Source organism: Hesperophylax consimilis, chromosome 6, assembly GCF_061612785.1.
Source record: "Hesperophylax consimilis isolate HC1 chromosome 6, BYU_Hcon_1.0, whole genome shotgun sequence".
NCBI classification, from domain to species: Eukaryota; Metazoa; Arthropoda; class Insecta; order Trichoptera; family Limnephilidae; genus Hesperophylax; species Hesperophylax consimilis.
In genome coordinates this window covers 6,613,798-6,715,870 of record NC_142841.1, presented here as the reverse complement: position 1 = coordinate 6,715,870, position 102,073 = coordinate 6,613,798, and the positions used below count along the sequence as shown (strand labels likewise).

Sequence of the window (102,073 nt, the reverse complement as noted above, 5' to 3'; positions counted from 1 at the left end):
GATCTACAGTTCAAAATCACCTTAGTTTGAAAATGTAAATATCTAGGTCCATTGGCTTAAACCAAGGATATCAAAAATAGTATAAAAATAAAAGTTGTGGCATATAACCCAATCAGATTTTCAAAGATAATGTCACCATTACACAATATAAAAGAAATTTGGTAATAATTTATAAATATTACACCATCTCTGATAACAGGTGATACATACTATGTGGTTATAAAACACTCATGTGTAACTAGATGTTTCTAATAATGAAACAATGTAACTGGAGAAGTGTATAACATTTTTGGAGCTAAAAGAGTAAGGCTTCGTATACAGAGATACTTACAAGCTTTGTGAAGTAGCCTACACAACCACACCGATATGCTACTCTTTAAGACTGGTTTCTGTACACAACGCTTCCCGAATTATACTGAACGTGATCATTTTTTCAAGTGCAGCCGTAGAATTAATACAATGTCATGTGACTCCAGCGAAGAAGTCAATAATATTTTTCTTCTTTATATTACAAGCTTAAAACATGATCAAAATAAGTTTTTGGGTTCACCCATGCAACAAAGTAAATATTAATAAATGTAGGGCATTCGTCACCGTCAAGGAAGTACATGAGAATGATGTCAAATTAACTTGTCTTTCCAACCTCAATCCACGTCTTCCCCGCTAAATCCTTTCTAACGTATTCTGGTAAATTATAGTTATATAAACATGGATATTATCCCACCTCCAGAACAAATTTAACATTGCAATCAAGTTCAGACATCATTTCTGTCAAACTAGTGAATATGTACAACTCGCGTAGCGTGCTACCACCACTGTCAGTAGTGTGCAACTGACATCAAACCCGCAGTCGATGCGTCGCGTCGTGTACGAACACTAGCAAAATAGTGCGGCGGATCCTCACTGAGCACACAAAACTCAAGTCGCTTGCAAGTATCTTCGTGTACGAATGGCTTAAATGCGGGCATACTTTCTCATGATTTATTATTAAGGTCCTATGAAATGGAATGAAAAATTACAAACGGTAGGATTCACTTATATAACATTAGTAAATATTTTTATGTCCCTCATGTTGGTATTGATGAATTAATTTTAACATTGTTAAATTTTATGACCTTAATTAATTTTAACACGCTACTTAGTAGGTACTTATAAAATTTCCTTTGTATGTTATTAAAAGTAGATTTTAATTTTATCTGTGATTATGTTGTGTTATAGAGATATTTATTTGTCCAAAGAAATAGAAATTAAATTCTAAGATAAATGAGTAGAAAATATTCTGTTTCAAACCAGTGAACTATAATATTATATTAGTGTTTATGTTCAAATTTAGATAACATATTATTATAATGTTTTTGCTTGCTTTGATTTATAATGAAAGATTTATTATTAAATAAATAGTTTTGTAAATAATCAATAATATTTTCACAGTTAATAATAATACATAGTTTTCTGCTTTCAAGCCATATTATTCAAGTAGAACCATTACCTTGTTAGTAATATTATAGATATATATATTATCCCAAATTTTGTAGTGATGCAAGCCACTTTTGAGAAGCCACCTTGGGCATAGATTTATTGAATATGATAGAAAGAAGGGAGAACATTTTTTCATGTCTGCATTTCTTCACCTTTAAAATTTTAAAATTTTATTTTTATTTCATGCCATGTATAAGTGCAATGAAAGTGTTTTGAAATATATACTCCCATACTAAGTATGCAATATTTAACCCTATGGCAAATTATGTCAGAAGGTTGAAAATTTTTATTTATATTTCATGCCATGTATAAGTGCAATGAAAGTGTTTTGAAATATATACTCCCATACTAAGTATACAATATTTAACCCTATGGCAAATTATGTCAGAAGGTTGGAATATTTCCGCTTCGAAATGGAATATTTGCGAATGTATTCGAAAACCAAACATACCTTATAAAATGATTTTTTTTTAGTGCAAACAAAGTTTTAAAAATGTACCTTAACACATTTCTGGCGGGTATTTTTTGCGTTGGCGCTATTCTGTCTCCGGGCGAAAATAAAATTCCCGTGCGAATTTCTATAATTTGTTTTAAATCGCTATATCTTCGAAAATATATTTTAATAAAAATTTCCACATAGTAACTCAGCATACCCAAGCTATAAAAGTACTAAACGAAAATCGAATATTATTTGCAACGCAACTTAATTAATCTTGTAATATGTTTATTACAGTCTGCCCATATGGGTATTTGGCCATACCTGCTTTCTTTAAATACGCCCGACATTTCTCGCTCGGTTGCACATAGGAGTTTAGTGGGGCGGAACAAATATAGAGATTTGAATCGGGTTTCACGGTCATAAAAACCCTCATTCCAGGAATTGAATTATTACAATAACAAATAATATACTGTCATTTTGTTGAAATACCGATGTAAACAAAGAGCACGAAGATAAATATAAAAAGATGACTTGCATTACAGACCTTTACAAAGAGATTGGTATATAATATTCATATGAAAACAATTAATAAAATAATTCCATCTTTTCTGCCATTGAAATGAGGCCGGCGCAAAAGGTAGAACTACCTTCCATGGTAAATTTACAAAAAGTAGATAGAAACATTTATCATGGTGTAAAATATAAATTATCAATAAAATAGAACACAAACGACTTGCGTATCTGACATATAAAATAAAACAAATACAGTAGAACCTCGTTAATTCCAAATCTACAGGACATCAAATATCAAATATCGAATTAACAAATTCCCACGTAATGCAAAATTTTATGAAAAAAATTTTAAAAAATTAAAGTTCCTCAGCCGCCCATTAAAATTTGGGTAGTATCTTTGGAGTAAATTAGTAATAATCCGAAAAATACAATATATTTCCTCATGAATCGAAATTTGACTTAGTAAATTTGATATTTCAGTGTAAATCGATTCATATTTACAGAATAATAATATGTACTAATTAGGTTGATGTATAACTATGTAAAAATACATTTTACCGCCACGGCAGTCTTTAAGATTCAGATTTTTTCGAATTACACAAACAAATTTTCATGTGCGGACAAAAAAAGATTTCGAATTACGAACTTCGAATTAAAAAACCATTTTGTATGAAAAGTTTTTTCTATGATTATTTATTTTTTTGGAGAAATTTTCGAATTATCGGGGTTCGAATTAGCAAAAAAAATAATACTTTTTTTGTTCTCCTGAAAAGTTGACTTTTTGCAGATTCGCAACTTCAACATAGACGCGACGATGTATTATACCTGTTAATTTGTTAATTCCAAATGCTGGCTTTATCCAACAACATCTCTGCTAAAGATCATTTATTTATGCAAACTACTACTTAGTAATGTCCTTTTATATTGGGAGACAAACAACTGCGACTCTCAGCAACTAGTGAGTGTGATAGCCTAAAAAATTATTGTCTTTTTTTGCCAAGCCAAATGTCATTGCATTCCCAATATGAACAGGGCATTAACCCATTGGCCTCCGAATTGTTTTGTACCGAAGTTTTAAATCTGCAGTGGTGTACTAAATCTTACATAACTTTTAAACTAAACATACAAACGAAACAATTTTTTTAAATTTACTCGTTCATTGAATTAAGGTATGCAAAAAATATATGCAGTTTTTTAAAAAATAGTAATAATATGATTAAACGAGGATATAAAAATATTTTTTTTCATAAAACCCATTTTTTTTTATTTTTTTTTATAATTGGATTAAGAAAAGTTTTACATTAATCATACTTATGACCATAATATATTTTATTTCAATTTGGGCTGATGTTAGCCGCCCACCACGCATTTTACGAACAAGCTTGTCAATTCCCGAACCACACGCTATTTAAAAAAAAATTCAATGACGCTGAAATATAACAAAATTTCAATCGTAAATATCAGGAAAAAACTGTACCAACGGAGTCCTGCCAATTACTACGAAATGAATGCTTAATTATCTACAGAGCGATTGGCATTTAAAATTTTAAACACAGATGTCAATAATGTATCCCTTTTTCGTTTTTAAGCCGACGACACCAGACCCGCCAGGATGGCGTCGTTTGAGGCCAATGGGTTAAAAGAAAATCCGTTACTTAAACATAACCAGATATAATTCATTATAAAATTATCTTAATTTTAGTAAGTATAATAATATTTATGTTTAGTGTATTTAGTTATATTTTTAACCAAGAAGAATGTGGACATGTATCTCAATGCCTGAACTATAATGTATGTGCCTATTTCAAATTTTCCAATAACTTGAACGTCTGTCAATAAAATAATATATTATAATAAACTAATAATCATGTCACATAGGAATTGTTTTATTTTTAACACTACCAATTATAATTATTGTAAAACATACAAAATAATAACTGTGTTAACCAACTCTGATTGAATACTGGAATCGAAGAAAAGACACAGTAGTCTCCGTTGTTTGATACGTCACATAATCAGCTACCCTCATCCACCTGTGAAAACTCTGAATGTCTATGGAAAAACAGCCGAGTGGTATAGGTTTTAAACTATTATCATTGTTGTTGTGGAGGTTTTATATTGTTTATCTGATATTAGCGAGATGTCCGTCAGTTTGTTGCTCTCATTTCTTAATGGGAAGCAAAAGGACGAGTGGAACCCATGATTGTAAGCAAAATACAAGTGCGAATCTCTCTTTGTTTGTTCCTAATTTGTAACAGCCTTAACTTAACTTAACCGCAGAATTGAATCTATATTTCTTTTCAGACCGTATCGGTGTCCCCGCTAGGATTGTAAATATTGTAATGCCGTACTAGATCATGATTATATCATGCAAAGTATAATTCCATCGTTCTACCTTATTCATTAATGATTTTACCTGTTTTCTATAATTTATCGTCATGCTGAAAGAAAAATACTTAACATGTAACCGAGTTTTTTATTTTTCTGTTATGAGCAGAGAAAGGTCAAAATTCGACACTCGTAGAAAAAAAACAATCATATTTGTAAATTTTCATTTAAATTACAAGTATTTTCAAAACAGCAAGATTGTTCAACAGGACAACAGGTTTCCATCTAACAAAGCGCTGTTGTAAGTAATAAAGATACTTTAAAGGTAATTTTCTCAAAACAGTACTTTGTCAGATGGAACCTCGTTGTCATGAGCATAAATATACCACTCTCGTTATGAATGAACATTTTGACATTTCAAGCATTTTTATTTGAAAAATAATATTTTAGGCTAATGAATGGGGTAGACTCCGAAAGAGAAGTATATATTGTCTATGGTCGCATATTTAAGTTTCCTATATCCTCGTCGATGGTGTGTGACGTAGAAGAATCACACACATAAAATATGACTAAATATTGGCATATCTAATGGACCAACTTGTTTCATACAAGAAGCATGGAGTTATCAATCTAGTGAATGGTTTATTTATGGTATTAACCATATCACGGTGGGGGGGGGGTTCGACCTTGGGGGTCAAAAAATTATTAGAAAGTTTTTTGAGACTTCTACTTACCACACTTATTATTTACATCACATTGGATAAAGAGATGGTGCAAATTTCTCTTTTTTCCTACGCAATTCTGAGGCCGATGGGGGGAGGGGGGTTTGAACCCCTAAACCACCACCTCAGGGCATGCTTTATTCACACATAAATGTATGCAATTAGCCACATAAAGGTACATAGTAATTATAGAGTTAATTACATAAATAAAAATAAAGCCTCAAAACCTTTTTCATTATTTAAAGTCTGAGATTTGACACTGCATATGTTTATTTCTATAATCACAGATAAAATGTACTATTTTAGACATAAAATAGAAGAGAAACATTAACAAAAAACATTATATGAATTATTGTACAAATTGAATAGTGAATATTATTTACCGTTATCAAGTTTAACTCCTTGGGTATTTTAAGATTTTGTCATCAAGTCACTTTAAATGAGCTGTAATAATCATGATTAATTTATCAATATTCCTGGTTGACATTAATTTTCAAATAGATTTGCTGTTTTCGAAAGCAGATGAAGACTCTTTCAGATGTTAATATTTCAAAAGGATATAATATACAAAAAAAATATTTAAATTTTCATTTCAATTTTATGGAATTTTGTTTTATGTTTGTTTTTTGTTGTAAAATGTAAATATACCACTTTATATGAAACTAAACAACATATTTAATTACACAAATATACTATAAAGGTTATTGTCACTTCAGTTTTTTTTCATATATAAAAAATAACAACAATAAGACAAAAATTATATAAAAAAAATTCACAAACTTCGACAAATCTTTTGCAAACATGCGAGCAATGATGGTCGATGAATTTTTGGATTATTTTACAATTATTTGGATTGTCTATGGTTAACTTTTAAATGTTAATACAAAACATTGTTTACATCACGCATTCCACCGTAATACAAAAGAAGACTTTTATGATTAGGTCTCAATTTATGCTGTAAAGGTCACAAAAAGACTCCACTGCTATCGATATGCTGTGTAATAATGTACTGTGCCGTCTAACCAATTGACCATACCGCAAGTTTTCACCGCAGAAGTAAGCGAAGGATTTTTCACCACACTGTTTCATCCTGTCACACATATTTTGCTTCATTGCACATTCTAACATACTCTCCAGTTCAGGGCCGGCCCTGTGCAGGCACAATTGGAGCAGTCCGCTCTGGCACTGACTTGCCAGGGGGCCAAGGAGCCAACCTAATACATAGCTCTTGAGGTTTTTACATATTAGGAATGTTTGGCTCAGGGCCGTCTCTGTTCCCGCTATTCCGAAATTTGACCTGACCCAAATTTTTAAGTTGTAAGTATTTAGTTCACTGTCTTCTTGAGATGTTCCTAACTTCTCCTTCCGTTAACTTGCAACTTGCAAGTCATACATTCTTCCTTTAACAACCTATGTACATATTATTCTAATCAGTAGGTTATGAAGTAAATACAAATAATATTGTAGATCGCTGAACTTCTACATATTACTTTCACAATTGAAAAAAAAAAAACATGCATTTCATAATGGACTTCATAACTTTTTACCTTCCTCGATATGTTACGTACCATAAAATTAAAATAATTGAGAAAGATAAACCAACGGGTAAGTCATCTCCTAAGAAATTTGACAATCTAATAAATGTAAGACTTTACATCAGAGGTTCAATAATCTCATAAAATCTGTACAATCATAAATATAACTGGCCATTATGATACCTAATAAGTTAATAATTTGTAAGAAATTTGTACAATTTGCTCTCCAAACCAAGAGACCAACTATCCGATCCAGAACATTGCAGTGCTTCGAAAGGTTGAAACAAAAACTTCAAGTCCCAGTTGACAGCATAAAAGCGTTGGGAGTCTTTTTAGTAGCGTTCAAACTAAATTTTCTAGGCATTCAACCCTTTCAGACTTAATTAAGACTGGCAGTGGTAGAACGTATTTGATGCTAGATTGGTAGTTATTTGAGATAGTGAGGAATAAATTCTGAAATCTACACACCATTTCCAAATTTACACACCATGGTCTGAAAGGGTTGATACCTTTCAAAATAACAACTATGCAACTGCATAAATTTGAGTTATGTTCAAAATTATTGATAATAATAAAATATTATGAAAGATCCCATTTATAACTTAAAACTAACACTTTAACCCATTGTATCCTAACACCGTTTTCCCTCTAGGAAACACGTTGATTGTCACTTTTTGCTAACCCTGTCTCAGCCGGGCATTATTGAAATACAGATATATTAGTGAGAAATTACGGAAATAATTATGTTTACGATAGCACCATGATAAATTAATCCTTCAATTCACTCATAAATTTTAAAGCAATTAAAAACTCAATGGATTAAAGAAGGTCAAAAAGAGTAGATCAGCAAGCCAACGATACTTTGTATTAATTTAGAGCAGGCAGGGGTCAGAAATCTTCCATGGGAGCTCTAGAGCCAAAGGTTGCTGACCCATGCTTTCGGGGCTTGTGTGATGATCTCATGACATGTTGAACATGAGTTTGAGATCTTCAATCGACAGTTTGGAGGATTGGGTCATTTTGGCTCCGGTAAGAACGCTCTCGGCCAGTTCCAGCTTCTTGTCTTGGATCATCTTGATGCTCTGTTCCACAGTCTCTACGCACATAAATCTGAAAAATAACAGTGTAAGGTTTTTATAACGACTTTCAAATGATTAGTGTTAGAGGTACAACCAGAGTTAAATTGCTTGTATAATCTTTCAAACTGGTTACTAAATACAGACTTCAGAAAAAAAAAAGTCAAATCTTCAGAAAAGTATATTCGAGAGAAATTTTAAAAAAAGTTAAATTTTATGAAAAATACTTTCGGTTGTTTCAGTTTTTTCACATATATATCTTATTGCATACTGAGTTTATCTTCATATCCATCAAACCTGAAAAAGCGCAATGTATTTTCTTCAAGAAATGCCTTTTACAATCTTAAATGTACTTTTAAGCTACTCTATTAACACACTTCAGCCGGGAAAGGTAGTTCTACCCGTTCGGTCGATTGATGCTTAATGCCGAAAAGGGTTGTTCTACTCTTTGCGCCGGCCTTATTTCAACGGCAGAAAAGACGGAATTATTCAATGTTTTTATATTAATATTATATACCAATCTCTTTATAAAGGTCCCAACTATATGTTCATAATTATCGAATCGTAATGCAAGTCTATTTTTTATATTTTATGACTGTAAAACCCGATTCGAATCTCTTTCTCTGTTCCGCACCCACTCAACTCCTATGTGCAAGCGAGCGAGAGATGTCGGGCGTATTTAAAGAATGCCGGTACATATGAGCAAATACTGATAGGCGGACCGTAATAAAAATTTTACAAGGTTAATTAAGTTGCATTTCAAATAATATTCTATTTTCGTTTAGTACTTTTATAGCTTGGGTATTCTGAGTTACTATGTAGAATTCTTTATTAAATTATTTTAATTATTTTCGAAGATAAAGCCATTTAAAAGAAATTCATGCAAGACCTTTATTTTCACCCAGAGTCAGGGTAGCGCCAGTGCAAAAAATACCCGGCCGAAATGTGTTAATATGTAATAAATAGGAGGGGGATTTGGTCTACAATTTGACAGAGACGGATCTAAAAAAGTTAAGTTGGATAGAGGTCAGTGGTGGTAAGGCAGTGGTTAAGTTACTTGTAAATGTGCACGGGTTTGATCTGCCCCACCCGGTAGATCCTGTCCTGCGCCTGCGCCTCCAGCTGCGGGTTCCAGTGCAGGTCCAGCAGCAGCAGGTGGTTGCCCCCGATCAGGTTCAGCCCCACTCCGCCAGCGCACAGTGAAAGCAGGAGGACCTAAGCAAATAATAATTGAATATCTTGTAAAAATAAATCTAAATTACATGTATGGGTAACACATCCGGCGAATCCGGGTAGTACAAATAGTTTTATGTAAATCTGTTTACCACTTCACTGGAACATCATAAAGGGGTACACCGGAGTATGAACATCGATGTCCTCAGCTCTCCACAAAGTGCAGGTCCGCGAGGAGTGGGGAAGTTTTGTTCTAGAACTGGGTCGATCCATCATTTTACACGACCCACTGGCGAAGTGATCAGGTCGAGAGAACCCACTCTTTAATCAGCAAAAATGCCATAGAGAAGAGAGATGGATGGGCGCTGCCCGCCGCAAGTCGAAAGTGCCCATACCCGAGACCCGAGTACTCGGCACTCAATCTTTGATCGGCTTTCATTTGAATTAGGTAAATGATAACCTATTATTATAGATTTCAGGTATCTCCCATCTTTATTCATCTCGTGAGACGAAGATGCCCAGTCTAAAAAATTTACACCTGCCACACCGGCACTCACAATCAAATAATTTTTTTTCAAGTAACCCAATCACTCATTGGTGGTTCGACAGTGAGTTACAATGAGCGGGTAGATCAGGAGTATCTTGTTCAACAGGGAACTTGAAGTGTGGTACCTGTATTTTGGAGGTGGGATCGTTGAATTTCTTGACAATTTCGTGCCTGGTGGTGACCGGCACCTTGCCACTCAGCGTGGAGCAAACCACGCCCAAACTCTTCAGGTTGGCTTCCACAATATCCAGCATACTGGTCCACTGGCTCACTACCACGCATTTATCATCTGAAACAACATTCATCGTTTAATATCATACACAGTGCTTTCAAAGTGTGAAAAAATTTATATTTGCATATAAAAAATAATTTGGCATATTTTTTATACACACTTGCTGGCAGATACACAATCTGCATGAGCAAATAATATTCTATGTATTTCCTAATTCAGTCAGTTAACACATTGTAATCGGATCACGTATTAATACGTTTTTAGCAAATTAATGCTAGAGAGCGGATCGCGTATTTATATGTTTTTGATAGATTGTTAGTGGAGCGCGGGTCACGTTAAAATACGGGTTCCAATATACTTGAGTTTTCGCTATATAGCGTCTGTAGGGTTGTAGCCATGCAGGTAAAAACCTTTTGAGAACAATAGATGGGGGTGTACGGTGGGTACCGAGGTAGTGTTATTCATAACAAAAATAGTCGAAGATAACGGTACATATAACGGTCTACATGCAACACTAAGACGAAGAATAATAATTTTTTTTTTTTATTTCACTACTCTTTGGTGGTCAGACGTTGCTAAAAGCTAAATATCGAGTACATAGATATTATATATATACATATTTACATTTTATTTTAGTGTTTAAAAGTTAAAATAATTTTGATAAATTTTCGATGAAACAGACATTTTTACCACGATTGTGATTGAAAGTTTGTTATTTTTTTTAGTTAGTTATATTATTATATTGTGTTTTATCCCATAAGAAAAATGTCTCACCACAATGAAGATAGTGACCAAGAAATATACGCCGACAATTTATCCGACACATCGTGTGAAAGTGATTTTGATGGTGATGATAGAGATCTAGTTGATGATGAAGATATTATTCCACTGCCTACAACATTTACCCGCAGAACCATTTCGTCCAGTTCTGACGAAGAAGAGGTTGATGGTTGGTCTATAAATGATAATCCCCCAGTTCTTGAAGATTTTTTGGGTATTCCTGGAATTACCTTGAATAATCCTCCAAAAACGCAGATGGATGTGTTGAAATTGTTCATAGACGACGATTTTTTTAAGTTTTTGGTTATCGAATCCAACAGATGTTATTATCAAAACATCGACCGACTAAAATCACAAACCAAAGGTATCAAATGGAAAGATATCACCATTCCTGACGGCCGGCATAGTCCAGTGGTAACGCATTGGACTGCCATTCCGAAGGTCGCGGGTTCGAACCCGGCGTGCGCAAATAAATTTTATTTGATTGATTTGTGTTATTTCACAATTAATTAATTAAAATAATATATAATATATTTGCGGCACGTTCCAGAGTGGAAGATACTACCAGTATCGCCCTGGTGTAAGACCACCATTCAGAATTGAAACGTTGCTCCAAATGGCTTTAGCCGTGTTTAGTGACTAGATCTGAATAGCCAGGTACTTCCCCACCTTCCTCTTTCCCTTCCCCACTTACCTTCAGCCTCACAACATCCCCCAATTGGGGATGCCATAGTCTCACTGGCTCCAGACGGGAGCAGTTGGGACTCTTGTGAGGTATTCACTATAAAAAAAAAAAAAAAAAAAAATTCCGGAAATGAAAAAGTTTGTAGGTCTCATAATATTCATGGGGCTAGTACGGAAAGATAGACGGAATGAATATTGGACCACAGATCCTGTTTTAGAAATGCCGTTTTTCGGTAAAACAATGTCAAGAGATAGGTTTAACCAAATATGGCGCGCTTGGCATTTCAATAACAATGAAGATATTACTGACCCATCTGATCGTCTGGAAAAAGTAAGACCTATAATCAATCACTTCGTTGAAAAGTTCAAAAACATCTACAAGCCAAAACAGCAAGTCTCATTGGATGAAGGCATAATACCATGGAGAGGAAGACTATTCTTCAGGGTGTACAATGCTGGAAAAATCATAAAGTACGGGATTCTCGTGAAAATATTATCCGAGAGTGATACAGGATATATGTATCTGTAATTTTGAAATTTACGCTGCGCAAGGACTACGATTGATTGAAACAATCCAAACTGTAGTTTCGCCATATACTGATGTCTGGCACCATTTGTATATTGATAACTATTATAATAGTGTCGACAATACTGTTGCGTTTTTACAAAAGAAAATAAGGGTTTGTGGAACCATTAGAAAAAATAGAGGCTTACCTGAATGCCTAAAAAAAACGGATTTACAGAGAGGAGAAACAATATTCCGTCGGAAAAATGATATATTGTTACAAGTTTGGAAATCCAAGAAAGAGGCATTGGGGTCAATCCGCACCAAATCATCCAGGCCATGTCACCCACCATCTCAGATTTTGATGAAACTTTAAATTTTTAATCCTTCCATATAGATAAGAAAATATACCAAATTTTACCTTCCTACCTCAACTCGTTTTTTTTTTATGGGCAGTTGAAGTTTGGGCAAAATAAGCGTTTTTACATATTCCGAGCACTCCGGAAGAGCTTGTACCTTCAATGAAAAAAAATTGTATCTTTGTCATTTATAGTGCAAATGCAAAGAAAATTTTCAATATTATCAAGAAAACTATGCTGATTGCAGAAAAAAATAAATAAACCCTTTACATTTATCTACTTGACTTTAAAAAATTACCAAAAGTAATTTTTTAAGTAATTTTTGGGACGGAAAAGGTACTTTACAAAAAAGCAATATCTCGGGAAGGTACAGTGTTAATGAAGTAATTTTTTTTTTTATTCATATCTACAAATAGCATAGAATCACATACAAAAATAAAATTCACGGCATTTTACTTGCTTCAATAAATAAAATCCATTTTAAACTTTTTTCAAACTTTTTGTAATTTTTTTTTTATTCTTATCTACAATAAACATAGTACAACCTAAAAAAATAAAACTCCTGGTATTTTGTGTGCTTCACAGTGTAGAAACGTTTTTAAAATAAGAAATCTTTATCATACAGAATTGTTCTAGGTTTTTTTAAATCTAGATACAAAAATAAATAAAATCCATTTTAAACTTTTTTCAAACTTTTTGTGATTTTTTTTATATCTATTTTTAGTTTGTAATTGGGCAAGTTATAGTTTAGGTATATAGCTAGTAATATAGGTTGAATGAATGGACTAATATCAAAGAAACAGTCCTAGAGACAAGTCACTACATGGAAATGATGTATCTGCAACAAGAACAAGACAGAACATGAAAATTACTATCTGCCTCATCACTAAGTTTGCAGGATACTACATGCTTTGTTTCCTCTGACATGCTTAGTTCTGAGTCAGCTTCAAAGCAGTGATCATCTATATAAATACAGTAGTTGTTTCATGTTATGGTGTACGTTGTTAAAATGTCTCTAATCGAAACAAGTTTAGTTAAATGTAGTGTGGGACAACATAATGGTACTGAATGTCACAAAAAAAGTTATACTAAGTCAGAGAAATTAACGAGTGTGGATTTGTTAAGTGAATTTGAAAAAAAGCTTATTCAACAAAGAAGTTTTGTATCTACAGACTTGGTTTTCAACATTTGTGAGCACCACAGAATATTTAACTTAAATAAATATGAAACATTTCAAAAAGCTTGTTTTGACCCGTTCCAAAGCCACAAAAGGAAAATTACAAAAACTTTAAGAACAGTATCCTTGGAATTTTCAGAGAACATTAATACCATTCTAAAAGTAACTAATAAAGCAATCCCTGGACAAAAAATTTGTAATGCATGCAGAGCAAAAATTAGTAAGAGCCAAAACCTTAACAATGAAATTGAAGAGCTTAACACTTTTCAAGAAGACATAAGTGAAGTTGAAAATGTTTTAAACAAAGAAATTTTTTTACAAGAAATCAACACTTCTTTAACTGACATTGGAGAATCTCCATTTAAACTACATGCAATACCATCCCACAGTAAGTCTAGTTACGCTAAACGGAAGTTAGATTCTGCTTGTTCAACCTTAAAGAAAAAAGTAAGTAAAGTTTTAGAAAAAGAATTTTCCCCAGTAAAATGTGATGCAAAAATACCAAGATGTATTCAAGAAAAAGCTAATGACATGGACAGGCTTGTTGAGTTGGTTAAAAAAAAATTGGAAACACAAGTTACACGCCGTGAGAGAATTCAGCTTCTAACTCTCGCTCCAACTTCGTGGAGTAGAAAAAAGGTTGCTGAAGAATTCAGTGTTGGTGAATACTCAGTTCGTAAAGCACGAGAGCTACTAAATGAAAATGGTATCATTGCTTTACCTGATCCAAAAAAAGGAAAACCATTAGACCAAGGAACAGTTACTTTGGTTAAAAATTTCTACCAAAACGATGAATTTTCTCGTGTTATGCCAGGGAAAAAAGATAAAGTTAGCATAACCAAAAATGTTTATGAACAAAAAAGACTATTGCTTTGTAACCTGAATGAACTTTATGCTACCTTCAAGTTTGAATACCCTGCTTCAAAAATTGGGATTTCGAAATTTTGTTGGTTGCGTCCCAAATGGTGTGTGCCAGTAGGTTCTCCAGGCTCTCATTCTGTCTGCGTTTGTGCAATTCATCAAAATGTAGTGTTGCTTCTTAATGCTTGTGACAGTGAAGAAACGTACAATGATTTAATGGACTACTTAGTGTGCTCAAAGAACAATAGAGACTGTATGCTTCGACATTGCGATAAGTGTTCAACATCTAGTGAAAATCTTAAGAAACATTTGTTAGAAAAATTTGAAGAATGGGACCAAGAAGATGAAATTACATACAGTGCATGGGTAACTACTGATAGAACACAGCAGGTTTCAGTTACAGTTCCCTTTCATGAATATGTAGAACATCTTGTGAAGAGTCTTGTAAAACTTCTTCCTCATTCTTTTATAACAAAGTCTCAATCAAAATATCTCAAAGAGTCCCTAAAAGCACAGCTTCAGATAAATGAAGCTGTTGTGTTATTAGACTTCAGTGAAAACTTCTCCTATGTTATCCAGAATGAAGTCCAGGGTTACCACTGGACGCAAGACAGTTGTTCACTCCACCCAGTGGTAATTTACACTTGTGAAGAGCCTGGCAAAGATCTCACAGTGTCAAGCTTGTGTGTAATTTCAGATGACTTGGAACATGATGTAAGTTTCGTTTACGAAACTCAAAAAATTGTTGCTCAATTTTTAAATCAAAAATTTCCCCAAATTCAAAGTGTTCATTATTTTACTGATGGTTGCGCAGCGCAATATAAAAACTGCAAAAACTTTTTAAATCTGTGTCACCATCAAAAAGACTTCAACTTGAAAGCATGTTGGTCGTTTTTTGCTACGAGTCATGGGAAATCTCCCTGTGATGGAATAGGTGGAACAGTAAAACGTCTTCTAACTAGAGAAAGTTTGCAACTTGGCCCTGGCAACACTATCACAACTGTAGACAAAACTTTTAAGTTTTGTCAGTCGAGAGTAGAAAATATATATTTTTACTTGCTGAGAAAAGAAAGCTTATTCACTTGCAGGCAACAATTACAGCAGCGTTTTTCACAAGCTAAAACAATACCAGGCACTCGAGGTTTCCACTGCTTTGTTCCTCTGTCTGAAAATGAAGTTGGCACAAAAAGGATAAGTTCAGATTCAGATTATGCTTTGATTTTTAACTTCAGTGGGGAACGAAATCGCTCTGAGCAATTAAGTATGGTACAAATTTGTACAAACTCTTATGTAGCTTGCGTATATGACAACCATTGGTTTTTTGGACTTGTGGTTTCCAAAGATGAAGACGAGTGTGATGTATCAATCAAGTTTATGCATCCTTTTGGCCCAGCTCCATCCTTTTACTGGCCACATCAAAAAGAAGATATTTGTTTTGTTCCACTACAAAATATTTTTAATATCGTTGACCCTCCCACAACAAAAGGTTCAGGAAGAGCTTACTACTTTCTTGAAAAAGACGTTCATCATGCTGATCAAAAGTTCAACCATCTTATGGGTCAGATCAAGAATAAAAGTAAAAAATGAACTTGAACATTTATTTGTAAACAATATTATTGTAATGTACTTTCATTTAACCTAATCCTACATTGCCTGTTTTATTTTTATTGTATTTGTTTTTTAAAGAGTTAACTTTGTATTGAAAAGAGTTAAAAAGTTGATCTTGTTATAAAATATTGCTATGGTGTATGCATTCAGGGTAAGGAACAAGGTACATTATTTTGTTGGTGCCTTAAGCTTACATTGCAAGCTTACCAGCATGTTGTAAAGGACCGAATAAGTTTGACTTTTTTTATTTGCAAATACAGTATCTAGATTTTAAAAAACTTGGAACAATTCTGTATGATTAAGATTTCTCATTTTAAAAACGTTTCTACACTGTGAAGCACACAAAATACCAGGAGTTTTATTTTTTTAGGTTGTACTATGTTTATTGTAGATAAGAATAAAAAAAAAATTACAAAAAGTTTGAAAAAAGTTTAAAATGGATTTTATTTATTGAAGCAAGTAAAATGCCATGAATTTTATTTTTGTATGTGATTCTATGCTATTTGTAGATATGAATAAAAAAAAAAATTACTTCATTAACACTGTACCTTCCCGAGATATTGCTTTTTTGTAAAGTACCTTTTCCGTCCCAAAAATTACTTAAAAAATTACTTTTGGTAATTTTTTAAAGTCAAGTAGATAAATGTAAAGGGTTTATTTATTTTTTTCTGCAATCAGCATAGTTTTCTTGATAATATTGAAAATTTTCATTGCATTTGCACTATAAATGACAAAGATACAATTTTTTTTCATTGAAGGTACAAGCTCTTCCGGAGTGCTCGGAATATGTAAAAACGCTTATTTTTCCCAAACTTCAACTGCCCATAAAAAAAAACGAGTTGAGGTAGGAAGGTAAAATTTGGTATATTTTCTTATCTATATGGAAGGATTAAAAATTTAAAGTTTCATCAAAATCTGAGATGGTGGGTGACAAATCCAAAATTTTCTGATGATTTGGTGCGGATTGACCCATCTCTCATATCTTCTATCCATTCTGCAGAAATGAAGGAGAGCCATAATGTCGACCGAATGACGCGACAAAAGATTATCAAGCCAAATGCCCTTATTGATTATAATAAGTATATGAAAGGCGTCGATCGTGCCGATCAATATTTATCGTATTACAATATTTTGAGAAAAACCACGAAATGGACAAAACGTGTGGCAATGTATATGATAAATTGTGCCTTATTCAATTCTTTTGTTGTATACAACTCCATTAGAACTAAAAAGATTAAATATAAAAGATTTTTATATGACATTGCCTTCGAATGGACTTCCGATTCGATTCATGAAGAAGTTATTTCTGAAGATCCAGGGCCATCGACATCTTCGTGGAAAAGGGCTCCTTCTCGTCACCCTCCCGGAAGGCTTTCCATGGACATACGCAAACATATGATAGCCAAAATTGAAAGCAAGGGAAAGAAGAAATTTGTTCAGAGGCAATGTCGTGTCTGTTCAGCGCGCAAGGTGCGTAGTGAAACATGCTTCATATGCAAATTTTGTGAAGTTCCCCTACACAGGGGCAAATGTTTTGAAAGATATCACACCCTAAAACAATACTAATTTTTATTTTACATTTAGAAATAATTTTTGTGTATAATTTGTAAAATAAAGGATGTTATGTAAAAAAAATATTATTTTTTTCAAAACTTTCCTACTTTATGTGAAATTCTGCACTAGTTTAACGATGAAGAATACATTTCTAAATATAATAAAATAAAATTAAATAAAATAAATAATTTGCAAAAAGAATTATTGAAATCAAACAAATATTTTTGAAGTTATCGCAATTTTTCTAGAGGTCTACGTTAGCGCGAAATTACGCGAAAAATCACCCGTTACCAGCACTAGTACGTGGCCGAAAACTGCCCGATCACAATGTGTTAAGAGCAAAAAGAAGAAAGAGCAAAAAATGTTTTTAATAACCAAGTGTTCTTATAGTGACTCCTTTCTGGGCATTACTTAAATGCTATGGTACTATGCACAATGCCACCAACTGTGCGGCTGAATATTGAAAAATCTCCACTAAAGGCTTACTCCATCACACTGCAGCTCAATTCACTTGTATAATATAGACTGTTCTATGTTACATAGAAAAAGAAGAAAAAGGTTATATTATTATTAGGTTAGGTTACCGACACTGTATAATTATGTTTACTTACTTTTATGAATGAATACATTATCCCGAAGGCAATCCAGCACTGCCTCTATTTTAGCGCTCTTGTTCTTGAGGTTGAAGACAGGATTAGAGGCCCGCAGCACACGGCTCATCGCAACAGCCACTGACGTACCCTCCTCTGCAACTGTATTCTCCTGGAATTCAACACATTTCACATAATATAAACATATTACAGTGAAACTCTCTTAAGAAGTTTTCCAAGGAACTGGAAGACAAAAAAAACTTTTTAAGTAGGATTCAACTTTTGAAAATTTTTAAAAGATTTTTTTCTAGTATTGTACACATAGTTATCAGCACTATGTATTTTTAAATTTCATACGAAATATTAACACACTATGAGCGGGAATGGTATTTTTACCCGCGCGGCCGACTGGTGCTTATCGGCGGGATGGGTAAAAATACCCTTTGCGCCGGCTCCACTTCAAAGGCGAGGAAGGAAAATTATTATTTCCCGTGACTATTTAATCTAAAAGCTTGAAGACATTACAAACTACACACACATATAATAAAAAAAGATAAGCCGTTGTTTCTTTTATGTACACACATACTCTTGCAATAATTAGGCAATTTTATCGTGTCAAATTTCAAAGATTGTTTGTTAGTTGTACTGGGAATATGAGTACCTATTATATTTTTATGACTTGTTATAAATTCATTGGACCTTTACTTTTATGAGATAATCCCGAGGATGTTATTACAATAATCATTTCCTGAATGAGAGATAACACAAAAATTGTTTAGCAATTGGATGTATTCCCGGCACTCCTTACTTGTGAAGATAGAGTGGCGCTAATATACACGTGCTTTAGTTATGATATACAGAGTTACAAAACAGACGTGTTTTTTTAGTGGAATTTATTTAATTGATAATTTCTTTTACCCTTCAAAAATGTCTTATAATTTGTCTGCCCATTCTGGTGAAGATTTAGCTGAAGCGATATATTTTTGCACTAATCGCGAAAAACACCCGCTATAGGCTAGAGTCTATTGTTTGAAGCTCCCGACTACAATGTGTTAATAAAAAAAATTATTTATTGTTTTCGTCTACAACATCAATACTTTGATATTTTTTCAATCGTCAACAACTTTTCAATCAACACAAAAATCTCGAGCTGCCACTGAGAAACTCGCGTAATCTGCTTCAAAAAAGCTGTACATTTTATGACTGTTGAAAAAGGGTTCATTTCAGGCACCGATTTTTTTGTATGCATGAAAAAAAAAACATAATTTATTATATTGTTAACATATTTTTATATATAATAATTTTTGTTAACTAAGGGTTTTCTGGTGTTAATTAATACCTCCCTAATTGAGAATAACTCATGATGTCCTGTTTAGGGGGGAAAAATTGTTACACTAGTTTCGGTTTATGATGGTTTTACTGCTGAACTTCTAAAACTCTTAAATGGAATGCAGGCAATAATAACAAAGTGATAAATTTTATCACATTCGTCAAAAATGGACATTTTCACAAATATTTCACCACTAGTTTTCAATTTTGATGGATTCACCACCGAACTTTAAAAACTTCTTAGGCGGAAGAAGGTTTAGCTAAAACTTCTTATTTATTGTTTTTAATTCGTAGAACTCCATTTTTTTTTTTTTTTAATTTAATTAAAATCATATTTAATAATATAATTATTAAGTTGTGCAAGTATTTTTTGTTTTTTGTTATTGTTACAGCTGTTTCGGCTTTGAAGGACATTTTCAAACTGTCTTAGCCACGTTTAGACGACTTATTTATATGATTCTATTTTACCCCCTCCCAATTTAAAATGATTTATTACCGGTTAAACCGATTTACTGATAAAATAATTTATCATGTATCCATGGAGGTAAGAATGCGACAAAAGTTAGTAAATTGTGTAACTGCTCATTGCCTGCTCATTGCGGTGACCATAGACAAAGAACAGATAAAAACAATTAAATATTGAATAAGTAACGGGTCAGATAAATTGGAAAGCTAAATGAACAGAACTCAAGCACACTAGAACTAAAATAAATTCTACATCCCATAAAGTATTACGGCCGGCTAATAAGCGGGTGGCAACTAGGTGCCAATATAACTAATTTCTAATTTTGGCTGTTAAATTTTAAAACAGTAAAAAGACAAAATAAGTCAAAACTTCCACCAATCATCGACTGATATCACATTCTCCATCCCTCTCATGCTGTCGCATACCCCCGACCCAAATTCAAAGTCCTTTGCTCCTCTGGGTATATTTTTAACTTTGTAGTGGTGGCAGCGGATTGCGAAAGACTAGAATTTAAGATGATAATGAACTCACATCATCCTTATCATCGGCCTCCTCCTGCTCAATGTTCAGGCTGGCCAGTTCTCCAAGCAGGTCTATCTCAGGGTTCGGGTTCCCCTCAGAGCGGTCCAGCGCGCTTCCCTCGTACTGCTCATCATCCAGCATAGAGTGGATGAGGCCGGCGTGGCAACAGATCTGGCGCAGCCGTAGCAACAGAACCAGAATCTCGTGGGACTTGACGGGCTTGGTGCCTAGAAAAGCATATCATCAGTAAAAGAAAAAGATTAATAAGTCAAACATAAACCTACTGCATTAGACTTCAAGATTAGAAAACATTGTTTTGTTCTGCACTCTGATCTATTTCCTTCCTTTCCTGGGTGTTCTCCAAGTCTCCGACCTCGGTCCAATGCTATTCTCAATTATTATAAACAATTTTTCAAGTTTTAGGATGATTGCCACCATTTCCAACCCACAATAATAATATATATGATTGTGAACAGTAAAATAAAAATCGAGACTTCAATTTTATGTTTCATAATGTATTGTAACACTGTTTATGCAAAGGTACTCACCAAACAGTTAATATCGCTACCTAATGAATGGGCAAGACGTCACATGAACATCAACATAAAAGATATCCAGGATGTTATATTAGAAAGATTGTTTTGTTATTTATTTCATAAATTACAGATAGTAAAAGCCGTATGCATACCGTGTAGAGCAATCATTCTCTTATGCATTTTGTAGTACTCTCCATTGGGGTCATTCGCCTTCTGAGCAAAGCCAACTGCCGCATCCTGTTTCTCAGCCCGTTGGTGCAGAAACTGTGCAAATAGTGTTTTGGAGAACACTAATACCTGGGGAAAATAAGTTTATAGGTTATCAATCAAAAAAAAATTATATTGGATAAAAGGAAGAAACCAGATAATGTACATAGTATCAATAAAAATTAGAAAAAATGTTCCTTGAAAAATGTAAATAATTGAAGTTTGTTTGTGCAATACCTTCTTAACCCCTTAAATGCCAGATAAAATATGTCCGAATAAAATACTGGCAGAAATTCCAGAGAAGTGTTTCGGTTGGTGACCCAAGACAAAGTTGGGAAAGCAACTTCAGAGGCAGGGAGAGGAGAGGCTGGGCAGTGGAGGAATGAACAAGTAATTAGTTACTGTACTGGACCCTAATAGGATAAAAGGAGTCATTTCTTACCTTTTGGTAGACGTTCATCTCCTCTTTGGAGAGTTTGACTTGGACCCTGTGCACAGACTTAACGGGCAGACATCCGAGGCTCTTCTGCTCCTGTAACTGCTGCTTGGTCCTCCGCAGCAGGAGGGTTTTCATGATCATGGCCAGCCGCTCCTGCCCACCGGTGGACTTGTTGTCTATCCACTTTTTCCACAGCTGGACAAAATTTACATATTTGTAATAAGCATTTAGCTTTGTGGCTCGTCATAATTTACAATAAAAATATATAAATTTGTTTTAGACCACTTTAATTTTAATTACACTCAACCGTTTTCAGAAGCACCCTTCCTTCGTCAGGAGAATATTAAAACTAACCTATGATACAAAATATTGACAGATATATACAAAAATATAATTTAGGTGTTTGAGTGGGAGGTTAACAAAGGGGGAGGGGTAATTGCGGGAATTCCGGCAATAACAGAGCGGTTTACTGGAATTTATGGTTTAGTCCCATTATAGATATATATATCAACAATCTACCTACTAACTAACGTACACGCAAATCAATCGCTCCGAAAAAAAACAATTAAAATATAAAGTTTAAAACGCTTATAAAACAAAGTATAAGTTTTATCCGTGTTTACCACAGATGATTATAGTGTCACATCTAATTAACAAAGAAATATTCTTCAATTAAGTGATTAAAAAAGAACAAATATTGAAGTGAGGTGACAGATCAGCGTCATTTTACAGTGAATTTGTCATATTATCTCCCAGTTTAATTTGAATTTCAATCTGTTGGTGATATATAATTAATTATCAAAGTGTTCATAATTATTGATCGTGTTGATAGTGTTTAAAAATAATAAAATTACAAAAGTGAACTGATAATATTGAAAAGAACAGTAAATTATTTAATTTACAGGTGCTCGGTTATATTATAAGCCGTTAAAACCACGCTTTGCCGCAAGCCTTGGTTGGTTCAGTGGTCTAAGGCGTCACCTGAATTTGGTGCAGACATTTGATGATCCTAGGATCGAATCTTACCAAATCCAGAATAATAAAATAAAAGCGATTTTATTTTTATTTTATAATTTATAAAGTTCAACCAATATACCTAATTCGATTATCATCGTAGTGTCGTTATAAGGCGGGAAGTAAATATATTATTCAAGATGCACTGCAGAGTATGTCCAGAAGCCGTCCTTTCAGACGATTCAATATTTGTGAGTGCGACGTGTAAAGGCACCTATCATTTAGCCTGTGGAGGCATAAATGAGAATACATACCGTCGATTTACTCAAGAAAGGCGTGCCCAACAGAAGTGCAAGCAGTGCAAAAAGGATACTCGTTCAGCCGCCTCAAGTGCTACTATTTTAACGGAGACCACCAGTGATACCGCAACATTGGAACCATCAAAAAAAGTGACCAACAAAGCTTCAACGCCCACCTACCAACCATCAACTAATCTAGAAGAATTGCAAGAGTTAGTCATTTATAAAACGACTAATTTGGAAAAAAAACAAAATGATATTTTGGACCAAAATAATAAAATTCTAGAAAATATCCAATTCATAAGTGCGCAGTATGAGGACTTTCTTGCCAGATTTCGTAACATGGAGCAACGGAATGATGAGCTCACGAAGAAGAACGCCGTTTTGGAAGCCAGAATTACGGTCCTGGAGAATGGTCTAGAATTTCAGGAGCGTGCCCTCAAAGTAAATAATGCCGAAATAAGAGGCATTCCTGAAATCAACGGGGAGAATTTACAAGACGTAATGTTCAACATCTGCCAGACTACAAAATCCTCGATTCAAACTAAAGATATCGACTCTATCTATCGGTCAGCTAAAAAAAATAATAAACAGAATCATCCGAGAGAAATAATTATCAAATTAAAGACGAATCTAGCTAGAGATCAGCTGCTAGCGGATGTGAAAAATTACAATAAAAATCAACAAAATACCGAAGACAAACTTAACACATTGAACATTGGAATTGCCGGTCCTCGCTCGCCTATCTACGTTTCCGAACAACTGACCTTTCGATCAAAGCAGCTCTGGTTTAAGACACGCCAATATGCCAAGGAACGTATGTTTCGATTCGCGTGGGTTAAAGGAGGGAACATATATATTAGAAAAGAGGCGGGAACAAATGCTATTCTCATTTCCGATGAATCAAAATTGTCAGCACTGTGATAAAATTGTACCAATTTCGCTCTCGAGGCATATTTCGTCTCGCTTGTTTACTATTATATTTAGTCGTTGTTCCCGCTTCATCATGTCTATTGCTTTCCACTACCTGCTAGGAACTTGTATTATCACCAGCTTCATAGTTATTTTAGGTGTCAATAAAACTAAATTAGATATTGTATTAAAACTTATATTATGCGAAAGTTTATCACAGCACCACGTTAATCTAAAATATAATAACTATGTTACGCAATACTACACTTATCTAAAATATACTAAATATGTTTTGTTTACCATATGATAATTATAATGATTCCGATATAAATTATAACACAAATGTTATTTATGATCTAAATAATCTAAACAAATACAATTGGGGCTCATATAGTCTAAAAATCATACATCAGAATATCAGAAGCATTTCAAAAATCGATGATTTTTTATTATTTCTTGATCAATTTAATTACTCATTCGATGTTATAATTTTGTCGGAATGTTGGATAAATAAAGAATACACCTCCAAAATTATACACAATTACTCTGAATATCACACTAACATAAGTTTAAATAAATCAAGTGGAATCGTTGTTTACATCAGAGACGGAATACAAGCACAAGTAGATGAAATTTTATTATCACAAGCAAACTGTCTGAAAATTGTTTTGAACAACAACTTATGTATCTTTGCAATCTACAGATCACCCGCTTTCCAAAACATCGACACTTTTTTGAGCTCACTTCAAGCAATCATCAATACTTCAAAAAAAATAGAACGTCAAATCATCATAGGCGATCTCAATATTAATACTATTCCCGAATACCACCGTCAATATAACGATTATTTATGCCTGCTTACTGAAAATGGATTCATTCAGACAATTAACAGCCCTACTCGAGAACAGGGCATGAGTAAATCTTGCCTAGACCATATCAATGTTAAAAATGTTAACCTAATCGACTCATTTGTTTTTCACACTACAATTTCAGACCACTACACCACAGCTCTCTGTCTTAAAAACAAACCTCCCACTGATGCTAAAATTAAATATGTCCCTCGAACAAATTAAATAACTTGGTCGAAGACTTGCGATCAGAAAACTGGCAAAACGTTCTAGACCAAATTGATACTGACTCAGCAATGAATGAATTTATCACAAAATTACATTCATATATATCTAAACACACTAGTCACATACACATAACAAATAATCAAGTAAAACTCACACCTTGGATCTCCCCTGGCCTTGTCAAATCTATTCACAAAAGGAATCAATTACACGAAAAGGCGAAAAGATGTTCTGAAAATATTTTAGTACAAGCTCATTATAAAAAGTATAGGAATTTATGTAAACATTTAATTAAATCGACCAAAGAAAATTATTATAAAAAAATTATTTACGAAAATAACTGTACGCCAAAACGTCTGTGGGAAGCTTTTCGTAATATATCTAAAACAAAAATTAATAAATCTTCCGAAATTAAATCGTTGTACATTAATAATATAAACTGTTCGGACCCAAAAATTATGGCAAATTTTGCCAATAATTATTTCACTTCAGTGGGAGTCACTCTTGCGAAAAAAATTCTTGATAAACTTAATACTACTGAAATTGATCTCGCTAAGTTTACTACCTCTAATTTCGGTCATAAAATAGACAATATACAAACAACGACAAACGAAGTCATGAAAATAATTGACGATCTTAAGTCATCAAATGCTTGTGGTCCTGATAAAGTCTCATCAAATCTGTTAAAACTTATTAAATCCTCAATCGCAATACCGATCGCGTTCATTTCGAATCTAAGCTTTAAATCAGGAATATTCCCCAATCATTTAAAACATTCAGTAGTTATATTGCTTCACAAAAATGGTGACAAATCGCATGTACATAATTACCGGCCAGTTTCTTTACTAAATTCGGTCTCGAAAATTATTGAAAAAATTGTAAAAAATCGCCTTAGCACATATCTGGAAGATAATAACATTCTTTCTAATAGACAATACGGCTTCCGACCAGGTTTAAGCACAGAAAACGCTATCGCTAACCTGACAAAAATCATCTCTAATAATATCGATGGAGGAATTAAATGCACTGCACTATTCCTGGATCTAGCCAAAGCGTTCGACACTATATCACATAAAATTCTGTTGAAAAAACTACAGTGCGTTGGAATACAGGGTCAACTATTAAAGTGGATGGTTAGTTATTTAGAAAACAGAAGCCAAAGAGTGAACATTAATGATACTCTAAGCGATTCAGCAAATATTAAATTTGGTGTACCTCAGGGAAGTACTCTAGGGCCAATTTTGTTTAATATATATATTAATGAGCTATGTAACAGTTCCCTTGCCGACCACATTATTACCTTTGCAGATGATACGGTCTTGTTATTTGAAGGTAAAAACTGGAATGAAGTTCACAGTAAAGCAGAAGCTGGTATAAACAGTGTTAAACAATGGCTTGATAATAATCTACTCACACTCAACACGGAGAAAACAAAATTCATCCGCTTCAGTGCAACTCAAGCGGGACAACCGAAAGAAACACAAAACATTATTATACACCACTGCAATAACTCAACTACTTGTAATTGTAACACCCTAGAATGCGTAGATAGTATAAAATATCTAGGAATTATGATAGACAAATTTCTGAGATGGGACCTACATATAGACTCAATTTCCACAAAAGTCAGAAAACTTACTCATCTTTTTCTGGGCATTAGAAATATTCTCTGCATAAAAGATCTGAAATGTTTATATTATGCTCTGTGTAACTCATTACTTGAATATGCATTTTTGGGATGGGGCGGATGTACCAAAACAATACTGGATCCCTTAGCAAAAGCACAGAAATCACTATTAAGGGTCATCCTAAAAAAACCATTTAGGTACCCCAGTGATGTATTATTCGAAGATATACGAGTTCTTGATGTAAGGCAACTATACATAAAAAAAATTATATTACACACTCAAAAACAACGTCACCACTACCCTTCCATTGATCATTATCACGACACTAGACATTCAAGGAGGAATCCAGTTGTTCCACCTACTACTATGACATCCTTTGCCCAAAGACAATTCTATTACCTTGGTCCAAAATTATTCAACCTCTTACCCGATTTATGGAAATCGAAAAGCATAAGCATTCTGCGTAAATTAGTTTATTATTGGCTTCTAGACTTAGGAAGAGTCGAAAGCGAACTTATGATGACCAACAGATAAACAAAAATGTTCTGTACTCACATTTCGTCGCTGTGAAATCAAACCGGCATATCTGCAAAATGCTTGTTTTTCACCAGAGCGCTTTAAAGATTTCGCATATGATTTTTTTTTTTTTTTTTTTTTTTTTTTTTTTTTTTTTTTTTTTTTATTAGTAAAAAAAAAGATACACGAATTACATAATATAACAATTACATAATATAATTACACAATATAGTAGGTTATTAATTACATAATATAAGTATTCGATGTACCCCCATAAATAAGCAGGGCTTGTGTGTATGGGGGTGTTGTTATATTTGTTTATATTTGGTACGATTCAGTTCAACTGTTCGGAATACTTTTTAAGGTGGCTTTTGAATTCGTTTATATTTGCATTCATGTTTCTAATTTTTTCTGGTAATGAGTTAAAAAATTTAACTCCGAGATATTCATAGTTGAACTGTCCTATTGTTTTTTTACATTTAGGAGTAGGAAGTATTGACGTTTGTCTAAGATTTCTGTTATTTTTAAAGGGTGCAATTTTATTTTGAATATAGTTTTTATAAATTTGTAATGTTGCATGGTAGAAGTATAATGCACTTAATTTTCTGACCTTAAATTGTTTGAATAAAAGTTCGGACGAATATGAATAGGGTTTTTTTAATATGGTTTTTATTATTAGTTTTTGTGATATGTAAATTGTTTGAGTTTGATTTTTATATGTACCGCCCCAGCCTATAATGCCGTATTGTATAATTGATTGACAGAAAGCGAAGTATGTGGTTCTAAGTAATTTTTCGTTTAAAATATCTCTTAAACATCTAAATATATATGTTAGTTTCCTTATTCTGTTGTTCAGAATATTTATATGTGGGGACCATTTTAAACGCTGGTCTATTGTTATGCCTAGGTACTTAATATCGGTCTTGCTTTCTATGTTTGTGCATAACATATTGCATTTGTGGTTTTCTGTATTTTTCACAGAGTGGATAATTATGTTTATTTCTTTAGGTGTTTCTTGTTTTTTAATGAAAAATGGTAAATAATAAGTTTTTTTAGAGTTTAAAGTCAACAGGTTTTCATCAAACCATAATTTTAGTTCATTGATATCTGTATTTGCCATGTTATTTAGTTCTGACCAGGTGTTTGCTTTTAGTAGTAGGACTGTATCGTCAGCGTAAGAGACAATGTCTCCATATTTGGAAATATTGAATATATCATTGACATATATAATAAATAACAATGGTCCCAAAACCGTGCCTTGGGGTATTGAAAAGTCGCTATATTTTGAATCGCTGACTTGATTGAGTAATTTTACTTGTTGAGGTCTTTTATATAAATAACTAGTTATCCATGCTAAGACTTTTCCACTAATCCCTACTGATTTTAATTTACTTATTAATTTTTTATGTGATATGCTGTCGAAAGCTTTTTTGAGGTCTATAAATATGCCAAGACATTTTTTATCGGAATCTAGGGCCGTATATAAATAGTTGGTTATTTTTGCTATCGCGTCGTGAGTACTTGTATTTTTTTTGAATCCGAATTGGTTATAATTAATTATTTTATTTTCTTCTAAGAATGTCCAAATTTGTTTTTTTACAATTTTTTCATATATTTTTGATATATTCGAGAGAAGTGAAATCGGGCGATAATTTTGTGGATCTTTACGACAGTCTGTTTTATAAATGGGGGTTATAATTGCTCTTTTATAGTTATTGGGAAATTCGCCATTTGCTAGACTTAGGTTTATTATATGTGTTATGGGGTGAATTAAGTATTCTTTCATCGATTTTATTGTTTTAGTATCTATGTTATCAAAGCCGGGGGCAGAATCTCCTTTTAGTTTCGAAATAGTTCTGTCAATGTCGATTTCTGTGACTGGGTGAAATTTATTAATTTGACATTGTGTTATTTGTTGTGGATTAGATATATTGGTCTTATTTATGGATTTTGCTAGGTTTTTTCCCACGTTATTAAAATAGTTATTTAAAATATTACAACATTTTTTTGTGTCATTTTGTACGTTATATATTATTTCCCCATCTGAGATTTCTGATATGTGCTTATATTTTTTCTTTTTATTTATTATTTCATTTATTGTTGACCATATTTTTTTATTATTGTCTTTAGCTTCTGTTATAATTTTTGAGTAGTAGTCGTTTTTCGTTTTCCTTATTAGTGTAGTTAGTATATTTTTATACTTTTTATAGTATAATACAATTTTATTGTTAACTAGTGGCCTTTGTGTTATTTTATAAAGTTTATTTTTTTTCCTAGTGGCTTTTATTAATCCTAGAGTAATCCAAGGTTTAATTTTTCTTGTTTTTGAGTTGGGGACGATTTGTTTTTTTTTTGTTGATTCTAAAACGTGTTTATTTAAAGTGTTTTCAAACAGTAATGCACTTTGGTTGGCGCATTTATTTATTAAAATTTCTTCCCATTTTTCAGTTTTTAGTGATTTTTCTAATAATTTGTAGTCTATTTGAGAATATGGAAGATTTAATTTGGGTTTTGTATTTAGTTTTCTATTTGTATCATGTAGTATAAGACACGCGTAGTGATCAGTTATATTAGTTTTCCACACAGTAGATTTAATATTTTTTATTTCATTCAAATGTATATTACACCAGATGTGGTCTATGCATGATGGCGTTTGGTTTTTAATTTGTCTAGTGTTATTATTAATAAAAGATTTAAAATTGAGGTGTGTCATCATGTTTATGAAATTATTTTTTTCAATTGAGTGATGGTTTGCAGAAATATTTATATTGAAATCACCACAAACAAAAGTAAGTATTCTCGGTAATTTGCTAAGATATTCACATAGTTCGTATGTAAAGTTGATTATGTTTGATTTGTGCGTTCTGTACACTGTTAAAATTCTGTATAATTTATTTTTTAATTTTATATCTATTTTTAGACAGTTTACATATTGTATATAAATTTCTTCAATGTCAGTAATTTCACACTCATCATTAACAAATATAATTAATCCACTATTTTTGTTAATCGGTCTTGTTGTAGCGATGCCTTTGTAGTTTGGTAGCGCATTTATGTATTGATTGTCATTACAGTGCGTTTCCGTTAAAACTATGCAGGTGGGTGATGTATGCAGATCATTAATATTTATCAAGAATTCATCTAGGTTTTTTGCTATGCTTCGGATGTTCATATGTAATATTAAGAATGGGTTATTGTTTGTAATACACCATTTATTGACTTCCGTAATATTTTGACATATTTCTTCGGTTATTTTGTATTTTTCGTCAATTTGTTTTATTATAAAATCGGCCATTTTTAATTGTAATCAATTTTTTCTTGAGCGAAGGCAAGCATTTTCATCCTGTGTTTACATTTTTCGCTATTTGATTTGTGGTCTGTTGTATTTGTGGTTTTGAATTTTAAATTAAGTTCTGTGCAATTTATGCATTTTGGTGTTTCGTTTTTACTGTTGCAGTCTTTAATGTTGTGCTCACCCGCACAATGAAGGCATTTTGGTTTGTTGGGAAGTTGAAGACAACGCACTGCTGTGTGCCCATATTTTTGGCAATGGTAACACTGCATTAGAGGGTTGCAATCTTCAACTTTTATTTGGTAAAAACCAAGGTTAACTTTTTTTTTCGTAATTAGCAGATTTCTCAAATCTCCACTGGTTTCGAGGATGATATTTTTTTGTAGAAATTTTTTAATTGGTATTGTTCCTTTATATTTTATTTTATTTGGATCCTTTTCATATATTATTTTTATATCTTCATTTTGCAGAATTAGATCCGATATAAATTCTTCATGTGTGTATTTTTCGTCGATTCCTTTAAAGATCATGCACGGTCTTTTTTTATCAATGCTTTCAATTTGTATTCCTTCAAGTTTTAATTTTGCGATTTCATTTTTGATGTTGGCCATATCATCTGCTTTTTGTAAATTGATTATTAATTCATTTTTTGATGTCTTTCTGATGCTACTTACTCCGATTCCTAGTTTAGATATTTTTACATTTTTCATGATTGTTTCTTTTATGTCTTCATTTTCGTTTTTAGTTTTTATTATAACGGGGAATACTGGAATTTTAGGTGTCGTGTATTTTCCACTTGTGATGTTAGCGTAACTTCTCGTAGTTGTTTTATTTTCGAGATTTTGATATTTTTCTAAGTTTTGATTTGTTGTGATTATTTTTTCTAATTTTTGACTGTAGTTTTCATTATTAATAATTATTTGGTCTTGCAATTGAATTATTTTATTTTGTAGTTTTAATTGTTCACATTTTATTGCTTCTTCCACCTTTTTAATATTGTTTTCCAAACTTTGTTTTATTTTCGAGTCTTTTACAGTTGTTATTTTATTAATATCGATTCTTATGTTTTCTATTAATTCCTCCATATTTAGTTCCGTTCACTCTTTTGGTCGAGTGGTTATTGAATTTACATGGCTTATTAATATCGAATTACAATAAGAAATAAAAGTCTATAAAGAGATGCGTCAGCTATTTGCTTGGTACCTAATTGATACCTAACCTCAAATCACAAAAACAAAAACATCACTTTTTGACACAATATCATTTAAAGTATACGATTTACACTGCGTAAAATAAAGCGAAATTGTGTTTGGTCGCGTCAGCACTCCGGTACATGCGTTCAATTTTGAATTTTACTTGTTTTTTTTTATAAATTTGCGCGAACATTTGACAAAACGTCAGACGAACTCATGATATTTTCCTTTTTACGTCCGTTTGGTTCACCTCAATGCCACCTTATGAATGAATAAAATTTAGACGAATACTGCTTATTGAAGTAGTAGTTGCAAATAAATCGAAAATTGCTTAAATTAAGAGTAAAATGCAGATATGCCAGTATGGCTTTAAAATCAGTGTAATATTTGCATTTGTGTCACAGTGGCTTCTTCTTTTGGAACCTGTTTAAGGTATAAAAAAAGACAATGTTGTCAATGAAAAAATAATTTATTGCTTCACAATTTTTTTTTATAAACAATTAACATAATACTGCTCTTTCCTTTGCTGGTAACTTCAAAGTTTCCCAATCGTTTATGGAAATCTGAATTGACGGTATTATCCCGGCGGTAACTAACTTTAGGATACCATTTTTCTTCTTCTCATCAATAGTCTCCTGGAATAAGCGTGCATCAGAACAGGATTCACGCTCCCATTGCCCCGTTTATTCCTTTTCTTCGCCTCCTCCCAGGCATGTGATCCGTAGGAGGTTTTGAAGTAAAAGTTGCCGTCGTAAATGAGACAAACATCACACTGATCTTTCTTCAGTGTGAAAGTTTGTATGACTTGAAAAAACCTCTGTACTGGTAGTAGCTGATTCCTGCAAGGTTTGACTCCTTTCTTTCTGTTATATTAGATAATCTCTGTGATCGGCGATAGATTTTCCACCATCGATATACTCCCGAGAACTTTGAGATCTGTAGTAATGACTAGGAACACTTGCGTTTACAGTTGTGGCAAGGAGGCTTCATGCTTCCTTGGTTCACTCTTCCACGGGTTTTAGACTCGTATTCCTCACCGCAGTTTCGCATCTTTCAGTTTGCTAAAGTTTTTTTTTTAAATTTGCCTATTATAATTTATTTTTTTAACCGGGAGAAATTTTACCCGGGTCAGACATTTTGGCATAAATGCCGGTTTGTTTTAGTTGAGGCTGCTATAAACGCTTTTGTTAAGTGCAAACCGGATTATCTGCCAATAAGTCATACAATAAGTCATATTTGGTAGTAATAAAAATGTACTATTGTGAGATAATCCAGTTTTACTTACATGATGGACGCATTTCCCCCTTGAAAGTTTTGAAGCAACTGGCGTATTGCGGAATAGGTCTGTCTTCTGCTAAAAAAAATGGCGATTCACGCGTAAATGCATACCGGCCCAACGCCATCTGACAGATTTTTATTCAACTATACGACATGCCGGTTCGACATAAAAATAGAAGGGAAAAAAAGAAATTTTTTGACACCAATAACTCAAAATCTCCATTTTTGCATATATGCCGGTTTGATTTCACAGCGACGATTTATTCATTGTTAATGGCAGTTAAATAAAAAAATCCTACCATGCATCTGATTTATACAATGCGATTGATAATTATTGTGATTGATAATGTTTATACAATATGTTTTCATATACCTTGATTATATTTTTCTTGATTATGTATATTATATTATATGTACCTTGATTATGTAAATTAATACACATCACAGTAACAGCGATCAAATGAAGAAACCCACCTAATATTTTTCTTATATTGTAACTATAAATTGAATTAATCCAATATGTTATCATGTACCCTGATACAGTGTTCCTTAATTGCATATTATTACATGTACCTTGATAAAATTTATTAGGTGTTTTCATAAAAAAAACTAATATTCGGGTGTACAAATATGTCTGAAAAAGTTTTTATTTTGATTACTTTGATAAATATATATGTATATAGACTATATTACTAGCGTAACTATTAATTTAAAGTATGGAAATATAATTCATAACAGCAGCGTGTACAAATGTTAACTAAACCAGGCAATTTGGCTGTCCTAAAACGGGAAAATTTCCTAGTTGGACAGCCAAAGGTTCCTTAATATGTGTGTAATTATTTGTATCTAATAAATAAATAAATAAATAAAAATAAATAAATAAATATATTTCCAGTAAACCGCTCAGGATTATTCAGGAGAAATACGCATGGCAAGGTAAAACCCCTGTTATAAATAGCCCAGTGATGCTCGAGGTGGGCTCCTCCCCAGGTGCGGGTGTCCTGGTCAATACTTCCTTGATCAGACCCCTTCTCTCCTGGGAGGGCTCTCAAACGAGTACCAAACGCGTGTATCCATTAAATTAGGTAACATGGAAATCACCGTAATCTCTGTTTATTTTAAATACGGTAATCCTGCTGAACTGCACATTTTGAGCCACATGCGAGTGCCTCACAAATCAAGGGGTCGAAACATAATTATCGGTGGAGACTGTAATGGGAAAAGGATCTGACAGTTTTTTGTCAAACGTGGTGCTCGGGAATGTTGAGAGTGTCCTGGGCAAGTTTTAGGGGAGAGTGTCCATGATAAAGAGAGTAGAAATCTGTCAATAGTGTACCCACCCAACGGGAACGCGTTCCACTGTTAAATCGAGTCGAGGTTGAAGCAATAATTAAGGTTTTGGGTCCGAAAAAGGCACCAAGATTCGACAGATTAAATGAGATAATTGCGAAGAATGTCTGGATCCACGCCAAAGAGGAGTTTTACCAAGTGTTGGAAATGTGCTTGCGTAGGGGAAAATTCCCTAAGGAATGGATGAAAGGTGTGCTCCGGATTATACCAAAGGGCAAGGATAAGCCAATGACGGACGTAGGAGCCTATATGCCTATAACCAACTACTAATGTCCGGTCGGTGGCCGAGTTGACATCGCGCTTGGGTCTCACTCGGGCGTAGTGTGTTCAATTCCTCGGCTGGCTAAGTCCTCCATCACAACACAAGCAACATTTTCAGCTTACTGTGGTGGTAGTAGGAGATTTTCAAATATTGTCAGGTTATTCGTAACCCGGGAATGTTTGTCTTTCTTTTTATAAAAAAAAAAAAAAGTTATTGCCGATTCTGGATAAAATATTAGAAATCATCACCAACACCGTACCGTCTATGGCTCACCCTAACGCCGCCCAGCGAACTTCTATTCGGCTTGATCCCCGGCAAATCAACAGAGCATGCTATTAAACATACAATTGAATGGGTGAGGGTATATCCAAAGAGATACATGATAGGCATCTTCCTGGATATCTGGGGTGCCTTTATCACGCTTAGTGGCCGATGATACTTACCAAGCTGAAAATCAGGAATTGCCCGCCTAAACTATTTGAGATTTTTTACCGCTTCATGTTTTAAACGAGCCACGCTCGCGCGCTAAATGCGTTCCAATTTCTGCTAGCCCTAGTGACGCTTGCCGCCGGTTTCGACTTGCAGCATTATATTTTTAGCTAACACGAGTTACGATCGTGAAAGTTAGCAGTATTTTACTCAGTTTGAATTTGCCTGCAGTTGAGATCGGTCGTGTTTTCGAGCTGCTTGTTTCGTTCTTATTTATATTTATTTATCCTTTATATTTGCTGTTTAATCAGTCTTTACGAACAGGATGTTTTCCTACTAAATGGAAATTCAGCTTTCTTACGCCTATTTTTAAAAAAGGCGATAAACACGAGGTGATTAATTACAGACCGGTGTGCCTTTTATCAACAATTCCTAAAGTTTTTGAAAAAATTCTTCTTAAAAAAGTTATTTTCCGATTAAACCACGTCATTTCTCCAAAGCAACATGGTTTCTCTACTGGAAAATCTACCCTTACTAACTTGTTAACCTATCAAAACTATATATCTGATTCCATGTCTAGTAAATGTCAAGTTGACTCTATTTATACCGATTTTAGCAAGGAGTTCGATAAAGTCAATCATGAGTTATTGCTGAATAAACTCCATAAATTCGGTATAGGTGGTTCACTATATAAGTGGTTTAATAGTTACTTGACCAACAGATTACTGGCTGTTAAAATTGATGGCACATTTTCATACAAATTCACTGCTACGAGTGGTGTTCCCCAGGGATCACACTTAGGTCCAATCCTGTTTTTATTATTTGTCAATGATGTATTGTATATTTTCAATGATGTTCAAGTGTTAATGTTTGCAGACGACCTGAAATTATTCAAAGCAATCAGAAACATTAACGATTGCCATATATTGTCAAATAACTTGTCAAGATTAATTATATGGTGTCGTGATAACCGCTTGCAACTTAACATAAGCAAATGTCAAATTATGAGGTTTCATCGAATAAAGTATCCAATATTTTTTGATTATTCCATTAACAACATGTCGTTAGTATCTGTCTCGGAAATTAATGACTTAGGTATTTGGTTTGACACGAAACTTAACTTTATCAAGCATATTGAAATAATAACCAATAAAGCTTTGAAAATGTTGGGATTTATTTTAAGGGTATCTAGTGATTTCAATAATGTAAATACTGTAAAAACATTATATATGTCACTAGTAAGGAGTCATGTAGAATACAATTCCACGGTTTGGTCCCCAGATTATGAGGTTCATTCACATGCGATTGAAAGAATCCAAAATAAATTTTTAAGATATGTAAATTTCAAAATGGGCATTCCTAGAGAAAACCTAAATTACGATAACTTACTTTGTTCATTAAATTTAATAAAATTATCTGATCGCAGAATTATTTCCGATTTAACCTGTTTGTATAAAATCATTAATTCAATGTTTGATACCCCTGATTTATTATATGTAATCTCTTTTCATACTCCAAGCAGGTCGGTTTCAAGACAGTACCTACCATATTATTGTAGCAATTCTATGTCAACGTCCCAATATCATACTCCTATGCGACGGATTCAACAGCTAGGAAACAAATACTCAGATGTTGTTGATATATTTAGTACATCAATTTCAATATATAAGCATACCCTATTGAAGTTTTTTTTTTTCATCGAGTAGTGGAATATTTTAATAAAGGTATTTAATTTGATTTGACTAACATATAATAATTTTGTCAACTGAAATAGAAAAAAAATATTTTGGATTTTTTATATGTTGTGCCTGCATTCTGTGTAGATCAAGTTGAGTGATAGTTTGACTTTATATTTATTTTTCTGCAATTGTTTTAATAGTCGTTTCCTGCACTATTTTCATGTATAATTTCGTAAATATTTTTTATATATATGTATGTAAAAGCCTTAATAGGCGTGAAATAAATAAATAAATATTTGGTACGACAAATTGTATTTAGTCTCTGAGAACAGCAGGAATCTAAGGCTGAAGGTCTACGAGAGATCCTCGCATGGGGAAAGAGAAACAGACTAAACTACGCTCCTCACAAGACTGTGGGTCTCCTGATGAAGGGCATGCTCAGCCGAGGCAGGAACCCTTTCATCAGAATGGGACTCATCTTTCCGATTTGCAGAGAACACCAGGTATCTAGGCATCATTTTGGTTCCTAGCTCACGTCAAGAGCGTGTCCGACAGGGGCCAGACGTTCTCCGGCGATTCGCCTTTTGTACAGTGGGGTATAAGTGTCGCAAGACTCGTATGCTGCCCCTGTGTGGGAGCACCGTTTGGATAATGTCTTGATACACTCGGCTCTGAAGCGGGGTCAGAGGACTCCCCTGTTGGTGCTTTCGGGCGCTTATAGAACTGTGGCCTAAGATGCATTGCCGGTTCCGGCCGGCGCTCTGCCAATTGATTTAGAAATAAGAGAAATGTTGTCAAAAAAGGAACTCATCAGAAGAAGAACTGCAGTCCACCTGGGCTTCATGCTGACACCGGGAGAAGCAGTAGCTCTCCCTGACTTGCTCAAAGCGATGCGCGAAAGGACACTGGACGAGTGTCTGGCAGGAGCGATACGATAGGTCGACAAAGGGCAGATGGACCTTCTTCTCTTCAATTAAACTCAGAATAGAAGGGGCACACATCAAACTGGACCACTACAAAACGCAGGTGCTTTCCGGGTATGGGGAATTCAGGGGCCGGCTTCACAACTTGACCCTTTCTCATCTTTGTTTCAGGTGCTGCGCATATTGCTCCTGTCTTCCCCAGAATCTCTTCTATCACTGGTTTACTTAATGTATATGCTTTGAATTGTTAAAATTATTACTTATGCTTGCTGTCAATGGTTGTTCCTGACATTCCTGAATGGTTACTCACACTTTTTCAGCATTGCCACCCACTTTCTACTTGCATCGCTGTTATACAACTTAATATGTACAGTCTATGAACCTAGGATACGATGCTAGGCTAATTGTTTCAGTGTTATTTACCTGGTGTTTTATATTCTGTGTCAATGAGATGCTTATGACATCATGCAGATATGGTTTTTCTTTAATTTATATTTTATTTTTGCTGTTTCCTAAAGGTCTTGCGGTCTCCAGTCTGTTGATAAACAACTAATAAATGCACAAATTTGACTGACCCAATTTTGTTAATGCGTTTATTTATATTGTATTTCATTCAACAGCTTACGAAAACCAATTCTAGATTGATCAAGGCTTAATTAACTTTGTTTTTCCTTTAGTTAGGCTAGAACTAAAACTAAAATATTATGTATCGTTCATCTCCCAATCTAGGGGGAGAAATAGACCTTTCAATGCCCCTGCATTGACCCAGGTGATGAATCCCCCGAAAAAGCTTTCTCGCAATGCGCCTGTGCCTCTCTCATCGTCATGAGCTGGGCTGAGGTATGGCCACACGGACTCGGGTGCCCTTGCGCCCTGCCTCTGATGACCCGATGCTCACTCTTTCCTCAGTGTCTTCGGGCATCTTCCCCCACTTTCCCACTACAGTTTGTCGAGGGCCATTTGGGAAGCCGGCTAAGGGGCGCGGAAACTGGATCTCGCTTGCGGTCTGGCTGACCTCTGAGTTCATTCTTAATGACACTACTCGGCAAAAGCGGTATAGCTGTCTTGAGTATGCTATGATGCAAGTCATAACCTAGTATACTTAAATATTACTTTGATTTCAGATTTCCCTTTTTTGTCCTTTACATTATCTCTTGTTACTGTTCTATTTTCAGATTGCGGTGTCTGTAATATTATACTAACTATGTAAGTACTTGCACACTGCTTGCTAACCCCGTATACAGGGACATTGGAGGGTCTAGAGTCGTTAAAAAAAATGTAGCGTTGTTTAATAAAAAAAAATTAGTCTTGATGTGTGAGGTGAAGGAGGAAACCATGTTTCCTTATAACGGGAAAGTGGTGGGGTCCCCTTCAATGTTTTATAAATTGAATAATAATTTAATTGAATACAATATAAAACATAGCTCTCTCATTAAAAATTTATGCGTATTAGATCTATCAAAAAATTTATATATAAAAATGCAAAAATCAGTCATTTTAAATACATGTAGGATTACGAAAGTGTTTTTAAATATTTATGTTGAGGGATCAGTAGGATTTATAGGCCCTGTTAGGAGTTCTACCGAGCCGAACCCTCTGATATGAAAATATCTGGAGTCGGTGAATTATTTTCCCATTTGATCTCTGGTGAGTTGACGTGTTGTTCATGTATTGTTTTGTATTTATGTTGCTTATATAATGCACTTGCACAGTGTGATTAAATAGATGATCATTTGTGGAAAAGTGTGTGGAAGGGTTTAGTTTTTCCTATGGGGAAGATTTAACCAGGACATAAAATCGGAAATAGTAATTACATAAATGGAGTTTTACAAATTAATCTTGATAACAATAAATATGTAAATACGGATTTAGGTTGTTAATAAAGTCTGCCCCGAAACAGGAGCAAAATTTAGTTTTTATTTATATAATTATATGTTATAATTCTTTCTTTTTTTAATTTATAAATAATACTTGGAAACATTTTTGCAAATATATTGTGCTTGATTATTTTCTTGTGGGTGAATTTCTTAATAAATAATCGCACTTACCAGCCAGCTTTGTCTAGTTTCAACACACTTTTTTGGAGGTTGAACAAATTAAAAATAAAAACAATACAATATTTCAATGCTCATAATTGAAATGACATTACAAGCTCAACATATTTGTTTTGATCTAGAAATTCCAGACAGGAAAAATAGAACAAATTTCTTGATGACATAGCCCACCATTAAGAGTGTTTACATGGGGGAAAAAAGAAAATTTTCAGCTTTATAATATAACTAACCTGTTAAGATATATTTTTTTGAGGAATTTCTTAAAATGTTGCCGCTATTTATTTTGAAAATTAATGTACGTACCATATTGATAAATGTTAACCCTTGGGACCTTCTAAGACCCAAACAGTCCCAAATGCCGTGCGCGCATTATACTCTCCTAAGACCATATTTGTCCCAGAACGACCGCACATTATTAAAATGCGTATATTTCTCTTCCTCTCAACTAAAAATTAATTATTTCTTTTATGTCAGAAAGAGAACGAAATAGTGCTTGTTATTGTCTTTGAAAAAATGGAAGCTTGTAGAAGGTTCGATCCGTGCAAATCAACAACGTCTCAAGGGTTAATAACTTACCACAATGTCATTGAAAGGTTCGCAGCGCAGGAACTTGAGCAGTGCAAAGAGGTCCAGGTCCTTGTTGTGCACCGGAGTGCCGGTCAGACACCAGCGAGAGAAAGATCTTAGGCTGAAGACAGCGCACGCCGTCCGAGACTTGTGGTTACGCACCGTGTGCGCCTCGTCCAGGATCACGCGCTCCCAGCGGATACGCATGAGGGTGCCCATCTGCAAACAATCAATCGATACATATTTGAGGGCGTTTTATGTTACGTTCCAGGTTGATTTTGTTTGGCTGCCATTTTGGTTTGGATGACATTTGTCAGTTGGCATTTGACAGTCGTAGAGAGCGATCGATAACAATTTATTGTGGAGCATCTAATGCCGTAAAAACTTAAATTATTAAAACATTTTATTTAAATAATTGTTCAATTGTGAACGCGGAGAAAATTGCGAGACTAACCGAATAATGTCGAAAAGTGGTGATATTGACTGGCCTCCGTGATCCCCTGATATGAACCCTCTAGATTTCTTCCTATGGGGGTACTTGAAGGAAAGGGTATACACCAATAAACTAACCACAACCTCGATTCTTAAGGACGACATTCAAAATGAAATGGCTGAAATAACGCCAGAAGTCTGCAAAAATGTGAATAAAGAAGATCTCGCCTTTGTGCTACGGCCACCATATTCCATACCAACATCATATTCATAAGGTTAAAGAATGTTCTGGTGGTCGAAGAGGACTCCTGGCATGTAAATAAAGCTAAAATAAATAAAAACAACAATCAAATTTCTGATTGTACCACCTTATGAATAAAATGAATCGTGAATGAACATTACAAACACACATATTATAATAATGTATTGCAGTTGAAACCAACCTTTTCAAGATCCCTCTGCACCAGGTTGTAGGTGGTGATGACCACATCGTTCTGCGCCAGCCGGTAGGCACTGGCCTCCCTCTTCAGGCCGTGGTGTATCTCTACCTTGAGGATGGCCTTGCGGCAGTGGTTCATGATCTCCCCGTGCCACTGGCTTAGCAGCGAGGCGGGGCACACCACGAGGGTGCCGCCTTTGGCCACTACAAATATAACTACAGGTCAGTACCTAATTTTAATCAGTTAGGTCAATCTGCTATAAGAACATGTGCATTGTTCCTGAACGTAAATACGATATACGATACTAAATAGAAAATTCATTAATTTTCATTCAAAACAAACGCATGCACGGTTATTCGCACATAATACAAGAGTTCCAGGTGGGAATCAATCTAAAAAAATAAATATTTATAGTAAAAAACCTCAAAAATATATCTCAATTAAAAATAGGCATTTGTTACTTAATGACCCAATACAGTAGAACCTCATTAATTCGAAATCCAAGGGACATCAAAAATCAAATTTCGAATTAACAAATTCCCACATAATTGGAAATTTAAAAAAAAAATAAAAAATTTAACAAAAAATCGAGTTCTTCAGCCGCCCCTTCGAATTCGGGTTCGGAATCTTTGGAGTAAATTCGTAATAATAGGAGTTATTCCAGCAGTTATTGCCGATTACCGCCGCGGTCGGCCCTTCAAGTTCATTTATTCAAAGTAAATTTGTAAAAATACCACACATTTCCATGTAAATTAAATTTTCGCCACCGATTTCCGCTGCGGCCGACCCTTTAAATTGAAATATTTGGTGTAAATTTGTAAAACTACTATATATTTCTGCGTAAAACGTGCCTTTCTCGGCCCTTCAAACTAGGATATTCGAAATAAATTCGAAAAAATACAACATTCCAGTGTCAATCGAAACAGATTTACAAAATAATAATACTAATTAGGACGATGTATAACCATTTAAATACATTTAAAGTTAAAATGCATTTTTCGGCGTTTTACCGCTTCGGCCGTCTTTTAGATTCAGATTTACGAAATTTTATGATTCATTTACGCATAAATCGAATTTTTTCGAATAACACAAACAAATTTTTGTGAGCGGACAAAAATAAATTTCGAATTACGAATTACAGTTTATAAATTTGAAATCGCTCTCCTGAAAAGTTGTTGTTTTCGACTTCTTCTCTTTATGCTTAGCATGATAGATATATAACAATATGTAAATGATGAACATATTTTCTATAAATGATGTAACATTATATATTTTTAACATATTGTAAAAATATAGGGCTAAAAGGCTACAGAATGGTTAACTTGGCTGCGAACTCACATTTCCCCTTATACGTCTTGTCGTCTTCCGTCTCATTCTCTTTATCTTCCAGGTATTCCTCGTCCCTATCCAGTTCCTTGGTGTGGAGGATCAGGGAGATCATAGTCAGAGTCTTGCCGAGACCCATGTCGTCAGCTGGATCAAGAGGTATCATATTAATAAAGGATAAATATAAACAGGTGTTTATGTGAGACACAAAACATACATAAATATGAGAACAATAAGTAATTTACCTAATATTCCACCTCTAGGCTTCTGTGTCTCCCTCCAGGCAAGCCAAGCCAGTGCGTGCAGCTGATGGGGCATCAGCTGAGTTTTGAGCTGGCGAGGGTTGTCAGCCAGCGTGTCCTCGGTGGGGCGCGTGCCCAGGGAGCTGTGCAGGGAGCGCAGGCTGTCCAACGTCATGTTGCGCTGCGCCATGTGGGTGTTGATGGCGATGGCGCCAAACTTGGTGGGCTTGACGGCCGTGCTGCCGGCCTTAATGTCGTCCCAGGATATAAAACCGTCATTTTTTATGTGCGCCTCGGTAACCACCTCTAGAAATATCAAAGTTGATTGGGATAATTAATGCAGGAATTCAAAAAAGGGGTGTCTTAGCTAATAATCCTGAAATCTACAGAAAAAAATCACAGATAAATGGACGCTGGGCACACTTTGAGAAGTGTCCATAATGTCTTTCATTGAATTACGACCACCGTACACAGGGAGTAAGGCTCTCAACCAGCAATCCGAAAGTCGCGGGCCAATCTCACTGGCTCCAGACAGTTGTGTAACGTCTGGTATTCACATTTACTGGTAAAACAAACACAGAATTCCCACGGTCATCTGTGTTCTTGAACGGTTAATTATTATGTAATTCATCTGGGTGCAATCCAACCGTAAGCCAGGGAAATCTATCATAAGGTTTTTGTTTGAGGTATAGACTCCAGAACAGAAATAAATATCTAACTCAACAACAGGGCACTCGCGAATTTTACAGAGTAAACAGGTGTGTACTATTAGAGTATCTATGTATAATTTTCTGTACAATAGCCCAGTGCCTGAGCTAATTTTACAGTGTAAACAGATGTGTACTAATAGGACGGGTTGTTTTGGAGAATTTGAACAATTCATCATATTTCAACATTCCTTTACAGGTTCATTCATAGGAATTGAAAATTGATGAATTGTTCAAATTCTAATTTAATTTGAACAATTCATCATATTTCAACATTCATTTACAGGTTCATTCACAGGAATTGAAAATTGATGAATTGTTCAAATTCTCCGAAACAACACGTCCTTAGAGTATCTATAATGTTTTGAACAGTAGCCCAGTGTCTGAGCTGATTTTACAGAGTAAACAGATGTGTACTATTAGAGTATCTATAATGTTCTGTTCAATAGCCCAGTGCCTGAGCTGATTTTACAGAGTAAACAGATGTGTACCATTAGAGTATCTATAATGTTCTGTACAATAGCCCAGTGCCTGAACTGATTTTACAGAGTAAACAGATGTTTACTATGTATTAGAGTATCTATAATGCTCTGTACAGGAGCCGAATGCCTGAGCTGATGAATGAATTAGTACATTACAAAAGAAGGCATTAATATTGTAGTTTAAAAACAGTTGAGGCAAAATGACAACATTTGTGAGTCAGAAACCCCGATAACATACATGCCTAAAACCCACATACCTGGTTCCACCACCATGTCCGAGACTTTTTCAGCCTGCCCCTTAATTTGTTCCTTCAAGTTCTCAACGCGCTGTTTGAGTTTTACACCTTTATCTGGCAGGGTGACTAAATTCAGTGAGTCAAAGAGGTGCTACAAAAAACCAAAATGCAACATAATAATATAAGCTTAACAATGATTTCAAATTGTTCAGAAAGCGCATAACACTGTATTTTATATAAATGTTCGTTTGTTCAAAAACTTAAATCTCCGAAAGTTCTTCACCAATTGCTTTGAAATTTTCACACAACGTTGTATTCGAATATGCGTGAGTTTTTATATACCAATATTATATAGATGTCATGTATAAAAAACATGATTTTTAAAAACAGCGCCATCATTTGGACGTAAAATCAACACACACTATTGTTTCTCTATCTGCACACAGACTGAGCCACAGCAACGCGTGGCGGGGTTCAGCTAGTAAATTAATTAAAAAAACATTTAACTCACTGTCAACTTCTGATAATCCACTTTCATAGCATTTAGCTTATTGACTTCATTTTCTTTGACTTTTCTCTTGACATAATGAACTCCACTGTTGGGGTATGTGTTGTCTTTCATAAATGTTGTAATTTTTGGCTGGGACGTATTCGACTCCCCCCAGGAATCATTTATTAGAATTGTCTTGGACGTGTTTGTCTTGGGCTTTTCACTCTTTGGTATTTTGGGCTGGGAGGTGTTTGACATCCAGGACTCATCACTTTGAATCATAGGCTCTGATGTATTTGATCCAAATGAATTATTTGTTTTATTTTCAGACAGGGATGCGTTTGATCTCAAGGATTCGTTGTTTTGAATCTTGGGCTGAGAAGTGTTTGATTGATATGAATCATTTATTATAATATCAGGCTCGGATGTATTGGATTTCCGAGTATTGTTATATGTAATTGGTTGGGTCTTGTTTGATGTCCAAGAATCATCGTTCTTGCTCTTAGACTGGGACGCACTTGATTCGCAGGTTTCATCTTTCTGAAAAAGTATAGCAAAACTTAAACGATAAGTTGGATGGGCAATTTAAAACCTAAACCATTATTTTATCCAAAATCTCTATTATACTAAAAAAAAAGTCACTATCCACGTATGTCTGTTTGTGCGCTTAGTTCTTCTTAACTACGCAACGGATTTTGACAAGGTTTTCATTTCATTTTCATCATTTAGAAAATTTCTTTCGGAAGGTTTATATATATAATACATGCATATTATATTTATAGATAGTTGAGAAAAATCGAGAGGGGTGAAGGTCAGCTAGTATTATACCAATAATAGACCATCTTAATCTGCCATTGAGATTCGGTTACGTTACTGTAAATGATTTAATCAGCAATTAATGCCTTTTTCACAAGCCACCAGAAGCAAAGACAATGATAGGTGGCAACAAAATTTTTTAGTTCATTTTAAGTAAATGAAAAATGTTTGCTCACCTTTACAGAAAATAAATATTCTAATATTGACACTTCAAATCTAAAATTGGTTGTACTATTCAAAACATAAATATGTAGCTCTCCACTAGCAATGAATTATGTAGATGATAAATATAAATAATGTTCTAACCTCTTCATTATCAGATTCAATGAAGTCATCATCAGAGTTGGCTCCAGGAACCTTGACTCCGAAGATACTCAACCGCGTGGCAGCGGACATAGTCTGGTTGTCATCTCCATAGTCCGAGTACTCCTCAGTATCCGACTCTGACAGGATCCGGTTCTTTGCCCCTGCTTTCTTGGTTTTAAGGCACAGGGAACTATCTGTATCTGAATCAGCTGAACCTACAAACATTGTGGATATATTATGGAGTTTATCTTAACCCTTCAAGCCTTGGAAGGACATTACTAGCCACAATCATCATTTTCCATTAGAGCCTCTGGTGACCTGAGGCTCACTTCATTCCCTACAGGGTCTTTGGGAGTATCTCCCCCTCCCCTCCCCCCATTTACATTTCTTCGAGGGTACTCTCGGAAAACTGGCTAAGGGACGCGGGTGCTTGGGATCGTTGTGGCCAGGCCGCTTGCCACGCTCATTCTTGCCGGGACTGCCCCGTGATAGTGGGGTAAACTGCCCTCGATACGCGGCTTGTATATTTTTATGTTTCAATCATACTTCCACTTGTAAATATTTTTCTCCTTATTTATTATTTAATTTTAGATGCCAAACCACCAGGCGAACACATTTCAAATACGTGTTACTATTAATGTAAGTATGCATACATTATTTCGTACTAACAATCATGCATGCAGGGACATTGGAGGGTCTAGAATCGTTTTAAAATATTTTTTTTTTCTTTTTACAAAAAAAATTAGAGTCCTGACGTGTGCGGCTAAGGAGGTTAAACAATAAGTTTCCTCACACAGCCGTTGGGAAAGGGTGGGTCCCCTCCAATTTCCATTAGAGGCTCTGAAGGACAGATCTGACCGTCCATATATTATACCGGGTGTCCATTTATTTTTTTCTATAATTTGTAGATGTGTAATTTGTTCGTAGTTGGAAAGATAAAAAATAATTCTTCTCAGTTTGTCTCAAATATTTATTCACAATTACACGGATAAAACCCAAAAATTTTTCAATGTGTATGATTAGAAATTGGCGGGATTTTTTTCATTGAGAGTTGAAAGTTAAAAAATTATTTATATTTTTTATTGTCTAAAGGCATACAAAGTGAAGTGACAGAATTCTTACTAATTCTCTACATAAAAGGAAAGTGTTATCTAAATATCGAATTCTTTCAAAATTGTGGGCATTTCGAGTCAAAATGTTCTAGTAAGTTTTTTTGATAACATTTTCATGTTCGATATTAAAATTTAATTTTTTAGAAATATCAATGTTTATTTGAAATACAAACATTTCAAAGATAATTTTTTTCTAGATTTTAAAATGGTTTTTCTTTTCACGACAACTTCAAAAATAAGAAATATGTAGCACATTTTAGATACCTTGAGAGCATGAACAAAAAAAAAAAGAAAAGTTGTTTGGGCATATTACCTGCATCAGAATCCAGTACGATTACTTGATTTTCCTTTTTTTTCTTGTCTATAAAGGAGTCATTGCTAACTTCCATGATGTCGCTTGAGTCCGACTCACTCCCTGCTTCAACATCAGTTCGGCGGTAAATTGAGAAAGATTCGTCCATTTCTGAAAGAAAGAACAAGATATAATGAAGTAACGTGTTTGAAAATCTTTTGAATATAAATTATACATTTGCAAACAGATATCAATCATATTTCATTTTGTCATACTACGTTTTGGCTGGTAGTAAAGTGCAATGGCTTGCCAGAAGTGGAATAGCACCACCTATATTATAATATAGAATATATTTTTGAATAATCTAAACATTATGTCACTTAAACAACTCTATGCTAAAACCATACAAACAAACATACCTAACAAAACACTAGATCCTTCAATCAAAAACGAAGACAACTTTTGGACAAAGAAATTTCATTTACTACGGCATAAAACTTTAAAACAAATTATCACTCTCCTACAAAAAACAAAGTGAATATATTCAAAGCGTTCATAAAAAAATGAATCTGGGACACAGGGATACACGAAATTGACAGAACATTGTAACCAAACACAGACTGATTGAAGTGACAAGTGAAGTGTTAAATTGGATTAGATTATATTATATTAAAATTTTATAAAAAATATGTAAAATGTCTCCCCGAGCACGGAAAATCCCAGAGGGGAAAACATTACGAAATACAATTATGTTTAAATTTTTTTTTTTAAATAGTATAACTCTACAACCCTTTCGCTCCCGGCCATAACATTTGTGTGGGCACAAAAAAAATCAAATTTCCCATCCATTTTCCATTTTTAGATACAATTGCGTGCGTCACTTTTCTATAAATATGTTCATAGTAAAACTTTTATTGTAATTTTTCGCAATATAATAACCGATGGAAAGAGAAAAATTAGTAAAGGAAAAAATTATTTTAAATCGAGCGAAAGGGATAACTCTTCGAGGGCAATACTAAAATAGTAATAAATTAGGTACATTTCTGTAACAGCGGTGATTGGTGTTAATACATAAACTGTATAATATGATGAGGAAGATGCATTTGCATCCAGTAACGAGGTGACAAGGGTTGGGCCAAGTGTTTTCAAATTCACTGGTATTGTTGTAAAGTGGGGAAATTGGCATTAAAATCATTTTACTTGAATTCTACCAGTGAAGTAATGCTGGCAAAGAGTATTTGTATTTCGTTCTGTCACCGAAAAAAGCAGAATCTGTTTATTATCGTTTTCGTCAAAAAATAATATTCATGTTTCGCAACTGTCAAAATTTATTGAAATTACCTAATGATAATATTTTACGTCAATTATCAAAGCTAAAAACTCCGTTTACACTAAGATTTAATATCAATTAAGACATTTTTTACTAAATGTCCAAGTGAAACGAAAAATTACTATTTATAAATAGTAAATAATACTCAATGTTTTCATAATACAAAACGTCATTTACATTTGTTTGTGCAAATTGTTTAGAATCTGTCAAATGTTAAGTTTAATGTGGTAATTTGAAATAATAAATCTTACTTGAGCTGTCACGACGATATTTTCTTCGAATCTAAAATACTGGCATAAAAACAATAGAGTATCAGAATGGTATCAGATATCAATAAACAAAAGACGTTGAATTTTAAACCGGCAACGTGCGTGATTAGAAATTTTCTGTTGGACAAACTGACTTTTGCGTATCCGCATGAACGTAATGTGCAATAAATATGTTTTTGCCGGTAGGTACCACATTTCAAAATAATGAGTAGAAAATAAAATGTTGAAAACTTGGGGTGTATTCAAAAAAGTGTTCAACCTGATTTTTTGCTGTGAAAAAAAGTAAGGGAGGTATCTATTTTCCAATTCTCATTCTAGCGTCAAGCGCGCCGCGATCTTTGCGAGTTTAAAATTTAATTTGAGTTTAATTCGTGAACCTAATAGATTCGCTGTTTTTGAATGTATACCAAAATGAATTAATGGTTTTGAAAGCATATGAAAGACTCTTTCAGATTTTAGTGATGCAAGCGAACATATGGACATATGCAATTAAAATTATTAAAAATTTGATTCCAAAAATTAGGAATTTTTTTACGATTGTTTTGCCACTTACCAATTGTTGTTTCTTGTAAACTAGAAATACCAATTGAAGCTAAAAAATAGATTTAAGTACACAGATGTATTTTAAAGGTTATTGTGATATCACTTTTTTTCGTTTCATGTAAAAATAATTAGTAAAAAATTCACAAACTTTGACACATCTTTCGAAAACAGGTAAAATTTTACAGTCGATGAATTTTTTTTAAATATATTCAATGACGACAATGAAGTTACAAGTTGTAAGCCATTGAATATATTACTATTATTAGAAAGTGTATGTTAATCTTTCAGATGTAAATACAAAAAACGTGGCATTATCTCTTTCTAACACAGCTTAAATTGTATACCTCACCGTAATACAAAAGGAAATAGAATGACTACATTATGAGTCCATATTAGCAGGGCCAGCCCTGAGCCAAAAGGCGCCTGGTGCGAGTTAAATTTTGGCACACTTTGTCAAAACTAGTAGACGCCTAATCAATAATATTCAGATGATTTGTATTTGTGTGTAGCGCCGTTTTTATGAAAAATAATAACAAGAGCGACGTGTTAGGACCGTTAGGTGTTTAGTATAATCAGCTCTTGGCAATCCGGCACCCGCAGCGGACTGCTTCAATTGCGCCCACTTAGGGCTGGCCCTGCATCTTAATGTCAATCTTACTCCGGCCCACGGGTGAGTAAGCAATCGACTTAAGCTGAATGCCATAAGAATGATATGCGCGGAAAAGTTCCACATTGAACTGTGCTGCAGACTTACTTACCTTACTATAGCGAATTCAATTTTCTGCGCAGGGTCTTTCAGCATTTGGTTTATATCGATTGCTTACCGACCATTGGGGTGACGGACTAAGTCTCACGATATCTCCCGAGCCTCTCAATATCTCCCAAGTCTCACAATATCTCTCATAAACCGAATGCTGCAAGCATTCGAAACATTTAGGAGAGCCGAACACCTATCACAGAAAGAAATATTGTTTTTTTCAAATACCAATCAAAATATGGGAACTTAAGATTTGCCAAAAACACAAACGGTTTTCGGCTCTCCTGAACCTTTCCTCTTTTGGAGTTCCATCCTTATGCTTGTCGGGTACAGATTAGCGAAAATAACTTAAGATTTGCTAAAACCACAATCGATTTTCGACTCTCCTGAACGTTTCGTGTTTTGGAGTTGCATCCTTATGCTTCTCGGGTACATATTTTAACTTTTCAAACTAATTGTAAATATAAAAATGCTGGCATTTAAGTTAGAATTTCATTATTCATAAAAAAATAATTTTAAAATGGACTGGAGTTTCATTATTCATAAGTGGAAGGTGATACAATTTTATATTGAGATTTTGATCAAAAATATAAGTTTCATAATTAATAAATTAATGCAAGTTAATATTCTAGTTCTAATTATTCCATTGCGGGCCATTTGTTTCACAGTAATTGAATTTTAACTTTCATTTTGATGAATTGGTCGAGTTCTGTGAAACAACCTGTCCTGAGACTAAATGGCCAAAGGTTGTTTCACAGAATTTTAACAATTCATCAAAATTCAAGTTCTGTTATTATTTCACCATGGACCGGTTGTTTCACAGTACTTGGATGATAATAGAACTTGAATATTAAATTTGATTAATTATTAAAATTCTGTGAAACAACCCGTCCTTGGCCTAGTCAAAAGGTTGTCGCACACATATTACCCTGGTACCAGATCAGCATCCCCTCAGCTCGAATCAGAATTCTTTATATGAAACTCCATACTGCAACGCACACTAATCGGCATCGTAACGGCATCACCTCGCCTCAGGAGTTCTAGAGAAATGAGGCGAGGTGATGCCAATCCAATGCCAAGCTAATAAGTGTTCTAAGTAATATTATATCTGTCACTACTATTTTTTACCTCATTCTTTGCTATTTATGGAATGTATTGCATAATTTACCGCTGCGCTGTTGAAATGCTTCCTACAATTCTGACTGTCCTAAAACAGGTAATCTCCTAGTTGGACAGCCAATGATCACTGTAATATGTAATATGTCATGTTTTTTAAAAATTAATAAATAAAAATAAATAAATAAATGGCAGAACTGCTGGGAGAAGTCTTCAAACCCAAGGAGTTTGTTTTAAAGGGGATCAGGTTTCAGACCTCCGTGTGGGTATAATCATAGATTAGATACTTTTTGAACAACACACATATAATATTTATATGTTTTTGATGAGGGGACACAAATATTTATGATAAGGGTGTTATAATAAAACTCAATGTTTAATCTGACCGTAATATGTAATAAATACATCTCATGGTAGCACATTTTTAATAACACAGTACACGCAACAATTGAAGCAATAATATTATTATACATAGTACTATGCTAATCACTTTGAAAAAATAAGTAGTTACATATAACAATAATCATAAGAAACAGTTAAACCATTACAATAAAGATTTATATATTATATACTTAAGGTGAAGGCAATATTTTGGTCGATAGGCTTTTATAGCAGAGGGGTAAAATATTGGCATACATTGTTATTGTTACTGTTACATAAATAAATAACCACCCACCCATGAGAAATAATGTCAAAATTATGTAATGTTGTAGACAATAGTTACATTCATATAATGTAAAAGAAATTCTACAGCCATTCAGGAGATTGAGAATAGAAATTCGAAGAATAATGAACATGAGGCATTAATAGGATATGGCTCAGTATATAATATTATACAGTAATTTGATTGGATCACTGGTTAAATACCTCATTTATTTAACATTGTATCAATACGATTTAAACATCAAAAACTTACAATCTTCTATTGTCTGTGGATGGGTTTGTTTTTTATACAAATCTACAGTTTTATGCATGAGATTTTCAATTTTCGTTTGATGAAATTTTGCAAACTTGACCTTTAAACCAAGAGGAAGGTCATTGCCTACATGAGATTTCTAAAAACAACCCCCTTCCCTCTTTACCACCCTTCAACGAAGAGTAAAGTCTGGGCAATGCCGGGAACCTCAGCCTGTAATAGATAATAATACACATACAGCAAAATATAATGAAAATACTCTCAAATAAAAATACTAGCAGAAAGGCATTATATGTGAATTTTTAGTAGTTAATGTAGTATTTTTTTCAAAGCATCAAATAATATTACATAAAAGCAAACCCCAAAATTCTGTAAAAAAATTAATACCTTATAAGCTGAAGAATTTCCATTTAAAACATTGGTTAGTTTGGTACTTTGGCAAATTCTCGTGTTATTTACACATACTTATTATGTTTAATGCAATAATGGTGCAATAATAATGACTACTACATAATTTCCATTATCCTAAAGATTTAGTTTTATCACTATCAGTCGTGAAGTTGAATAACTATCGAAATTTTAGCTAACAAAATATAAACCGTATTCCCAGAGCAAACAGCAAAACACACAGGAACCATTCAAATAATTAAGGATAAAAAAAACAAATTTTTTGTGGCATTGTTCATTTAACTCGGGGGAAGTGGCATTTGAATGACCTACGTCGGTAGTGGCACATACAGTTTTTATGCTCCTTTTATTTGATATAATTTTAATAAAAAAATCTCGCGAGCGGAGCCACTAATTACGGAAAAGTAGGAACAAAGCAACCGCAAGCGGCATTTTGCGCCATTTGCGGCAGTCCGACTCTTGTGTTTATACACACCCTTAGTGCTCTAGATTTTGAATTACATAATAATTTTGGTACAGGCATATCATTTTAAAGAGGAAACTTTTGAATCAATTTGTGCACACCGATAGTCTCTGAAGTTCCAAAAAAGTTTTATGAACTAGTTTTAAACACTCGCCAGCAGTCCCCTCTTACCCCGCAGAAGCGCAAAGAAACTGGGTGCACAGTGACATTTATTAATTATTATACCACACAAACTATAGTAGGTATATGTTAATTGTTCATCTATCAGAAGGAAAGCAAAAACTAATTTTATTGTGAGCAAATTTTAGCATAAAGAAATGCATGAAAAATTATCATGAACACATTATCAAAGATATAGTACGTCATTTATGATGGTCCTCTTCCTTCTCAATATGTCTTGTATGAAAACGAAATGGACAGAACATACTAGAACGATGAAGTCACGTACAACTTCTCTCTGGGATAAAAATATAATACCTAATACATAGGTACCAATCACACGCAGTGAAAACAATAACATTTAAATACTCAAGTACGTACATACACTTTGGTTACAATCAAAAATAAAGTCAACACCAACTACACAATGGAAGTAAGTCATATATTTTTACATGGTATTTTATTCAATATTTCAAGATATTATGATAATATGCTTTAGAGATGTATTTGTACCTAATATGCATACAGAAGAGAGGCAAATTTACATACAAACAATCCGTACATACACACAGAAGTTATTGATTCTGTATGACATTGGCGCATTGAAGAAAAAGCGATTATTTAATTTACTTTGATCATGAAGTGATTTTAAATGCATTAATTTTGGAAAACCTATCTTCTCAAATCAACGACTTCTAGTGTAGTAAATTCATTCAGTATTATGTGGGTGGCATCCTGAAAATAAATAAAAATACAATGATTAAAAAATAAAACTCAAAAAGATGATTTTTAGACCTTAAAACGTCAATAACATAAGAAATGAAGAAGATTTGAGTGAAGGTCTAATACAGACCAAAGAATTTGATAATTGAAGACACCATCAAGTCTCTCAAACAAAAGATGTGAAACAGAAAAATCAGAAACAGATTTGGTCGCATCTAGGAATTGAACCTAGAACCGTAGCCTTGCCGGGGCTTTGCTTTACCACTGAGCTAATTCGACCGGAGCAGAGTCCCGGCAAAGCTGAGGACCTGGGTTCAATTCCTAGATGCGACCGAATCTTTTTCTGTTTCACATCTTTCGTTTGAGAGTCATTGATATTGTCTTCAACGATTAAATATTACAATTTGAGGTTTTTAAGGAATTAAAAAAAACAAATAATTTGACTTTACCAACAAAAACTGCAAGAATCACATTATTTGTGATAGCCGCTAGAATAAGTAGGATAATTTTAAAATTATAACTATGACTAAAGCAGAAATCTGTTTTCAGTTCGGTTATTTTAAAATTTGCACATTTTGTCTGTTTGAAATTTATAAGTCAATACAAAAGCTAGCAAAATCTTTCCCATTACAAAACTTTGAAGTAGGTTCAAAGGTATGTATTTGACTATTAAAAATAATAAATAAATAGGTAACACAATAATCCAAAAGGCATAATAATATCTTACTGTAAATAGCGGAGGGTCGTTTGGGTGAGGATGAAAGCCTCCCAGTCTACAATTGGATATGAAAGACATTCCGTAGTTGGGAGTGAGGCTAAAGTATCTAGTCCTGAAAACAAAATTATACAGAATCCATCAAAATAATAAAGGAATTTAAAACAGGTTTAATTGTACATAATTATACGTAGAATTTAAAAATTGTCCTTTAAAAAATAATAAAACACCATCACATTAATACACAAGGATTGATTGGTACGACTGAACCTGCTGATTCACAATCATCACAACCAGTCTAGGTGAGTAATATATCTATGGTCTACAAGGTCCACAGCCACACCATTTCTTTCGTAGTAATGTAGGTTTTCAAACATCAGTAAATTGTTTATCAGGTGCGATCAGTGATGTATTTTTGCACTTTAGTTCAATACAATAACATTAGGGATGAGATGCTAAATTTTTACCTGGTGTCCTTCAATGTTAAAAGCGGGTAATCTTAAAAATAAAAAAAACGTCTCGACTTCCATACAAAATACAGTGTGGTTAAAAAAAAGAAGGCTTTTTGAGAATGGTGACTGGCGATGTCACATTTCACCTCCATAGATTTGGTACGATTTTGGGAGACCCGAAAAATTTATTATTTTAACTTTTACAATAAAAAAATATATGCTGGTATGTATTGACAAAAAAAGGGGACTGGAGTTCCCTATTCAGAACCTGGGTCTGGGTGAAGTCTGCAAATATTTACATAATAGTGAGGGGGCATTTAATTTTTATTTATTAATAAAATTTATAATTTACAATTTTTTGTGATTTTCTCAAGTGCTATACTTGACTCTCTTATGGTAGTCGCTCATTATTTAAAATTAAAATGTAAGAGCTAGGAAAACAATATTTTGTAGAAACAAATAATAAAACATATTTAAGCCCTCAGGCCTCAAATGTGATTTGAGATTTTCGTGGCCGAAAGTATTATTGTGATTAATTTTTGGGTTATCATGCACTGTTGCGCTTTCTCCTTATTTAGCCAACTTGCAGACAGCGTTAGTGTAAGTCTGCTTGTATATCTGTCCAAATATCTGTCATATGTTCATCTGTCCATCTACCCTGATATTGGACACTGTAATGCTGTCCAAAATGTTGATAAAAGAATGAGAAAGCGCAACAAGGCGTAGTAACCCAAAAATAAATTAAAATGTTAAATAAAAAAAACTGTTGAGTAACTACTGATCAAGTAACTTTGACCATGGGATTACCAAATAAGATATGCCACTGGACGAGTAATGCTAATCAGTAGTATACTCGGAGGTGGTGATATACCCCGTAAGGGTATTGTAGGAAGTAATATGAACATACTCATTATATTTGGGAGCACAAACTATGGCGATTGCTTCGGGCATCATCAGCTGGTATGAGCATTGCGTATGAAGGTCTACGGATGACAGGAATGCCGTTTGGGTGGGGTGAGTCTGTAATATGAACAAAACAAACAAACCATTGAACAAACAAAGTTATATGAAACATAATAATGATGGTACACATTAAATATGTCTGTTTGAATTTCGGTTTTATTTTCTTGAATTAATATACGAATGAAATGAAATCCTGGAAGTGGAAATTAACCCACTTCCCAACATCCGATCAAGCTGAAATTCAGCAGATAGACTCGTTGTCGATGACAATGCATTCATGCATTAATGCACCAACTTTTGGTGGCAATCACGCATACACATGCGGACATAGATTAATATACAAAATAAACGACCGACCTACCCAATTGGGATTTGCCTCAGTTGTTAGCGCTATTGAATCCATTCTCTGGGGAGGAAGGTTCGATCCAGTCAAACCAATTTTTTTTAGTCATAAAATACATTTTAAAAGTTGATCTTCAGTCAAACAAAAAAATAATAAAAATCTCTGAAAATGGCTACTAACTGGCCCGAGAAATGGTGCAACTAGTTCGAAAATTGAAAATAGATATATTATAGTAAAAAAAACTTTGTTTTTTACCGGTAAATATTTTAATTAATTGTTATACAGGGTGCGGCAGAGAGGACGGACGTTTTTGAGATGGGTAGTACTCTCCCCCTCCGTCTACAGGAGAGGTGGGGGGGGTGCCGCTTGACTCGTTAGTTACTAGCATTGTTTTACCAGTTGTCGTCATGGAGCCGTGGACGGTGGAGCACCGCGTTTTCGCCTATGATTGTTTCGTCCGAAATAATGAGTCAGTCACCGTCGTACAGCGTGAGTTTCGTCGCCACTTCAACATTCATCGGAATAGCATTCCCTCTCGAAACACCATCCTTCGTTGGGTTGAATCATTTCCCAGGCGTGGTGAACTGATCAACAGAAGACCAAGAGGAGTTCCGCGAACAGTTCGAACTCCTGAAAATGTTGAACGCATTCGACAAGCCTTTCTTCGCAGTCCGACTCGATCTGCCCGGAAACATGCTGCTGCACTTCGCCTCAGTGATCGTTCGGTAAGGCGAATTTTGCATCTGGATCTCCGCTTTCACCCCTATCATATAGAGCGATGTTGGAGAGAGTCTACGCAAACTTCCAAGAACGCCTCCAGCACTGCATCAACGATTTCGGCCACCTGATGTGATTTTCCACACTTGACTGTCTCAAATGCTATTTCCTCGCGAACCTGATTCCATCAGTAAATTTGTTTTTGAGTAAAAATTAACTATTTTATGATTTTTTTAAAACCATCCGTCCTCTCTGCTGCACCCTGTATTATGGTCAAGCACAAATAAGTAATTATTTTGAAAACTACATATTGGTATATAGGAAATTAAAAACTTACATGAATCCAGCAAAGAGTAATAAAAACTTACATGAATCCAGCCAAGAGTAATAAAAACTTACATGAATCCAGCCAAGAGTAATAAAAACTTACACGAATCCAGCCAAGAGTAATAAAAACTTACACGAATCCAGCCAAGAGTAATAAAAACTTACATGAATCCAGCCAAGAGTAATAAAAACTTACATGAATCCAGCCAAGAGTAATAAAAACTTACATGAATCCAGCCAAGAGTAATAAAAAACTTACATGAATCCAGCCAAGAGTAATAAAAACTTACATGAATCCAGCCAAGAGTAATAAAAACTTACATGAATCCAGCCAAGAGTAATAAAAACTTACATGAATCCAGCCAAGAGTAATGAGATTATGTTGATCTTGGTAATTGAATATTTCTTCTTCATTCTTTGTTATACAGGAGTCAGCGGTTCCATTCTGCTTGGGAACTATCATGTGCGTTATCAGAAGTCTATCCCTTTCCTACAACAAATCACATACATTACTGCCAGAAGTCATTAAGGCGAAGCTTAGTGCTACATCACTATTTTGATTAATCTTTATAACGAATTGGTGTACATTATGAATACCAAATAATATGCTTTAGATAAAATGAAGGTTTTCCTATCGTTTCGTTTGAGTGTAATACAAATAAAAAAATAAATTACTCAATAAAAAATATAAATGTAAACTACTAAAACCAAAAGAGAAGTGCATATTACCAGTGTCCCCGCGAGAATGCCGCATGTCTCAATCTTCTTCTTGGTGTTGGGGGCGGCAAGGGCGAGGAAGCGGTCCAGCAGGAAGGAGGGCACCATAACGTTGCGCAGAGAGTTGCCCCCGCTCAGCAGGGAGGTAGCCGTGGGCGGCGGGGTCGGGTAGAGGCTGCCAGAGGTCGAAGGGCTGGAACGGACAACGTCCAATAATAATTTTTATTTATATATAGATAATACATTACAAAATAATAACAAATTTATAATGTATTATTCCCAGTGGGTTTATAAAACTCATTTCGGGAAAGACAATTTTAGATTAAAGACAAGACAACATAAATACATTAAAAGAAATAAACGTACAAGTTATTTTGGAGTTCCAAAAATAATAATGACATGATTATTTCTATAGTGCTGTTTTCATGGGAAAATCACCTCAAACGCCTCCGGGGTCGAAGAATAAGGCTCTCAACTAGCAATTCGAAGGATGCGGGTTCAAATCCAGCATGCGCAGATAAATTTTATTTGATAATTTGGAATACTTCACAATTTATTCATTTTAGTTCCAGAGTGGATAATATTCTCAGTATCGCCCTGGTGACCACCATTCATAATTAAAATTTTGCTTGAAATGGCTTTAGCCATTTTTGGTGACCAGATCTGAATAGCCAGGTACTCTCCCACATTCCCCATCCCACTACCTTCAGCCTCACAACATATGGGGATGCCATAGTCTCACTAGCTCCAGATAGAGCGGGATCAGTTGGTGCGGTGTACATATATATTGTTTTTAAAAAGAAGGGCGCTTTACGTTATATCTATTTATTCTATAGAATTATCAATTAGAATCTACAATAAATTATGTAAAGCGCGCTTAGGTTGATTTACATAATTAACAGCACCCTATTTAATAGATTAATAATAAATAATAATACATGCCTTGATCTGGGCATAAGGAGATTGGGTGAAGAAGCAATTCCTTCATTAAAAATGCAATAGATTTCAGAGACCTTGACTTACAGTGGTTTATTTTCCCTGATGATTGGCGGTGCATTATCATAATTCTCAATAGGAGCTCGGTTTGGCTCCGTGGCAAAATCATCAGGATATAGAACACCCTGAACACTGGGGCCGGGGGTGACATTCCACAAAGCCTAGAAATATAAATAAATCTCACATTTATTCTAATTGTGTTGAATTCGTACAACTTCATAATTATTTTTATAATTTAACATAAATCAAATTTAATAAAAAAATCTCACTTTTACTCATTTTGAAAATGTGTAATATTTTGTGATTTTCTCACAAACATGAAAGAGGGCCCCTCACTCTAGAGATCAAATTCTTGTTTTACGAAATCTATGATTCCATCGATGATAGAATTCGATGATAACATCGATGATAGCTATAAATCGCCATGAACATATGGTCTCATAGAAATCGTTGTGTCTCCCTTACTGTCATAGTGAGAAATATGATCTAAACGGTGTTAGAAAGAGAAAACGATACACTTTATATTCAAATTTAGTTAAGTTGACTACAGAAGAATTAAAATGTGTACCTATATGAAATCAAAGTCTCCGACCGCAATTCAAGAAAAATTTATGATTTGTTTATGAAACCACAAAAAAGTGAGGTGAAAGTAATGTTAATATAAATAATAATTGTTTTTTTTTCTGTTACCGGTAATTTTATTTGAGCGATTAGAAAAAAAATACCCGATGTGAGCAATTTTTTAAACTTTTTTACGAGTGCATTCAAAATTTTAATATTTCAAAAATTATATGTTTATCTCTAACAATAAAATTTGAAAGCTTATTTCATCACCTTCCAAAAACAGTTTTTAGTTTTCGGATGCGTTCAAAAATATTCCTTTTATTTAGATTTTAATGCAAAGCGGAAATACACACAAAGTCTTCGACTTTCTTTAAAAAATATAATGGTGATTATGCCAGAGGCCTGAGGGGTTAAGAAAGTTAAACATGTTAATCTGAACCTATTTATCACAGAATTTGAAGCGGAAAATGAATCCTCTAGAACTGTTAGATTTGATTTTTATAAATTTTAGCCAGTGATAAAATTGAATTGCAATACATAATAGTGAATGTCATCATGAGAATTTCATTAAAAAGAATGTGAAATTAAGAAACAATCACCTAATTGCATTTTATTGTCATAATTAATTTAATTCTTGGCTATAATTGAATTTTTATTTGCTTCACCGGTACAATAATAACGGAATATAAAATGAGTTGGTTTCATTTATTATTAATCTTGATGTGAAAATAAGTGCATATTAACAAATAACGACGGTTATATAATGAATTGAAAGGTTTACATTTTCTGGTGGAGCTGAAGGCTGAACAACTGTGCCTGCTACGACTGCCGAAGCTTTCAACTTGGTTTTCTCTTCTTCTTGTTTCTTTTTCAGTAACTTAGCACTCTCTTCCGCTTCTTTGAATTTTCGTTTCTGAAATTAGAAGTACATAGTAATTTAGCAGTTGCTGCCACAGTGGAATCTAAAGTGTTTTTGATAAGATGAAAACCTAAAAGCATAAAAAAATCTAGGTCTGGGTGTTCTGTTCCATCCAGGGCTAACAACACACACCGAGGCTGCTAACACTATGTTTCCTATAGTTACGTAAGCAGCACGTCCCCGCTACTCTGAGCTTCACATGGTGTTTTAGGTTATAAAGGAAAATGATCTATCATTATCCGAAAAGATGTTGCTGCGTAAATTAGCAAGAGATAAAGTTTTTTTGGTCAAGAAATATAAGCAACCTGACTAAAATAGATAATTTTATAACTATGTAAAAAGTGTTTTGTGATTTAGAAGTTCATTAATATAATTTTCCTAAGCAAACAGCTGTTTCATTTAATTTTTCTATCTAACATACTATAATCTGAACATTTCACTAGTCCGTAGAATGGAGTTGTTTTTCTTTAGTTCATCAAGGCTATACTGTATTGCAAAGGATCCTCTGGGAAGAACTAACAGCATCGATACCCTGTGAACTGTATGACTGCTAAAAGGAGTGCCGATGAAATATGATATCACTCGTTTGCTATAGTAAGAACATAAATCAAACATAAAAATATCCACATCTGATTTGGTCAAAACTAACCATTTTCACTTGTAATTAATTCTTCTCTAAATACATAGTTTAACACAAAGTCACTATCCGCGTCTGTCTGTTTCTGACCTTTGTTCTACTAAACTATGCAACGGAGTTTGATAGGGTTTTTCACTACCATTTAGAGAATTTATTCCAGAAGGTTTATTTATATAATACATGAATATTATATTTATTGAGAGTCAATGTTTAGTAATCAAGTCATAAAAAAAATATTTTCTGGCGCTTACATTGCTAACGCTGGCTAAACCTTATGAGATACATCAAAATAATGTACTACGGAATTGTGTATCTTAAAAAGGACTACAAAAGTCTACCATGGTATATGTCTATCTTCTGAGGATATCCCCCAGCAACGCCGAGTACACGTCAGCTAGTTTACTGATAAAACAACATACCCCAACTACCAAAAGTTTCCGCGAGACAGCAGAACGATGTTATTAGAATAATCAAAAATGTTGAAACTCCTTCCTTGCAAAATTACTAATTTTGAGTTGTGTCATTTTTTTGCAGCAAACAAGCAATATGTATGCTATAATTATAAACAAATAAAATAAATGTTACCTGATCTGCCAGGCATTGATTATACTCTTTGGTAAACTGTTCCAACAGCTTGGCTTTTAGCTTCTCAGCTTTAGGGAATACCTCCTTCAGCTGGGCCTGATTGACAGCTTTCATCTCTGCCGGTACGGAGCCATATTCAGGATGCTTTACTATCTTCTCCACAAACAATGTCATAAACCTAATGTACAGTATATATGCATACTGCAAATTCCCTTCCTCCAAGTAAACGTTGGCCATTCGAACAACTTCTAGACCCGATTGGTAATATCTGGAAAAAGGAAAAACAGAAAAACATATAACCTTTAGACATCCAAATTATTGATAGACTTGATCTAACATGAAATCTGGGTATCACTTCGAGGAGCTGGAAGCCAACCACCAGGAGTGTTCGAGAATGCTTTGAAAATCTACAACATTAGTCGTACATTGGCTGCCGAAGAGCGCACATTGAAATAACCAAACCCTGCGCAGAAAAGCAAAGTTCACTATAATATAACAGAGGTTTGCAGCCTAGTACATTGAGAGACTTTTCTAAGCAGGATCTGAATGTTCATTTTTAAACGAACCACCTGGCGTAACAATGCTAAAAATGAGTGAGATGGGTAAATTATAACACATTTATAAAAGTGTCTAACTAAATAGTGTAACAAAATATTACATTTTAGAAAAAAGCCAAAACTATTGGTCACCCGATTTGGGATTTGTAGATAAGTGTTTTAAGCAGACAGCAATTTTCGCACCATTGTAAAAAGGACGTAATTCGTAAACGGATTTTATTTTCGAGGACTGAATAGTGATATTAAAATGCGAGTTGCCTATATACTGTCAGATTAATTTATCGACAAATCACATAAAGGGAGACAGTCATGCCGCCTCCCGCACTCCGTGCATCTTGGTTTGTTTTCTTTTCCCTGAATAGTCTATCAATTTTAATGTCTATGGTATAGCCACAATTAATTAAATTCAACAATTTTCTCTCCATGAATAATATAACACACACTTAACCATGAACTGTAAAAACTAATCTAGCATAAGTCATAAGATTCTGTAATATTAATAATTTGGATGATTTGTATAGCGCCATTTTTGTGCAAACACACCTAAAGTAGTTTACAAAGGCTGCGATGGGCAGGATATCTTGAAAGAATGCCAGCTGACAGGACACCAAAAAATATGACCAAATGAGTACTCAGTGAAAGCGATCCAGATGTAGGCCAAGGAAGAAGTGGGTAGTTTGTATGGAAGAGGATTGGAGTACGACAGGAAGGACTAAGGACTGTTGGCGAAGGAAAGCAACGAGTGGAGAGTATTTGTGGAGACCATATCCCACCCTGGGATGTAGTGCCATAATGATAATGACCACAGATAACCCAACACAGGATGTTTTGATAAGAGTTGTGAAGAAGGTGTTTGTTGTAGTACAATAATTTATAATCAAAATATAATTATTTTATATAACAATGTATAATTATTTTAATATTTATCTATCTCCAGATTTCCGAAAAATTCCTGTGCAGGTTTTGCAAGTATATGACATAGTATAAAAGAAAAACTAAATTAAAATAGAATTTTATAAATTAAACTTGATGACAGTAAATATACATTGAGTGCTAAATATCTAAATAATGTTGAACAATGTACGCACTTCTGATAAAAGCAAAAAAATATATATTTATTTCAATTGGTACTTTCGGTGATTTCAAATACTTTTTTTGTGAATGCATCAAAACCAGTAGTAATTTTTAGAGAGGGTTTTGCAACTTCACCACTCAAATACATAATATTATTTTCAATAATATCGATTAGCAGATAAAATCGCTGCCGCGGTTTGTGAACTTCAACAGTTCTTTTTGAAAATAAAAGAGGGCGCCACTTCTATTTACAATAATCCTAAACTGTAGTCATCAGTGGCGGTTCGTGGTCTTTTTAACAGGGGGTTCAGAAATTCAAGAGAAGATAAACATATCTAATTAAAATTTACTTACTGTTGTCCTTCGTCAAATAGTCGAATACGGCAGCAGTCACAACTTAAATAAAGTTAGTGGGAGGGGTACCTACATATTATTGTTTTTAAATCACTTTACACTAGACATAATTATTAGATAATGAGAAAAGTTTTATAGGAATTAAATTGTTTAATGTTTTTATAGCACTCAATGTAGGTATGTTGCTAATTATTATTGTTTTTTAGAGAACAATAATTTTGTAGAATATATAATAGATATTTTAAAACATAAAAAAAAACAAATAAAGGTGGCACGAAATAAATTTAGTTTTTTTTTCACTTATACAAAAAATCCATGCGCCGACTTTTTGCATTTGAAAACACTTCAATTACGAGGGTATTAAAATCAGGTATAGAGGTTATCAGTTCCTTCTCTATACTAATCATACACAGGGCATTTAAACGGTCTTGGGTCATTGTATTTCAAGAAAATGTCTTTACTTGCTGAGTGTGGAAAAGCAGCGCTTACTTTCAACCGATGTCATTGGTATCGTGCAAATGATTTTGAGTAATGTAAGAGTTTCACTGAAAATGGACTGTAAAGAGCATTCTACAAGATATTGCAGTATTGAGAGGGCTCCATCGGCACCGTACAGTTCTTCGCGACCATATAAAACAATCAGTTCGTTTTTCAATTTGAAATTTTCGAGGAAATTGTAGGTTTTCACTGTCTGCGTAAAATCTGATTCAGGAAATTTTTTATTGTAGTCGGAAAATTTTTCTGGGTTAAATAAATTGGAGGCTACGAGGTGGTCAATAAACTGAAATCTGTCTTTCGATTGGATTAAAAGAACATCACAAATTTCCTTTCGCATGATGGAATATTTAACATCATTGGGTCGGCGTTTTTTCTGCGGAGAAGTTGGTGGAATATCGTCTCGAATCTTCCCGATGGCTTTTTCGAAATGAATAATCCCGTGCAATATTTTGACAGGGTCTATTGATCGCTTCTGTAACCCTTGAAATAAAATATGACAGTGGGGTAAAATAACTGCGAAAAAATTTAGCCAGTACAGGAATTCTTCATTTGTTAAATAAGAAAGAAGAGACTGAGCTTGGTTATATGTATTATAGTCTCCGTCTTCCAAAGCCATGATAGCCTCCATGCACTCTTTGAGCGGTTCCAAATGAGAATGGATGATCTTCACAGTTTCGGTGTTGTAGTTCCATCTGGTCGGTGTGGCGGATGGTATTCTTTTCTTGACGATTTCTTTTAGTAAAGTCGAGCGTTTCGGTGATCTTGAAAAAAATACAGGAAAAGCATGCAAGTTCGAAAAAAAGTTTTTTACCGTGTGGTTAATTGCTGCGGCCCTTTCTAATATTAAATTTAATTGATGCGCATAGCAATGCACATAAAAGGCGTTCGGAAATGTTTGTCGAATAATAGTTTGTACCCCTCCCACTTTTCCACTCATTACGGCAGCGCCATCATAACTTTGTCCAACCAATTTATTGGCACTTATTTTTAAAATGTTTAGTTCGCATAATATTTCAGCAGCGATGGCTTTTGCAGTGTGATCTTTTGGTGTCACTAGCTTCCAGAAACGTTCATAAATCTTACTGTTGTGGACGTAACTTAAAATAATCACCAACTGCTGAATTGTCGAACAGTCAGTGGATTCATCTGCTTGGATGGCAACGTAATCGGCTTCGGTCACCTGCTTCATTATGTGTTCCCGGCACACTTGCAGGATGGCATCCAAAATGTCATTTTGCACACCCTTGGATGTTCCTTTGAAAACACTGGTTCCCGACAAGTGTTCTTTCATAGAATGATCGATTTCGGCTATGAAATCCACCAGAGCCCGGTAGATCCCCGGATTTACCGATTCCGAAGACTCATCGTGTCCTCGGAGTGCAATTTGAAAAGCCCCACAAAATTTAACACAATCGATTAGTCGCGATAGAATGTGCCTGTTTTTATCAACTTGTATGTTAAATTCTCTTATCGATCTTCGATAAGCAGAATCCAATTTCTGGCGTATATCGAGCCTGCCAATGGATGCCAATTGCACTTCATTCAGCAAATGGATTTGGGACGCCGAGTGTTTTTTAATTTTTGATGTTAAATGCGAAAGATCGTTTACTCCAATTTTACACCACGATGGGTCGCCTCCAAAAACTAAACAGGGGAAGCAAAATAACCGATTGGTTTCCTCGCAACCACATAACCAAGTACACCTCGCGTACCACTCACGTTTAAAAACTCGAGTGAATTTCTCGGTTTTCGCGGCACAAACCTGCTTTAATGAGAGGTCAGGACGCGGAGGCCCTTTATTTTTAATTTCCAACCTTTTTTCATAAGTATTGGCATTATTTTTTATATAGACAACACTGTATTCCGCCATTGTATAAAAAAATTATGACAAAATATTCGCGACAATCATAAACGCAAACGCATAAATAAACATATACGCAAACGCTTTCAATTTGAAATCCTAAAGAATACTGGAGATAGTGGGAGAACTGAACTGGAGAAGACAAAACACAAAATTGCATAACTAGCGACGACAATGGGGCGTTTGCCGAAACTTTCGCAAATATAATTAAGGAATATAACGACTTATCTAAAAAAAAAATACGAAAACAGAAATCAAAATCGGTCTACTTCAATAGGTAGTAGATTTACAAATGCCATAAGCAAACGGTTGGAGAAATGCAGAAACAAGAAAACAAAAATATGTACAAAAATGACTACATTGTTAAATACCATAATATAACATAAAAAAATAACATTTAACTTGCATCCCTATGGTTCAAAGGTCAAACGTCGGCCGGTCAGTCCGCGAAATTCTCGGGTTTCTTCGGTTACATTCGTCAATGTTCGGAGGTCACGTGGTATCATAACGCGTGTTCGACGCACACAATTTGTCTTATTTTTGCAAAGAAAGACCAAATTTTGTATATATCACCGTCATAGGGTCTGTACCGGCTAAGATTATTTTGTATGAAGGGTTTGGCGCGGATTTCAACTCGCACAAATTTGGAATAGGTATCGTATTTTTCGGTGGCGCGGGTTTTGAAGGCGAAATTTTAATAGCGTGCTATCTATAATGTGCATATATTATTATAAAACAAGTTTGTTTTATTTTCTCATCTTTTTAGTGGGGGTTCGCCGCACAAACGCACTTTAGAGAAAACCGCCACTGGTAGTCATTAAGATAATAATACTATCAGATACCTACACACATAGAATAATTATTGTATGCCGGTGCCTACAGATTATTTAAATAACAAAAATTATGCAGTAGACAATATGTGTTACTTACATAATTTAAATCAAGCAATAAAATAAATAGCATTTGAGATTTTTTAATGTTACTTAAGGTGACAATGTTGATATTAGAAGCAAAGACATATTTCCTAGAGCTATGGCTCGAGAGTGCTTCCGAAGGTAGTGGAACTATGTAATCTTTATTTTTGGAGAAATTGTGAAACTTAGCCCGTCTTCCCATGGATCGGTATTGAAATAAACCAAATGCTGCAAATTAAGTTCGGTATAGGTAAGTTCACTAGGTAATGATCTGCAGCGAAGTTCAGTGTGGAACTTTTTTGCGCAGAGGTTTTACAGCATTCGGTTTATCTCAATTGCTTACCGACCCGTGGGACGACGGGCTTTGTGAGGGAAGGATAAAGGTAAGATTGGGAAGCTCCTGGCTATTTATAAATGGTCACTTAACATCACAGCCATTTCCAACAATCTTTTGATTCTGAATGGTGTTATCCATCCAAGAACTAAGTGCAAGTATAGTAGGTATAGTTTAAAAAAAGATATATTAATATATGATAAGTTGAGAACCTGCCACAGAGGTGCAGACCTCAAGTTTGTTATTTATAAAGGAATGAAAGATTTAATTCAGCTTCTGTAGGTATATCAATTTAAGATTCTATTAGAAAAAAAATTACAGAATCATTATTTAAGAAATAAACTAGCCATTGATAAAACGTATGCACTAAAATCCGTATAAGATATTTCTGTCAATGACATTCAAACTTTGGTTTGGATGAAAGGTTAAACAATGAATGAACACGGTTAAAAAGCATATTACCTTCTGGAAGGTATATTTGGATCCACTGTGACAGATGCTCCATTTTCTGCTAATTGTTTTACACGAGCTGAAGGCTCTGTCAATCCCACATCGGCTGCAGAAGAATATTTTAAATGCGACGAATCCATTTTCGATAAAATATTGCAGTTTTCCCAGTATTGCTTGAAGTAATCACGGTTTCACTAAATATTTTGTTGATTTGATGTATTTTTCTATAACATTTTTCACAAACATTTGAAATAAGCGTTAAATAGCAATGAGTAACAGTAAAAGCCGCACATTAAGTGCATTTTGACGTTTGACACATAATTTGACAGATGCAATCACAAAATTTGTCCATTTTAAACTATTTTTTTATCGTTTGTCGGTAAAGTAGAAAACATTTTTAGTTTGACGCTTGACCGTAAATAGTTTTTTTTTTAAATCTACAGGTGGTTGCAGGATCCATAAATCGGTAGGATTCAAAGCAGTTGGAAACATGATTTATGGTTGGAAATTCCGGAAGAACAAAATTTGTTAAGCGTCAACGCGCGTCAACGGCGCTAACATTTATTTATGGGCGCTAACAACAGGAGATGATCATTATTACTGTAGTAATTTACCGTATTATTATAAAAGTTATTTATTGTTTTAGGGTTTTAAATTGATACACGTATTTTAAAGTAGGTAACTAACTATTTACCTAACGCATCATTACTCAGTTTGAACAAAATGATTTTGGAAATAATAATAATTTATTATGATCATTAGAACCTACAACATTAACAGAGGAAAACAAAGCAGACGTTGAATGGGGAAATGTATGCTTTCTTATATCTGTATTTAGTGTTTTGATTAATGATTATTTGATTTTTCGTACAATTTTCCAAAAACTGTATGTTATATAATATGGACCCATCATAGATCTAGGTCCATGATATTATAGATAGCTAAGTAATGTACGTAGACAGAATAGTAGGGAAACCGGGCCTAGGACAGTGGCAATTCAACACAATTATGAAAATTGTTATAAAGTATGTACCCAGAATGGTAGGGTAACCGGCCAACTCCGGACAGTAGCAATGCAACACACGTTTGAAAGGTGATATAAAATATGTACCCAGAATGGTAGGGTAACCGGGCAACTCACTTTCAATCATTTTAAATCACTTTTCACAAGTGTGTTGAATTTCCACTCTCCTGAATTGCCATTGAACAGAATGGTAGATACCCTCAAAATTGCCCTGGTGAAAAACTACATGAACGTGGGCTTTTTAGATTCATGAAAAACTATGATTCGTAATAGAAACATTCCTTGAAATGGCTTTATCCCTCTTTAGAATAACCAGGTGGGTACTTCCCAAAATTCCTTCTCACTATTCCCTTTCCTTCCCCTGGGGAAAGGGTGGGGTTGGGGTGGCTCCCCACTCCCTTATCCCTGTATTTGGGGATGCCATAGACCAACTGGCTCCGGGCACTTGAAATGCAAATAAAAAATGTAAATGTACTAAGCACATAAATTGTAGTGATATCATTAGAATCTGTTACCCAGTTGCCGATGTCAATTTTACTCGTATTATTGACCAATCGACCTTCGACATTGATCGCAGAAATAACTTTTCACCTTGGTACTTGTTGCTCCTTTGACAGCCCCAATTAATGACTTTTATTGATGTTGATTTGATATGATCGATTTGGCGAATTCCGTCGAGGTGGACCATACTTTAAAAGCTTCCCACACAAAACGTTTTGTCGCAGGTCGCAGTTACATTCTGGTGTACCTACGGATAACTCCTTGTATAAATTTGGAGTAGGTACTGGGTGGAAAGTAACGTAAATTGAGGTAGGTACCTTCTTAGTAACATCTCGGAGAGGGCGCTAAAATTAACGAAAACGTGAACAACCGCGTGCAAATATTGAACAAGGTGATTTCGGTGTGATTGAAGTGGCAGGAAAAGTTTTCGGATCTAACATTAATTTTCTACAAGAGTTTAAGTGAAGATATTGCAAACAATTCTGATTTAATTTAAGCACGGGCAAGCCACCCGGTGAGGCCAACATTACTGGAAATTTTTAAAATGTTAATTTGAATCAAATAAAAAAAAAATAGTAAAAAAGGTACCTACCCACCTGCAAAATACCTTTCCATCTACTATCGTGTTTAAAGTGCAGATATAGTTTGTGATTTGATTTTACGTCATGGTCGTGAGGCTCTTGAGTAATACAATGGGCAGATGAAGACGCAAATACCGTTTTGATTTTGTGCTCGGTTTTCCGTAAAAAATCTGATTTACAGGAATCCACTTCTTGGAGTAACTTGTGTACCTTGTAATGAATATCACCAAGGTCGATTCATGCTCGCCTGCAGGTATATACCATAGCCGAACTAACTAACTTGTTCTTCATCCTTGTCCTTCCAAATTAGTTTAACTGCATAACAGCTGACTGAATAACTAATATAATAATATAATAATAATATCTTTATTTAGGAAAGTTTACACATTAAAACTATACATACATATTATGGTGTATATTGATTTGTAACTTTTATATTTAAGGTTATAAAATTAACAGAAAAATAAAAACATAATACTGTGAAGGTAAAAAGAAAATAAAAGTACAGTTTAGGTTTCTCAAAAACCGCCTCACTAGGATAGCCTGTGTTGAGGCAGAATTTTTCGTGTTGAACATACCTATACTTTTATTAAGGCGATGCCATACGTAGTAATGCAAAATCATGTGTTTTTGGTTAGAAAATTTGGTCGCCTATAAATGTTTCAGATGCTTTAATTAAATACTGCGAGTAGAATACATCTTGACCTTTGAAATAATTGAGTATTTTTTAGATAAGTCTTTTTAAAAGCCCAGAAAAAAATAGTGTAAAGGCCCATGAAAACTGCATTAAAGTTCAAAATCCCTTACTTATGAACCCAGTTTCGGTGATGATTTTATTGCATAATGTGGCAAATTAAGTTATTTATAAAATTACCGAAAAAAAATATTTATGCCTGAACATCCACAAAATAAAATAAAAGGCACTTTTTGGCCATGTTTTTTTCTTGCATAAATCAAAACAGGCGGATGGTTTTAAGCGGGAATTTAAACCTTATCGCCATTTACGTGAGGGTTGTTATTGATAGCGGTTCAATTAAAAATATTACACGACGTAGTGCATCGCCTTAAGATGTATTCGCTCAATAATGTGGTGACTTCAATAACTGCGAATTTGGGTGAATGCACAGGTGAAGGCCCTATTCTTATTTTTGATCCAAATTTTTACATTATCTTTGATATTTTTTTGTGAATCACATTGTTTTATGCTGTCTGGAAGAATATTGTAGAGCAGAGGTTCCCAAAGTGGTCTATATAGACCCCCAGGGGTCGATAACGGCATGCTGGGGGTCTATGTCAGCGAGAAAAAAATTTGGGGGTCCACGAGATTCAAATGGGGGTACATACGAGCGGACCCCTATTTACCTCATGTCAACATTTAGGAGTTCCGTAAATGACACAACAGACCTAACACAAATATAATAAACTGAGAAATTACTTATTTGATATTTGTATTTTTATATTTCGTAAAGTTGTTTATTGAGGTATATAAAAAGAGTCTAAGTTCATTTTCTGGTCAGAATTAATATATTCAAGCAAAACGTTGCACATAGGAAGCCGCGAATTTTCCTAGTTCCCCAACTTGTTTTTGAAAACCGTCCAGGGTAATAATGACGTTCAAAATTTAAATGTACTCCACACAGACTTCAAAACTAAGTTTGAGGTCATTTTGACTGTGGAAGTGGAATGTTGAAGAATCGGATATCATATGACAAGAAGAACTGATCGGAATAAGCGCTAACAAGACACAGAAAGAAATTTCCGTTGCTTATCCTGCTCCATTTTCATTTGGTGTAATACCTCACAAGGGCACCCCCGTCTGCACAATGTAAAGACAGAGGAACTATACCGCCACCCGGTTGTTGGACAGGCAAGGGAAGGGAATCTTCTTACGAAAAAGATAAATGATTATCACATGGGACAACAGTTTTAGGAAAATTCAATATTCGGCAGGCAGGGGGTCTACGGAAAAAAATATATTTGGTTAGTGGTCTACGGGGAAAAAAAGTTTGGGAACCTCTGTTGTAGAGTCTTGTCGCAAAGTATTTAAAGTTTCGTTGACCAAACGTAGTATGTGTTATCGGTATTTGTAGTAAGTTTTTGTTGTTGCTTCGAGTACATCGTGTATTTGAACTTTTTTCGTAGTAATTATGTATATTTGAGTATAGATGAGTTAGGATAGTTTTTGCATATAGCTGCCGAACATCAAACACATTCATAATATTAAAAATTAGATTCGAGTCTGTAATTATAGGTAGCCTTAAAATTATTTTTAAAATTGTTTTCTGAGCCTTTATGATTGGGTCTAGTGCAGATGAAGTGCCGCCTCCCCTGCCTCGCCTCCCCGCCTGGCTGCATTCTGTGGGTCGTTTCTACGACTCTTTCTTGTGTTTCAGCTCGGCTGTGGAGCCAATCGCTGTGTTTCCTCCCTCCTACGACGAATTAACTCACCTCCCGACACCCGATCGAGCTGAAAATGAATAGCAGTTAAGATACGAAATAAATTTCGGTCCTACCCAATTGGGATTTGGCTCAGTTTTTTAGCGCTTTTGACTCCAGTTCCTGGGGAGGAAGGTTCAATCATCAGTCAAACTAAAAAAAAAATACATTTTAAAAGTTCACAGCAGTTATCCACTCGAGTGATTGGTGTCATTTATATGCATTTACCATATGTTTTAATTAATACCATTACACAAAATATTAATATGGAAACTGCTTACAGCGGTTTAAATCCAATGAATCCACCTAGATTTCACCGTTTATCCAATATCATAAAGTTCTATAAATTTGGCACATTATGGAAAGCGATCGCTCAAAACGTTTTGCAAACTTGGCTTAGTATGCCAAAAATCACTCGAGTGGTTAAGAGCCAGGCCCTGGGGAGGATAGTTCAATCCTCAGTCAAACCAAATTTATATTTATTTATTTTTAAACACATCTATTAACAAAATTAGATTATTAAAGAAAAAAACTTATCTTTTACGGTATCTTAGGTTGCTTGCATACAGTGCAAGCCGCAAAAACTGGACAACCGGGAAAAACAATCACGATATTTGCCTACTTAGAACTACTAGTAACTTATTAAACCTGTTTTTAGGTGTAATCTATATTTAGACCTCAGTGTAAGTGTAAGTACCTACCGTAGCAGGTTTTGTCACTATTTTTACTATCACGACATAGCTACATGAAACTGAAGTTAAGAGCATGTTTTGTCATGGAATGTTTAAGTTCAAAGCATTGACAGCAAGCGTACAACGATCCGAAGACAATAATAAAATGTTTACATAATAATTTAATCGTTTGTTGTTGTTTTTCTTACTGAACTAGGGTTAACATTACCCAATAACAGATAACACTATTATCATAGGCATAATATAATGTTTTTCTACTGTACGTTTTTACTCTAACGTGCGTGACCTCTTGAACCTAGTTATTACTAAAAAAGTTATTACTATACCCACGATTAGCACTTATATGGAAAGAAATGTTATAAAGCTATTTTTCCATATACAGTGGGGCCTTCTTACGCTACATATACATACGCGAGCCGAACTGCCGAACTGAACCTCAACTTGTGGGAAAGGAATGAAGCAACCGCAAATGGCGCGAAACGCCGCTCGCAGTTGCTGCGTTCCTTTTCCGTAATTTGGCTCGGTTCGCGTTTCGGTTCGCAAATGTATACATACCATTACAATATCCGATATCATCGTGAGTAACGACAAACCAGGGCTGTCCCTACGCTGGCGCAATTGGAGCAGTCCGCTCAGGCGCATTGCCAAGTCACTGATAATACCTAACACCTATAAAAACAGCGGTACACAAAAATTCAAATCATCCGAACATTAAAGATTACAGTGATCATTTACCTAGGAGTATCTACATTGTGACAAGGGGCACCAAAATGCTACTCGCGCCAAGCGCCTTTAGGCTCAAATACAAATAAGAGACAAAGTCATATTTCCTCTGCAATATGACGTTAAACATACAACGAACAGATCGTTTAGCAAAATGCATCTATATCTGACTGAATGATCGTCCGGCAATGGAGTATTTCCACAAACTATGAATAGATACCGTTAAAAAGTTTATATTTCTGTTTCTGATCATTGTACTAAAAATGCATAATTTTAATTCATAATTATTGATTTCAAAAACGATATAAAACCGCACATTCCGAAACGGTTCCAACTGGCTACAACGTAATTGGTGTCATATATATTACATACACTTACCATTTTATTTAATTTATACCATATACCTCAAAATATTAATATGGAAACATATAAAACTGCTTACAGTGTTTTAAAGACAATGAATCCACCTAGATTTCATCGTTTATCCCATATTTTTAGGCTATATAAATTTGGCACATTATGGCAAGCGATTACTCAACATTTTTGCAAACTTTGCATAACATGCGCTCGAGTATAAAACGCCACTTGCTGGTAAGCCGGCTGGCACCAACATTGCCCGGCGTGACATCAAAGCAAGCATATTCACGAATAAAAACGAATATGTCATTTAGGCGGCAAATCAAAAATGGCACATTTTAAATTGTTTTGGAAAATTTATTTGTTAACCTAAAAATAAAATGTATGTACCGTCATTATCGTAATTTTTTTCCAGAATAAAAAAAACAAGTGAAAATACTCAAAATTCGACACCAAACATTCTTTTTCGACCGTGTTTTGTTTTTATGGTACAAGACGATTTCCCACAAATAATTGTCATGATAATATGATCATGATGTGTTCACCAAACTAACCATTGGGTAAGGCACAAAGAAAATCTTGACGAAGCCAATTATATTAGAGATACAAGTTGATGTCCTAGCTCCTAGCATCCTAGCCAATTATTACCTTTCGTTAGACGTTTTGATTTATTTGAAAACAGGTTTGACTTCTACTCTATGTACTTGAGTGGGTAATATTAAAACCCGTTGGTTAAATTTATCAAAACAACTTGTAAAATATTATAGGACGTTATTGATTGATTATGTACGACAAATTGGTTTGGCCAACTTGGGCGAAGGTACGCAGAAGTATGCAGTTCTTAGAACATGTATCAGATAGATTGTAAATTGGACGTCGTTCTTTAGAATGATTCTCGGAATTACTATTCCAATCGCAAAAATAGTTAGCCAATGAAATTTAAAATTCAAATTAACAAACTCCCAAACAAATCATTTTTTTCGAAAACAACTTGGGAGGCCAGTATGGGTACCTACTGCCGCCCCGGGAACCATTTATTGGACAACCAACACCCCTGCCGTAGATCACCACAAGTGGTTCGCTACGTTTGGGTCTTAGCGGGGGTTCCTGTGTTCATTGCGTAAGGTTTGTCTAGGTCTTGGAGGCGGATGGGTTTGTCCACCTACTGCGTGGCGGCCGAATCTGGAGAGACTGGTTAACCTCTTCAGCCGGACTCTCTCGACCCATCGCCTTGTACCGTAGTGAGAGGGATGGATTCATACGTCGTTCTTGGACACATTGAACCCAACATTCCTACCCACCCCTCATACCGTTTCCATCCCAGGACTTCCTCTCCGAAAAGACCCTCCACACAGCATACCCAAAGATGACACAGGCCCCGAGGGAGAAAATCCTCTGGGCCACCTGTGTGGAGCTAATGAAAAATAAAAAAACTTTATTGAGTACACAAACAAATATAAAAAAAATATGTAAACCGGTTTCGGTCGGCCCTGTGAAAGGTTCTGGTTGAACCGAAAACGGTTCGTGTTTTATATACCTACTCAATTGATTTTATAATAAATAAAAGAAAGTGTTTGGTAAAGTTGTCGAATTCCGCTTCATTCAAAGGCTCTTTAAAAAAAACGATTTCAACTTTAAGTCGGCATAATTTAAACATGCACAATGGTTTTTAAGTTGTTAGTTTGGGTTATTTTAACAAATGATGCATATTTCCTAACCTGCAAACTTAACTTTGATTGAGAAAAAACTGAACTTGAATACATATTTTACCATCTCCCCGACATAGATTTCTCAATGTGCAAATTAATGTTTTATGAAAGTTACATTTTTCAGAAAATCTAATTATGACTCTCACATAATGTTAGACTAAACATAAACAAATAATGTAAATGATTACCAACTAAATATCCGGGAGACTAGCAGAGATGTGCTTTATTTCAAATAAATCCATTTCAAATGGAAATGCAAAATGCAAAATGGGTATTTTCCATTTTGCATTTTAAATTCTTTTCTAAAAACCATTTTGCATTTTGCATTTTAAATGCTTTTCTCAATGCATTTTCCATTTTAAATGCTTTTTTGCAATATTCTTCCTACTATCTCCACTCATCTTTTTTTCACAAGCCCCAAATATCAGTCGGTCCTCAACCTCGCTATGAGAGATAATTTACATTTCGTCCCTTAGCTTACAACACCGCTCAAGTCGAAAATTGGCGGTTTTCACATTTTAATGCCGATGGATGGAGCTGCTCATTGCGCGTCTAACCATTGGTCACATGATATAGATTTCAGTCAATTAGAAGCCTTAATTCAAAAAGTAGTGACAGCGCGCAAGTCGGATAGCCTCTCAACACCGCACAAGTCGTTAGTCTGTCATACATTTCTCGTAAAAGTACTTCGCGCTCCGTGATTATTATATTTTTATGTGAGTTTTATTGCTGAAAGGTCTATGCAAGATGTTTTAATAGAAGATTAAGAGGTAAGCTATATAATACAGTAATGTTTATTGATTATCGCATAATATTCATATAGAAAGATATCATTATTGAATATCTTCATTTACTTAAGCGGTGTTTACTAACCAGCTTTTTTAACTTGGGCGGTGTTTCAAAATGTATTTTATTTCTTTGAGGAAGCTCAATAATTGAAATACACTATGGATGGAGAAGAAATTGATTCATGGAGTTCAGGTGATGATGGTGTTTTGCAAGAAATCGAAACTCAGATCATGTGACAACATAAACGAACAAAAGCGGCAATACTTGTTTGAAAATTTCTGGAAGAACATGAACTGGGAGCAGCAAAGATCATTTATAACTTCTCATGTTAATAAAGTACCAAAGAAAATTACGAAAAATCCAGAATCATCCAAAAGAACTGATAGTCAAACTTACGTTTTCACGATTGATAATGTACGTCACCAAGTCTGTAAATAAATGTTCCTGGCCACTCTTGGCATTAAAGATTGAGTTATAAGATATTGGCTGACAAAAACAGACTGTGCCATGCCTCCAGATTTGTCTACTTCAACCAGTTACCGCAGAAATCCAGAGAAAATTGAAGACCACAAATATGTTGAAAAGTTTTTAGCAGGTCTTCCAAAGATGCCGTCGCATTACTGTCGTGCTAAAACATCACGAGAATACTTAGAACCAATTTTCTCGAACATGACACAGCTCTACCACACATATCAAGAGAATTGTGAGTTAGAGAGTAGAGAATGCCTTGGTCATAAATTATTTGACAAATTATTTTTGAAACTCAATCTGAGCCTATTCTACCCGAAGAAAGATCAATGTGACGATTGTTGCTGTCATAAAACTGGAAACATTACGGATGAAGAATACGCACAATATGTTTTGAAGAAAGATCGAACCAGGAGAGAGAAAGATACTGACAAAGATTATTGCACAGTCCGGAGCTTGTCATGTATTCACACAGGATGTTGAATCGGTAAAATTGGCTCCGTATCTTCAAGCTAATGCAATTTATTATAAAACTAATTTATGCATCCACAATTTTACATTATACAATTAAGCAACTAAAGAAGTAATGTGTTATTGGTTCGATGAGTCAAATAGCACACTTGAAGCCTCTGTTTTTGCTTCATGCTTAGTAGACTATCTAGAGAAAGTTTTGAGCCAGAAATTATTGCCTGTGATTTTATATTCCGATGGCTGTTGTGCTCAAAATCGCAATGTTACCTTAAGCAATGCTTTATTACGTTTAGCGATTGAAAAAAATATTGTGATTACTTAAAAGTACCTGGTAAAAAGTCGTACCCACATGGAATGTGATTCCGTACACAGTGCAATAGAGTGTAAATTAAAAGGTAAAGAAATTTACCTTCCACAACAATACATGGCTATTACTAAAACCGCTAGGAGTGATCCTATGCCTTACGAAGCTCGTTATTTGGACTATACCTTTTTTACCGACTTTTCGAAAGAATTAATTTATAAATCTATACGGCCTGGTAAAAAAGCAGGTGACCCAGTCGTCACAGATGTACGTATGCTAGAATACAGACCAAATGGCACAATTTGGTATAAAATTGGTTTAGATGACGAGCTTCAGCCGTTACCACATCGTCCCTCGCCAATTAACAGCATTAAACAAATAAATCACCTGCAGAAATCGTATGCAGCTAGAATACCAATTACAAATCGGAAGTATAAAGATTTGCAAGACCTAAAAAGTGTATTACCATCTAGTTGCCACTCTTTTTATGATGACCTTCCGCACAGCAATCGCTAAAGACTGCAACTAACTATTAGACTAGAGATTTCGAGTATATTTTTTTTATTTTTATAATTTTATTACTATTATATCTTGTTTAGTTGGAATTTATTAAAGACTATGTTTTAAATATTTTCCTGTTAAAATAAAAAAAAAAATAATAACAATTGCACTTAGGTACGCTCTAAAGGTTCGTGTGTCACCAAATAACTTTAAGCAATTGATCTCAACAACGTTATTCTTAAGATTTAGGTTATAAATACCTATTTATAACGATTGTTAATTATTCTTGAAATATTTCTTAATAAAAACTTTTCTTTGTAAATCATCTTTTAATACCTTATTCCCTAACATTTCCCCAAACAACACCGCCTAAATCAAATAAAATATCAGTCAACACAGCTCAAGTCATAAAATAAAAGTTAAAATAAAGTAAATTGTCAAAGTAAGTATAAATAATTATTTCTTAACCGCTAACTAGGGTATTTATTAAGTAATAACAGAAAAAATCCACCGATTTTTTTAAATAAACAGTTTTTTTCGTCTCCTGTAAAGTTGGTAAAAATGACTTATGCGGTGTTGTTAGCTAAGGGACGATTTGTCAAGTTGCTCCCTGGTAGGAGCCCTGGCAATTGAGTGATACCATTACAAAAAATACTGATTCAAATACTGAACATGGGGCCATGACGTTGTAATATTAAATGTTAGATAGCAGTTTCTATGTTTTTACGTTGGCAACATTATAGTCCAAGCGATGACCGTAAAAATCCCATCCCATAGGCCACATGAACCAAATTAGTACTGGGCTTTAACCCCAAATAAGATTAGTTAAAAAAACGCATTCATCCAGATTTCGGCCCGGGAGGAGTCCTGGAAAGCGACGACTTCCGGTGTCATTTTTGGGATGAAAATATCTGACGTGCCACATTACCAAAACTAACGTCAAAAGTTGATTGCAAATTTGTTATGAAAAAAAAATCGTTCGGCCAACTTTTGTGTGGGGAGAAGAACCTAACAAATGACATTGTAGGTATCCTTCAGATGCGGCAAAATATCTCATCGGCCACACGAATGAAATCGATGTCAGAATTTAGATAAAAATTAGAAATTAAAAATAATAATAAATTATAGCCGATATAGCCCGATAACCGGGATGGGATTTTTACCCCCCCGTCAAATTGTCCCGCGCAAATTTTTTGTGGTTTCATAATCTGTAGTCGTGGTGTTTTTGGATTTACCATCATGTAATATGTTTGTTCTACATTGATGTCCATTATTAAATCACAAAATTGTTTAAAAATTCTATAATTCTATAATTCTAATTATTTTAATTGTTTGACCTGAGAAACCATTTTGCATTTTCAATGCATTTTGAAAATAGGTATTTTGCATTTGAAATGCTTTTCTAAAAACCATTTTGCATTTTGCATTTTCAAATGGAAAAGTTTTGACCCATTTCTATTTTGCATTTCAAATGGTTTTGGGTACCCATTTTGCACATCTCTGGAGACTAGTTATATGTACCTAATTATGTATTAGATATATAACTTGTAAATATGTAATCAATTCGTTGTTGTTTTGTTGTTTACCAAAATTGCATTCGAATTCGCGTGTGTTTTTATTTACCTATATTATATATATGTCACCTGTGACAGGTAAAAACATGTTTTTTTTTCCTTCTGTCACCATCTATAAAATTCTGTCACTGTCTATAAAATCAACACGCACTTTTGTTACTCTATCTTCACAGACACACCGAGCCACAGCAACGCGTGGAGGGTTACAGCTAGTAACGAACAAAGAAACAATATTTTTAACATACCTATATAGAGATAATTCGAATCAACATATTGTAATTTCAAAGGCCTCCCGACAACTGCTTCAAAAAGTGTTGACAATGGTCGTCATTATTTCGAAAGCAGTTATCGCCCAGAAAATTACACCGGGAACTCCCAGTGTCAACAGCTAAACATGGCACTGTAATGATACGTTAATGTTAGCTCAGAGGGAGAGATGAGGAGAAAGGTGATAGAGGATAGAAAAAAAAAGGCGAAAGATTTGAGGAGAGGATAGATAGGAGGATTTTGGATATTGGAGACGGTTTTTGTGGTTTGTGACACAACCACACAAGCGTTTTTGTCTGGCTTGTGTACTCAGCCAGGCCCCGCTACTTTTGCCGGCCGGAGGAATCCCGCCGGCCCCCTGAGCAGGCGCTCGCGCCCCCAACTGCCTTTCTTAAGGCAAAGCTTTCTTAGCGCAAATACTCAAAACAACAAAGATCCACGCTGGCCCCCACAAACCGCCCGCAAGCACCCGTGACGTGCTCCCTTTTCAAGAGGAGTCACCGTTCGACACAGATGACCATGTTCCCGACCCGGATGCTCCCCGCTGACCACGAGGACTCCCCGGTCGTGGTACCGCCCGGCGCTCACCAAATCACGCATCGCACTAAGACCGGGACCGTGCGCCTTACGATCCCCGCACCACAGCCCCGCCCCGAGGACCCAAGGACCCGGAGACCATCCACCACCACGGCTTCCACGACGACCGACGCCACCGAGATGACGGAGCCCGCAGCAGGCCCCTCTTGGGCAGCAGGACCCAGTTCTGCCCCCACGCGCCCCCCGATAGGCCCAGCGTCGGCCTACGTGGCGCCCCCGAGACCGCAGCAGCCGATGGAGACGGCTGCCCCCCAGGATGGAGGCTGGACGAGGCCGTCCAACCCCGTGAAAAGGCCCATGTCTCCACGGGGACCACAACCGCTCCAGTGTGGCAACCGTTTTGAAGAGTTGCCCGAGGTAAGCGAAGGCGCTGGCGCGCCGCGTATAAAGCGTGCCAATACTAATACATCTTTCGCCGAAGCGGAAAAGATGAAAAAGGCCGTCATCAAGGGCCTGCCGCTCGTCGAAGTGGAAGAAATAAAGGCAGATCTGGAATCACAAGGATTCCCAGCAGTGAAGGTGGTCAAGATGACCGCCTCAATTGAGTATCCCCTATACTTAGCACACTTCAATAAGGAAGTCAACATGGGACAGCTGCGTGCGGCCGTCAAATATCTGTGCCACTGCCGCATTCGCCTCCAGAAGCACAGGAGCAACCATTTACAGCACGGCACCCAGTGCTACAGGTGCCAAGACTTCGGGCATGGGTCCCGAAACTGCTCGCACACAGCAAGGTGCGTAAAATGCTTACTGGAGCATGCTTCGGCAGAATGCCCCAAGAAGACAAGAGATGAGCCCGCCGCATGCTGCAACTGCTCAGGCCCGCATCCCGCCAACTACAGAGGCTGCCCCAAGCGGGTAGCGTACGTTGCCTCCATACAGCAGCGACCTGCCAGAAGGGCCCAACGCCCACCGGCAGAACAGAACCCGAGCAGGCCACCTCCTCAGCCGAGGACGGATGGACGCACATGGGCCAACGTAGCCGGAGGCACCGCCCCCGCCCAACAGCAGCGCGAGCCCGTGCCGCCCCCACAGCCCCGACCTCAGCCCCGCCCACAGCAGGAGCACGTGCGCGCGCCCGACTCCTCAGAGGACAACCTGGATTTGATGGCCCTGCTCCAAGGACTCCTGAGGATGCGATCACAGCTCGCCCGCTGCACAACAACAGCAGACAAGCTCGTCATACTGATAGAGCTCCTAGACACCCTCGATGCCTAATACCGAGACGGTGAAAGTCCTCGTATGGAACGCATTTAGCGTGCGCAACAAGACAGACGAACTGCTCGCTTTGGCAAACGAATTACACACCGACATTATTCTCCTATCAGAATCTCACTTGAATCCAAGCGTACCGCTGAGAGTGCAAGGCTTCGAGATTTATCGAGACGATCGACAAGGAAGATCAGGCGGAGGAACCGCAATATTCGTTCGGCAATCTATGACGTCCACAAGAATACCTACTCCGAAGTTGAAGCACGCTGAAGCCACGATTATCGAAGTCACCATAGAGGGTAGAGCGCATACCATCATTTTTTTTTTTTTTTTTTTTTTTTTTTTCTTTATTCATGAAATATTAATGTGTACAGTTTTTACATGCTTTTCGACTACCACACTAGACACACGCCCGTATTATGGTAGTCGAAATTTATATACATAGGTTTATATAATTATATAAATGTAATATTTGATAACTTGTTAATCTAAGTATTTTTTTTTACATGCAATGTATGTGTATAATAGGTGACACTTTTACTGGTTCCCAGTTCAGTAGATTGCTCAAGTGTACATCAACCGTATTTTAAACTGTTGATATTAATGAGATAAAATGAACACAATCAGCAAATAAATAGGTTACTTTACTTGTTAAAATAATGAAAATAAAGTAGAAATTATGAAAATGAACTTATTGAAATAATGAAAATAAAGATTAATTAATTAATTATTAAACTTTTTTCTTTACAGAATTGAATGAAAAAACAAAAATGACTAATAAAGAAAAGAAAATGAGCTTAATTTAATTTAATGATGGCAGGCATTCCTTGAAAAAGTTCCTTCCCTTTATAAATAACCAATTTTGAACACTTATGACATACAAATTGTGAGTTTTTGATTTTCTGATATCAATACTCAGCGAGTTGAATATTTTGGGAGCAATATAAGAAAACTGCCGCTGGGCGAAAGCTGTTTTCGTTTGGGGAATTTTACAATTTAGGTGTGACGAGTAACGGGTGTTAATTTTTTGTTGTGTTTTATTCACCAAGTCATTTTTCCGTATGTATATGAGAATGGTCTTAACATACAATTGTCGAATATCTAATATTCTGAGTTTTCTAAAAAGTGGTTCTGATGGGTTCATCTCCGTATACTGCACCCAAAGTAACCTAGTGAGAGAAGATCTCAATAAATTGCTCAATCTGGGACCAATTGTTGTGATGGGAGGCGATTTGAACGCCAAACACAACTACTGGAATAACTACAGAGGTAATGCGAACGGAAATACGCTCTTTACACACATGCAGACAAATACCTATTCGATAATGGCGCCCGACAGACCTACGTACTACTCGCGACTATCTAGATATCCGAGTACACTGGACATAGTACTCGAGAAAAATGTCAAGACAATATCTCCACTGCGCACACTAGACGAACTGTCCTCGGACCACCTGCCCGTGAGCTTTACTATAGGCGGCACAACTTCAAGGACCCCCAGAAAACAGCGCAATTACAAGGATGCGAACTGGGAAGGATTCAAAAAAGAAGTCAACGAACGAATTCATCTCACTTCGGGAACTCTGCGCTCGCCACAAGAAATCGACGCAGCTACAAGCACTCTCACAGAGATTCTTCAAACAGCACAAGATACACACATTCCTCTCAAAGAAATACACCCATACACGATCAAGCTTCCCGAGTACGTTCTATCGCTCATCAAGGAGAAAAATCGCCTGCGACGCATGTTTCACCGCACACGCGACGAATATTTCAAGACAGCGTACAACTGCATGCAGAGAGAAATCAAGTCCGAAATCGCAGAACTCAAGCGCGAACTTTGGGACAAAAAAGTCGCATCACTCACGCCGAAGGATAATTCCCTATGGAAAATGGCAAGCGCGCTGCGACATAAAGACTTCACAATCCCCCCGCTACAGAAACTGAACGGCCCCGGGACGGCGCTTTCGCTACAGGAAAAAGCTGAAACACTCGCCGACGGGTTCGAGAGAGCCTACGCCGCTACAGACGGCCTTTCCGACCCGGCTACAGACCGGATCGTAGAAGACTCTCTACGAGACTTGAGGGAAGCAGAGCAAACAAACGCTGAAGATATTCACTTTGCTACGCCAAGCGAGATTGCTGTCACAATCAGGCGATTGAGAACAAACAAGGCGCCGGGAAGCGATCAAATTCATAACATTTTACTCAAACATCTCCCTCAAAAAGCCATCATCTACACAACAAAATTGTTCAATGCCTGCCTCATGACCGGGCATTTCCCCCAGATTTGGAAATCGGCGACCGTGCTGCCTTTCGCAAAGCCGAATAAAGATAGAACGCAGCCGACAAGTTACCGGCCGATTAGCCTATTATCTACGCTGAGCAAGGTATTTGAACAAATTATACTCAACAGGCTTGTACCACACCACGACGACAACAAAACGTTGCCAGACGAGCAGTTCGGCTTCAGAAAGAGGCACTCCACGACCCATCAACTCACCAGAGTAGCGGAATACATCGCAAGAAAATTTAACGAACATCGCTTCACCGCCGCTGCGCTCATCGACCTAGAGAAGGCATTCGACACCGTATGGATAGACGGGCTCATGCATAAACTGCACCGCACTAACACGCCCATATACCTAACGAGACTGATACAGGAATACCTAAAGAATAGATCGTTCAGAGTGTTCATAAGGAACGTGCTATCTTCAATGCGTGAGATTCCAAAAGGCGTGCCGCAAGGAAGTTTACTTGGACCATTTCTCTTCATTCTGTTTACCTTCGACATCCCCCGAGACGAGAGATGCAATCTGTCTATCTACGCAGATGACGTCAAACTATACGTTTCTTCGCTGAAAGCGAACATGGCCGCGATCTACCTACAGAGGGCGCTCGACGCGCTCGTAGAGTATTACAAGAAATGGCGCCTGAAACTGAACGAGGCGAAAACTGAAGCCATCATGTTCACGAGAAAACGTGTAAATAGAACTCCTGACTTTAACATCGAAATGGGAGGACACAGCATTGAATGGAAAGATGAAGTGACATATCTCGGCCTGACCATGGACTCCCGCCTCAACTGGAAATCTCACCAAGCGAAGATACACACGCGCACGCGAAAAGCGATCGGCATGATGAAGCCAATTTTCAATAGACGGAGTCCGCTACTTCCCAAAACCAAACTCCTCGTCTACTACTCGCTCATTCGTCCAGTACTCTCTTATGCGATTCCCGTATGGAGCAGCATCTCACACACAGACCACAAGAATCTACAGACACTTCAAAATCTCTGCATTAAAATCACATACAACACGAGACTCAGAACAAACTTGAAGAGATTACACGAACGAGAACAAATTCCAACTCTATACGAATTCACACACAGACTGACTGAACGCTTTTACAAATCACTCACACTTAGTAAAAATCAACTAATACGAGACATAGGACAATACAATGCTCCGAGCGACCTGACATTCAGATACACACATAGACTACCTAAACACATCCTCATGGACCATGACCACATATGGCACATACCAGAACTAGACGCGGACGAATAGCGAGCAGTAGGTATTTCCTAAACTCCCGACCTTCTTCCCAAATATATAATGTTTATATATCTATTTATATATTTATATAATATTTTATAATTTGTATGTATATGTATGTTTATTTTCTATCTTCCCATAAGTATATATTAACATAAAAACAGACACACACACACATCTCAAAAATGCAGGACATCATATACCGATGTTACTGAAGGCCGCAAACGTTTCAAGTTGACGTTCGGCCGCTCCTTCCTGGGTAAGGTTTTCTGCGATTTTCCTTACTCCCAACGGCAAATGCGGAAGGACTCCAACAAAAGGGCGCAGCCGAAATTTCCTCCCCATTCCCAACACAACACAAACAGACACGTATGTAGTATATGGCCGCTGTAGGTCGCCGCTGGTGCTGATGCTGGATGATGATACATGCAATTTTAGTAGGGTTTTTAGGTAACAAATTTTTTCCCTACCGAGAAAATACAAGGCCTCTAAGTCTATAAAAGCCAGGTAATATTTGAATAAACCCATATGAGGTAAAAATTGTGAGGCGCATATGACGCCGTTCTATTTGTATAAAGAACATTAACTTTAAATTCAGTAAATTTAAATGATTCACCACTTCATGGAATATAAGAATCTAGAAAATGAAAAAAAAAAAAAAAAAAATGTTAGCTCAGAGGGTTGGAGCTGGCAACACGGTATCACAACCTCATACATTAGCTCACATTTTAACACAACCTCAAATAACACATCTGCCCTGATGATGGACACTGCAATGATGTCCGAAACGTTGCCTAAAGAAGGAGTTAGCGCAACACGGCATAACACCCCAAAAACAAATAACAAAAATACTTTTGGTCGTGAAAATCTTAAATCATATATGGCACTGTAGCTTAAAAAAATTTCATTGTCTAAAGATATGTGCTTAAAATGTTTTTTTTAAAACCTTTACAATAGATAAATAATAATTATTTTTAAAAATTCGTTGTGCCCAGGGGAGTATTCTTGCTGGTATAATTAGCAGACTGCCAGAAGTGTTTAATATTCGGAAAAGTCATTATTTTGAAACTGGGTATTTAAATAATTACACAATATATTAATTATATTAATAGAAAACAAGCCTGTTTGTTTACCATTTTGAATAATCGTGAAATTGTTCACCATAATAACATTTTAATAGCCTGGTTTTATAGTTCACTCATAATAGGCTTGCCATGTTGAAAATACTTAACTGATATAGAATAGACAAGTTGACCCCAAAAAAGTGCCGGAGAAGGTTTTTGAATTTATTTTATCTATTTATTGAATGGCCGCGCCGTAGGGCTTTTACAGACATAATACAGAATACAGATAAAGTAATGCAGAAATGTAATACCTAAGTTCATAAAATAAATATCATTACATACAATAAATACTTTTCATGTTACTTTTTAGTTACATTGTCGTAGAATTTGCTTAAAGGAGTATAACAGGTTTACAATTATATTTTTATATATTTTATACAATATATTCACATAAACGAGAAAAACAGAAAGAAATATATTTTATTTTGCACAAACAGAGTTTTAACTATGTTTGGTTTGTAATGGTTTAATCAGTACTATTTGAAGACATAAAACCTATTAAAGCCAACTTACAATGCAACATTGTTGAACTAAATATACCTACAACATCGGAGTAGGTATATGTTTCCAAAATTTTGGATTACTCTCATAGGCGCGTAATACTCCGACGTTGTAGATTGCTACGATAATATGGTAGGTACTGTCCTGTAACTGACCTGCCAGGAATATGGAACGAAATAAAATATGGCAACTCAGGAGTATTCAATTCAATTGTGTGTACCGAACAACTACCGTCAGGGTCGACGCCACGACTTGCTCTGTATTCCACTCGGCAGAACGGACGTTTTGGCCCAGCATAGCATGACGGTATGGTGCTGCTAAATGATACCTCTAGGTCTCTTGACGTTTTCAACATTGGCCTTGAAGATTTCAAAAGTCATTTTAGGCAAGAACTCTAAAATATCGGTTATTGTAAAATGTTTCATTTAAAGCTTCGTATATTTCATGTGTATTGTAATAAGATTACATCAATCTGTAATGCACAAAACAAAAAACAAACAAAAAAATAACAATTCTCTTGTAACTGTCCTGGAACGAGATTAAAGATAGCAACTCATGAGTATTCAATAACAATTCTCTTGTAACTGTCCTACGAGGAACATGGAACGAAATTAAATATAGCAACTGAAGAGTATTCAATAACAATTCTCTTTTAACTGTCCTGCCAGGAACATGGAACGAACTTAAATATAGCAACTGAGGAGTATTCAATAACAATTTAATAATTTTAAATAAACACATTAAAATTTTATTTGAAAAAGTTGCTAGCATTAAAAATAATCATCGGTCATTATGTAATATTCCTTAATATATTACACATTATTACCAATTACTTACCGATTACGTGAAAATCCATTATAATGATATATTGAAACAATTTAAAACATTTTCCTCTTTTTTTATGTAATCGGTTTCAGTAGTTTCATTGTAGCCGTCTTCAGACTGGTACAATTATTCCTTAACCCTAGATTCATAACCATTCGTCCCACAGACCGCGCAAAACGTAAATTTGTTTCTAGTGTCTCGAGTGAAAGAGATAGAATGATGACCTCTCAAAAACCTTCCTAGATCGCTTGTTAAAAGGATGTAGAAACCAGTGATGTCGAAGATCATGTGGAATTAGATGAAATGGTCCCGAAAGATTCCGACAGTGATAACGACATGGTTACGTAAAAGACACAAAATGCCAACTTTGAAGAGATGCTAAAAAGGAAAATCGCCGAAGTTTTAGATGAAATGCCTACCATTGCCACAACTGGTCCAAGTGGTACTCAAAAAAGGTTTGTGGTTATTGTGATTATAAAAAACGGCATATGACTAGGTTCGAATGCAAGCAATGCAAAAATTATATGTGCATGGACCATCGCGGCCTCAGGTGTGTGGAATGTACCGATGAAATTTAATTTTAACTCGTTTATTATTTTTTTTGTTACCTAATTACACATATTAAAGAGTGCCATACTTAATTTATTTATTTTATTTACAAGTACCCCAAAACTCGTCACTTAAATTTAGTCGTCTGTGAGACGAATGTTTATGAATAATGTTCCTCTTATATAAGGTTGTGAATCTAGGGTTAAACAATGGTTTACATACGCAACATTTCGGCGAAGTGGTGGGGGTTAACAGGATTGGAATACAGTGGTTTTATTATGTGGGTTTTCCCATCTTCGTCGCTGCGTGGTATTTCTCAGTCGAATTTGTTTGAATTATTTGGTTATTATCAGCAGGCATAATTACCCCACTTTTTAAGATAAATGACTATTTATTTAGTGGTTATTATCTTGGTTGGATTATTGTTTCAATTGCTTTCACTCATTATTTATGGGACTGACATATTACGCTATACGCATCACGGCTTGGTCGATTTCAGCATATCACTCGCCATACAATCCCAGTGGGAATGTATGGCGAGCGGTAATGCTGCAATAGGCCAAGCCACGAGAATATAGCGCGTTTATAGCGTGGTCTGTCACAGCATTGGTATTATTAATATATTCTTGGTAACAAAGGATTTTTTTAAATTGATATTTGTTATGTTACACAGTTTTTAAAAGGATACATGTTTTACATTGTGTATGAAATAATATTGCAATGGACTCATTCACTAATGGAATGTAGAAAATACATATTTTTGGAAAGAGTAATAATATTATAAACCTAACTTTTTGTTCATTACCATTTTAGGATTGACTTTTTTAGTTAAGCGGTTTATCTCGTTTTTATCTACTTTTTTACGACTAACCTTATACGAAGGATCATCAAACAACTTTTGATCCATGAAAAACCAATCTAGTCCGTTCTGTTTCAACGGTCAAATGATTAAACGCTTATTTAGTTGTTTAGTTTCTTCATTTTGTCAATTTAGTTGGAATGTTAAAGTCAACAACTTATATCTAGAATGCACTAAATCAAGCAGGCATTTTGACTGCATTGGGTCTTATGCACTCGCACCAATGGGTGATATTGGCTGGTCAAGTGAAATGTCCGCTTCCTAATAGACCAACGACAACAACTACCTACCCGGACTGGGTACGTGATAAATAATAATAATATCCAATGTACGTTCCTAGAACGTCACATTCCGTCAAGTCGTTCTAGGGATGAAATTACGGAGTAAACGTAAATTATAAGCGATCTTTAAATTGGTGAACGATTAACTCATTAAAATGACAATGCAACACCGGTCGGTGGCCGAGTTGACATCGCGCTTGGGTCCCACCCAGGCGTAGTGTGTTCAACTCCTCGACTGGCTAAGTCCTCCATCACAACACAAGCAACATTTTCCGCTTACTGTGGTGGTAGTAGGAGATTTTCAAATATTGTCAGGTTATTCGTAACCCGGGAATGTTTGTCTTTCTTTTTTTTTTTTTAAAAAAACACTCCTGATATAAAGTCATGAAAAGTGATAAAACAAAAACTAGGTTAAACACCTAGGTAGGTCGGTTTTTGTTTCATCATTAATAATGACTTTATATCACTCTTTAAAGGTGTGTTAGTCATCGTGTTGAGTTATAATGGGACCCTTTAAATTACACTGGGCGGGTGCTATTGCTTACAGTCGTTTCCACAAATCAAAACTAAGCGATGTTCAAATTTTCAATAAAAAATACTTAAAACAAGGATTCTTCAATTATATATAATATTTGTATATGCAAGGTGTCCGGGGTTAAAGTGCACTATCTTCGGGAGGTGATTCTACATGATGGTATAAGTAAAAAAAAGACACAATTTTTTTTCGAAATTCCAAAGTATTCAGGTAAAAAAAAGATTTATTTGTATTGAAAATTAAAATTTCTTAAAGGAAAATCTTATGGGAAACAAACAGTGGAATTTCTAAAAAAGTTTTTACCTTTTATTAGGTCCATCATCATATAGAAACACATCCCGAAGTCACTTGCACGTTCACTTTACCTCCGGACACCTTGGATACCTGCCTAACTATTTCTCTATCTGCACACACATACTGAGCCACACCAAGGCTTGGTGGGATACTTCTCAATCTCTTAATAGTATAAAATAAATTCGCTATTCGCGTCTGTCTGTTTGCGCACTTAGTTTTCTAAACTACGCAACGGATTTTGATAGAATTTTGACTATCATTTAGAGAATTTCTCCGGGAAGGTTTACATATAACATACATGCATATTATACTTATAAAAATTAGGGAAAAGTGGATGTTTTGTAATCAAGTCGTAAAAATATGTCGTGCGTTTCATTGCTAACTCTGAATCTGAATCTGAATAACACTAAATCAAAATATCAGAAGTGTTACCAAAAATATTTATAATTTATTAGTTGCCTTAGAACAAATAAAAATAAATTTTGATGTCATCATCCTTACCGAATGCTGGATTAATGACGACTTCATTGCGCCCAACATACAAGGCTACGATGTTTTCTCATCAAAAAACCACAAAAACCGTAGTGATGGAGTGATAGTTTACACAAAATATTCTATTTTTGGCTCAATGATTCCCACTACTATATTAGAAGCAAACAGTGTGTGCATACAATGTCTTGATTCTGTTGTCATCATCGCTATCTATCGGTCTCCTTCATATAGTAACATATCAAAATTCCTTATCTCACTGAACGAAAACCTTCAAAAACATAACAATTTCACTAACTGCATCATAGCTGGAGACCTGAACATTAATATAATTGGAGACAGGCATCACCAAGCTGACAACTATGAATGTCTTCTTGCAGGCTACGGTCTTCGTTCTGCTATCAACTTACCTACCAGAGTCACGCCTATATCGCAAACATGTTTAATAAAACAAAATTTAATATCTTTGCAACTATAATAAATACGACAGTAACTGACCACTTTGCTACAATGATAGCCTTTTCCAAGAAAAATTAAGACAAAAACGACAATCAACTAAATAAAACGCAACTGAAATACACAGATTATGACGCTATTAGATCATCTCTTGATTCCATAACCTGGGCAAATATTTTAAATGAAACAGATGTTAATGTAGCAATGAAGATTTTCACAGAACAAATAAATATAAATGTGATAAAATACACAACCTTCCAAACGCTGGTCCACAAAAATAAAAAAATTAAACCTTGGATCAACGAAAACCTGGTGAAATGTTTACATAAGCGCGATAAACTACATAAACAGGCATCAAACTCGCGGGATAACATAAGGCTCCAAAATTACTACAAAAAATACAGGAATATCTGCCGTTCGATAGTAAAACGAACCAAAGAAGAATATTATAGACGAAAAATTGAAGAAAACAAAGAAGACCCAAAGATATTATGGAACGCTGTAAAGGAAATTAACAACATAAATAGGAAACCAGCAGAACAAATCAAACAAATAAAAGTTAATGATACAATAATAAATGACCAGACTGATATTGCTAACACATTAAATAATTACTTTGCAGACATTGGTCAAATATTAGCCCGAAAACTATTGAATAAAATGAACACTGATGAACATACACTTGCTGACAAATACAACACGATTGCCCCAGATATCAATACATTTAGAATTAAAACATTACAAACCAAAGACATAATACATCATACAAACAAACTGAGAAACGATTGTGCGACTGGACTCGACAAACTTGACACGAAACTTATAAAAGAAATAAAATATCAAATTGCTCTTCCCTTCACATACATATGTAATCTCAGTATCGCTAGCGGTATATTCCCCAGCCATTTTAAAAGTGCAAACATAGTGCCTATTTATAAATCTGGAGACAAAAATAATCCCACAAACTGCAGACCTATCTCACTTTTAAATGTGCTCACTAAAGTACTCGAAAATCTAGTAAAAATCCAACTTGTAGACTACTTAGACAAACATAAAATCTTATCAGAAAACCAGTATGGTTTTCGAAAGAATATGGGAGCACAAGATGCAATATTAAAAGTAACAGAGACCATTCTAAAAAATGTTGACCAAAAAAAAAGTTGCATTGCGGTATTTCTGGATCTGAGCAAAGCTTTTGATACAGTGTCCCACAAAATCCTCCTTAAAAAACTGGAAAATATAGGTATTAAAAATTCAGCTTATAACTGGTTCAAATCATATATAACTGACCGCAGCCACTCACTAAAAGTAGACAATATAACAAGCCCAAATAGATACATAACTTACGGAGTTCCCCAAGGAAGTACATTAGGACCCATCCTGTTCTTACTATATATCAATTCCTTATGTCAGCTTGACATAAGTGGAGATATTATTTGCTTTGCGGATGACACTGTTCTTGTTTTTACTTCGGATTCTTGGACAAGTGTATATAAAAATGCAACTGAAGGAATAAACAAGATTAAATATTGGTTAGACAATAATCTGCTGACACTAAATATAGATAAAACAAAGTACATGACATTTAGCATAGATCCCAGACGACAACCAAGACTAGATGAAAACTTAACCATTCATGACTGCACATCTAAAAACAACTGCCTATGCAACCCATTAACACGAACTCAGGTAATTAAATACTTGGGCATTTACATTGACAACTATTTTAGATGGACAGAACAAATAAATAAAACAGCGGGTAAAGTTAGAAAACTGATATATTTCTTTAAGAACATACGAAACATAATGCAAACTAAGACTCTAAAAACAATATATTACGCACTAGCCCAATCAATTATCACTCACGGTATGATTGGTTGGGGTGGTGCTGCTAAAACTAATATGGACCCTCTTGTCAAAGCGCAAAAAGCCTTAATTAAAGTTATCACAAAAAAACCTTACAGATTCTCGACAATACAGTTATTTAAGGACTTCACCGTACTGAACATACAGCAACTATACATAAAAATTATAACTCTATATTACCAAAAAGACAAACTTAACCATCATACTATACAACACAATTACGAAACAAGAAACAGACATCAACACATGACCCCGAAGATAAATACCACCTATGGACAAAGACATTTTCATAATCTGGCCCCAAAAATTTTCAACTTAATGGAAAAAGATATTAAAGACCTGGCAACAATTGTAAATATAAGACACAAAATCCACACATGGATAGTCAACAAAGGCATTGTATACTGCGGACAGATAACATCTACAATACCATAAATTATAGCACACTCCACGCCTGAATTTTTCTCTTCTGTTCTCACTCATTTATTTGTATTTTCATTATTTCTTATGCTTTTCTTTTTAAAATTATTATCTTTCTAATTATTATATATCTTTTTTATTTATATTTTATATATATCTTTTTGATTCTATGTAAATTCGCATTATCTAAAACTAAATCAAACTCCCGCCACCTCAGAACAGGCTCAGCCTAGTGAGGTGGATTATACCAAAAAAAATGTACCTATGTTAATTTATTGGTTAATAAATAATTTTAAAAAAAAAAAAAAGGCCTACAGAAAAGTCCGTGATGGAATGTGTCTATCTCCTAAGGGTAACCCCTAGCAACGCCGGGTAAAAGTCAGCTAGTCTAATAGTCATAAATAAAATTCAAGATAAATTAGCAACGCTCTCAAAATATGCAATTACAATAAATATTCCATTCCATCCATATTGTACGAGCAGAATCGGAAATCTTTTGACAATGTCATTCCTGTGAAAGGTTAAGTAGTTAAGCTAATCAAATATTTTTGTCCTGATTGTGAAAGAACTTGATCGGAATCTAGTATACAAATTACTTCTAGGTATGTCTATCTAATTATCGTTTATTCTGATGTTATCAATTTATAAATGGTAGGCAATAATTAAACGTTTTAACGGAAATATTTAAAGTTGATTAAATTAACGTGGTTTTTCTGGTTTTCAAATAAACAAAAAGGTCTGAACCTGAAATTTTCTTTTTGTGTCGAAATAAAAATCCTTATCTGGTAGGCGCTTATTGACGATGAAAGGTAGCTGTTCGTATTTTCCTTAACAACATTAGTTTTGTAATAGGATGTTGTTCGCAAGTTTTATTGCGCATTTCCCAGAATATCTGATTCGATACAGACTTGATTGAAAATTGTAACAAATTATGTGCACTTGGTAACGCTACACATGGCGTGCATAGTAAGTCATACCCGGCATAATCATTACGCTTTGTCTTTAGTGCTCTGACGTTCTGCATCTCGATGAGGGGTAGACAAATTTATTGAGAACGAATTAACTGTATATTTAAGGTGTTGATATCATGTGTATTCAGTCCGTTAGGTGGTATAGAACCCGAGAAAACTGCTTTCAAAATTCGAACCCAAGTCTTGCATTTATGCCCCTTAGAATAATATTTTTTCCGCAAGTGCTTCTTTATGCAGATTTTATCATTGAATGAATTAGAAATCATATTTCTTAGAACGATTCCAAAATTTCAATCATTTGCGGTAGAACTTACAAAGTTCGAACCAAAAGTTGACGGCCTCCGTAAGTGATCGAGGAGTAAGGCTCTCGACTAGCAAGCCAAAGGTAAAGTGCGCTAGTGAACTGCAGGCATGCTCGGTTACCTTGACACGTTACCGTAGTTATCGATAAATCCTTTATCGATCGATTGTGCTATAAATAGAAATCCTTGTAGATTTAACAGGAAACAAATTATTGTCACATAATGTTACCATGTTAGTAATTAAATTACTGCTAACTTCTGCAATAATAAAATTTATACGAGCAAGGTTGGTCACATTACACCATGACCAGAGATGTGCAAAATGGGTACCCAAAACCATTTGAAATGCAAAATGGAAATGGGTCAAAACTTTTCCATTTGAAAATGCAAAATGCAAAATGGTTTTTAGAAAAGCATTTAAAATGCAAAATGCAAAATACCTATTTTCAAAATGCATTGAAAATGCAAAATGGTTTCTCAGGTCAAACGATCAAATTAATTATAGAATTTTTAAACAATTTCGTCATTTAATAATGGACATCAATGTAGAACAAACATAATATTACATGATGGTAAATCCAAAAACACCACGACTACGGATTATGAAACCACAAAAAATTTGCGCGGGACTAATGTTGCCAACGTAAAAACATAGAAACTGCCATCTAACATTTAATATTACAGCGTCATGGCCCCATGTTCAGTATTTGAATCAGTATTTTTTATAACAATTATTTTATAAGCAATAATTATTAGCCTGAAACACTCATCCACATTGAAAAATCTCCTGATAAAAGATACATGACGCCAACGGGACTTGAACCCGTGTCCTTTCGATTTCCGGTCGACAGCTCTGACCACTGAGCTATGGCGGCTTATCTCTTATCCGCGAAATAATTCAATATATACTAGTGTTTCATTCAACAAATACTGCTTGTTACATTTTTTCACCTGAAACAACCAATTTTATTTATTGTGCCAGACGTAATGTGTGACACACAAGACTGTAAACAGGGCGGTGATCCCAATCCGTGGAGGCGTGAGATGTCTTCCTTCAGTGGCGTGGAGGGGTAGAACGGGGCCGTCTCTGAAGCCGTTGTAGCTGGTCCGATGCTGATTCTGGTCCTTGTCGTAGAGTCCGGGTCTTGTTGTAGAGGCAGAGAGGTCTGGGGTGAGGCGAGGGTCAGAAGAAGAAGAGAAGGCGAGTAGAGTCAGAAGTCGGAGCGAGGTAGAAGGCTGGGCAGAGAGAAGTGTAGAGCTGGTGGCGGTTGCTGGATATCTGACGTTTTGAGGGCCTGTTGCCCGTTTTATAGCCGCCAGCGGGCGCACGACGCGCACACGGGCTCACTTTCTCTTTGATTCCTGGAATCCGTGAGCCGTGTTTGCGGCGCTATCGCGGCGCCCCGCCGCTCGGCCGGTAGTTTCGGGCCGTGGCCGAACGCACGGCCTTCTTTTGTTTGGGCACGACCCTCAGAACCGTGGCCGTGGGACGTAATGACGGCGTACCACCGGTCATTTGTGACGCTATGACGGCGCATGGCGCACGGCACGGCTTCCCACTACGTTTTGGCACGGTTCTAACAATCGTGCCCGAATTAAAACATGTTTATGATTTTACCAGCTCTCACACTACTTCTCTGCCCGTATACCTCTAGCCAAGCTCCGACGTTTCATTTATTGTATTGACATTACATATTGACATTAAATATACATTTTTACATAATTTTTCATACATTTACAGGCAGTTTATTCAATTTAAGGACAGGCAAAGTTAAGGTAAATAGCAGATTTTAATATGGGGCGACGTCGGCTGATATTGGAGCAGTACGTCCGTTACACTCCCCCCGTGGAGCTCGGCTACACTCTTTGCAAGCGGCGTGCTGCAACATGGTCCCCGGCGGCATTTCCGGTGGCATGGTCCCCGGTGGCATGGTCCCCGGCGGCATGGTCCCCGGCGGCATGGTCCAGGGCGTTGGCAGCGAGGCTGGTGGGGCGGTGTCCGGACAAGCCATCCTCAGTGTTGTCCCGAGCTGGCGGGCGGCCCGCTGATGTTCGACCGAGCTGCTCGGCCGCGCTGCTCGGCTATTTTCGGTGAGGCCCGACCGCGGCACCGCGTTGGTCAGCCGCTTCAGGAACGCGGCAGGCTGCACCACGGTGGCCGCGTGCGTCTGGTCGGCCACCTTACCCAACCACAAGAGGCGTAGGGCTAACGGCATCTTCGAGGCGATCTCGCTGAGGAGGGCCGGGTTAGAGAGGTAATCACCCCGCAGGTTCCCCAGCGAAGCCACGATGTTCTGCACCGTGCCCGAGAACTCCACCAGAAGCTCGGTCGATGCGTCCTCTTGTAGTCGGGTCAGCCGCTTTATCCTATCGAAAATGACAGCCGCGACAGAGTGCGCGCCCCCAAAGCGGTGCTCCAGGACATCCATAATTTCCGGCACCTGCGCCGGGTCCAGGAGGAGAGGGCTGACGGCTTCTCGTGCCTTTCCCTTCAGGGCACGCTGCAGCCGCATCAGATTCTCGGCCGCCGTCATCCCGCAGGTGGCCGTCGACTGGAGGAATTGCGCCTTCCAGGCTTGCCACTCTATGGCGTCGCCAGCGTAGGGCGGCAAGTCCTTTGCGCTAGACTGCCGGGCGATGAGGGATGCCATCCGCTCATCTTCGGGATGGTAGCGAGGTGTGCCACCGGCCTGGGACTGCCGGAGGGCGTCGGCGAACATGGCCGTCACCTGGACGAGAGGGACACTCCCTTGATGTACCCAGTCTCGTGTCTGCCTCGCTGCCTCATCCGCTCGGTTGCAGGCCCCATATCCGTCAGCGGGGGGCTGCGATGGCGAGTTTCCGCTCGGGGCAAATGCTGGGAACTGGGCGGGCCCGCGGGTCACACCGGGATAGCCGTACTGCGGCTCTGGTCCACCTCGCAGCGTCGCGGCGCCTGGGGAAGCGCCGTCCGTGAGTGGATCCGCAGCATGGTTTCTCTCCGTCCTGGTGTGAGCCCTCGCGGCGCGGCGCGAGCTCCCGAAAACATCGCTAGGCTGGGCTGTAGTTTGTGGCACAGTGGGCTCTCCCCCCACTGTGTACGTAAGGCTGTGACCGGGGCCGCAAGGGGGCGCCGCAGTCTGCGGAAGGCCAGTGGTTTGCGCCTCCGCTGCGTAGCTCTGAGTAGGTACGCCCAGGGGCGCCGGCGTTGGCGTCGGTCTGTAATCCAGCCGCGGCGCAGTGGTTCGCGCCTCCGCTGCATACCCGAAGCCGTGGGTGAAGCATTTGTGACGCTATGACGGCGCATGGCGCACGGCACGGCTTCCCACTACGTTTTGGCACGGTTCTAACAATCGTGCCCGAATTAAAACATGTTTATGATTTTACCAGCTCTCACACTACTTCTCTGCCCGTATACCTCTAGCCAAGCTCCGACGTTTCATTTATTGTATTGACATTACATATTGACATTAAATATACATTTTTACATAATTTTTCATACATTTACAGGCAGTTTATTCAATTTAAGGACAGGCAAAGTTAAGGTAAATAGCAGATTTTAATATGGGGCGACGTCGGCTGATATTGGAGCAGTACGTCCGTTACATTTATTGTTTTGGTGTTTAATTCGTAGAACTCCATTTAATTTTTTAAATAAATTTAAAATATATCAAATTTAATAATGTTATAATAATTATTAAGTTCTGCAAGTATTTCTGTTATTTTTACAGTTTTTGATGTGACAGCTGTTTCGGCTTTTGAGGCCATTATCAAACTGTCACTATCAAACAGTTTGATAATGGCCTCAAAAGCCGAAACAGCTGTCACATTAAAAACTGTAAAAATAACAGAAATACTCGCAGAACTTAATAATTATTATAACATTATTAAATTTGATTTATTTTAAATTTAAAAAAAAAATATATGAAACAACCAACTTTATTTAGGTTTGGCTTTATTATAGTTGGCGTCATGTATCTTTTATCAGGAGATTTTGCAATGTGGATGAGTGTTTCAGGCTAATAATTATTGCTTATAAAATAATTGTTACCCTTTGTGCTATGCATAAAAAATCTTGTCTTAAACATTAGTTTACTAAAAAAATAATAATTAGTATTTTTTGTAATGGTATCACTCAATTGCCAGGGATCCTACCAGGGAGCATCTTGACAAATGTAAAATATCTTTCATAGCGAGGTTGAGGACCGACTGATATTTGGGGCTTATGAAAAAAATATGAGTGGAGATAGTAGGAAGAATGTTGCAAAAAAGCATTTAAAATGGAAAATGCATTGAGAAAAGCATTTAAAATGCAAAATGCAAAATGGTTTTTAGAAAAGCATTTAAAATGCAAAATGGAAAATACCTATTTTGCATTTTGCATTTCCATTTGAAATGGATTTATTTGAAATAAAGCACATCTCTGACCATGACACATTCTGATATAGGTAATGTACATTGTACAGTGACCATTGAATTGTTCTTAGAACTTGGATGAGAAAACTAATTTATGTATGTACCCCTTACTTATTTTACTCTCGTAAGATTTGATGGAATAATAGAAGAGGTATGATTCATGTTTATTGAAATCGTTTCAAAGTAAATGTGATTTGTGAAAATACGTGACTAATATTTAAAGCGGCCTTGAGTTGATTTTTTCACACAACGAGGTATGCTAATAATGCATACCGCGTCGTAATAATTCGTTGGGTCGTAATGGATCCTAACGAACCATCACGTCGTTTCCCCGCAGGACGCCCTGTGGTAGGCAGAGGATGAACCATCAAACAAATGGATCGCGGCTCACACACCTTCCTTCCTTCACATTGACTCTCGACATGGCCCAACTTAATTATTTGGTTATCTTGATCGTGCCATGTCTTCCACGGTCGTTCCTGACTTCTTCTACCGTTCAGATATACTTCATACCCATAGACATATGAATATTAGTAGACCTGCCCTAAGTGATTAAAAGCGTATTATCCCCACTCCCCATACCGGTTCCATTGAGCCGGCTGGGCTCGCGTATGGCCTCAAGTGAAATTTGAAAACGTGACGTCATCACTCTTGTGCGAACTATGGTCGAGGCATCATCGGTTCATTTTACGAAATAACACGGCAAAATGTTGACTTGTGCTATGAAAACTTGTAAAAATAGATGTGAAAAAGAGAATAAACCCAATTGTCGTATTACATTCCATATATAAGCATTATTTTACTTTATTTTAAGCATATTCACATCGTATAATATGGATCAGTTGTAGAAACACATACTATCACATCGAGAAACGTCTGGACGCGAAACACAAATCTGGTTGGTTGCTGGGAAGTAAATTATGAACATTTATAAAAGTGTCTTAACTAAATACTTAAACGAAATATTCGACTCTGAAAATAGAAGAATTTTTTTGCCGAATTTGGACTTCGCAAATTTGTTCATAACGTGGCGAGTAATTTGCGCTTCCATGTAAAAATGTCTATTCATTCAAAAGCAGATTTTACTTTTAAGAACTAAATGGTGATATTATAATGCGAGAAGCCTATTTACTGTCAGATTGATTTACTGACGAATCACAGTCAGCTTTACCCCCTTCGTTCTTCAACAGTTGATTTTACCCCTCGCCATTATCTTCTCGTCTATTAATTCCTATGTCTGTGTTCATAACTATATATTCTCCTTACACTCCAAGGCGAAGCTTAATGCTAAATCACTATTTTGATTGATCTTTATAACGATTTGGTCTACATTATGAATACCAAAAAATATGCTTTAGATAAATTGAAGGTTTTTCTATCGTTTCGCTTGAGTAGAATACAAATAAAAAAATAAATTACTCAATAAAAAATATAAACGTAAACAACTTTAAAAATATTTTTTCAATAGAAATGTATGAACGCGTAAACAACTTTTAAAAATACAGTATTATGGCTAAGATTATCTGTGACAGTTTCACTCGATTAACTTTTTTGCTTTCTTATAAAATTATTTACAAAATAAAAACCAGTTTTGTGTTTGATATCGAACGTTTCTAGACTCCGTTTGTCAAGCGATTTTAATGCCTATTACCTACAATATAAGCATACCAAGAATATACAGATTTTTGGCTTGTAGCTTCCTCTTAACACATTCTTTGCGGGAAACGAGAAAACTCCAGTAAGACCCGGGAGACGAGTTTACTCGTTTTGTTGCGCAAAGCGGTAAGGAGCGGGAAACTTGTAAACAAGGGGTTCTAAATGGGTGCGGGGTCATGTGTTTTCTATTGTCGGCGGTATCCGATCTATCTACCTGTCAATACAATGAGTTTGAAACACAACAAAAAAATAAAATCGCTGTCGCGTATGTTCCGCTCACAAACTACGCAGTGAAACGCGGTACATGTGCAAGTTTTGCAATGTGCCCCTGCATAAAGGAAAGTGTTTCGAACGCTATCACACATTGAAGCACCATTAGGTTATAGTTTTTTTTATATGTATTGAAAATGTATAAATAATCTTGTAATTTTGTATGAATAAATTTCGATATGTTATTTCCATAGTGAAATACTGTTTTTTCTATGATTCCCAAGAAAGTAGAAAGTTTTTGTTTATAAAAAAATGAATTACACATACATTGCTAAGTAAATAAATAGAGACATCTTTTTAAAGTAAAACATTGAAAGTTTCATCGAAAAATATCAAATAGATCATAAGATATGAATATTTCGCGGAAAGTCTAATTTTTGCGCTAAAATTTAAAAAAACACCCGCGCTTACCCTCAATTTGGCGGTAAAATGCCCGACCATATAGTGTTAACATGTCTAAACCATCTAACCGTGCGCAGTTTAACACAAAATTTAACAATATAGACTTTCGTAGCAATAACCTTCAGAAATATGGAACAAAAGTATTGCGTACGATCATAAATTAATACACGAGTATGGAATGTATCTGAAGAAATGTGTAGCAATGTTTACATTCCTTCTGACCGAAAGATGGTTCATTCTTAGTAGTTATACCCAAAAGAAGTCGATAGGATAGAGCCACGGGTAGTGGCCATACTTCCTTTATGTAGAGAAATCTTAGGAATTAATAATAGCTCGCAAAACTCGAAAAGTAGTTGACCGATATCGCTAAAAAAATTCTTATTAGTGAACTCCAGATTACTCCAGATACTCCAGATTTGAACCCGCGGCCTTTGGATTACCTTACCCCTCAACCACGTAGGACGTCACACAGATAGAAGGTGTCGTAAGTTTAGCTACAATAA

General features: G+C 35.6%; 2 protein-coding genes across 2 annotated transcripts; both read right to left on the bottom strand.

The window, feature by feature from the left end:
* Nucleotides 1-5,734: 5,734 nt before the first annotated feature.
* Nucleotides 5,735-48,650, bottom strand: lds (transcription termination factor lodestar). The gene is made up of 16 exons (XM_089632765.1): nucleotides 48,533-48,650; nucleotides 46,973-47,122; nucleotides 45,548-45,762; nucleotides 44,447-44,965; nucleotides 43,957-44,086; nucleotides 42,514-42,816; nucleotides 42,281-42,415; nucleotides 40,946-41,145; nucleotides 40,080-40,289; nucleotides 21,665-21,856; nucleotides 21,168-21,312; nucleotides 20,489-20,706; nucleotides 18,184-18,334; nucleotides 9,938-10,101; nucleotides 9,150-9,307; nucleotides 5,735-8,126 (listed from the first exon to the last, which is right to left on the bottom strand). Exons 2-16 carry the CDS (start codon nucleotides 47,118-47,120, stop codon nucleotides 7,976-7,978), a joined length of 3,039 nt encoding a protein of 1,012 aa, XP_089488891.1. The 5' UTR covers nucleotides 47,121-47,122; nucleotides 48,533-48,650; the 3' UTR covers nucleotides 5,735-7,975.
* A 2,718-nt stretch (nucleotides 48,651-51,368) lies between these two features.
* On the bottom strand, nucleotides 51,369-67,950 carry LOC149422899 (STAM-binding protein-like A). The gene is made up of 9 exons (XM_089632764.1): nucleotides 67,625-67,950; nucleotides 61,571-61,838; nucleotides 60,211-60,342; nucleotides 58,893-59,026; nucleotides 57,882-58,062; nucleotides 57,505-57,642; nucleotides 55,710-55,822; nucleotides 54,363-54,465; nucleotides 51,369-53,647 (listed from the first exon to the last, which is right to left on the bottom strand). Exons 1-9 carry the CDS (start codon nucleotides 67,750-67,752, stop codon nucleotides 53,585-53,587), a joined length of 1,260 nt encoding a protein of 419 aa, XP_089488890.1. The 5' UTR covers nucleotides 67,753-67,950; the 3' UTR covers nucleotides 51,369-53,584.
* Between the last annotated feature and the right edge of the window lie 34,123 nt (nucleotides 67,951-102,073).

What these genes read in the sequence shown, in the direction of transcription:
- lds (XM_089632765.1), bottom strand. Translation starts at nt 47,120, where the DNA reads ATGGACGAATCTTTCTCAATTTACCGCCGAACTGATGTTGAAGCAGGG. An exon ending in GCCTAGAGGTGGAATATTAG is followed by an intron (nt 42,416 to 42,513) that starts GTAAATTACTTA and finishes CTCTTGATCCAG; the next exon opens with CTGACGACATGGGTCTCGGC. An exon ending in AGATGAACGTCTACCAAAAG is followed by an intron (nt 21,313 to 21,664) that starts GTAAGAAATGAC and finishes TATTTTCCCCAG; the next exon opens with GTATTAGTGTTCTCCAAAAC.
- LOC149422899 (XM_089632764.1), bottom strand. Translation starts at nt 67,752, where the DNA reads ATGGATTCGTCGCATTTAAAATATTCTTCTGCAGCCGATGTGGGATTG. An exon ending in CCAAATATACCTTCCAGAAG is followed by an intron (nt 61,839 to 67,624) that starts GTAATATGCTTT and finishes TCCTTTTTCCAG; the next exon opens with ATATTACCAATCGGGTCTAG. An exon ending in GCATTCTCGCGGGGACACTG is followed by an intron (nt 57,643 to 57,881) that starts GTAATATGCACT and finishes GATTTGTTGTAG; the next exon opens with GAAAGGGATAGACTTCTGAT.